The sequence below is a fragment of the Vigna angularis genome, chromosome 2, assembly GCF_016808095.1.
Source record: "Vigna angularis cultivar LongXiaoDou No.4 chromosome 2, ASM1680809v1, whole genome shotgun sequence".
In the NCBI taxonomy this organism is placed as follows: Eukaryota; Viridiplantae; Streptophyta; class Magnoliopsida; order Fabales; family Fabaceae; genus Vigna; species Vigna angularis.
In genome coordinates, this window is record NC_068971.1 from 31,879,666 (window position 1) to 32,022,107 (window position 142,442).

The following is a 142,442-nucleotide window of genomic DNA, read 5'->3' on the forward strand; positions in this document are numbered from 1 at the left end:
ACACTGATCGGTTTCTACTCTTATTCCACTTATTTTGTTACTACGGAAACATAGTGCAAACTGCTAAGATTATATGCTGTATTTTATTAAAAAAATTACCCTATACCTCCAGAAGCTCAACAGAAGACTTCTTTAATTTTGACAATTTTTTAATTGCAGCATCTAACTTTCCCAAAAGAAAGGTGGTCTTAGAATCATAACCTTATTTCACTTCTGACAACTAGACTATAGCTGCATCTGACACGGCAAATCACGGGTGCAAATTTGTTTGAAAATGATAACCCCCTTAGAACATCCAAACAAATATGTACTATTTCAAATAAGATTCAATTTTTTAATCTCTTTCAAACAGTGTATTACTTAATAAATCTGACCCATTAATTCAGAAGTTACACAAAATGGTATTTGCTATCTCATTCACATGATTGTATCACATTATTAATCTCAAATCACTTACGTCCCATATGAGCACCATTCACTCGTATAGATTTGAGTACAAGCTTATGAAATTGGTGTAGTTATCAATATTAGTATTAGTTAACTTCCATCCATTCATATTTGGAACTTAATCTTTACATGATAACTTATCTTGATCTTTTATTTTCATATATTTTTCATTAATTTATTATTCCCTCGTATGATTAGGAAAATTGTTCATTAATAGAAATTTGTAAATGTTTTGTTATCTTGATCTTTTATTTTCATATGTTTTTCATTAATTTATTATTCCCTCGTCTGATTAGGAAAATTGTTAAATTTGTAAATGTTTTGTTATCTTGATCTTTTATTTTCATATGTTTTTCATTAATTTATTATTTCCTAATTGGGAAAAAGGTTCATTAATAGAAATTTGTAAATGTTTTGTTAAATTGGATGTGGAAATCCATAGTTGAACTTAGAAAATAGATTTGATATTTAGAGTTACGGATTTCGAAATTTAGAATTGAAAATAAAATTACTAGATTTCAAAATTTGATTAATGAGTGCATTGAATCTTGAAATCCAATTAAAGTGATATTGTATTTGGTGATGTGCCATATTACAAAATTCGGTTAAGAAGTGTACTGGATTTTCAAATCAGCTTAAGGAATATATTAAATTTTGAAATCCGATTAAGGAGTGTACCAAATTTTGAAATTTAATTAAGGAGTATACTGAATTTTGAAATTCGCTTAAGGATGTTAAGACAAAATCATCTAGAAAATATATCGTCTAAACAATCCAAATTTTGAAGTTTAATAATAAACATTAAACGAAATATCTTTTCAGAAAGAGAAGCACCTACTTGACCTGAAGCGTCTAAGTGTTTGTTCACTGAAAATGAAAATCTAAGGTTTTATACAAAAAGCTACCCAAAATTGTCCAAGTGATAATATAAAGTCTTTTCAAAATAAGAACATACCAAACAATGTTTCCATGAATTCTATATCATCTAACATGTTTACAGGAAGCGTTTGACCAATAAGAAAAGACTACATGAACCTTTTGTCAATATACTTAACGATTTTTTTCATGAAATGTTAAAAAGAAAAACAATTTACAAAGGTACCATGTAAGGGATATGTGCAAAACAATAAGATATGTTCTCAACTTTCTAATTGAATATCTATTCTTGAGAAATCTAAAAATAGTGTTATAAGTGACAGCGTCCTGTGAAAAATATTGTCTAATGTAAAAAGCGCTAAAATCTACATCTCAAATAGCTCTTCATAAGAGTATAATGCTTTACATAGTCTATTGTCAATATGTTATACATAGTCTAACATTTCTTGAACGCTATACTTGAACGATGCATTAATTACTAATGAGACATGTGACAAGATGTTTTGAACAAAGCAATATAAATTAACGTCAATAAACGGTCAAAAATATTTAATATCATTTAATGCATGTAAAGTATTGTTTTTCTTGTATTATTTGTCCTTGTTATATGTGCAAAACAGGAATACCCAAAGGATTGATCAAAAAATATGCACACGTTGGATTAAGACGTTGAAAGAAGTGAAGACCATTCTAAGAATAATTCTCTTGAAGATTTCTACTCTGGTAAACCGTACAAGCTACTATTCAATCTAAACTCTAATGAAGCACTATACCTATGGAGAAAAGACTAAAATCAGACCTATCTCCTAAAGGCTACTCGCTCTCTTGAAATTAACTCAGCATCTAATGGTCATCTTTTAAGAAAGCCTATAAAAAGAAGATCAACTGAATAAAAGGGTTGATTGGTTGAAGCAAAAAAATAGAATAGGTGAAAAATAGAAGAAAAATAGAAGAAAAAAAGACGAAAATAAAAAGAGAGAGAGTATGCTCACGAAAGATCACCATTCATCATATTTCCCTCATCTCAAACCTTTAATTTGTCAGAGCGGTGCAATAGAATGATTAGGATGAACAAATAACCCAAGAAAGGGGTGAATTGGTTTTCTCTCGCAAATTTATGCCTTTAATAGTTTTCTCTCAATTTTATCTTACTTAGTGAATAAATTAAAAAATAATAAAGAGTACGGGAAGAGAGAAAATTGCACAAATAATTTTATACTGGTTCAGATCACAAAGATCATATGTCCAGTTGTTAATCCCAAACAAAGATTAACGTTCCACTATCACAAAATCAATCAATTATTACAATCACACATAAAGACAAGTGTAAGGGTTTAGAAACATCTCATTTGTTATCACAAGAGACGAAACTCACTTCCTCTAAAGGCCATAAGGGATGAACACATCCTCTAAATGTTTCACGAAGGATAAACACTTCTATTGAATCTTCACAAAATATGACAGACTTCACTTAACAACAGCAAAACACTCAACCACACTCCTAGTGAAAGTTTTCGCTCTTATCAACACCAAGTTCTCAAAACCAAAGCACAAAGGTTACACAAACCCTAGATCACACTTTTTCTCAATTTAAGCAAACATATGTGTGTTTAAATGAGAGCCTAAAAAATCTTTATAAATACCTCACTTAAGGACGCCTCCAATTTTTTTTCAACTTTTTCTTGCGTGATAATCGATTAACCACTTATGGTAATAGATTATGCATTTAATGAATGCACAATGGCCAAAAACATGCTCAAAAGCTCCAACGGCTAGCTGTGATAATCGATTATGGTAAGTCATAATCCATGGATAATCAATTATCATACTCTGGTAATTGATTATTCCAGAGCCAAAAATGAGTTTTTAGCAACCTTTAAAAATCTCTCTGTGAAAATCAATTATCTTAAGTAGTTAATCGATTATTGTAGAGCTTTTTGACTCCAAAACAAATTTTAAAGCATAACTAATTACATGGAATCAACAACATATAAAGCCTTATACATAAAACTACTCATAATTTAACACATAAAATCGGTCTTCATGTGAGCACTTAAGTTTAATTTGGACATCATCAAAACTTCTATACTTCATGATTTTGCTAACAGTCTAATACTCTTCAACCCAATAAATATGATGAAAGCAAGCTCAAACAAGATCAAATATGAAGAAAAAGTTATCATCACATCAAGCTTTCTACTATATCTTCAATCCTACGATGTCTTATGCTTTGAGAATGAAAGGAAGAGAAATAATACAAGAGAAGAAAAAATGAGAAGAGAAAAATATGCTACTTAAAATCTAGTGAATTATTAAATCAAATTTCGAAATCAAATTAATTCTTAAATCAAATTATAAAATCAGATAAGTTTCTAAATCCATTGCGTTAATTAACTTGATTTTAAAATTCAATAAACCTTCAAATTTAATTTTGAAATCTAGTGTTTCTCTTAACCGTATTTCAAAATATGGTTATTACTAAAAAATTTCACTGCACATCTTTCAAAATTAGATAAATATTTTTACAAACCAAATTTCAAAATCGGTAATATATACAAAATATAATAAAAATAAAATATCAAAGGTAAAGAAACCTAAGTTAAACGATGTTCAAAATAAAATAAAAGAAAAAGCTAAAATTAAAGTTGAAGAAGAGAAAAAATATGAATTGTGAAAATTACTTCTACTTATTTAATTAATTTATTATTATTATATTATATTATATATATATATATATATATATATATATATATATATATATATATATATATATATATATATATATTAAAAGAATATACTTGCCATCACAGTCAAATTTGGAGGTTATTGGTGGGCCCACTGTTGATATCATATCACCCAGCACCATGGCATACCACGAGGGACATAAAGAATTGTGCACCATGGCTAACACGTGGGGTATACAAAATTATGCACCGTGCCAGCACGAGGCTATATAAAGAATCACGAGGGAGCCATGGTAAGGGAGAGGAAGATGAAAATAATAATTATATTTAAATGTAATCTTTTATATATTTATTAGATAAATTTATATTCGTTCTTCTAAATCTAAATAAACAATTTAGTTTTGGTCACAGATATTTTAAATATCTAAACATTTGAATAAATTATGATTTTTAATTTGATAATATTTTAAATTTACAATACAATGTATAATAAACAACATTTATGTGAACAATAAATCACCTATTCATAAATTTAATGTGCCTACGTTTGAAACAACTATAGCTAGAAAAGAAGTTGAATAGAGAATAGAATTTTTTTAAATTTTTTTAAAACAATTAGACAAGATTTTCTAATGGATAAATAGAATTAACAGTTTTTTTGTATTTCTTTTTTAAGAACATTCCACTAATCGAATGGATGATTAAGAGTACAAAAACCGTTCTTGATTATCATGTATTAATCTCTCCCTAATATTAGATCCTCAAATAAAGTAACATAAAACTTTAAAAGACAAGACAATTTAGTTCAGTGGTTTGCTTCACACAGTAAAGTATTACAAAGATTGTATAAGATTTGTGTTTTCTTCATCTAAGTTCTCTTATATAGAACTTTGAAAATGACATACCTTTGATAGGATATTGATGATAATCAAATGATAAGTATAATGAAGACTTTAAGATGTAACAATGCAATTATTCCTAGATCAAATTAATACTACTTATCTATAACAACATTATATTGTTAAGATAGTAGTCAACAAAATAAAAAAGGTAAAATCAACTCTAAGTTGTTTTCTAACAAACAGAAAATTGATTCCTACCAGTTTAGTTCTTATAAAATTTATACACTAAAAGAAATAGTCAAATACAATAAAAATAAAACAAGATAAAGATAAAATAAAAATACTAAATAATAAAATAATAAAAGAAAGAAATAAGTAAAATTGCAAAAATGTAAAGGAGATAAAAACACTAATAAAAAAATTCCATTATTTTTTCAAAAAAGGATTCATAATTGGTTATCTAGCAATTATCCTTTAATTAATGGTTATCTTGAATTTTCAAATTAACCGATGTAAATTATCAATTAATTTGTTGGCATTAACAAAAGTACATTCGTGATTAAAAGTAAGAACTTAGTAGATTAATCATAATAAATATCACCAAAGTATATTCTCAATTAAATATTATTATATCTAATAATGTTTATTCTTTTACTGTCTATATCAATTAAAAAGCTAATCACTAATGCAAAACTGTGGCGGGTAAAAATAACCTATTATGACAGGTGGACTAACGTCAAAGTTTTAGCAGGTCCACTCTTTTTATGACGTATAAAAAAAGTACGTCATAATAGGTTGAATATACTATGACAAACATTCTGTCACCTGTCATAATATGTCCAGTCTATTAGGAAAGAATTTCACTTATCAGTCGTAATATGGTGAATTTATTATGACATTGCTGGATTTACCTATCATAATATGATATGAGGTTTTATGACAGAGATATCTTTACCTGTCATAATATCTCTCATGTATTATGACAGATATTTGTTCACCTATCACAATACATGTTATTCAGAATTAACCTACTATGACATACATTGACATGCACATCATAAAAACTTATTTTTCCTAAAAAAAATATGTGCTTACATTTGACGTCTAATGAGTTTGCAATCAATTTTCCTATTTTATCATCTCATCTAATTAATTTACAATGAATTTACTTGGAAATCAATAAATTCAATTGAACAAACAAAATGAAATTCATTTCATACATTAACTTGTCCAATAATATTTAATACATTATTTGTACATAAAACTATATATTCAATCCAAATATTACATTAATCTACCTATACAATACTAAATTGTAGTCAAGTTTCTACAAGTTACTAACACTTAAAATAAAAGAAGCTCAGTTGGTTATAGTGCCTTTATCTGATAGGAATCTGAAGAGCATAATGAAAAAAATCTTGGTAGTGTGAAGCAAAGAGAGATATCATAGCTTTAACAAACACTTGGATATTGTACAATACCTACTAAAGTCAAAGAATAGCCAATAATTAATGCTAAAGTTAATTATAAATGAAATTGAGAAATAATGTTTTCTTTCCTTATCCAGTTATGTGTTCTATGTACCCATATCTCCTAATAAGCTTTTTATATAAAAATAAATAAAATTTTATTATTCAACAAAGCAACCAAGTTAATGGTAAAAGCAACCAAGTTATCTTCCAAGAACAATCAAACTCCATCACCTCTCAAGGATTAGCATAAAAAACAAAAATCTTGCAAAATTCTAAAACCCTGAACCTACAAAGCTATCTGTCATTATATTATGTAAAACAATCACTAACTGAGTCTATACTTTGAAAATTTAAATGAATGAATAACCAATCAAAAATTACATCTATTTTAGAAATCGAGAATTCTTATTTAGATATCTGAAATTTGGATATCCTTTCTAAAACTAATTTAAAAGATAGCATACATATATACATGTTTTTTCTCCTTTCAGAAGCTAATGACACTAATATGCTTCTCACTAAACTCATTTAAAAGTTTCATGAGCCACAAGGATGATAAGGAATAAAAATATAATTAAGGGGAGTAGAAACATCATCTAGTAAAAAATCAATAAGTAATAATGTATAATAAGGAGTAAAGAATAAAACACAACCTATAATCAAATTGTAGACATTTACACAAGGTTCTCAAAAGAAGGATTCATGTATAATTTATAAAAGTATATCTTCAACACCAAATTTTGTCCGAGTAAATAAAATTCATCACAAAAATAAATAAAAAAAAGAATAAAAAAAAATAATACTATTTGTTTTACTGTTTGCACCCCAAATTAAATTTATATCCCTTAATTCAAGGGCCCAAAATAATCTCACACTTTTTTACTTCCTCACCACCCCTTTTCTCTCATCACACCCCACTCTCCACATCACCATCCACATCACATTCCACATCATCTTCCTTTTTCATTTACTTTTTCGACCTCATTTCCATATTAATTTTTATATACCAATTTTTCTAATTATTCCACTTACATTTTTTAATTATATCTTCTCCATCAACCTTTTTTTTTATTGTTTCCTTTATCCATTTTCTCCGTCTATTTTTCCACCCCACTTTTATATTAATTTATATTTCTAACTTTTATTACTTTTCTAAATCATATTTTATTCATCACCTTCTCTACCAACATATTTTATTATTTCCTTCATCCATTTTTTTTCATCTACTTTTTCACCTCACTTTTTTATTAATTTCTCTTAGTAACTTTTATTTATTTCATTCACTTTTTTAAATCATATTTTATTCACCACCTTCTCCACCAACATATTTTATTATTATTTTTCATCCATTTTCTCCATCTACTTTCCGACCTCACTTTTGTATTAATTTCTCTTACTAACTTTTATTTATTCCATCACTTTTCTAAATTATATTGTATCCACCACTTTCTCCACCAACCTTATTTTATTATTTCCTTCATTTATTTTCTTCCTCTACTCTTTCCACTCACATTTTATATTATTTTTCTTTACCAACTTTCTCCACATAATCTCCCCATTAACATTTTTTATTATTTCCTCCATCCAATTTCTTCACCTAATTTTTCCACCCACTTTTTATATTATTTCTTTCACTTATTTTCCACACTAACTTTTACTATTTACTTTTTTTTATTATATTTCATCTAATTTTTCCACGCACTTATTATATTATTTTTCTTCATCAACATTCTTCATCCATAACTCTATAAATACCCACATTCTCTTCCCTCCATTTTACACACACACAATTACATAATATCCATCTCTTCTCTCTCACACTCAACCTCTCCATTTCCATTACAAAACTCTACTTCATTCTTCTCTTATACATCTCTTCTCCATACTCCACCATCATCCAACACTTCAACATCTCTTCTCCTTCATATCAACTTCTTCATCCCCTAAAGATTCCATTTTCATTTCCATCTTGATCGGACTATCATTGTCTTCTCCATCCAGGTTTTTATCCCTTCACCTTATCTTTATATTTTGAATTATCTTGTTAAATTTTGTTTTACATTTTCATAATTATTTTACTGTTTTTGATTGTACATTTTCATTTGTAATTCTTTTTGTTTTTTTATAAAATCTTAAAAATACATTAATTATCATGTCTAAGTCTCGGATTTGCTTGATAATTCAATTTTTCATAATAATAATTATTGTCATGTCAAGTCTCGGACTTGCTTGATAATTACATTTTTCATAATAATAATTTTGATTGTCATGTCAAGTCTCGGACTTGCTTGATAATTATGTTTTTTTATAATTATTTTGATTATTATGTCAAGTCTCGGATTTGCTTGATAATTAAATAAAAAATTAAAAAAATAATTTTCTTGCAATTAATGCAAACATTCGTGTGATTTCTTTTATCATTTTATTTTTTTTTCTTAAACATACCAATTATATTAAAAATCACAAAAAAAAATACAAAACTTTTCAAAATCACAAACATAATTTTATCTTCTACTTGTTTTGTTTCTAGCTCATTGTTCATGTCATGACACTTTTTACATAATTTAAAAATACCAAAAAAATCATAAAATCTCAAAAATAAAAAATATCAACTTTTTTTTTCAAATGATAAATAGCCAGAACTACGTGATCCTTGATTCTCCATCAAAAAATAGAGATACGTAGGAGCAAGACAATGCCTAGTCAGATTTATCTCCCTAAAAATCCAAAATTATTCTTAATCATTTTCCAAACAATTTTCCAAACAATTTCTCAATTTTCTTTCATTTGTATTGTCTTGTACTGTTATTTTCGGGGGAAATAACCATTTTGAAAACCACATCAACTTTGCACGTTTAATTAAAGGTACTGCTTTCAGGTAGACGCTCTAGGGGTGCTAACACCTTCCATAACGTAACCGACTCCCGAACTTAAAACTTTGATTCTGTAAACTATGTCTTACTTCTATGGTTTTTCCCTATTTTTCTAAAATAAACTATGGTGACGACTCCAAAACTTTAATTTTCAACTCTTTTTATTATTTTTTAAAAGAGTCTTGCTGTCATCCCGTCGCGATCCCGGTTGTGACAATATCCAATAACAAAAATGAAAGTAACTGACCATGTAGAAAAACTGAAGCAAGACAAGATAAATAAACTAACAAACGATTCAAAGGAATGTTGCATACCACATATCTTGAGGAAGATGATGATCGCAGCACAAACAAGAGTGGTTTAACAATTCTTTTGATGTCATCCTTAGAAGCCATTATCCAGCGCACACTATAGCAGCTGCAAGAACAACTGCACTGTTAATAGATAATTTTGGATCCTTTATAATTTTTTTTATTGTTTCAATTTAGTATTTTAATTAGTACAAAGTTTATTTTAGTTATTTATGGGGTTTTGTGAAACTAAGTTTCACACTAGGACTAACTTTTGCACCATTAACCTTAATAGATCTGACAGATCAACAACTAGAAACTTTATTGACTATTTTTCTTCTAATTCACATCTAAAATTGTTGCATTTATACGTACATACATGAATCCACTTATACATACATACCAGAAACTTTGCAATAGTCTTGGTACTTAGACAATCCTATTTGAGTTCTAATGAATAGTAACTTTTCTTCTAAGGGTGTAATGTTGCAGCCAGCATACATGATTCAAACCTGAGATTACTAATTAAACAAAAACTTAGTCTTTTTCAGACACAATCTTTACGATAAACTAAAAAATATTTATTGAAAACACATGAAATGGTGTAACGTTCACTCATGTTTATTAGTAACAAATATAGTTTTCTAAGTTCAAGTAAGTTTAGAGACACATTAAAGAAATTGTATTACGCTGTTTGGGACAATCTCTTTTCATAATTTCATCATCATTCATCTTCCAGAAAGCACCAATGTATCTAATTGTAGACCAACTACGTACCAAAAACAATGGCCATAATGACTTCTAAGAAAACATTTAATATAAAAAGAATCCTTATACATGTGCCGACAATGAGTGAAAAACAGAATGATCATAATAACACAACAAGCAGAGTTAGCTCTTGGTGCACTAAATTGCTAGTGAAAGCAGGAAAAACTACAATAACTAAGATTTGAACAATGCTTATAATACCTGCATGAGTTGGTCTTCAGTTAGAGCTGATAAGCTAACTAAGATTGGAAACCGTCCTATAAACTCTTGGATGAGACCATATGTAATAAGATCAGCACTTTCCACCTGAAATTACTGATGCCTTTTTTAGATGCATTTCGAAGGTTGTTGCCTACAATAATATTATTCTCTAACTTCTGTATTTTTCTCTATGATGTAGAAGTATGGAAAGTGCACAACAGAATAGCTAATTCACATGATTCATTTTAGTTTGAATTAATCAAAGTATCTGCCTGACTAGTTTTACAGAAAGATGAAAAAAAAAATACTCATTCCGATAACCATGTTAATTAGGTGATGGTAAGGTCTTTAAAAAGGATAATTATAAACATAAATGCAGTCCCCCAAAATATAAATGCATAATTTTGAATTATTCAGGTTCAAAGGCAGCCCCAAAATAATACCAGGCAAGAAATTTCATAAATCATATCATATCACAGAACAAACAAGAAACAAATAACAGAGGTTCAACTTTCCAGGTAATTGTATGTTATCACTCCGTGGATGCTTCCTTGCTCCTTTCTCAGGGACGTTTACTATCTAGACAATAAAAAAACATTCCAAGTTCAGGATACTATCTATTAGAATGGTACTAAAGATCCCACAAGTAATTATTTTTTTCAGAAACATTTCATACCACAATTGATGGATTTCTAAGAAATGACATTAACAATGTTGCAAGAAATGACAATACAGCAATTTTATCACTAGACACTGATTATAAAGGAAATTAACTTTAATAATATTGAGGGTATTCAAGAGACCATGTTCCCTCTCAGTCTCCATTTTCTAAAAAGTATAATCATTTATTAAAATGACAAACAGATCTCTCTCTCAACCTCTCTTATTTATTATCTTGTTCTTTCAGTTCATTGACCTAATTAACTAGCTAATGAAACCTAATAGACCTCCATTACATTATATTCTCTTGCTGTCCTTTTACACTCAATATAATTAGGTGATGTACTTAAACCAGAAGAGAAGAGAAGAGAATAGTATGCATGAATGAACAAAAAGCAAAAGAAATTAGGGATTCAATATGTCATAAAAGGTTTTGAACAAAAAAGGTCCGAAAATATCTTATTTTAAACGCTAATATTAATTTTTTTTACGACATAGATGTCGGGTTTTCCAAATCAGACGTCAAATCCTTCTTTACACATTGGATCTTCCAAATCAGACATCAAATCCTTTGCCAGAAGCTGCAAAATCATAATTGAAAGGTCACTTTTGCAGACATTAGACGTCGAACATAGCAGGGGTCGACGTCTAATACACATTAGACGTCGGATCCCCTTCCCCAAACGTCAATAAGCTGCGAAAATATCCCAAAAGTAGTGCCAAAATGGATTTTTTTTACCAATTAGACTTTGAATCTAGGAGGGACCGACGTTAAATGCCCTTTCAAACCCCAAACACTCAGAATGCAAGCCTCACTTTCTTTCGCGTTTTCGTTTTGAGTTTTTTCTTCGTTCGCGTTCTCTAGTTACGGGTTTTCTCTCTCGCTGCGTTCATCTTCTTCCTCTGCTTTCTCTCGTTCGCCATTAATATTCAGGTAAGTTTTCTTCCACTTTGCACTATTTAAAATCATTTTGCACCGATTATATGACGTTTGAACCATTATCTTTCATTTACACCGATTAAAATTCGTTTTCATTAGCTTTTGGTGCAGTTCTTGGGTGCATTCTAGGACAACTACGACGGCGATTTTCGAACCGTTATTGTGCGCGTTTTTCTCCTCACTCTCACTACAGGACCTGTCTACTCCCTCACCTTCACGACAACGATTTTTTTTCAAAAGCCCATAAATTGACGTTTATTGTTCTTACAACAGACATCAATTAACGTCTGTTATAAATGCAACAGACGTGAATTGACGTCTGTTCAAAGACAATAGACGTCAATTTACGTCTTTCACTATGATGTCGGACAATTAACAGACGTCAAAAGCCTAAAATAACAGATGTTAAAAGCTATTTTTGTGTTAGTGACATAATAAGTGTTACTTTTATTACAAAAATGTTACCACTCAACTTACTATGATAGGTGGATTTCACCTGTCATAATAAGTCATCATAGAAAGTAGTTTTTCCACTAGTGAGAAAACACAAGCATCGAGGCTACAAACTACATAAATAGTTTAAAGGACAAATATTCATGAAGCCTATATATAGACGATCTCTCAAGAATAAAATCAAGAGGATAAAATAGAGGATAGCCAAAGAGCACAAAACTTACAATGACATATTCATCCTAAAGAGAAAAAGAGAGAAAAGAGCTTAAAGAGAACAATACATCTAAGTTGAAAAAGAGAAGAGAAGAGAAAAGAGAAAGAGAAACACTTTCGAGTGTTTAGACTATATTGTATTGTAATCAAATCCTCTCGTAGAGAAATTTAGTCTAAACTTTTTGTAAGCAATCATTGATTGCAATTCTGTAGAGAATTAAAACACTTTTGAGTTAAGGAATCTAGACGCAGTAGTCTAGTACAAGGAGTGATTCGAATACTCAAGGAAATCTCGGTAGGGTGTTGAGTAACAAGAATGGTGCGAATACTCAAGGAAATCTCGGCGAGGTAGCTGAGTACCAGGAGTGGTGCTAATACTCATTTGTAATCATGTGAAGATTATAGTGGAACCCTCTATGGAGGAGACTGGACGTAACTCAATTGAAGCGAATCAGTATAAAATATCTTGTGTTATTCTTTCTTCTCTTTACTAAACGATCCTCTTAGAAAACCTACAATTGAGCTTTATATTTGAAAATATAAGAACTTTCAAGTTAAACGACCCTTTATTTTAAAAGGGAATTCTTACAAATGCTACAACAAAAATATTCTAAATAGCACGTTAATCCTATCCACGCATATATTTCAGGTGGAGCGTCTAAGCTTTTAAAAGAATATTTCATACGCTCGACAACGTGCTATATCAGAAGGGTTCTGAAAAACGTTTTCCAAAAACAGTAGTAAACCCCCCTTATAGTGTTTTTCAAGTACTTTACGACAAACCATAACAAGCAATGAAATGCATCTAGCATAGTTTGGTTGCCTTAAAAACTAGAAGCACATGTTGTTTTGGCATAAAATCTTGTTTTTCACCATGCCAAAGTTCTTAGAATTTCTAGTTTGAGTTTTGACTCTACTAGCTGACCAATTCCAGCTTGTTCTAGTGTATTTAAACTTCATAGAGTCATTTCCAGTGCTGCTCTAGCTTTTGATTCATTTCATTTAAAACTTGGGGGTGTGATTGATGTAAAATATGCATAATTTGAGTTATTATAGGTCATTTTTTGTTCTGTTTGTCAAAACGGTCCAGCGAAATGATTAACCCGTTCAACAAACCAAGAGGGAAGTGAATTGGTTTCTTATCGCAAATCGTTCTTTTAATAATTTTCTCAAGTGAATATAAATTCCTTAAAACAATTTAAACAAATTTAAAGACTGAGGAAGAGAGAAAATTGCACAGGTAAATCTTATACTAGTTCATATCACACAGATCAACAAACTGTTACAATCATAAAGAAAATAAACAAGTTGAAGGTTAGAACACCTCTCTTGTTACCCCAAGAGATGAAACTCACTTCCCCTGCAACCCACAAGGGATGAACACCTCCTCCAAATGCTTCACGAAAGATGACCACCTTCTTTGAATCCTCATAATTGCTTGAAAAATCTCATAATTGCTTGTGATAATCGATTATGGCAAGTCATAATCAATCATTGATAATCGATTATCATAAGTGATAATCGATTATCTTGAGTATAAAATGAGGTTTTCTTATTCAAAACAATTTTTAACGCAACCTAAGGCAAACAATACAAAGAATGAAATATAAACCACATCATCAATCTACTAAATTATAAAAGCTTTAATATAAAAATAAGTCTTTGTGAAGATCTTCCTACAATAAGAGCACTAAAGACTTGACTTTGAGACATCATTAAGATTTATGTTCTTCAGCTTTATGCTAACAATCTTCCTCTTTTTGATGATGATAAAAAATTCTTTGATTTAAAGCTTTTTGTAACCTGTACTGATCTGTAACTCATACATAACTTAAAGAAGAGGAATTACTAGACAACAGATAAATATAATTAAGCCTTTAAACATATTTCTCCCCTTTTTTTATCATTATAAAAAAGAGTTATGTATATAAAAAAATATTCCCCCTAAAAATAGAAAAGTCCCCCTAAATACAAGCCATATATAAATAGGACAAGATAAGCAATAAGGCAAATTTATTGTATTAGATAAATGAAAACATAACATGAGAGAGATAATATAAAATGTAAATGAAATGCATGAGGGGTGACTACAACTCATCATTATCATTAGTATCTAGAGGTTGGACTAACCCCTCTAAAGTATGCATCCTATCATCTAATCCCCTAAGGAGAAAGCAAACTTCCTCACGCCTAGAGGCTTAAAGAAGAGACATATCAGATAACTTCCTAAACTGACTCTTTAGGGAATAAGAGTGACTGACTAATGCTGGTGAAGATGATCCTGCTTCATCCTGAACATCATTCATCTCCTGGTCGTCATCTTCATCTTCTAGGTTCCCCACATCATCACGATGGATTTAGGTATTTCCTTGCAAGATGAATCCCATTTGACGGAGGGCAGAATCGTTAATCTTGTTGTCGGGATGAGTGCTCTAGAATGCCTGAGTTGAGACATCTACTCCCTTATACTCACAAATTCTAGAAACTAACAAAGCATAAGGTAGAGGATAATGTGTATACCTCTTAGCCTTTATCATGGTTTCGTAGATGAGGCTTGGCCAATGAATCTTAATTTCATTGACTATCCGATAAATCATCATCAAGTCAGCTTCTGAACACTGAGCATGATTTGAAGCACGAGGACATAACAACCACACAATCAAGTAGTGGATAAGTCTTTCATTACTCTTAAGGCCACCCACCAACAACTACTTCCTATTCATCTATATCTCAGGGTTCTTCAGGAATGAACGGAAGGCCAAGATCTTGTCGAAGCCTTCTAGCCCCTGGGTCAACATCACCGCATCTTCATCAAGTTGAACTTGAGCCACGATGGTCCAAATATCATCATCCCAAATAATGTCTAGTAGAGTAGACCCCATCTCTAGCTTTCAAATTGAAATAAAAGACGTAAACCAAATCAAGATAGTATTTACCTTGAAACTCTAATAGAGATTGAATACCCTGATGAAATAGAAGAGGTGGGAACTGGAATCCATAGACATGAAACCAGTTTAGATAAAAAAACTTTGTTGATATCAACTTCCTTTCCTTCCAAAACGTTGTAAACTCACGGTGTTTCTCCTCATAATACTCAAATGATGTGAAAACAATTGATTATGGACCCCAAATATAGCAAATGAGCAAGGAATGCAGCAGAGGATCAAAATGTAGTTGTTTATAGCCGTTAACACCGCTAGAAAACTATTTCCAACGACAATATGCACCTAATAATCGATTATTACTCGAAATAATTGATATTGTTTCAAAAAACAAAAGCCCAAAAAAGTGAAAATCAATTATGGCTTCAAAATAATCAATTATTGCGACCTGCGACCGCTCTAACGGAAGGGTAATCGATTATCATCAGGGGATAATCGATTATTGTATGAGAATTTTGAAATTGTGAAAACTGCAACATACAAGACCCTTAGGAAATTTCTAGGATCTCCAAATCCCTTATAAGGTCATAAAATCTATCATTTGGCAATGCTTTGGTGAAAATGTCTGCTAATTGGTGCTCGCTATCATAATACTCTATCTCACAGTCCCCCTTTTGGATATGTCTCTAAGAAAGTGGTGTCTAATCTCTATATGTTTGGTTTTAGAGTGCATAATGGGATTCTTAGTAAGATTGATGACACTAGTGCTATCACACTTAAGAGGTATATGGTCAAGATAAATATCAAAATCCTCTAATTGTTGTTTCATCCATAGTATTTGAGCACAACAGTTACCTGCAACAATATACTCAAACTTTGTGGTGGATAGAGCTACACAAGGTTGTTTCTTAGTGTTAGGAAACTAAGGAACTACTTAAGAGGTGACATGTACCACTAGTGCTTTTTCTATCTATCTTACAACCACCATAGTTTGCATCTAAAAACCCTACAAGACTAGGTTCAACCCCACAAGGATACCACAAACCAAAAGATATAGTTCCCTTAAGGTATTTAAGGATACGTTTAACTACGGTAAGGTGAGACTCTCTAGGAATACCTTGGTACCTAGCACAAACACATACACTTTGAATGATATCTGACCTACTAGCAGAAAGATATAACAATGAACCTATCATGCCTTTATACAAAGTTTGGTTTACGGGCGTACCTGATTCATCCTTTTCGAGATAACATGATGTAGCCATAGGAGTTGATGCCTCCTTAGCTTTATCCATTTCAAACTTCTTCAGGGTTTCTTTACAATATTTAGTTTGAGAAAGGAACGTTCCTTCTTTTTTTGCTTCTTCTTGACCATACCCTTATGCAACAAGCCTAGCTTTCTTCTTGGTGATATTTCAATCTTCATTCAGTTTGTTTCTGAACACCCATTTAGTTCCTATCACTTGATGAGTGCTTTCTCTAGGTACTATTTCCTAGACTTGATTTCTTTCAAATTGGCTGAGTTCTTCTTGGATTACAACACACCATTGACGTCTTCTAGAGCTTCCTTCACACTCTTAGGTTCTAACTGTGAAACAAAAGCCACATTCATGCAATAATTTGCTAAGTTTCTACGAGTACTTACCCCTTTTGAGACTTCTCCAATGACATTGTTTAGTGATAATCCTTGGGGTTGTTGCCATGTTTTAGTTAAATCTTCTGGTTGAAGATTATTAGTCTCATCAATTATTATCTCCTGTAAGTCTTCTTCTTCACCTGTATTTCATTTATCTAACTCAATAGGTTTTTTCTTAAGGTCCAGAATTTCGTCAAAGACAACATGTATAAATTCTTCAATTTCAAAGGTTCTCTAATTAAAAACTCTATATGCTTTACTCGTTAGAGAATAACCAAGTATAGCTTCATTGAATTTTGAATCAAATTTTCCCAAATTTTGTTTTCCATTATTTAAAACAAAACATTTGCATCCAAATATTTTCAAATGAGAAACATTAGGCTTTCTTCCTTTAAATAATTCATAAGGAGTACATTTTAAAATAGGTCGAATAAGCATTGTATTTAAAACCTAACATGTACTCACAGCGTCAATCCAAAAATGTTTTGGAATTTTTGATTCATTTAATAAACTTCTTGACATTTCTTCCAAAGATCCATTATTCCTTTCTACAACCCCATTTTATTGTGGAGGTGCAGAAAAATTATGAGAAATTCCAAGTTCTTCACAAAAATTTTCAAATGATTCATTTTGAAATTCCCCTCCATGATCGCTACAAATAGATTTGTTTTCAAATCTTTTTCATCTTGAACCTATTTCGCAAACTTTTTGAAAACTTTGAAAGTTTCACTTTTTAGAGTAATAAAGAATGTCCATGTATATCTTGAATAATCATCAACAATAACTAAAGCATAATAATTTCCCCCAAAACTTTGTATTCTTGAAGGACCAAAATAAATCCATGAGCAAGAGTTTTAAGGGTTTTTCACTCAAAACAATATTTATTGAATTAAAAGATTATTTAATTTGTTTACCCTTTTGACATGCAGCACATAGTTTGTCTTTTATAAAATTGAGTTTTGGTAGACCAATTACTAAGTTTTTAGATATAAGTCTATTCAATTGTTGCATATGAATATGAGCAACTCTCTTATGCTACAACCATGAATTTTCTTCTTTTACTAATAAACATGAAATATTTGTATTTGAAACATTTTCCAAATCAATTAAATAAATATTAGCACGTCTAATACCTTTTAAAGCAATTTCAGAAGAATCTTTTTCATGGATAGTGCAATAATTGGATTTGAATGTTACCTTGAAACCTTTGTCACATAATTGACTAATACTGAGAAGATTGTGCTTCAAACCTTCTACAAACAATACATCTTTAATAATCAAGGTATTTGCACTTCCTATGTCTCCTACTCCGAGTATCTTTCCCTTGTTATTGTCACCATATGTGACATGATCTTGTTCTTTCCTTCAAAAGTTTGTAGGTTTTTTAATATCACATGTCATGTGCCTTGAACAACCACTGTCAAGGTACCACATGGACTTCCTGGATTTAAAACTTATCTGAAAAATGGAAAGAGAACAAGTTATTTTAGGTACCCAACCACTGTGTCCTTTGGGTTAGTTAGACAAATATATAAATTATTTTATAACCCAAGTAAACTCTCCACAAGGAACACCATAATGTGTTATTTTACATTTATTTGATGTATGACCACTTTTCATGCAATAGAAACAAGTAGCAACATTTAGTTTCCTATTATTAGTTCCATGTTCTATCCAAATTTTACGGGTTTTATTATTTTTCATTTTATAATTATAGTCATAATAGCAATTTTGATTATTTTAGAAACATATTTGATTTTATTTTTATAATTATAATCATAGTAATTATAATTATATTTTGGAACATTTTTAATCTTATTACTATAACTATAGTCGAAGTAATTATAATTATTTTTAGGAACATGTTTAACAACCCTTTTAATTTTTGAATTATTGTTACATTCAGCGTTGGCTATTTTATTTAGAGGCATCTTTTTATTTAAACAAAAAACACATTCTTAAATTTTGGTATATTTACCTTTTTCATAATATAAAATTTTATTTTTCAAATCCTTATTTTCTTCAAGAATTTTTTCATGAGTTAATTTTAATTCTCTAAATTCCTTCTTTAAATTTTTATGAGCATTATCTAACTTCTCCAATTCAAATAATAATTCTTTATATGTATCAAGTAATTCACTTTCACTATAATCTGAATTTTTAGAATCACTAGAGATACTTACTTGATGTTCAGAAATGTCATCATCAGCCATCAAACGTATGTTGGCTTGCTCACCACAGTTGCTTGAGCTTGTTGTAGAATCATTGTCTTCCTCCCAAGTAATATATGCCTTCTTCTTCTTGAAGAACTTCTTTTGGCCTCTTTGTTCACCCTTCTTTGGGTTTGGACAATCTGCCTTCATATGTCCTTTCTCACCACAATCATAACAACGATAATTTGGCGAAGATTCCTTGTTTTCCTTCTTTTTGCCTTTGAATCTTCTCCTTCCTTTGAACTTCATGAACTTATTAAATTTCTTAACAAAGAGACCCATTTCTTCATCTTCTTCAGAGTCGTCTTCTTCTTTAAGATTTTTATCGAACTCTGCTTTGAAAGCCAAGGTCTTTTTCTTTCCTTTTTCTTCATCCTCATTCAGTCTCCCAAGTTCCAGTTCATGTTCTCTCAACTTACCGAACAATGCAGCCATTAACATAGTGTTGAGATTTTGTGACTCACTGATTGCAGTCACCTTTGGTTGTCAAGACCTGTCCAAAGATTTTGAGAAATTTTATATTTAATTCATCATTTTCAAAGAACTTACAAAACCCAATGAGATGATTCACTATATGCATGAAGCGCTTCTGGACATCTATAATTGTTTACCCTTGCTTCATGCGGAACATCTCATACTCTTGGATTAAAGTATTTCTTTTGGCTCTTTTAACATCATCAATTCCTTCATGGGTGACTCTCAGCATCTCTCACACTTCTTGAGCATTTTTACAGGTTGAGATCTTGTAAAACTCATCAACAGTTAGAACAAATGATATATATTATGAGCCTTAACATCATGTTGGGATCTTCTTCTATCTTCAACATTCCATTGTTCTCGCGGTTTGGGTTCATGGAAATTGTTAATAAATACAGTGGGAACAAAAGGACCATTTGTGACAATTTCCCAAATCTCACTATCAATAAATTCCATGAAAATTTGCATTCTCACTTTCCAAAAAGCATAGTTTTCTCCAGTAAACAATGGAGGTCTATTGATAGAGGCACCATCAGCAAAGGTTTATTATTGCCCCGTCCTTTTGAATTACTATCAAAGCAAGCTCTGATACCAATTGTTAGTCAAATTAAGCATAAATAGCAAAGAAGAGAAAATATTGGACATTTAAGAACTATTCCCTAATTAAATCTAGTACAAGAAGCTAAGTGAAGTTGAGAAAATATTGATTTATCAAAATAGTCCACACTTAGTCTTTTGCACTCCTGGACAGAATCAAGACGCAGACCAAGGAACACATCAAAAGACTTGAGGAGAGTGACACAACCTCAGCACACAAAAGCAAGAAAGACACAAAAGTAGATGAACAGATTTACACAATCCTCAATCAATCCTGGAAAAAGAAAAGGAGTAGAGAACATACAACACACAAAGAATCAAAGAAACCAGATACTCATGGTAATCATCCAAGCAATCTAAACATGGAAAAATAATCAATCAGCTCAAGAGGTGAATCAAAGCAACAAAATCTCACAGATGCACTATCATTGTATCTTTCAAGTGTCTAGGGTAAAACATTTCAACTCAATGCACTCAAGAAAGCAAACAACAAACAGACTTGGCAAGCCTCTAATATCAACAGTTAAAACATATGCATGTTCAAATCAAAAGGTCTTTTCATGGTTGTAATGGGGCCAAGGACAAGATATAGATGAGAAGCTATAGACCAAAAAGAGAAGAGGATCAATGGGGAACAAGTGAAAATACAATCAAATCACACCCAAAACCACTAATTCAATCCTCTTCTTGACTCCACTATTCAAAAAATTTTATTTTTCTCATTTTTTTTCTATCTTTTCTTGTCTTGTCTCTTTTCTTTTCTCTCTTTTCTTTTTATAACACAATTGTAAGAGACAAGATACACAACATATTTACAAAACAACCAAGAAGAGGAACCAACTAGCCAACTCAAAAGAATCTCAAAAAGACCACACTTGTTCCCAAAACAATTCCAAAGCTCCAAAATTCCCTAAGGTAAGGTAATTATGGTCTTTCACTTAAGGCTAATTAATGAGCTTCAAAACAAAGAAAAGCGGAAAGCATAGACTCAAAGGGGTTATCAAAGGATTAAAACAAGGTAGGCTTATTTGGTTAGAGAGGCTCAAGAACAAAATTTCCTTTATCACTTCCAAACATGCATATCAGTCAAGAATTATCAACAAGTGTCAAGCCAAGGCACATGTGCAAGAAATCAAGAGATATATCATACACAAGAGATATATCATACACAAGAAATAACATCAAGTGGCTCAAATCCTCACACAAGGTATTTCTGTCACAATCAATCAACCTTTCAAACATTATAATCATTTTTTCAAGCAGAGAAAAGCAAGGAATTCAAGCCATAAGTATCAATGAAGTGAAGGACAAGCCTACAACCTAAACAAAGTCCAAAAATCAAGAGAAACATGAAAAACTGTACACAAAACACAACAAAAGCAACCTAGAAAAGTAAAGGTTCAATCCCAAATCGAAAGGATATCTAGGGGACAATAACCTTGGTTGTTTATTTCCTCCCAAATCAAAGATGTATTTGCAGTATCCATCAACAAAAGGTAAGAACATTATATCCAACAAATTTAAGAACATTTAGAAGACACAAAACAATAGCCAAAACTATCAAAAAAGAACCTGAAAATGTTGATGACATCATTCTAGCAACTTTGACCCTTACTGACTTTTTTACTCATAACTTTCTCCATATAACTCCAAATGATATGATTCTTTTTTTGTTGTTGGAAACTAGACTCAAATGGCTTTCATATGACTACATGCATGTATTTTTTGGATCTCTGAGGTAGATGTAGTTAAATTTTCAAAATCATTTATGTTTATTTTTAGAACTATTTTGTGTGTGAGGGAGGTTGATTTGGACCATTCCAAGATAGTTATAATAAGATAAGGTTAGAAAAACACAAAGACAACCAAAAATAACCTGGAGGAAAGGAGTGATGAGGTGAAGAAGAAGGAGAATAGTTCCAAGAAAAATGTGAATAAAAGTAACTGTTCAAAATATTTGAAGTGGGAGAGGGAATAATTACCCATGCTATTTGAAAGCTTACATGTGTAAATTAATGGTGACTATTCGTTGGAAAGCACATGGACATGTTGTCTGTAAAGCCATAATGATCTTAACTAAGGTTCTAGAAGGCGGTGGATGAGTTTGTGACAACCTTTTATGTCTCGTTGAAACTTAAGGTTGGAGGGTTGTATACCGTCTAGATCTTTATGCCATCGGTCTGACCTTATTATAAATCAGGCTACATTACCATGTAAAGAGGTTTGAAGAGCAAAAACTGGATAAGAATATTACTTGACCAAAATAATAGGGACGACGTCTCAAAATTAGTGTTTGAGTTCAGCCTTGAGAATGGATAACATGATGGTTATTGCTACCAATATAATCGTTTAGCATTCGACTCGATGAAATCCAACCTTAAGCTTGAACCCGAATCTACCAGCGAATACATACGTCATTTGAATTAATATCTACCTTCATAAGATCTTATTGGCCTTTTAGAACTTATCTTAATCATCTCACATCTATGAATCAAAGATGACTAAAATATCTAAAGACCAACCAAAATGTAGGACAAAAATTAGATTAAATTCCTTTTGTAATTTGATAAAATTTTAAATTTTAGATATTGTTTAAAACTCTCATTTATTATTTTTATATATTATTATTTTGTAATTAAAATATTATTTTATTATTAGGAAAGTGGATTATTTGTAAAATATTATTTTTTAATTAAAATAAATTATTATTCCCGTGTCATGGGACAAAACTTTTTTGACTTAACCTATTTATTAACTTTGAGCCAAAGAATTTATTGTCTTCAGTTTAAGATACGGAGAATTTTACCAGAACAACCTGAATAAATACATCCCAAATAAATAATTTACCTCCAAAAATTATATCAGTGGATTAATCACTTCACAGAAATTTGACGATAATATAAAATAAATCTTTATTAAAATTATACATTCATGAACATCGGGAAGACATCCCCACTGCAGAAAATCAAAGAATTACTTTTATTTAACACGACCACAGAAAAACTTGTTTACACGCCTTTAATTTCCTTAGGAAAACGTTTATTATTCAGCAACAAATCCACCATTCAAGAATTGAAGGTTGTGCAGTCTCTCCTTATCTCCCCATCTTTCCCGGTCTTCACTCCAACCCTTCCCAGCTTCCTGATGGCCGCCACAAACGCTTCGTTGAAGTCCGCAGCGTTGTTCGCGAACCGAACCACCGTGGGCTGCGACGCGGCGTCCGAGAACAGCACCTGGTCCGAGCTCAGTAGCCCTTTTCCCGACACCAGGTCTTGGTAATAGACGTTGTCAAACGCCGCAGGGGTTTGCGGGTCCAGCGCCACCGCTACGGTGGGGTCGGGGTTTCTGGGGCACCCCGCCATCAGTTCCTGAGCGTAGGTGGCGTCCAGAGTTGGGTCCACGGAATTGGACGATGAAAACGAGTATAAACGGTTCGCGAACTGATCGCAGTGCGAGAATCCCACGGTGTGGGCCCCGGAGAGGGCTATCATATCCGTTTGGGTGAGACCGTGCTTCTGGAAAAGCGCGTTGAGTTGGTCCAAGTTGAAGCTCGCTTTGGGGAGGTTTCCTTCTACGCGAGATGCCTTCGAAATTAACCCGTCTCGGCGTCCAAGCTCTACTTTGAATGAAGGACCTCCAAGCTGACATCACATTATGTAAACTTTTCATAAACTATTATTATATAATAAAATATGTTTTAATATTGTTAGTTGTAGTTTATTTCTCTATAGAAACAATTTCTTCTTATTTGAATCTTTTTTTTAAAACATTTCTTCTACTATTGGGCAAAGTCCCTTCAATTACGTAAGGGTAAAATAAATTTCCATTTAATACTAGGTGTGAATGAGGCTTTAATATTTATTGATTATATTTTTATATTTCTCTAAATGGACGTAGTCAATATCGACAAAGTCAAAATCTTGCAACACACGACGATTAAGTGATGTGAATAAAATGTAATTATTTTAACTTGAAAAAATGAATGGAAGGAATCTATTTTATAGGTTGATGTTAAATTATAATAATATAGGTTACCAAGCCTATGACGTCTCTGGTAGCTAGAGCCAAAATGTCTGCGCATGAGACCACACCGGGGCATGAAGCTTCCACTGCTTGCTTTGCCTTGATCACAGTGTCAAACCCATCTCCTGGTAGCGATAGATTTTCCGTGTAATCCTTTTCTGCGTCCCCATTTGGAGACGCAATTATCACAGAGGCATCACATCCCTGCATAGAACAATCAGATTCTTCATCCATATTTTTCTAACATTTTCGTGTGCTGTAGTAGTTCATCTTCTTGTTTGAAATTTTAGAAGAGATAGCGATTACACTCATGTCTAAGGAATGCATGCTCTTAAGAAATAAACAACGAAAACAGGTTTATGAAACAAGAAGAGAATATTCTGTATTAACACAAGTGAGGAACTGATGAAATATACCTCAACAAAGCAATCATGGAAAAAGAGACGCAGGGTTGCTTGTCCAGTTGTGATGGTCTGAGTAAACTTGTTTGTAACTGCTTGGGACACGATGGATTCCACGTTTGGACAAGACGAGCTATAGAAATTCTCTGATAATTGGCCTTCCCCCTTAGATATAAGCATCGTGAAAGCCAACAGAAAAGCCATTAGAACCATCCTAGTGATCATCTTCATCTTCTTCTTCTTCTAGCTGCGTAAATGTCTCAACGAATTTGTATGTACCCTTCTGTTTATATATCTCTTTCTTTCCGTGTGGTTAAGGAAGTGGCATAGTGGGATATACTAAAATTTGAAAGTCATAATCAAAAGAATGAGACAAAGTTGATTACTCGGATACCCCAACTATGTGATATATAATAGCTGGAAGCTGTCTTGTTCAGGTAGTGGTCATTTTAACTTGCCAAAGTGAAACCTTAAACTTTTTGAATTTTCCCGATTGGGTCTTATTAAGATGGCTGTAACTGGTTCAATTAATTATATTATTAAAAAAAAACCATTTACCACTAGCCTTTTGCTTTTCCCATTCATGAAAACAAAATTTAATGCGCATGGCATTTGAAATATCATTTTTCCATTTTTACTATTTATTACATTTTTTTCTAGTTTATTCGTGTTTCGTAGGCTTTATAGACCATCGCCAGTAAATATTTGTGATATATAGATATTTTTTTCTTCTTGTTATTAATTAATGGAAATAAAATGCCGTCAGAACTTCATATTAATCTGTTACTGAGTTTATGTAATTAATTTTCATACAAATTTTGAGAACTCTTTTTTGTCTAAAATTGGGAACACTCCTACAAAATCCTTTATTAGCGACCCTAAAAATCCACAAATAAAAGCCAATGATAACAGTTTATTAGTGTTCACGCTCCATGGACCAAAAATCCACCCTAAAATTGTGGAAGCTATAACTTTTTGGATCGACTTGTGATACGAGCTATTAGTATTATACCACAATTTTTGTATTAAAATAATATTAACACTAGCATCGCTCTACTTGAGATTATGTATTTTTATTGGAATTTGAATTGTGGATCTTCATATGGATAGCGAGATTTGAGATTGAAGAATTTTGATGTATGTCTCTCATAGTTGGAACATAGGAAAATATTTACCTACAAAATCTCTTTTACGCTCAAATAAGTAAGAGAATTTGAATATTTTGAATAAAAGAGAGTAAGTATGAAATAGTGTGTATTTTCCTCTTAAATGCTATGTATATTTATAGAATTTTGAATCCTATGACTCATGTGATTAAAAACATACAGTACTAATGTTGATATCAAATAGTATTAATAAAATAACAACTTATAGTATATATGATAATAAGAAGAATAATCACAATAATGTGATACCCTACTTGATATATCAAATATTTTATAAATAATGTGATACCCTACTTTGATATATCAACTTAGGCATACTTTATTTTGTGTTACTGACTTATGCAAAATTTATTTGGTGTTGTCGACTTAGGCAAGTAGTAGTGCTTGCATTGATTGTGTTACTATCAAAGTAACTCGACTTTGTTTTGCTTATAATTGTCTTAGTAATTAGTTTCCTCATTTGAGGGCTTTGTTTATGTTATTGTCTAAGTAACTCGGTGTTTCGTTTGAAGGTTTTTCTTATGTTACTATCTAAGTAACTCAGTGTCTCATTTAAGGGTTTTGCTTATGTTACTCCCTATGTAACTTAGTGTCTCATTTAAGGGCTTGCTCAACTCAAAAGTTATCCCTATTGTGCATTTTGTCAAAATGTTGTCGGTGCCTAGAAGTTTCGTCGAGCTCTACCGGTATCATGGTGTTAGTGTCATAAGCTAGCCGGAAGGGCGTTTCCTTCGTTGATGACAAGGGAGTGAAATGATAACCCCACAGTATGGCCAATATCTCCTAGACCCAAAGCCCTTTAGCCTTCTCAAGCTTCTTCTTCAACTTAGTGAGGATGACTTTGTTGGTGTTAAGACAAAATTTGTCTAAAGAGTAAATTGTCTCAGCAACCAAGGTTTTAAGGTTTAAAAAACTACATTAAACGAAATATGGTTGGCTAGGAAAAGTTGTTTAACATAGTAGTGTCTAATGAAGAAGCATTTTATAATGTCTGAAGTCGAGAGCTAAGGTAATGCTTTCTAGACAAATTTGTTTAACGAATTAGAAAATCACAAACAACATCTAAGAAAAAGTGTCTCTCATCAAAATCTCTTAATAGACTATATAAGAAAAATAAGCTAGCATCTTTTGAAAACAGAAGTCTAACTATTACATAACACTAAGGATAAAAGAGATGTTTCATTCCATACAATGTTATATCAATCAAAGCTTTCTATAGAAAATATCGTCTGATAAGTGACCAAACAAACGCTTTAGCCTTAAGAAAGTATCTAATGTTTATATCATTTGATGAATGTATATTCATCTTACCAAATGCATTTATTGATGAAATGACAAATTATAAAATGTCTTGAACACGCTACACTACTTAACATCAACTATCAAAACATTTAATGCATTGTACGAAAAAGTATTTCGATGCCTATATACTTTGTTCTTGATGTCCGTGTAGATCAATAAAGCAGAAAAATATAATCACAGTCATGGCACCCAAGAAAAAGACGTTGTGGGAGAAGAATAACATTTTGGAATGTTTCCTTAAAGCCATTTGATCTATCACATTGTACAACCTCAAGTTTCGCTTAAGGCTATAAGAAAAAACTCTAAATACAAAGTAAACTAAAGTCAGTCTTCACATCGAAAGGCTTCCAACTCCTCAGAAGTAAACTTCTTAGTCTAGTCATCTTTCAAGAGAAGATATATATATATATATATATATATATATATATATATATATATAAGAAAGGTTGAAGAGAATATTTTGTTGATGAAAAAGCGCAAGATAACATAAGAAGAATAACAATATGAAAAGAGAGAAAAGCTTAAAGTGTTCTTACATCATCTAATGCTCAACATCTTTTAAGAGAAAATTTTGTGTAAAGAGAGAAACACTTTCAAGTGTTACAGATTGTATTATTGTTCAACATTTATCCTCTCACTAAGAGTCATTCATATATAACTTATACAAAATCGATTTTTGGATTTATTGTAAGTTCTAGAGAGAACTCAAATACTTAGTTGTTCAACTTAGATTAAGTTAAATGTTTATACAGTTGTCTAGAGTTAGATCCTGGAGAGGCTAAACTCGTTGTAACCAGGAGTGGTGTTAATACTCGTTGTAACGAGGAGTGGTGCTAATTGAAGTACCTAAAAAACACTAGAAGGGGGGTAAATAGTGTTTTTGAAAAACGTTTTACGCGATCATTATGATATAGCATGTTGTTGAGAGTGTAAAATATTATTTCAAAAAGGCTTAGGCACTCGACTTGAAATTTAAGCTTTGTAAAGATCAGCGTGCTATTCAGAATAATTTCAATTGTAGTGTTTGTAAGAACTTCCTTTCAAAATAAAGAATCGTTTAGCTTTGAAGTTCTTATATTTTCAAATATAAAGCTTAACTATAGGTTTTCTAAGAGAATCATTTAGCAAAGAGAAGAGAGAGTAACACGAAAGATTTTATACTGGATCGCTCCAACTAAGCTACATCTAGTCTCCTCCGTAGAGGATTCCACTATAATCTTCAGCCGATTACAAATGAGTATTACGACCACTCCTGGTACTCAACTACCTCACCAAGATTTCCTTTGAGTATTCGTACCACTCTTGGTACTCAGCACCCTACCAAGATTTCCTTGAGTATTCGAATCACTCTTGGTACTAAACTACTACGCCTAGATTCCTCAACTCAAAAGAGTTCAGTTGTAAGTGTTTTAATTCACTTCAGAATTGCAATCAACGATTGCTTACAAGCAATTTAGACTAAATCGCTCTACGAGAGGGTATGATTACAATACAATCCAAACACTCACAGATGTTTCTGTCTAAAATCTTACAGCAATAAGTGATTTGACGCTTAAGCTCGAGAGTATCTCTTTCTCTTTTCTCTTCTCTTGTCTTTTCTTCAGCTTTGATGTATTCTTTTCTTTGAGCTCTTTTCTCTCTTATTCTCTTTAGGATGGATATGACGTTGTAAGATTTGCGCACTTTGGTTATCCTCTATTCTATCCTCATGATTTTCTTCGTGAGAGATCTTCTATTTATAGGCTTTATGAATATTTGTTTGTTAAATAATGTGTGTAGTTCGTAGCCTTGATGCTTGTGTTTTCTCTTTCTTCTTTTCACAACACTCGTTGTGTAAGTCAACTTTGTTAGAGCAGGCATGCTTTTTTCAATCCTTTGTTGAAGTAGGTTGTACGATCTTTTTAAACTTTGCTTCATGAGAGGAACATTTCATGATTCTCTTTTGTGTCTAACGTCCACATTTGATATTTGATTTGTAGCACTATGGGTGCATGTAGAATAGCTTACCTAAAAAATTAAAGTAAATTGTGCATGCAATAGATAGGACTTTTCTTATCACTTTTGTTATTCTTAAATGTTGGACAGAATAACAAAGTGCTTTTCTATTTCCTACCGTTAAGTAGCATTTGACAATTAAGCTCTTTTGATTTGAAAATAACAAACATATAGATACTTCATCATAAGATGACATGTCTGTTTCGCTCATGGTATCATCTTGATTCAAGTAAATCTTCCTTTTATTTTTGTCTCAGACAGCGTTTAACTTGCTCAAGCTTGCTTATGTGTTTTTAACAATAATGTCTTTTAACGGTTAAGTATTTTAATTGTTTTAGTCAAAGACATTGTCGAGATCTGTTTTGTTTTCAAGAGAAGTCAAATACCTAATTCAGGTATTTTTAGCGTTGAGCGTTTAACCCAATTCTCTCTCAGAAACTTTTAGACAAGACATCGTATAGTCAAGCGTCTGGTTATTCTAGCCTAAATGATTTTCTATTTCCTAGGACCTAAGTGTTTTCCTATAATTTCTATGTTTGGGATTCAGGTTCTAGTTTTGTTTGTTTAGGGTTTTGGCTCTATGTTTTTATCATAGGTTGCTTTCTGATCTTTAACCCATTTTAATGTTAGTTGGTTAAACTCTAAAACATAAGATCGTTTGTTCATATAGACGATTTTGTATTTAACAATCTCTCACTTTTTTATGTTTAACAAATACACATTTAAATGATGTAAAGTTTAGCTTTTATTTTTGAGTCTCTTAAGTCTTATGTGTTAAGTGCGCATATTTATGGTTTGGGGATCTATATGTAAATTTTTCTAGAATTGATTTAGTTTTATGGTGAATCTTTGTTGCTTATTGTTTGCATGATGAGAATATATGTAGAATTTTCTTGCTATTTATTGTTGTGCATAGATTGTGGTTTTGTCTGATGTAAAATACATTAAGTAGTTTGTTGTGATGTTCTTTTGATGTGTTCGGGAATTAATGTTGTTATTGTATTATGAAAATTATGTGCTTAAAAGTTTATGTAATTTTGGAGGAGTTTATGAAGTTTAGCATTATCTATATTTTCAGGTGACTGTAGTTTTCGGGGACGAAAATTCTTTTGAGGAGGGGTGAATGTAAGATCTGAGAAAATAAGGGTTTTAAAAATAAAGTAGTTGAGACTTTTGGTTTTTGTACACTAGGTTCCAGACGTATGGTTCTTCACTCTAATCATTCGGATCATCAATCGAAGGTATAGTTTGGGAGAAAATAGTCTCGCATCAGCAGCTCTATTTTGGAGAATTTTCATCTTCTTGGTTCTCATTTGTAAGCATTATGCTTAGTTAGTTTGGCTTATTGAACCCTATTTGTTGTTTTTATTGGAGATTCTTTTCCACCCTATTATTGGGGGTATAACATGACAATGATTGGATCTGGACGATTCAAGTGATATTATATGTGTTTTTGTATGTTTACATGGGTATGTGATGCTTAAAAGCATGTATGATATGTTAACTATGTTTCTATGTGATCTAGGGTTGATGTATGTATGTTTGAAAGCTAGAATCATGCCCAGGATGTGTTTCGATTCAGCAATAATTGATTATCGTTAGTTATAATTGATTATCTACGTGTTGGTTTTGATTGTGGTTTCGGGAATAATTGATTATCTAGGATAATAATCGATTATCCCTTCCTGCGTGATATTTTTGGGTAAATTTCATTGAGATCATTGATTATCTTAAGTGATAATTGATTATCACAGTGCATTATGGTGAAAAATGACGAATTTAATGAAGAATGGACGTGAACGAAGCTTGAGGAGTTGTGGAACATGATGATAATAAGAGATTGAGGTTATTGGTTATCTTTAATGTCAGTTTCACTTGTGGTTGAGATTGGATCATGAGTAAGTGTTGCGATGTACCTTAGTATGTGATTGATGAGCATGAGAGTGGAGGATATGTCTACTTGTTGTACCTCGTAAATCCTGGTTCTATCTGCGGATAAGTGATTCCTTTAGCCTTGTGTGCATTGGAAGGAGATGATCTATAGGAGAGGTTACAAATGTTTTGTAGGGAAGGCTACAAGTGGGTCGTAGGAGCGATTACATGAGGTAGGGTACAAGAGTGAGATGGACTCTTTCCACTATGGTATTGTGGTATAGTAATACTCATGGCGTTGTTCATGACTAGGATAGTCATGATGGTGGTGTATTTATGATAGAAAAAGATAGGCCAATACTCTCAATCAAAAGGGGGGTGAATTGGTTTGACTTTAAAAATTATGTTCTTTCAAAATCTTTTAGAAATCTTTGATATTTCTTGGAATGCAACATGAAAATTATAATGAATCAACAAATAAAAGAGATCAGGAAGAGAAAGATTAACACATAGATTTATACTGGTTCGGCCAAGCCTACATCCAGTCTTCCTTCAACAACCTTAGTTGAAGGGATTTCACTATATTAATAGAGTTCTTACAAGCAAGACATACAGAGAACAATCCTCTTAATATACTTTCCTTCCTAACTCTAAGAATACCTTGAGAGCAATCCCAACTTTCAATGAGAACAATCACAGTTCTCTCCACCTTGCGCAACAGCACAGGAACTCAATCTACTGATTGAAAAAGATAAACCTGACCTTCATAGCAAGCACTCCAATAGTGTTGATATGATCAGCAACCTTTAAGCACACTTCTTGATATAATCTTGATGTATAAACCCAAAGTTGATCATTGATTCTTCAAGATGGTTCTTGGACACTCCTATAATCAAAACTCAACCAAAATGTTAGTTATGAAATTGAATATTCAAATATTAGTTTGAAACAGTGCGCAAGAAATCTATTTATAGGATTTTCAAAATGTTGATGCGTTTTCATCGATTACGCTATTAATGTAATCGACTACGTTTTTCCTACTAGTTTAGCAGTTTTTGACAGAATTTCGAAATACGACTTTTAACCGATTATATGGCGAATGTAATCGATTAAACAATTCTTAACAGCCAAAAATAAATGCAATATGGTTGTTATAACTGTATTGACTTGAAAGAAATTGAATTCATCATATGAAAATGAATTAACCGATTATAATCAAACTTATGTAATCGGTTATGTCCAACACTTAAGCAAAATTTCAATTTCAAACTTATTTTAAATCAGATTTTTCACTCTTTTGAAAAGATGTAATCAGATTTTCACTCTTTTGAAAACATGTATTGGCTAACTTTCTTACTTAATCAGTTATACACATTGTATACCAGATTATGTTAGAATAGTTTGCTCCAATAAAGCATACAAGAAATCTGAAACAATTTAACAGATTACATGGATTGCTTAACAGATTAAATTGTACCAAAAATACATTTTCAATCTGTTTAAACATGTAAACCTTTTTCCAATCATTAATACATGTATCATGCACACACATCAATAATATCAACCATTTATTATGCCATTTTGTGCAAGATAACTATAAAACAGATACATAATGTCCATCAACAAAAATTTTCATTATACAGTTCATCATCATGTACATCATCAAAAACAAGATATTCAAAGATTCATTCTTAAACAATGAATATGCATATCATAGATATAATCACAATGAATATGCATAACATATAGTTCAAGCACAAGCAAATATATAAACAACAATTTTACTTAATGTGTGCAAGAAACTATAGAAACATTTATGTTGTCATCATAAAAAACACATGGAATATATGGGTTTAGCTTTCACATAGCTCCCCCTATCAACAATCTCCCACTTTTTTGATGATGCACAAACAGAAACTGTTTTTCCAGTTACTTTCTCCCCCTTTGGGAATTAGCAAAAAAGACAATTTCAAGTACCAGGAAATGAAGTGCACTAAAAAGATATAAGAGATACATCATAGTTTATACAGATCATTAACAAAATGTGATGTTCCCCCTATCATAATGCAGTAGTACTTCCAAACAGTGTGAGCAATGAAAAGATGTATACCATTGTAAATCAGATTTCAAAATTATACCAGATGAACATAGTATAACATGTCTAAATGTATCAGAGTAAAAATAATAGTAGATATACTAAGTTCAAAGAAATATAATCAAGCACTATCAGATTCAGTAACTTGTATCAAAGTAAAACAATTGAATGATATCAGACCAAAATAATGCTTGATGCAGTTATGATATCATATGCTATTTCAAAATACTCAAAAATTTGATGTAGCAATTTTGGAGCATAGAGTATTATGAATACATTATAACATTTTATACATAGCAGAATAATATAACAGAATGTGTATTTAAAGCTCAAGATAACAATTCAAGCAGTGTATCAGAGTAAACAGTGCCTCATTTTTCATGACAACAGTTTTGATATCAAAATCATATTTCAGTACTCAAAGTGTATTATACAAAAAGAACAATGATATATCAAATATAATGTAGTAGAAAATATGATTCCAGTTTAATCAGAGTAGTATCAAAGCACTATGGTTCACAAATATGCATATAAAAAGAATGATGATTTTCAAATCAATTTTGAGCTCTATGCATCCTATGATTTGAAACTTGTGTTAAACATGTGTATTAGAACATTTGAAACATGTTTAGCATTTTAGAAATCAGTTGAAAGCAAGTAAAAATATGTAAAACAAGTGTTTCAAGCTTTAACAAATTAAATTTAAAAAATCTAACATATTTAATCGATTATGTAATCAGTGTAATCTGTTAAAATTCACAGACTTTGTTTTTAAAAGAGTATAAGATTTTTGAACATGTTTTGATTGCTCCAACACCTTTAGAAACACTTTCTCAACATTTCAACATGTTAGTATCATGATAAATTTGATATTTGTTGTAATTGAATGTCAAGATGTATGATTTATGAAGGATATAACATGATCAATTTATGTGTCAAATTATGAAAACTGCAGATGAGAGATGATGTATATAAACCTGTTTAGCTCACATCAACACCTGCAAAAACATCTTTCTCAACATTTGCAACGTTAGTATCCAATAATAATTATATGAACCAGCAATTTTATGTTACAAGGCATGATCAAGAAATCAAAATGAACAGTTGAGTACATGACCAAGTGATGTATCAAATTCAGCATTCAGATCATTGATCAATACAATCATTCAATGTGTTCATTCAATCATAGACCATTTTATCCAATCACTCATGATATATATATATATATATATATATATATATATATATATATATATATATATATGTATATATATATATATATATATTGCTAATTGCTTTCAAGTATTTGACATATGTGAATAATAGTCATAGTCAAAACAATCATAGAAATCTATTCCACTCAGATTTAAACATGCAACATCATTTTCTGGATATCACATAACGCTAGTAGAACACTAAAAAAATAGATTTTAAAAGTGAGACATCTAAGATTATGTGAAATATTAACATCAAAATACTTTATGGTGATAAACATGGAATCAATATCTGTTTGAAACAGAAAAACTCTCTCTAGACCAGATTTAACAGATTAAGTTTTTAACGTAACAGATTAAATTTTGCAGAAACTATTATTTTGCATATTTTCACTCAAACTCTTCATGTCAAGAAACAAGCACACATCACATTCATCAATATGATTATGTAGAACACAAATGATGCACATTTTATCAAATTTACAGCTTGTTACCACTTTTGATGACTCTCAAGATGACGTGATCATTTTAAATTGTGAGATTTGCTTCAGCTTTATGCATCACCTTGAGTGCAGTCCTTTTCCATTCCTTTCAATCTCCTGCAAAACAGTTTAAGGGTTTTGATGCAGGTACCCATTTAAATTTGGGTCCTTTCATGTTAGGAGATTTTAATGGTTCCTTAGGAATCCATTTAAACTTTCCTTTAAGAACTTCAGAATTTTTGTAATAACATGAATTTGATGCATGGCCTAACTGGTTGTAACAAAAACAGACAATTGAAGAGGGTTTTCTTATGTCAATAAACCTTCTGGTTCTTAATCTATTATTTTTACCAACATACCCTATTCTTTCTCTGTTCCACACACTCCTTTGTGAACTAAGAAGAACATCAAGATTTAAACTACCTAGTGTGAATTTTGTTAAAGTTTTCATAAGATATTTAAATCTTTCCAACTGTCTTAGACAGATTTCACACTCTTGATCACATTTCTTGTTCACATTCATAGTGTTTTGAGAGATATTCTCTAGAGATTCTAGTTTTGAATTTAGATTTTCATTTTCATTACCAAAATCCTCTATTCTATTTTACAGCCTCTCTTGTTTTCACTTATAAGCTTGTTGATTAAGTGCTGGAGTTTTATAGCTTCATCATCCAATTCTTGAAAAGCATCAAGTAGTTGATAGTATTATTTTCAGTGCATTCAGATTCATCACTACTCACGTTGCTTTTAGATATTGTAGATCTTGCCATTAAGCAGAAGGTTATTTCCTCTTGTTCTCTTTCTTTTTCTTCATTGCCATCATCTCCATCATCTTCTTCCTTAACCTCCTCATTTGTTGCTACTCTTTCATCACCCAGATTGTGATTCCGAATTAGCTTCTAGAGTGCAACAATCTCTTGATCCATTTTGTCAAGCCTGGAGGTGTAGGTGGAATGATGGTTAACCAGTGTTTGCATTTGCTTGACCATATGTCTTTCAAAGTCATTCTTTGGACTATAGGGAGTTGCTCCAGCAAACATTTCTACATTTAATGGATCAGCATCTTCTCCTTTAGTGGGTTGATGTTCATCTCTGCCTCCATCATCTTTTTCCAGTCGTTGCTTCAATTTGAGTGAAGGACATTTTGTTACCAATGAGGAGCATTGGTGTCATGAAGATAATGATTTTGATGATGCTATAAAGTGAAAAATATGAAGCCCCTGTATTAAGTTTTAAAAGCATATATGCATGATGATCAGCGAGAAAAAAAAAGAACAAGATTACAGATAAAGACCGAACGGTTTCTAATAGTTGAAAGTCGGACGGTGTATTATAGTTCAATACCGAACAAAGTTGAACATTGGCTAAACTCAGTTGGATACCGAACGGTTACACAAGTTAAAGAGAGAACACTTCAAGACCGAATGGTCATTATCAGTCAAAGACCGAACGGTCACTGAAAGATACAAGCCGAACAGTTGATGACCGAACGGCTTCCAATAACAAGGCTGAACAGGTGACGACAGTGATCAAACAAGGCATCACCGAACGATTTTAGACTTGACTGAGACCAAGTAGTTCGGACCGAGCGGTAGCGAGGAATGACTGAGACCGAGCAGTTGGCACCGAATGTTTGGAAAGATATAAGTTACCAAGCCAAACGGCAAAAGGTGATAAGAGCTCAGGCCAAACATAGTTGAAGACCGAACGATAGAAGGCAGTAAGAGCTCGAGCCGAACGGTAGAAGGAGGTGAAGAACTGGAACCAATCAGTTGAAGAGTTAAAAATCCTAACTGTTCCAAGTCTCGCATATAATCGATTATCACTGGCAGTTGTAATGTGTCTTTTCATTTTAACCCTAGTAGGGTATAAATCTCCTTGCCAAAACCTTCCAGAGTCAATTAAGCGTAACTGAGAATACAGTGCTATCTGAGGAAGTTCTCAAGTGCCAGTTCATTGTTATTGTCAAGTCTTGTGAACAGGAGAAGCTCGCGCTTTGTGTGTCAAAGGTCAGAGCGGTTCTCTTCAAGTTGGCAGAGTTGTTTCCTTTTGGTTCGTTCGTCGAAGGAAGGTGTTTTTGTTACTGTTATTTTTAGTCACTCTATTGTAATTGTAAAACAGTTTTTAGTGAAAAGGTTAATCATTCTTCATAGTGATTAACAACTGGTCGTAGAATCTTTTGATTCAAACCATGATAAAAATCATTTGTGTGATTTTTCTACTTCGTGCACTCTTTATATTTTCTCCTCATCAACAGTTTGATAAAACGTTTAAGAGAAAATTAAAGTAACCAACTTTTTAAGTGACCGAACAAGCTCCTTGATTTTAACAATCTGTATCGAACTCTGTTTTAATATTTCCACTTCGCAAAATCGGTACCAGTTGTTCCAACACATTTCAGTTTGGTGTCTCCTTCTCTATCACATACAGTACTGGAAGAAGCGCCATCTTCATCTTATTTTCTAGAGTCCTCTTTATTCCCTACAAGATTCAAGTTAGTTTCTCTTTTGCATAACAAAAATTTAGAAAACCATTCTGCCATCAGATTAGTTTCTCCATCTTCTAGGCTTTCTGCAGTTTCAGCAGCGGGTTTCAAGATGTTGATGTATCTTTTCTCCTCTTGATTTGGTCTCCTTGAGATTCCTATCTTGATAGACTCATAAGAACTATTAGTAACAAAATTCCATGCACATTTGCCTATTGCATTTAAGAAACCATCATCAATTACACCTTTGCTCATGGTTTGAGATATATTTTCCAACAGGATCAATTTAATAGATTATGCATTTAAAGGACTAGAAATGACATAAACATAGACCCAACAAGTACATATCATTCAATTTTTCTTCAAGATAATGATCTCCTATGACTAAGCATGAAAAGCCATGTAATGACAAACCATTTCGGCATCAGAAATGGTAAAAAAAAAGGAAAGCACAATCTGCAGACAGAACCAGTCAAAAAAACACCTAGTTGTTTTGTTTAGGTACTTCACTCTTGGTTTTGCAACAACTTAGCCACAAGGAGGTGGATTTGTATCATACGAAAATAGCTACAACATGACAAGGTTAGGAAAAAACACAAATAACACATTAACAAACTAACTCTGATTACCAAATCATAAGAATCATCTTCTGAATTTTAGAAGTAAGGTGTTATAGTTCAAGACTCCCTAGAAAAATATGAAGAAGAAAAATATGAAGGAAGAAGAAAATGACAGCAAAGGAAGAAGTGTTCATCAAGACTCCCTGGAAAAATATGAAGAACTTAGACCAGGCTTACCAGTGAGATTCAACAACAAATTATGGGTCGTGAAAGAACTCAGAACTGATGGAATGATAGAGATTGAATCTCTAATTTCAAGAACAGTCAAGAAGGTGAACAGGAAGCTGCTGAAGATAAGTTGTTGTGAAGAAAGAAAGGAGAACACCAAGATCAAAGATGAGACATGAGCTTAATGGTATCAAGCTAGTCACGTTAAAGAAGCGCTTTCTGGGAGGCAACCCAGCTTTCTAAACCTTCTTTTTGATCATTTGTTTTGTTATTTTACTTGGCTTGAATTAACTACACTGTTGTGGTTCAATGATGTTGTGTTTTGTGATAAGTATTGCTTTATGATGCTTTATTATTGAGTGATGTTGAGATGATGTATGATATGCTTATATACAAGTGATGGCTCATAGTTTGTATGAAACTGATGCTTAAGATAAAAAGTTGATTGAGATACTGAGCAGGATGTTTATCTGAATTCTGAACTTGAAAGTAACCTGTGTGATGTTTGGACTTCAGAGTTTTTTTTTTGTGAATAATTGCTATTACTTTGAAAGCATGAATGATTTTGCCCAAATTTTCTATGATTGAGCAACTTACTTGCAGGTTTCATATGATCAAGGCCATCTTTTGTTATCCCTTCTTTTTAGCCTACACATGATTCTAGCCCAATGAAAATAGAACAATTTGTTCTAACCTATGAACCTTGAGCCTTAAGCATGTTTTGAAAACCCTGTTTGAAAATCTTTGCCTTGAGTTAAGTTGAGAACATTTGTGGGTATTGATGAAGGTGTAAGTTTGGGGTTGCTGGGAAATTTGAGAAAAGAGATCAAAGGAAAAAGCAAACAAAAAGAAAGAAAAGAAAAGCTCAATGCAAGGGAAAGTTGGGAATAAGTGAATATGGTTTTGGGAAAGAGAGGTTGTGTTTGAATGATGAAATCATAGATGTCTCTCTTAACTCAAGGATTTTGTTGTCCAGAAAAACCAATATTCTTCTTAGCCCAGCCAAGCTACAAGCTGTGAAAAGACCTTGTGATGAAAACTTGCTTGTGAGTATGATTGATTATGGTTAAATGAAAGGCAAAGTTAATTTGTGTGACATTGTGATAGCAGAGTGAAAGAGACACCAACACCTCACTATACACCTTTGAATTTGAGTGATACACTTTTGAGTGCTTGAGTGATACACTTTTGAGTGCTTGAGTGATACACTTTTGAGTGCTTGAGTGAAACACTTTCCTTGGTGAGGAGTAGTTCTTTGAATTCATGATTTCATCTTTGCTTGGTTGATTCATCATTCTTAAGGATAACATCTGTTAAAGTACATGAGCATCACATTGAGTTTGATTGAATTAAGGCATTTGTACATCTTGACTGACATCTTTATGATGAGCTGATAAAAGTGATTACATGTCCTAGAAGAAAAAGTTTTGAAATATGCTGAGCCATTGTAGTAATTCTTGAGAAAAGTTGAGTTACATTTTGTTTTGCTTGAGCACAAGTAAAGTTCAAAGTTTGGCGTTGTGATAACAGTTGAAAATACCATTATCTGTGATGAGATTTTGATACTAAATGCACCCTTTTCTACTTAGAAACTTGCTTGAAATCATGTTTTTCTGTTAAGTTGTGTGAATAAGAGAGTTAAGGTTGAACTTGATGATTTTATGACTAAATTCCCTTGTTTTGGCAGGAAATGAGATAATATGGAAGCAGAGCTTAAGTTCCAAGGAGATGGAGCTCAGAAAGATCTGAAAAAGCACCAGAAAGTAGAAACGCCCGAAGCTTGAGCACCCTTTTTGGAGCCCTTAGTGCCAAAGCCTATCGCACACCGCCTGGGCGCCCTTTTTGGGGCGTTGAGCGCCACTTTTCCTGAAGAACCACACCTGTTTGCCCTTCGAGTGAAGCTGAGCGCCAGCTTTAGTATAGCAGCATGCCCACTAAGTGGGGCGCTGAGCGCCAGCGAGATGGGCTTGGGCTTTGTTTCTGTTGTGATTAGGCTCTATTTGAAGGACCCATACGCCTTAGGTTTTGTATCTTTGGCAAAGGAGGCGCAGCAACACACTCTTCCACTCTTTGAAGGCGGATTTTGATGCGGGAGCCTCCATCTTCAACTTTTAAGGTTTTTCTATCTCATTCTTCTCCATTGTACATCTAGTTTCATCATGACAATGGGGAACTAACTTCTATTTGTTGTTGGGGGATGAAGTAACCTTGTGAACTCTCATGTATTTGAATTGATTCTTAATAATTTATGCTTCTTTCATTAACTGTTAGGGTAATTCTTCTGTGATCAATGTTTGCTTTGTTTAACTCATTCATAGCATGATGTATGAATTGCATAAGTGCCGGGAGGTTCCTTACAATTCAGGTTCTTGTAGAATTATTCCCAAGAGCAGTATTTCTCAGGGATGGGGGTATGAGTCTTGGTCGTCTTAAGCTCCTGATCTTCAGAATTAATTATTAGGAATGCTAGGAATCGTATGAACTAGTAATTAAGGATAGGCTTTCTTCACCGAGGGATCGAGTTTTAAGTAATTTAGTGAGTGACGTTGACTTTAATGAAAGAAGAAGAATTCTTATATATATGAGAGTAAACTTGGTGAAATCTACCCCAACAACATATTCATCTCATAACATAAACATCATTCGTTCATCGTTGTGCTACTCTTCAATTGATCAAAACTACATTCATATTTAATTTACTGTATTTGCAATCTAAACCAGTAATTTCGTTCCTTTTAAGTCTTAATTAATCAAGTTATCACACGACTGTCTAGTGTCGAGAGTCTCTTGGGACACGATACTTGGTCTTACCATTTTATATTACTTGTACGATCTGGTACACTTGCCGGTGACTCAACAAGCATATTTAAGCACACAAAGAGTGACATAATGGTCACAACCCATAAATAAGATTATAAGACTTACAGAGTTATTGTGACAGATGTATGTTCTTCGTCTTTAACATGATTTCTTGTTATGGTTTTGTTGGTAAAGACCATTGCAACTTGAATAAACTAATTTTGTATTCTTTATTATCTTCATTGTAATCTTTAAACTTCAGCTTCATATTTATAAACATTGGATGCTTGAAAAGGAAAGATATGATATGATTCTTTCACACGTTTTCATCACCTATTTTCTTTTTAAGAAAACAATTCAAACAATACTTGTAAATATCACAATTAATTGTAGTTAAACAAAATCACATAAGGTTGTTAGTTTCCTTCTTTAGAAAAGCAAATGATCATTACTTTATAAAAACAAGGTAAACAAAGATATTATACTCGTTGAGATGAACTTCTTCCTAACTTAATCTTATCTAGAAAATATATAGTAATTATGGCTTATATTGATTTATATTAAGAAACTATAATTCATTAAATAAGGTCCATTTAGACCATTTATTTAAACCATTATATTGTTTGTTCTTTAAACAAAACATAAACTTTGTAAGGTCCATAGTTTTATTCAAATATCACAAAAATACACATTAAAATGTTCATGTTGTATAACATATAACACTTAAAGTGTTTATTATCGTTAAAACTATTGAATGATCTACTAGTATTAAACTGCCTAATGAGTACTAAGGATTAGACCATATAAGGTCTCAACATTAAATACTTATCTCTTCTTTAAGCAACATAATGGTAATTGGAATGGCTTATCAAGCCTTGGTCAAAAAGCTTTCAATCGAATTCAAAAGGACCATTTGAGGCATATAACGTTTCTAGAGTTAACATGAGGTATGTTAGAATAAGTGTTGACATGAAGCAACTTTTATACGTCCTTCAAGAGATGTGTGGCATTGATGTATGTTTTATGAGATTAGTAGATGTGAGGATGAGACAATTCTCATACCACAAAATAAGTTGATGATGACTTTTGTTGAGTACAGCGTTAACTTAAAGTATTATGTTCATGTATGTCGTCTCATAAAGACTTCACTTATAAAATGAAAGCAAGAAAAACATATGTTGTATGAATTGTCAAACAAAATATAATGTGTCTTGCATTATTTATCTTTTGAAAAACATGTGTATTACAAATGTAGTGTTTTCATTATTTATGTTTTATTGTTTAACAACACTTGATCAAAATCTTATAAGATGTATTAGATCATAATCTAACATATCTAAATATTAAATTTATATATAACAATTTATTAAAGTCATAATTTTCAAAAGTTGTTTAAAATTACTTACAAAAGCAAATCTTTAAAAAAGGCAAATCTTAAAAAAAGTACATGACCAAAATATAATTTTATCCATAAAATTGAAACTTGTTTCTTATAGCTCCTTTAATCAAAATAATAAATACTAACAAATTGTTTGGTTGATCTCATTTACAAGTAAATGACTGGTTATTTGTTTTCTTTTTTATTTTACTTTATGCTTGTTGAATAAAGTCATTAATATGAAATGGTCAAAAGTTTTTCCATTTTTCCATTTATTTGTCTCAAACCTGATCCAAGAGTCGAGTTTCTTGTCACTTTGAACTAAAGGAGTTGGTACTCATTAATTTCTATGTTAAATTGTTCTTTTTTTCTTATATGGGTTTCGATTAAAAAACTGATTTCATTTTATTCTGCACATTACTTGCTAATTTGGTTTAAAGCTCAGGATTTTAATAAATGCGTGCAATTTTAAAGTATGTTTATCAGTAGTTACTAGATGATTTTGACACCGTAACCAATGTAAGAATAGAGATGCATCTACGCATGTCAAGCTTTGACCTGTGCATCATGTGAATCATCTTCGAATTTAATTCATGAATTATCACCACTCAACTAATTTTTTATTCAAAGATTAGGTGTTGACATGAATTCTGTTCTTGCTGTGCTCCTTCTTTTCTTAATTAATCAATATAAATGTATCCACTTTAATAGTTAATGTGTAGCCCTCAGACGCACTCAACGCAAGCACCATACCTGAACTCGCCAATTTCTTTTGCTTTTTTCCTCCTGGGGCTGCGAATTTTCCAACTAAGTAACAACAATATTAGGCATTTAATAATTTTGCAGACCCATACTTGTGCGTGACGATATCATTCCTTTAATATTTTGGAAACCTCATGATGTTAGTAACACAGGAAAACTATTTTCATTTATTTAAAAATTTAGATAACTGTTTTAAAGTTAAAAAAATTACTTTACAAAGAATTTATTATTGAATAATATTAAACAAATATTGTACATTGTATATAATTTTTTTTCCTTCAGGACAAAATGTTAAATCGACTATTTTATAAAATGAAATTTTTTCTAAAATTGTCTATATATATAACATACAAAAATATACATATATATTGATTATATCAACCATAATCAAACATCTCATAAATGGAAGTAATAACAATAACATTCTTAATCTTTTCACATAAATAATTCAAATATAATGAATTACTTGATTCTCGATCTTTAACCATTGATGTCATCTCCAACATCTCATACTTAGACCATTGGTTTATCTACCCATTAACATCTATGTTAACTATCCTACTATAACCATTATAATAACACCGTTATCAACATAACAACACCTGAAACATCTCAAGTATCATGATTATCATCATAGATACACCATCATCATGATTATCCCATCCATGAACAACACCATGAGCATCATTGTAGTGTTGCCACATAGATCATATATAGTCTCCCCTACAGATCTGCTCAAGTATTCCCGCAATCCAACTAAGGAAAATGTAGTCCTGCCACACAAGGATAAGGAACACACCTTTACCCCTACACAAGGAAGGCTCAATACCCGAACAACTCTTCCAATGCACACAAGGCAAAAGGAAGCACTTATCCGTAGATAGAACCAGGATTTACGAGGTATATCAAGTAAACTTATCCTTCACTCTCATGCTCATCAATCACATACTCAGGTACATCCTAACACTCATTCATGCTCCACTCTCAACCACAAGTCGAACTAACCCTAAACATAACCACTAAACTCGATATCTTATTATCATCATGTTTCACAGCTCCTCAGGCTTGGTCCACATCCATTTTTACTCAAATTCGCTATTTTTCACCAAAATGCACTGTGATAATCGATTATCACTTAAGATAATCGATTATCTCAATAAAATTTATCCAGAAACATCACACAGGAAGGGATAATTGATTATCATCGCAGATAATCGATTATTCTCGAAACCACACTCAAAACCAACGAACAAATAATCGATTATAACTAATGATAATTGATCATTGCTGAATCGAAACACATTCTGGACATGATGCAAGCATTCATACATACATACATCAACCCTAAATCACTTAGAAACATACTTAACACATCATACATGCATTCAAGCATCACATACTCATGCGAACATACTCAAACTCATATAATACATCACTTGAATCATCCAGATCCAATCATTGACATGTTATACTCCCAATTATACTGCATATGATTATTACCACACCCTTACTGATGGGAGAAAGGGCCAAAAACAATAGCAACTTAACAAAGAGTAATAACACAGCGGAAATTCAATCCCCCTTCTTGAGAGCATCGGCGAGGAGCACCAAACAAATAGCGCAAAAACAAAATCCAAAGCATAAAAAGACACTAACAATTTTTAACATGGAAAACCCTTCAATTCATGGGTAAAAACCACGAGTGGTCTAGACCAAAGAAAAATTCATTGTGATCAATAATAGGGTGCAAAAGAGTCTCCGATAAAACCACCAAACGGGGTTTTCAATCAGTCGAACTAACTAAGCATAATGCTTACAAATGAGAACAAAGAAGATGAAAATTCTCCAAAACAAAGTTACTAATGCGAGACTGTTTTCTCCCAAACTAGACCTTCGGTTGATGATCTGAATGGTCAGAATGAAGAACCATACGTCTGGAACCCACTGTCCCTAAATCAGCTTAATCTAACGGTGAATGAAAACACCAATGTAGGTTTTATGTTATGTGGGAATGACTTCTCTTCCTTTCTCTCTCACTTGGTTTTTCCATCTCTTCAAATGACTCTAATGTTCCCTGACCCATTTCCACTAAAATAAATAAACACATAATGGTCCACATTATTTGGCCTATTTTCTACATAGGAAGGGAGTCCAATAACCCAACACTTACAAATATATTTGCATGAAAATCCCCAAGCATCATAATTTTATTCTCTCTTAGCATCAAACTCTCTTTTGGGATAACCCAACAAAACATACATAATACATTCATAGGAAAACCCATCACAAATATTATCAAAAACCTATTCTCATGCACACACAAACCCTTGTCCAACAATAACAACAAATAATCATAATCATAATCATATAACACATATCAAACAAGTATTTTCATGCAAGTAAATCGAGAATGCATTGCATATAACAAACAATGGTACGTTTCCACATACCTTGGCTAATACTAGGGTTTTATCTAACTTCAGAAACACCACAAATCCTCTCTTGCACTAAGGTTTTCTGCAGTTTTTCCTTTTTTCTCCTAAAAAACATCTTTTTTCACCCTTATCTTTCTAATTTTCATTTTTTGATTTTAGGATAACAAAATGCAAACCCCTTTTTACTCTTCTCCATTTTATCTTCTTCTATTCTATCTTTATCTTTTTAGTTTTAATAAAATCTCTCAGTTTATCTCTAAAATCACTAAGGTTTCTTCTCTCATTCTCTCTTAACTACTTTTTAAAATATCATCAACCACCAAATCTTTTTAAAATCCACATAATCTTTTAAAATATCTAACAATATCTAATAATGATTTTCTTTAATAATAATATATCTTTCATTCTTTAAACCCACCAAGATCATAGCTTCTATTTTCATATAATTAATTTTTAAAATAAAAAATAAATCTTCTAAAAGATTTACCTAATATCATTTTATTAAATACCCAGATTATTTAATTTACATGTTTTTCCTTTCTAAAGTCTCTTAATTAATTTCTATATCAATTATATAAAGATAAAAGACCTTTTTCCCCTAAAAAAAATATAATAATAAAAAAATAACATAACAATTATGTTCTAACAAAAATATAAATTCAAAAAAACTAATTTCCAAACAAAAATCCAAAATCTCAAAATTACTTTACTTTTAAAATCTCTATTTTATCGGATCTTACATATTATACTTCATTTTTATTTTAAGTTTTTATCCTCTCCTTAAATTCTTATTTCAGAAATAGTTCTCAATTTCGATTTTTTTATTTCTTATTTTATATTAAATTGTAATAATTAAAAAATAAACATGCGATTTCGATAGTGTTACATGACGACTGACAACCCCTATTATGATTTTCATGTAACCACATGTTATTCAAATAATAAGTCAATATTAAATTATTTAACGAACGATAAATAATAAAAAAATAGAAAAGGTTAATTAACTAGACAAAAAAACCATTTTATTAATGAATCACGGTTTGAGTTAGATAGTGTTAAACGACGACAATCAGCCAATTATGATTTTGGTATAACAACTAGCTATTCAAATCATAAACCAATGCTAAATTATTTAATAAAAGATAAATAATAAACACATAGAAAGAAATTTGAATTAACTAGACAATGAACACATATTTCTATTAAATAATAACTTATATCTATAATTTCATCTCGTAGAATTAGTTTACGTGAAGGGAATTTTGGTTAAAACAAATTAAATAAAGTTATCTAAGGAGGTGGAAATAGAAAAACAGGGGACAAGTAGTAATGAAATTGCTAAATTGACCTTGCTGAATTTGAAAGAGGTTTTGAGCCCAAGTATATAGAGTCCGACAGAAACATATGACTCAAAAATATGGTCCGCACTCTGAAGTTTCTATTCAATTCAAAATTGAAAGTGGAAAGAGAATACCTTGTGTGATTGAAGTGAAGAGTGTGAAGATGGCGATGGAAGTGGAGAACAATCACAATCAACAATTAGGGTTTCCGTTCTGGAAACCGATCCGTCGCAAGTTCGGGCCCGACTCTCCTTTCTTCGCTCCCGGCAATCTCGAACGAGAACTTCTTGCCAAACAGGTTTTTTTGTTTTTTTGTAATTGTTTGGTATGTGATTAAATGGTGTTAAGTACTGAATTTTTAGATGTAACATTTACTTACCCCTTGTATTTCAAAGGTTGCTTTGGAATTGACAGAAGAGAAGGAACAGCTTGAGAAATGGATGCAAGAGGAAGAAGGAAGGTACTGATCCTTATATGATAGCTTCGTATCCTTAGCATTATGTGAGATCGAAATCACTTCTGGCAGATGATTTTCGAATGTGGGGCTTCGTTTTCACTATAGATTGTCATTATTTCTAGTTCTCTAAATGCAGTTTTTTTTTTTGTTCTACTTAGTTCTTGATGAAGGTGCTTCTTTATTATATAATTGTTGTGGTTAATTTATTTATCTGAATACATGCTGAAGAAACACAATTTGTTGGTATTATACTCTGTTGCTCGAGAAAGTTGTTATCGTTTGATCCCCATAGGTTAAATCAGTTCTTGAATGAAAAATTTAGTCCCTACAAGGTTGCAAAGGGTAGAAAACTTCTGTAACATGGTGTGTATTAATAAGAGGATAGGGAATAAAACGTGGGCATTTTAGGTTAAAATAATTATTTGGCCCCTATAGGTGAAACTCGTTTAGAACTCAATTCCTTAATGAAAAAAAAAAAAATCAGTCTCCATAAGGGTGTATAGGGATTTTGGGGGGAAGGGTGTTGATACAAAAACTGAATTTTTGAATGATTGTTACCTATAGGGGCCTAATAATCATCTTACTTTTAACTTTGAATTTTACTATGACGAGTGACAGTCCACGTGCCTCATCTCAAATTCTATTTTTTTGTGCAGGGAAATCTTTTGTCCCATTGTTGGCTGTGGTGCACGCTTGACTTCAATGGATGACTTCGAGAATCACTATAATGCAAGGCATACTGCATCTTGTTCTGTGTGCTTTAGAGTTTACCCAACGTCTCGGTTGCTCAGCATACATGTATCTGAAGTGCATGATTCTTTCTTTCAGGCAAAAGTTGCACGTGGTTACGATATGGTGTGTAAGTGTAAAGATGATTCATTGTGCTATCACGATACAATTCCTTATAATATTGCATCTATAAGATATTCCTGGTCTTAGATCATTGTTGAAGAATTGACTAGTTGGATATTTGTTGCCTTCTTCAGTGTGGGACATTCAAAATTACTTCTGTTTCTTCTATTTTCTCTGATAAAGTATACCCTATATTTTTTTCTTTTATATTTATTTAACCTTACAAGTTGACAGCAAAACTTCATTAACGGTTTGGTTTTCAAATACTGCTTAAAACTTTTTTTTTGCCTTCCTTACATGCTTTTTATCTGTTATTTCTTTGGAACCTAACTTCATAGGCTATTATCATTTTGTGCATCCACATATTTAATTATTCACTTGATGCCAACTTGTTAATGTGTTTCTTGTCTTTGTTATATAGTATGAATGCTTGGTGGAAAAGTGTGGTTTGAAATTCAAAAGCTACAATCGTAGGCATCAGCATCTGGTTGACAAGCATAAATTTCCCACCTCATTTGAGTTTTTCAAGAAGGCTAAACCTTCAAAGAAACAGAGATTGAAGTCCCAACAAAAAAAAGCTGTTCCTAAGGAGAAGGATGCAGGAATGATGGAAGTGGAAAACGCAACCGTGGATGACCTTGTTTCAGCAGTCTCTAAACTGAGCACTTCTGACTCCACCCCTTCAAATATCAGCTTTGGTCGCCGCAGCAAAGGCTTGTCATTCGTCCCTCGAACTGTTCAGCGCAGAGATCAATCAAACCCAGCAGCATCTGGGACAAAGAGATAAAGCTTGCACTCAAACCACTCTGCATTCTTAATTGCAAAATGATCAAATATTCAGATACTGCTCCATTATAAGATGTGTGTCTTGTGCTCAAAGTTTGAAGAAGCTGATAAAGTTGAAGATAGGAAAAGCAGATCATGCTGGAGGATGTAATAAGCAGCTTGCGGCAGTTTTATATTTTCAATGCGCCCGTTGTGGCTATAACACAGGCATTGTGGACATGCGAATATCCCTTGGCTTTCTGTGGAGATATTGAGCTTAATTTTGTATGATATGGTCCTGTTAGTCTTAACGCATTTACTGAATAGCTACTTTGTGATTAGTTTAAAGAAAACACTCTTGAAGCTTGTCATATGCTTAACCCAGTGACGGAATATCCCGCTAGTTAGTGAATGGTTCAGGCTTCCTGTCAGCATGATATGTGATTTCTATTTCTGTAAAATTTGATTTGGTAAATTGGTTAACACGAAGTTCTTCTGCTTAATATTTTTTTTCATTTTACATGCAACTGAGACCACTTGAGAATTTGTACGGTTTTTTGCAACCTTTCCAACATGGATTCATGTTTGATTCATAGACTCTGGGAACTGCTTTTTCTGATTTGATAATTAACATAGTTGTACATCACAGCTCAGGCAATACAAGCCTGCACTCAAAGACAGCGTTTTGATTTTCTTTACAAGGATCAAACATACCTTTGAGATAGAAAATATAATGTAATGTATAAAATTAAAGTAAAAAATGAAGTGTAGCAATTGAAATAATTCGTTTATCGTTGCAATTATTGAAAATAAAGATATGTTACAGCACTTATTCATGATAATAAGGGTGTGGTTGGTAGAGTGGAGGAAAATTTGATGGAGGGAACTGATTGTCTTGGTAGTGGGAGAGGAGAGAAATCATTTCTAAGGCCATTATACTTTTTCTCGCATTTTTCACAAGAAATGAAAAAAAAAAGCTTCCAAAACATTCTATTTCCCATCTACGTTTACTTTATTAAGCAACTAAATATTTAATCTTATTTTCATCAATTTCTCATTTCTCAGGTTATTTCTTGTTTTGATTATTCTTTCTATTTTTTTTTTCTCTAAAACACTGAAAAAAATGAGATTGATATCACTTTGCAGCATACCAGCATCACCACTGCCATCATATATGATGGTGGATACCCTCCCACACAAAAATTTGAAAGACTGATTGATAATTTCTCAAATCAATTGACTCTTTTGCAACCACGGCATATCGCACATCCTAAAACAATACTCATATCTTAATTACAGCAACCTAAAACTATCAGCAGAAATTTGTTTTACTTTATCTTCCTGATAAAATTTCGCCGAAGCATTGATAGTTAACACTGCTCATTGGATTTCCCAAAGTGGATAGAAACATGGTTTGACTACCTCAAAAAACTAACATGTTTGAAATAAAAAAGATTAAAATAACATGATTTACCACAAAAGATGCGACAAAGTCTATGTGAGCTAAATATAGAAAAACGATCTGTCCATGAAACTGTGGCTACAACCGCTCATCTCCATGCATCTCAAACATTTCCATCATTCAGAGCCTCCGCAGAGTCACGTAGCTTCATTCACATATCAAACACACGTAGCAACATGCAAGCGTGGATATTCAGATCCTCCCAACCTTCCCACAAGAAGAAATACCCTTCCAACCCCAACTCCCGCCTTCTCACCCTCCTCGCCGCCACACTCGCCACCACTCTCTTCCTCCTCTTCATCTTCCGCCACACCCTCATCGACCCCAACAGCCTCTGCATCTACACCGCCAAACCCCTCCGCCTCACCAACTCTGAGTCCGTCATCGCCGCCGAGTTCGACGACACACCCCTCACCCTCGTCACCATCCTTCACTACGCCACCGCGCTCGCGCTCCCGCAACAGACCAAGGGCGAGATCCGACGCACCTTCGACGTCCTCCAATCCCTCGCCCCATGCAACTTCCTCGTATTCGGTCTCGGCCACGACTCCCTCATGTGGGACTCCTTCAATCCACGTGGCACCACGTTGTTCCTTGAGGAAGATCCCAAGTGGACCCTCGCCGCCCTCCAACGTTTCCCCATCATACGCGCCCACACAGTGCGTTACCAGACGCGCCTCTCCGACGCCAAGACCCTCCTAACCTCTTACAAAAGGGATTGTGGCGGCACCACCTCTACCGGTCATCCCTTAAAGGGTGACTTGCGGTGCGTGCTGGCACTCAGCAACCTGCCGAATGATGTGTACGATCGTGATTGGGATGTGATAATGATCGACGGGCCCCGAGGGTATTTTCCCGCTGCACCGGGGAGGATGGCGGTGATATACTCAGCTGCCATGATGGCGCGTGGGAGGAGAAATTCGGGCGTGACACACGTGTTTCTTCATGACGTAGATAGGGAGATTGAGAAACATTATGCGAGGGAATTTTTGTGCATGAAATATAGGGTTGGGGGTATTAGGAAGCTTTGGCATTTTGTTATTCCACCAGCTGTTAATGCTACTGATATTAGTCATGGATTTTGCTGAATTTTATGCTTTCTTTTGCTTTATGTTCAATGATTACACACCCCTTGTTTACGATTTCTCCAATTTTAATTACAATTTCTGTTTTGTAGTACTCAAACAAGTTCTATCATCTCTCTCTTCGTTTTTTCTTTTACATGTTCAGACATTTCTTTACCTCTTCATGCAATATTATCAAAGTTTGTGTTCTTTTATAAGTATTAAAAAGAATTACACAATATTAGAAAAGAAGTTATGCATTAATACGAGTTCAAGTTTTTTAAGGAAAATTATTCATGGTCATTTCTTATTTTGTCTACACTTATCATATACTTTTTTTTTAACTTTTTCTTCTTATTACATCATATATATATATATATATATATATATATATATAAATCTATATCATTTTGTAAGTACATACTAAGTATTAATGCACCGTTTTTATATCCATGAATCATTACTTTTTTTAAGTATATAATACTTATTTAGGATTTCTCGCTTTTTAATTTGTCTTCTTTTGATGGGTAAAACAACTGCACCATTTGAGATTGTTCTGCACCAAATTTAAGAGAGACATTTAAAGAAAGGGAAACTAAGCCACAAATAAATCGGATTGTGCCAAAAAAAATAGTTAAAAACAGTTTATCTCACTTGGAGATATGCAATACATTGCTTGCTTCGTGACATGTTTCTATGCACTCTGTTAGTGCATAGAGTGCATATGGCTCTATAAACGGAAATTTAAGGGAGTCTACTCTTTTTGCACGTTGAATGATTTGAAATAAAACAATAAGCAGATAAAGTATAAACAGAATTTTTACACTCGTTTATTCCTAACTCAAGGGTTATGTCAAGGTCTCTTTCATATTAACTATTTAAGATATTTCATTAATCAAAATACTTTATTACAGCTAATACAATCTCTCCAAACATCACAAGTATCAATCTTTCTAAGTTACACAATAAAGTTTTTCCAGACATTAAGTTTAACATCTCCAAGTATTCTTTTTAATATCTCTCTAAATTACGAATTCGCAAAATATGTGAGAAAAAACTCGTAGAATATTCAAGTACTAAGTTCCAAATAAGCCAAAGAAATATGAAACATAATCTTGAAAAGACTAGAAAAAGAAAGACTATCGAGACTAAAGTCATCACTAAACTACATACTGGTAAGACGCTATTTAAACATGTCAATCATAAAATTTGATTATATGATGTGTTGATTAAATGTTAATTAATCTAAAACATATTTGATTATTATTATATCTAATGTACATTAATGATTTAAAACAAGTTCCATCAGAAATAAAATTGTGAAGACTAAATGAAATGAGTTTGAAAGTGTACGGTAAACAAACCAAGTCACTAAAGTCAACCAAATGAGACAAGACAATGAACCTCACTAAACGAGTCAAAACTAATAGTAAACTTTATGATAATAAGAGAGTCAAAATAGGTCAAACTATGTGGAAGTCAAACCAAGTGATCAAATGAATCACATTAACCAAACAAATAAAGATCAAGTAAGACCATATGAACTTAATGTCAAATCAAACAATCATATGAACATGATGATTAGTCGAGTCAAGTATGAGTTGATGACATAAGAAAGTCAAAACTAATTAAACTAAGCCTAATAAAGCACTAGACGCACATGAGAAAAAATAAAGAATTGGCTGATACATTATTTACTAGAGGAAATCTGAATGTTGAAAAGAAAGATTAAATCAACAAATAGAATATCAAATTCCAAATAATGCAAATCAATAATTAGAAGAAAATTTATTAAAGATTTGATTCAAGAAGAAGATTATTTGAATACCATATACGTTGATTAAAGGTTATGCATAAGAATTGAAGATTGCCCATATTAAAAAATATCCTATGTAATTGTTATGAGCACACAAATATTTTGAAGATTATAAAATATATAAAGAGTATCTTGAAGATTATATTCAAAGCTGCAACAGTAATATAAATAAAAATTGGACAAATTCAAAACTGAAGATATCCAAGAAAAGAAAGAAAGATAGTTCAAGATTGAAAGAAAAGAAATACTCAAAAGATCATATCAAGAATTTCCTCAAGAAAACTGAAGCAATATGAAGATCATCAATGGTCATATTCTTCAACATGAATACAAGTATCGAAACCAGAATGAAGAAAAGAAAGAAGTTGAAAAGGGAGAACATAAATGAAAAAAATCACAATACACAAGAAAGGTCAAAGAAAAGCACTAAGCCTATATAGTCAAATTCTATCTAGTTGTGAGTGACATTGGGTGTGTGATTGGCCATTATTATATCAAAAGAAGTATACATTGGATATTTTGGAGAAAACTAGATTGATAACTTCAAAGTCTACTAACACACCAATATGGATTTCAATACTAAACTCCTACCTAATCAAGAGGTCTTTCTCAAATCCTAAGAAGTACTAGTTGGAAAATTGAACTATTTTATTACTACTCGCTTGACATTTCTTTTATAGTTAATGCGATGAGTAAATTTCTCAATTCTCTATATATAGATCATTGAAATATAGTCATTCACATATTAAAGTACATTAAAGGATATCCTATAAAAGGTTTGCTATATGGTCACAATAACCATATACTAAAGTTGTTTATTATTCAAATGATGATTGGGCATCATATCCTTCTACTAGAGGATCCACTTATGGATATTGTATCTCTGTTTGTGGCAACTTGATCTCTTGGAAGAGTAAGAAACAAAATGTTGTGCCAAGATCTAGTGTAGAAGTAGACTATATAGCTATGGCCTTAATCACTTGTGAACTTGTTTGGCTTAAATAATTACTTAAAGAGATACAATTTATAGATGTCCTTCAAATGACACTTATATGTGACAATCAGGTTTCTCTTCATATAAGTTATAATCATGTCTTTCATGAAAGGACCAAACACGTTGAGATTGACTATCACTTTATTTAAGAAAAGATTGTATCTAGATACATCAAAACTGAATTTGTTAACTAAAATAACCAATTAGCAGATATTTTAACTAAGTCTTTATAGAAACCTAAAATTGATTATATTTGTAATAAGTTTGGTACATACGATTTATATGATTAGTTTGAGGATAGACCTATCGATTTGGCTCTCCTCACATGGTTTGGTCTTAACCTACATTGGCTGAGGCCAAAAAAACTGACAAGGCCAAAAAGATCTTATTGAAAAAATACATGGAGCCAAAATATCCACAAAAGTCATGTGGGTTAGAGCTAACCCATGGACCTTCCTTTTAGAAAAGAAATATTCATTTTAAATACAAGAAAAAATGTTATTAACTCCTAATCTATCAAATATATAAGTGTTTTTAATTTATAAAAGAATTATATACAAAAAATCTTAATCGAACTAAACATACTTAATTTATTTGTAAGAAGTTTTAATAAACTTGGTTACTTAGTTGTATAGAAAAATTATGCACCAACATAGAACGTTAAGATATCATTATGTATTGTTAGATACAATATTATATTTTAATTTTAAATGTAAAAGACATAAGTTCATCTCTTTATATTTTCATATTTATAAATACATAATTCTATGTGCAAGTCACGTTAAAAATTCATCCTATGTTTCTTTTTCTTTTATTTTAACACAACTAATTGTAAAAACTTTCCACAATTGACACAAGTCAAGATTATTTTTAATTGATGATAGACACAACTATTTCAATAAACATGACTAGAAATACTTTTTAATGTTGTTTGTCGAATTTATTTTGCCAACTTCTTGACCAATACCTTCTAAAATTCCTTCAAGATTTAAGATTTGTGAAAACACAATCATATTCAATGTTATTTAAAAGTTTCCCCAATTACAAGTAAAATGAAAATTGTGAGCAACTTTGAACATAAGTAACACTAGTAATTTGAAAGCAATCCCTACATGAATCAACCAAAAAGAAAATACACGGTTAAGCACAAAAATATGTTTGGCATCCATCTAAAAATAGTCTCATCAATATTAGTAAAATAAAACTAACTAATTTCAGCCAATAAAAAACCTAGGTATACATCATTAAAATATAATTACAATAATATCTACTGTAATATAACATTTATCATCATCAACTCAAAACTGCAAACTTACATCAACTGAAAATTTTCACTTGACATCGATAAAAAAAAAATTGACCTAGTATGGGCTAAAAATGTAACTAACGTCGATAGAGAAAAACTGGACTAACATGAATCAAAAAAATAGTAAAACAAAAAATAAGATTGTTGAGAGTGGGATTTGAACCCACGCCCTTTCGGACCAGAACCTTAATCTGGCGCCTTAGACCAACTCGGCCATCTCAACAATTGATATTTGATAGAAGTCATTAATATCTAATATACATTATGAAATTTCACTACCACATAACTTTTAAACGTGTTGTATTGGAAATATATCTTCCTTGAAAACGTACATTGTCTCTAACCAAAAATAACTCCCGCCAGTTGAACCCTGACGAAATGAGAACCTGCTTACATAGAACCTAGCAACTTTTCTATAACTACACTGTCGTTAAAGCTACTTCAAGAAACTGCTCATATAAAAGCATGCTTCCCAATTTTTTATTTTCCGCTGCTTATCACAACGACAAACAAATGAGTGCGTCAAATTTAAGCATAGTGTGACAATAAGCACCAACAACAATTCCCAGTCCGGGCAAAACTCTGCGTATTCTGCGGAATTTATCAAATATTCAGTATGCAAGTGTGGACATAACATCACAAGTTCTATTCACACTTATATTTATATGATAATAGCTAATCCTTAAGCCGTTTACTGACTACGAATGAATCTTGAAACCAACCAAAAAGATAAAACTATATATTCCTTCAATTTATTTGAAAAAGAAAAAATAAAGTTTGCAACAGTACAAATCTTTAGCAATCTACTAGAGTGCTGCGGAGTTATTAGACTCGAGATTTTCATTTATTTCCATTTTCATAATAGCTACTTTCAAACTTTTTATAGCATTATTAATTACAAGTGTGTATAATTGTGCTTTAAAAAAAACCGATCCCATAGTTAAAAAAATGGAAGCATCATAATAATAGTTTTCCACCGTGGTTTTCCTTGCGCGGATTAGCTTTGATAATAAGGATTAAGTATAGTACTTCCCATAAAGAAATTGGACCGTGGTTGGTATGTTCTTAATGCTGAGGCAGAAAGCCTAGCCATGAAAAGGCTGTAAACACCTCCCACATCTAAAATTGTTAACCTTAAAGCAGTCCAAGTACAGAAATAAAATGAACATAAAAATGTCAAAAATTGACCAAATAAAGTAAATAATTTGTCAAGAATTGTGATTTGGCCAACTCCCAAACAAAATGTCACGCAAGCTACTCTTCTAAGTCTACCTTGGCGTATACAGGGGGGACACCTTTCTTGGAACAATCTCTTCGATCTGCTCAGCTGACAAAATGGATGTCTCGCTTTCATAATTGCCGTTTTCCATGTGCTGGTGTAACTGCAACAAGAAAAGGGTCAAAAGCATCAAATAAATTCATTTCTACCGCTTCAAGTAAGTAATTTTCAAAACTCCTGAAAAAGATTGTGAAGCTTCAAAGCCATATGCTAAGCAACCCCGACAGAGGTGAAATACATATTTACATACACACATATATATATATATATAGGATTCGTATAATGTGAGAAAACTGAGTTATTGAGAAATGTATTTGATGTGAATCCAACCAATGATTTGACGTGACCATGAACAACAAGGATTTACTTGAAAAACTTGGAGGACCTATGACAAGAGCCAGAACAAGGAAAGCAAAGGAAGTTCTTCAACAAGTGTTGTCCATATTAATTGAATACAAGTCCAATTTTTAAGGAGAAAAGGCCAAGATGATGAATTGCATTATGGCCCAAATGGAAGAAAACTAAAGCTCCATTTTACTGCTGTTTTATTTTATAAGTTAGTTTGTTTTTAAAATAGCCCAATCTTTGTAAAATTGGCTCACCAAATTATGTCTTTAGGCCAATCAATTAGCAGGCTTTAATTTGACTTTATTTTCAAGTTGTAATAAGAGCCCAATTTGAAAACTTAGACATAGTCCTTATAAGCTTAACTATTTTCATCAAATGCACAAGTCAGATTTTTTATGCAAAGAAATTAGGGTTTTATCCCTTCTATTTTAGTGAGAGTGATTCTCCTAAGTTCTTGAGTGATTTCAAGAATCCTTGGCTGTATTAAAGGACTTTCCATCCTTTGTGATTTGGCACTCAATTACGGGAATAATATGTAAGAAACTAAGATATGTAAACTTTGAGAAATGGTTTGGTAGCACATAGACTGACGAGGAGATCTCACTTTTATAAGAAAATAAGATATGCAATCTTTATGAAAAATTTATAAATGATTAGACATGAATCCCTAATCATAGTCCTACGATCTCTCAAGCACATCCAAAAAATATTGAGACCAATTAGCAGCAGCTTCTAAATATGAGGTTAGGTGCACTAATACCAAATACTAAAATCCCTATATTAGGTGTTGATAATGACGATAAAGTGTTGCAAAATGTAATTAAAATTCAGCGTTGGTGGGTCACAATTGATTACCACTGTTATATTTTTCTTATTGAAAGCAATATTTAAAACGAATGTTCTTATTGAAAGCAATATTTAAAACGAATGTCCCTGTACTTTGAAACGAGTATTTACCTTCTCAAGGATTGCACATTGATCGTCCAAGTTAAACTTGCGCATGTACTTCAGCATCTCTAGTTGCTGTAAATTTTCACGCTTTCAGTAATAGTAGTGTAGCAAGTACCAAAGTATTTATCAGAAGTCAAATAAATTTTACCTGTTCCTGTAACATTTGTTGGTTGAGCAATTTTTCTGCAAATTCTTCTTCTTCAAGCTCTGCTTCATCGCAGGCAACCTCTTCTCTGCCAAAAGTCATTTGCCATTACATAACTATATTCATCCTTCTTCCAAATAAAGTCGTTTAAGTTATTTTGTGTAGGGACAAAAGAAAAGGCAAGCATTAAATCAGAAAATAGGGTTTAGTAGCTTTCAACAACGAAGTACATTTTTGGGTTAGATAATATTTTAGCTATAAGTTGCTTCCAACCTATTGTAAATTAATTAAAACACGTATGCTGAGTGCATAAAAAACAATCAAAGCTAAGTACACCAATAAACATTATCAAAATGCTACCATAGACTGAATGCTTGTTCCTATTTATGTTTTGAGAAATAAATGGTCTTTTATTTCAAAAGCTCGTCTGAAAGGCAACCAAAAAATAAAAGATAACAATTATTTCTCCAAAAGAAGCTAATTCTTAATGAAAATCCAAAGCACATAAAAATATTTAACATCAATTCCACGCTAGACTGCAACGTTTATGGCTCCAAAGAATGCTTTAAACTGAAATTCTGATATAAGCACGATATTAGTACCAAAGGTTTACTGCAGAAAAAACACAGAACTTGATGGACTTCTTTAATCAAGAAGTCAATAACACGTGTGATTCACACATAACAGACCCAAACACAATGAATAGCCTTGTCTTATTCAATGAATTGAAGAATACAATTGTATCGAAAACACTCAAGGAAGCCAAACCTCCCTCCACTGGACTAAGTTCCAGTAAACTCAACAAACAAAGAATACAGAATGAATCCCGCCCTTTACAACTAACTCTTTATTTATGCTCCTCTATACCTCTAACTAACTGCTAACTAAACTCTCTGCTTCCCGCCTTTATTCTTTCTCACATATACTTTTAATCCTCTATCAGAACTCACTGGTGAATTTAATCATTTTGAATACATGCACGTAGATTCAATCATGTATTTAAACAATGACATAAATTCTCATTTTCTATCACCAAAGATAAAACTGTAACCATGTCTGCTCAAAGCAGAGATGGAAACTAAATTCCTTCTCATGAAACTGAAAGGAACATAAGCAGCATATGGTTTCCCGAAACTTGTACATCCCTATAAAGAATTCACAGCATGAATAGTGGCACCTAAGTTTAACCACCAAGTCTTTGGAAGAACATCAACCACATTAGGTTCAAGACAAGTTAGAACTAAAGAAATTACCTTGCTTTCCTTGTTTCTTTTTAATATAAGAATCTTTCCCCTTGTGACCTTACTTCTTGCAATTACCCATAATTTATTTCTTAGTGGGCTTCCAACAAGTTGTGCCACCTTTTTAACATTCTTCTTCCCTTGGAAAGCAAATTTCTTAGCACCTACGAAATTAAAACACCTTGATCTTCCGTGCTCTTGAATCTCTGCCTTCAAAGTTTGACATCGAGAAGACTTCATACAATATTAAAAAACATGAGAGGCAAGGGAATGGACAAATTGCTACAGTCACTCAAGAGGAGGAATCAACGAAAAATCCAAGACTGGGCATCCAACTTGCCACTTCTACTTCAGATACTATTAAAGGTGCTGCTAGGACATCTAATTTCAAATGGAAGAATGTAGAAATGGTGTCACAACCTGCAGAGTCCCAATAACAAATACTTTTAGGGTAATTGCAAGTATGGTTACAAGGCCGAAGATTGCTATATTCTTAAAAAGAGACAAGAAAAGGAAGGTCATTCCTTAGTTCTAACTGTTGAATCTGATGTGATTGATGTTCCTCCGAATTCGTGGTAGTTAGATTTCCTATTCATGTTGTGAATTCTTTACGGGGGGGAGGGGGATCACGTGTCTAGGGAAACTAAGTGTGATTGTTAAGGATGGAGCTGAAGTACCTGTAATGACACAAGAATTGTTTCTTTATGTTTACCTTTCGGGCACACTTTATTGTTGATAAAAGATGTTTATGTACCTAAAGAAATCTAACTTTGATCCATGCCTTAGACAGATGTAATTATAAATATATGTTAGATGATGGAAAACACAAATTCATGTTAGTGGGAAAATCTTTTTAATTATTATTGTTATACGTGCTCCAATTCTCTCTGTCTTTGTATTTAATATGATTAAATACATTAATTGACATCAGAGACACCTTAAATACACTTTTGTAGTTGTAAATTTCTAAATTGAACAATTTATTTTCACTTTTTTATTGCATACAACATTTATATTATATATATGAAATTTAAAGTTGATTGAGATTTTTTATTTGTTAAGACTTAATTATCAAAATGCAGTGAAGAACATTGACTTTCGTTGGGTAAAATAGAGAATTTACACTTTCAAAAAACGCCAAAAGTTCTTTTAGCGAAGATTTGCATGTTGTGATTTTGCTTCGCTGAATTATATTTCATAAAGTTGATTGGTTGTTTTTTACCACTTTCTATGGAATCACATTGATATTGTAATTATAGATTATTACTAATCCACATTAACCATTTTAACACCCTCTAACAGGAAAAAAAAAATAGATATCCCAGTCCGTTTGGGAGGACTAGACTATCCTGTACAAATCCTACGTTAATAAATTTCCCACCTACACTCTTTTCTTGCATCCCTATATATCTCAATCGTCCCTGATCTGTCTCCTAGTAACTACTCCCTTGCCAATGCTAACTTGGAGAACTGATTAACTGCTTCTCTTTAATGTAGGAAATGGCCATTTTTATAAATGTGTGTTCTAACAATGAAGAGAAAACGTTAACAGGTTAAGTGGTTGAAAACTACATAAAAGAGAGACAGAGAGAGAACTTACTTAGAAAGGAATTTATAAAACTGAATCACCAAATCCATGTCATTCTCATATACAGTACTGACTTTTCCCAGGCACGAGATACCAAATCTTGGATCTGTTGTGTAAATTATGAAAATAACAATGTTTAAGAATTAATTACTATCGAGTTTGGTTATGCAATAAAACAGATTCTGCAAACAATCATTTCAGGTATCATAATGCACAAGTTCAACCCACACCTATCCTAAACTAAAATGGTAGGAAACGAACAGTCATGTACAATAAAAGTTTTTTAAGAAAAAGCCATTCCCATCAAAAGTGAAAACTGCAGTATTTTAAGACTTTATTTTAGGGAAGAAACAACATTCAACCTTAAATTCCAACCAAGCTATAGTCCCAATACTACATCCAGCTAAAGTAAATTCATAAACTAATCTGCATTGGCATGTCTAGCTGGTTGATATAAAAGTATCGCCAACCATGTATCTAGGGTCAACTCTTTTTTTTCCAAGAACAAAGACCAAGAGAATGAAGCACAACACATTTTACCATGAAAAGTTCTAGATGATTTAATCCATTATGTGTTTGATTCTCTTTATGGATGAAAAAGTGAATAACCAATAAACCTCTAGATGGTTTTGCATCTAGGGAAAAATAAACCACAATCAAGGATGCAAGGAAACAGATCTCGGACGATTGATATATAGGATTGTGAGTTTACACAAAAAGTGTCAAGATGGCACAAATAATATGAAAAGTAAGGCTCCAGAGCTACAAAGTACAGACAATTAATATATCACAATAAAACCGACATACCAACACCCATCTCCGAAAATATCTCTTCTTGTATTGCAGTGGTCACAGCAACAGCCTCCTGCTCATTAGTTATGAAATCCAGGAAATGACAATGAAATTCATTACATACTAACTTTTATCACATAAATGCAAAGGGCAAAAGCTTCATTTTACATCGACTTGCTACTTAACTCTATCAAGCATTTAGGTGTCTTTCCATAAAACTAACCCCACATACACATAGATGCTAATAAAAAAGGATAAAAAGTGCACAACAATGCCCCATGTGGTTTGTGATGGCTGATAAAAAAGGGCAATCCAAAGCACCAGATCCCCCAACTAGTGAAGTCTAAGAAGGGTAGATATGTGTAGCCTTATCCCTGCAAGCAGAGGGGTCGTGTCCAGAATTTAAACCTTCAAACCTTATTGTTGCACCAAGATCTGCCCTCCTCTACTGACTAATCAAACAATAAATCAGAAAGCACAGACAAAGGTTATAGTTATCCAGCTCAGCTGTCACGTTAATCAATTCAAATTGGAGGAAGAGACTAACAAGGAAACGAAGTCAAATTCTGTCAAGGTTCCTACATAATCATTTTACGACAATAATTAGGTTTGGGGACATTATGATTTTGGCATTTTTCATCAAAATTAGAACATAACCTCCATACCCAGCACGGATCTTCTATTACACGATTTATTTAAATTAAACTCTAATCTTAATTAAAAAGCAATACAAAAAAGTCAACTAACTAAGTCTAAATATTTTGCAATTAATTTCCCTCACAAACCCGTCTATTATTTCTTAAATCAAGGACGGCTAAGGGAACTATGTGATACGATGAGAGAAGCAAAGTCGCCTTATATTGAAGATAAGGCCATTTAATCAGACTTGTAAGACATAAAGGTGAAAAGGGAAAAACGACGATAAAGAAATTCACCTGCTTATCCTGTACAGCCCCAGAAATCTTTTTCTTCACATCTAAATATACAATAGATTGCGAAAATCAAACGCGAGCAGCAATCAATCATTCGATAAGCAGAACAACAAAATAGGGTTACGAAAACAGAGTACCAGGTTGAGAAGTAAGGAAACTGAAACGATCGAAAAGATGGAAAAGTTGCTCTCTTGTTAACATCCCAGTACTTTGCGTCCCGGATGCCATTCGTAACGCTCATAAACACGGTAGAACGAAGATATACCAGCCTGGCGAGTCACTGTGCAACTAAACCGATACGATTAATGGCGAATCACGGAGCGAATAAGCTTAAGTTCGAACCTTTCCACACATTCATACTTTTTACTTTAGATAAACATGGTCTCGAATATCATATTTTACCATTAAAAGTAAATACAAATACGTAAAATGTTACCATTTTCCTTTTTTCATTAACCTCGGCTAATTTATTATTAAATCAATAAAAAGTCACAGTACAGGGAAACTGAAAGTATATTTTATCATTCCTCAAAGAAAAATCAGAAACAATAAAAAATTTCTAAATACTACCACTAAAAACAAAATAAGCCCATAAACTATTTGACAACGGTAAAAATACAGTGAAATATTACTATGATGAAAGACGAAGGCTAACTCCAATAAACTAAAAATCTTCATCCATCTTGAAGACGTGGGCATCACCGTTACCGTTCAAGCTGGACATAACTGAAGCCTTCTGGTACTCCCCCACGCGCTTCTCGAAGAAGTTGGTCTTCCCCTGCAGCGAAATCAGCTCCATCCAATCGAATGGGTTCTGTACATTGTACACCTTCCCGCACCCAAGGGCACCGAGCAACCTATCAGCAACAAACTCAATGTACTGACTCATCAAGGCCCCGTTCATCCCCACCAACGCACAAGGAAGCGCGTCGCAGACGAACTCCCTCTCGATGTCCACAGCATCGCGCACAATCTCCCTCACGCGCTCCTCGGGGAGCTTGGTCCGCATAATAGAGTAGAGCAGGCAAGCGAAGTCGCAATGGAGACCCTCGTCGCGGGAGATGAGTTCGTTGGAGAAAGTGAGTCCTGGCATGAGGCCCCGTTTCTTGAGCCAGAAGATGGAGCAAAAGCTTCCGGAGAAGAAGATACCCTCGACGCAGGCAAAGGCGACGAGGCGCTCGGCGAAGGACTCGGAGGAGTCGATCCAGCGGAGGGCCCAGTTGGCCTTCTTGGTGACGCAGGGAATGGTGTCAATGGCGTGAAAGAGACGGGTTTTCTCTACGGAGTCTTTTATGTAGGTTTCGAGGAGGAGGCTGTACATCTCGGAGTGAATGTTCTCGATAGCGATCTGGAAGCCGTAAAAGGCGCGAGCCTCGGAGACCTGGACCTCCTTCATAAAACGGCCGGCAAGGTTTTCTAGTACGATGCCGTCGGAGGCGGCGAAGAAGGCGAGGACATGGGTGACGAAATGGCGCTCGCCGTCGGTAAGAGTGTTCCAGTGACTGATGTCCTGCGAGAGGTCCACCTCCTCCGCCGTCCAGAACGAGGCTTCTGCTTTCTTGTACATTTCCCAGATTTGGGGGTATTGGATAGGGAACATGCAGAATCGATCAGGGTTAGGGGCCAAGAGAGGCTCTTCTGGAATTGAAGGCATTTTGGGATTGGAAATGGGGAGAGAGAAAAGGGTTTTTTCTTTACAGAATTGGGGTTTAGGGTTTGAGTTGAACAGAGGGGAGTGGATGGTTTATATAAGGAGGTGATTGAAAATTGGAGCGGGGAATTTGAAAATTTAAGGTAAAGCTTGCGGGAGAAGATTGGAGGTGGGAGAGGGTAGTTTGGGGATTTTGCAGGGCGTATTGGAGAAGCTTTGGTTTTGAAAGAGTGTTGCGGCGGGAGGGAGGGATTATTGTTTTGGTGGGAATTTTGGGTTCGCGGGATATTTGGAGGGTTTGAAATTGAAAAGAAGAGTAATGGGAAGCCGTTTTGGTGAGGTAGGAGGAGGGGTGAAATTTGAAAGCCACGTGCTTCCGCTGTTTATATTCTTATGTTCTTATCCGTTAAAACTCAACAGTATCCACGATTTTAACGCTGCCCGTGCTGTCCGTACTTGGGTAAGACAATACACGTGTCTACACGCTCTCCAGAAGGGGATTTACAAGTCAGAAAAATCTTAGATATTTCTGTTAATCATTTACCTTTATTTATTTAAAATCTATTATTTAGTTATTGTTTTATAATGTTTTTATATTTAAATATTTAAATTTATTGTACTAATACATAGAAGTAAATATTAAAAACGAATCAAAGACCTTATAATAAATTTAACGCTTCGCAAGGTTAAAAAAGATCAAAGAATTCTAAAATTATTTCTATTAAAAGTTTGAAAACTTTTGTGAAATACACTGTATAAAACATAAATTTTAAACTTCTTAACAAAATCATGTGTTAGAATAAATCATTTGAAGAATTAGTTAGAACAATGTTGAATGAAACTTTATTAATAAAATACTTTTGCTATATTTTATTCTATATATAAAATACATTAATAAAAAAAATAACAAGAGTCAGCATTCTTATAGGACATATACAATGAAATTAGAAAAAAATTTCTTGTAAATTTTTATTTCACTCTTTAGTAATAAAAGTTATAATCTGATGAGTATAAGAATGCAACTTATCTAAAATATGCTAGATTTATGAAAAACTATGGAGGAGATGATATTATTAATTTTTTGCATAAAAATATCACTATAATCCAAAAGACAAAAAGGGAAAAGACTAAGACATGTTTGTTTATTGGTGTTTTACAAATTATTCTCACCATAATCATGAGTTATCCAAAGAAAATTAAATTATTTGAAAGGATAATATGAGTGGAAAAAAAATTGGGATTATTTGAAAGGACAATATAAATGGAACAACAAGATTTGAGACATGAAAGTGTTAAATTTGATATGAAAGTTTAAGCTCCAAAGGATAAAAAAAAAATGAGATAATTAAGGAATTATTAAATAAATTGTTGAGTATTGCTAACAAGATATCATGATTGAGTAAAGAGTTTCCAAATTTTAAACTTGTGGAGAAATTTTGGTGGTAGTGTGCGAGAGATACGAAACTTCTATTACTTTGTTGGAAAACACATTATTTGTCTACAATTACTTTGACAAAAGTGATACAAGTCTTACAAAGCACAAGAGAAACGAATATTAATAAGAAAAGATTGTGAAGTAGAAGATATTTTACTTCATATTGGCGAAAATGCTTTCAAAATCAAAAATTACAAAATAAACAAATACAACCAAATCGACCACCCATGGGTTTCTCCATCTTGTCCCTATTATAAGAAAAAATAATCACTGATAAACAAGTCTTGATGAGGCTAGATGCAAAATGTCAAAATTGTTATCAATCTAAACATGTGGAAAAGATATGTAAATCCAAACATCCAATAGGATGTCAAGATTGTAGAGGACGAATCAAAGGAAGAACTCATTTTTGACACATCATGCGTTACACCCAATAAATATACAAATCATATGAAAGGATAATCAATTATCATCCCAAATAATCGATTATTTCCGAGATAAAACTCAAAACCAATGCACATATAATTGATTATAACTAATGATAATCGGTTATTTTCGAATCAAAACACATCCTGGATAGAATTCATATGTTCAAAACACACATACATGAACCTTAAACCACGGGTGAACATACCCAACACATCATGCATGCATTCAAGCATCACATACCCTTATGAACAGACCTTAATACATACATTACATCACTTGAATCATCCAAAACCCATCATTATGCAGATTACAACCTAATCAAGCACAACATACTACATATGACCATCGTACCACTCTTCACATATTTTTGTATGGTAAACCCCCAAACAAAATATATTTGTCCTCCATTAGCTTCAATACATATTATCATGGGAAAACCCAACAAAACCATACAAACTTTCACAGGAAACCCAACACAAACATGATATAAATCCTATTATCATGCAGAAACATCCATTATACGTGCATATACCCTTACCCAACAATAGCAATAGGTAATCATAATCATAATCACGTATACATGTATTAAATTAATAATTTCCATGCAAGAAAATCAATAGTACATAGCATACAACAAACAATGAAAACAAGGTAAACTTTCTCATACTCAAGAAAATCAAGAATATACTCATATTCATCATACAATAAAAAAAAAGGTAAGTTTCCACATATCTTGGCCAATCCTAAAGCTTTATCTACAACTTCAAAATACCATCAATCTCCTTTTGCACTAATGTTTTTTGCAGCTCATTTTCTTCTTTCCTATAATGTCTCTCTCTCTTCCTCTCTTTTGTGTCTCTTTCACGTTTGGTTTTAGGATTTCTAAAGATATAAAGCCCTTCTCTCTCCTTTCTTTCTGTATTTTATTTCCAACTTATCTCTTAATTTAAAGATATGTTTCTAAAGCCTTGAAACCACCTATCTTTTACTCCATCATAAGTAAACTTTTAAAATGCAACTGTCCATCCTACCAAGATTCACTTCACACTTTTTTTAAGTTTTAGTTTAGATATTTAACATGCATCATTTACTTCCTACACCCCCATTATTCAATTTCTACACCAATTAAGAAAAGGTAAAAGACCATTTTGCTCCTAGACAAAATATAAATAAAAAATATAAGTTTCTTTTAAAAAAAATTCTCTATGAATTGAACCCACATCCAGTTAGTTCTAGTCAACACTTCTACTATCAAACCAACTCATCACATAGATAATGACACACATATATCACAATCCAACAAACATACCAAAACATGTGTTGCACTTTATTAAAATAACATTGAAAAAATAACATAGAAAAAATAACATAATTATGTTCTAACAAAGATGTACATACACAATACCTTATTAGACATATAAACTCTTAAAAAAAACATACTCAAATTTTAAGAAAACTTTCTTTCTAAGACCTATACTTTTCCCGAGTCTTACATTATATTGAGAACTTTTTAAAGAGCTCAACAAATCTAATATTTCTAAAGTAAGAATTGATAATGGAGAATAAATTATTACAATTAAAGTTCATTCATATATTAAATTAATTTTTTATCTTAAATGTTCTTGAGATTAATCAAAATATGTTAAGTGTTGTTCAATTGTTAGAGAAAGATTACAATGTGTCATTTGAAAAGAAACTGTGTGAGTAAAGACGCAAACAACCTATAAATATTCAAAGTTCTTATGAAATATGAAAGACAAAAAAATTGTTCTGGATTTTACAAAAAAGGAGTTCTTTACAAAAGATGTAAATATAAAAGAAGGATCAAGACTAAAAGAATATGGACATCTCTTGAAGAAGTTTGATGTCCAATAGAAGGAAGTAGATGGAATATCACATCCTAACATCCATTAATTGCCTAGCATTACTGTAACGCCCTGAAATTTTGGGTCTCACGAGTTCTTACAAAAATCGATAATTTTAAAACTTTCTTATAGTGCGAAATCATATTTTTCAAAAACCTCCATAATTAAACATACTGACTAAATCAAATCGTATTAGTTCCAAAAACAATGTCCAATTACATATTTTCAAAATAATTAAAATAACCAAGGAAATAAAAATACTCCACATTACATTGTATCAAAAGTCCAATTAAAAGAACTATAAAGAAAACCGAAATCCTTTCTTTGTCATCTCACGAATCTATCATACCTCTAGAACATCTATAATATCATTTGCTCACGTATAACGCATTATAAAATCATCAACGATAATTTCATTCACAAACACACAACACAAACACCTATGAGGTAAGCTACCGATAAAACAACGATAAAACAAGCTATATACATACTGACTATATCAATATTAATCAAATACCTCATACATAGAAGTAATAACAATAGAATTCCTTATCTTCTGACATGAAAATTTCAATCATCTTAAATTATTCGATCCTCGACGTTATCACAAACATCATAAACATAGACTAACCATATATCCTCACAACAAAACATATGCTAACTAAACCCACCACATGACACCATAACTATCAACATAACATCCTTTAAAGCATCATTATCATTACGATCATCAACACACGTACCTCCATCATGATTAACCTCATCATGAACCCCATTATGAGCACCACAATACCATAAACACCATAGTGAAAAGAATCAGTGACACTCTTGTATCCTATCTCACCAGTTTGTAGTTGCTCCTACAAACCATCTATAACCCCCTACAGATATGCTCGAGTAGCCCTGCAATCTAGCTAAGGAACATGCCTCCTACCACACAAGGATAAGGAAAACACCATCACTCCCACACAAGGAAGGTTCAATACTCAAACACCATTATCTTTTCCATGACTATTTGCCAAAGAAAAGATCCCTCCCTTTTCAACAACCAATGCCAAAGGGAGTCACTCATATTCGTAGATAATCTTAGGATTTGCTAGGTACAAGAAGTAGACCTTTCCTCCACTCTTATGCTCATCAACCACACACTCAAGTACATCCCAACACTCACTCATGCTCCAATCTCAAACACAAGTCAAAACTGACCCTAAACATAACTATTAATCTCATTCTCTGATTATCACCATGTTCTACAACTCCTTAAGCTTGGTCTACATGCATTCTTCATCTAATTCACCATTTTAAACAAAAATACATTGAGATAATCGATTATCATAAGTGATAATCGATTATTCTCGAGAAGTTCATAGTTACACCATATACATTATGATATAATCGATTATTCTAGTGGTTCTAACACTTTAAATTTCCATATTCATCACATATGAAAGGATAATCGATTATCATCCCAGATAATCAATTACTCTCGAGATAGAACTCACAACCAATGCACATGTAATCAATTATCGATTATAACTAGTGATAATCGATTATTGTCGAATCAAAACACCTCCTAGATAGAATTCAAGTGTTCAAAGCACACATACATCAACCCTAGACCACGAGGGAACCCAACACATAATGCATGCATTCAAGCCTCACATACTCTTATGAACAAACCCTAATACATAAATTATATCACTTAAATAATCCAAAACTCATCATTTTACAGATTACAACCCAAACAAACCCAACATATTATATATGATCATCATACCACTTTATTAAAATAACATCAAGAAAATAACATAATTATATTTTAACAAAGATGAACACACACAACACCTTGTTAGATATATAAACTTAAAAAGAAAAATACTCAATTCTTAATAAAACTTTATTTTTAAAATCCTTACTTTCTTGGGTATTACAGTTACTACGGTCGTATAATGCATAGTGATAAATATAATGAGCTTAATACAAGAAACATTGAAAAATATTAAATTGAATAAAAATGTGACCTTATGGAAGAAAGAAAAAAACATAACTTATAAGAAAAAAAGAAAGGAGAGAAAGAAGGATAATCAAATTTTAAATTTTGAATTAAAATAAAACAGGAAAAAATGTTGAAAATATTTACTTAATATTTTTTCTATTTAAATTTCTATTTATGAAATCTGTCCAGAAATATCATTTATAAAAAGTTAAAAACATATATATTTATTATTTAGATTTAAAAATCAAAATTAAAATATTATAAATATTTGATATTTTGTCACATTTTTTTCTATATATAATATATATAAATAGAATGAAGTAATAAATTTTTCCTATAACATATTTGTTGCTCTCACATAAATTATCTCAAGAATGTGAAGTGTACTGTGTCCTTTAATTGTTTATATTTGCTTTTTGTCGATCAATGTTAAAGGGTATATTTATTGAGATAATAAGACTATTTCGACATAGTTATATAAATATATGTGGGTTTAATTATGTTTTAAAATCCTAAATTTGGAAACTTGTATGAAATTGAGATTATAAAATTATAACATTATAAAATTATAAAATAAAAAATTATAAATTATAAAATTTTAAAATAATAAAACAATAAAATAACAAAACAATAAAATAACATGTGACGATCACTTAACAATATAACATGAAAATGTAACAACCACTTCAGTTTCTTAACAACTGCATTTCTCAGTTAAAAGAAAATTTTAATTTAAAAAATATAAATTTATAACATACACAATAAACTAAAAAAATTTATTAAGGACTCAATTAAAAGTTTTGAAATTTACCGAAAATTGAAAACATAATTAAGATATATATAATATAATATTTGATCCTTCACGTAAAGAAATCAATTACTTATATAAATTTTTACTAATATTTGTGATTCTCGTAAAACAAAAAAAAAACTTATACGTATAACCAAACTTTAGATTTTTGGATATTTTAGAAAAGTATTATTAAATGAAGTAAATAACTTATTGAATGTATATTTATTATTATCCTCAATATATGTGTAAACACTTTAAATCTGAAATTCTGAGACCTAGGAATATGTTTTAGGAATCTGCAACAATTTATGATTGGATGTCTATTTCAATTAATCCAATTTTTATTGTCTGGCAAAAATTAAGGAGAAAATGTGTGGTTATAGTCTGAAAAACAAAAGGCCTTATTGTGGTATGTGAGGTATTGAGAAAAGCAGTTATGAGGGTGACAGTAAATAGTTGAGGTAGTTGTCTATTGCTTTTACTGATGTCTCTTCCATTTATAGCAGCGATGAACGTTCGATGATTAAATGTGCAACCAACTGCATTATGTTGTCTTACCTACACCCTCAACTCCTCCTCTTTATGCTTTTCTTCTCATTATTTTCTCTTTCAATGTTATGCTAACATCACCTTGTACTATGGCTACACTCAACTCTCTTAAGCTTTGTGCTTGTGTTGCATTGATGATGGTCGGTGTCTTCTTTATCTCTGCTGAATCAACACTTCTGGTTTATTTCGAGCGTGTTCCTCCACCTCGGTCTAGGTCTCCCAATGCAGTTTTTCAGTATCTGGTTGAGGGGTTGGATGGTTCCAATGCATGTAAGAGAAACACCTGCTCATTTTCATGTGAGGTATGAAATTCCTCTTCACCATTTTTACATTCCTTTGTAAGTTTATCTGGGAGTGAATGGTTTGCATGGACATGGTTTACTATAGTACACTAGTAACACATTTTGTTTTGATCCATGTATTGTCAATGATTTGGCTATGAAATGTGTACTTTTATTTGCTACTGAAGTGTGAAATGAGTTTGTTGATGTTCAGTCCATTTTGCTTGACAGCTTGATGGCAAAGTTTACCCTTGCCAGGATAATGGCATTTTGCTAACCAACTTAACTCTAAATCATGAGCATAGCTTTCTTCTCAATGTCAGTACAAACAAAGGAGAAAGAAATTCATCACTTTACTCATGGTTCATTGGTGAGCTCAATTTCTTTCCTTCCTTATCATCCCATTAAGTCTGATTCTCTGGTAATGATACTAAACTTCAGTAAATCCTTTTGGGGTTTTGGTAATGATTTTCTTTTCACTGGACAGACACAATACCCCCAACTGCTGCCATTACTAGTAAACAGACCCATACAAATGGACAAAGGATAGCAATTGATGTCACGTTCAGTGAACCGTGCACTGGACTAGGAGGATTTCATTGCATGAACTCATCAAACTGTGATGTAAGTTGGTTTCTAATGATGAACATTGTGTTAAAAGTATCTATGATTTGCTATGTAATTTTCCTTGAAAACGTTGACAACATTTTCACTGTGGTTTAACATGCAAGATTATGGTAGCTGGTCCTGCCCAAGTGGATGCATCTTCTTTACAAACTATTAGATCAGGAACCAAATACAGCCTTGAAGTGATTATCTCCTCAAAAGTTACTTATGGGCGTGTAGTAATCACAATGGCGGAGAATACTTGCACTGACCAGGCTGGAAATCGGTTCACAAGGACCAATGATTCTACTTTGACTATTCATTTTGGTGAGGTTCTGATTGCCATTTTCAAATCTGTTATGAACAAAAGAATATTTTTAAGGGCACTCATACTTTCAAATGGTTTGTCTTAGATAGAAGACCGGTGATGGTGGACTTTTGGACATCTGTTCCATCTTATGAGTTGAAAATTAACGGTATCCCAAGAACAGTAGTTGCAACAAGCAAACCAGAAGACCTGATAATTTTCTTGGACTTCAGCATTCCTATAAGAAACTCAACTAAACAAATTCTAAATGCACTACATGTTAACTCTGGTGTTTTAACTCCTCTCCATGGTAGAAGCAATGGAGCCCGCAGATTTAGTTTTGAAGTAAGAGAGAAAGTGTTGTTTCATATACTTAAGCAGTTTTCTTACCATGAACACTGGTAGAAGTCATATGCCAACAAAATTAGAATAGGAATTGAAAAATTCTTAATATTTCATTCCTTTTTATTAATTAGCCTCGTTTTGTAGCTCAAGAACACGTCAAGAACTGAGATTGTCACAGTTGAATTACAAGCTGCATCCATACTTGGCAGGACAGGCACTCCTCTCTCTCCTGTTGCTCCTATTACATTCCTTTATGGTATGTTATAATCTGTACTTACCCTATCAATAATTATTTCTCTTAATAACTTAAACTTTAAACCAAATCCTAATATTCTCTGTAGATTCCATGAAACCCAAGGTGGTACTAAGGACTAGCTCTCTCACTGAAACAAAGGATTTCAACATCAACATAATTGCTGAGTTCACAAAACCAGTATTTGATTTTGGGGCATCTACTGTAGAAATCTCTGGGGGAAGATTGACAAGGCAGGTGTAGCAAACTAACAATAAGCATAGTATTGACTACAGATAGTTTTTGCATAATGGGTCAACACATAAAGTCCAGTTATGAACATTATATTACTGTCTTTGCATAATGTCTCAACACATAAAGTTTATTAACATTATATTTCATTAATGGTTTAAGTAATGTAAAACATCTAAACTTTGTTTGTTTCATGCAGGTTTAAGGAACTATCAAGGGCTTTATACTCATTGAGTGTCCAGGCAGTGACAAAGGAGGTGTCAGTTACCATTCCTGCAGGGAAGGTAACTGATATTTCAGGAAATGAAAATTTGGCATCTAACCAGCTTGATATCAAGCATTGTATGAATATCTCTTTTTCCTTCTATTTATTTCTTATGATAAATGGCTATTATATTATACTTCCCTTTTTATTATTCAAAAATCAAATGTGAATTGTTTACCAAAGCATCAATGAATGATACTGAGAATCAGTGAACTGTCACTTGTCTAGCCTATTTAAACCAATATATTTACTAATTCAAAACCAGTGAGAATCGATTCAAAACTTAAGTAAAATTCGTATTTACCTAAGTTAATAGCAGAAATACATGCTATTTGTTTGTATCTAATACACATTTCATATAATCAGATCATATATTATTCAACTTTCCCCCCCTTTTCCTCCTTTTCGACTGACCAAATTTAAGCATGAAAATTATGATAATAAAGCAGAATTTCAGAATATTATTAGAGTGAACGTGCATAGACTTATGCTTGTTCGCTGTGTTTTTTACTCAAACTCTAATATCGTATCTTTAGATTCCACCCCTGCAATATCCATTGCACTGTACTCTTTTATCAATGCTGGAACAATAGCAACATCGTTGGTAGCTGCTATGCTTTCACTTTCCTCAGCAAATTTAGAAGCTTTAAGCATTCTTGCTTTGGGAGGTCCAAGCAGTCCTGTTTCCAATCCATCCATTAACCTACAAGTAAGTAAAGAAACTAATGTATGGTACTATAACAAACAATTCTTTTTTCAATTCCTTAGAGTTTTTGTAACGCATACTCCATCTATTTGCAAGGGCTATCTTAAACATTTGGAACCTTTTTCAGGGAATGGTTGGCCACCTGCAAGTCTTTGCCCTCACAAGTTGGTTTTCAACAAATCAGTATATCAAATACTCTGAGACAACAAGAAATCTGTGGTGGCTTATACCTCATCACAAGCTTCCCTGGAAAAATTATGACACTTGGTTTTCTGTCTGTGAAAGAGAGAAACTTGAAGGGAGAAGCATTGGCCTGTCTTCAGGAGAACATTCTTACAACAAAGATAAAAAACATAGTGACTTAATGAACTTGTCTTATGTTGATCACAAGCTATCATTTCAATCTGAAAATACCACGATATATGGTCGGCTTCATAATCAGCACGATATAAGTAAGACAAGTACACTGTATGGTCTACCTCTCAATTCAGTCGAATATTTCACTTATTTCTTGGTGAGTTTAACATCAACTTTAAAAGAAGTATGTGAATAGACACTTGCTTGCAACTGATTCAACTGCCTTGTAGAGAGGAGAACCATTGTCTGCTAGCAACATCATCAAAGGAATGGAGAGTTACAAAGGGTAGTTATCCTCACAATCTTTTTATGTTTAAACATTATTAGGCTGACATTCACTCACACACCGAACATGGTCACTTATAAAGGACTTGGACTCAATGATTGTGTTCATCACTGACAGGAAAAATAAGTTTTGGAATTTGCAGGATTTTTAAGAACATTTGAGATCTCTTTTCTTATAAACAGGTGGCAGGACATGGAAATGAACTTATTCTGGCTTGGTGTAGGAGGAGGATGTTTACTTTTAGTTCATGTGTTCATTTTATTCTTCTTAAGACAAAGGACAGGGAGACCACCTCAAGGCAGGTTAGCAGTCCCCAGGTTTCAGCTATTTCTTCTGATTCTCATGCTACCTTGTCTTTCTCAGGCATCAACATTTGTAATAAAAGGTAAGCAACTTGTTATAACATTGTCTATTCCAGTCATCTAAATTACAAGATTAAAACTTTTAATAGGAGTATATATTCATGTGTAAACTTATTTCATCCCTTGAGACTACATTTATATGCAGGTGGCACAACAGGGGGAATCATTACTGGGGTGTTGTTGCTAGCAGTCCCTGTAGCATTCATCTCTTCAGTATTTCTATTTCTTATTATTGCAATCTACTCTGGAAGTTTTGCCCAATACAATGAATGCAATGAAGTAACAAATGAAGAAAAATGGCACAGAAAATTGTTGTTCTTTTTTAGTGGGAGGCCTGCTACTGGCAAATGGTTTGACAGGAATGGATTACCTTCCTCTTTCCTTTCACGCTTTGGAATTCTATTTGATGATTGGAAGGGTCCTCCAGTATTCATTTTAGGCCATCAAAATGAATCAAATAGCCTAACCAAGTGGACTGAAAGTGGCCAAAGTGATATCACAAGAACGAAGACAGTGAGTTCAGAAGACAGCAATGAGGAAATCAAAATCTCTGAATTCAAGAGGATACTGGGCTGCATGAGAGCATCCTATATCATCCTTGACTTACTAAGAAGAGTTGGTTTGGGAATAATATCAGTAGCTTACCCTTCAGAAAATTCAAATAAAAGCCTTTTCGCTTTGATAATCACATCAATACAATTCATTTATCTGTTTACCACCAAACCATATATCAGTAGAAGTGTACAGGTTGTGGAAAGTATTTCTCTCTTGTGTGAGGTAGGTGTGTTTGCTATTTTAATCCTACAGAATGGTTCAAATTCAGTTGAAGCCAAAACTTCGGAATTGGTCATTCTGTTTCTTCTGCTGTTTACCTTCATTGCTCAGCTCACCAACCAATGGTATGCTATGGTAAATACCCTATTGAAACTCTCAAAATCTCAGAATAACACTTTGAGACATGGATTAAAGTTTGCAGCCAAGGGACTCATCCTGCCTTTTCTTCCAAGCAAGCATTGGTCTAGTGTTGTATCCACATTCTCCCAACCAGAAACAGACCAGCGTTCAGTCAATCCTATAGGTTCAGGCACAGAATTTGAGAGAAGAAACAGAAATGGATATATGGATCCAATTAGTGCCATGACTGCTACTGTAGTCCCTTTGCAAAGTCCAAGCACACCCAGCCACAATGTCATTGAAAGAACAAATCCTACAACCTTAGAGATAGGTGCAACCTCTCATATTGAAGTGGAAGGTAAGTGGCTAAAGGGGCACAAGGCTGGGCTTAGAAAAGAGCTAAAGATGTTAAGGGAGCTTGCAAAAGCTAGCTTCTCTGGGGATACCAGGGTTGATGAAGCAAGCACCAGCTACACTTCAGGTGAACAACATTCATCAGGTGAAATCTCTTTGGGTAATCCAAAGCGAAGATATTACTAACACTAATGCCCAAAGGGGTCATATAACTGTTAGCAATTTAACACCACATCCTATTTGAGAAGATTTTGGACAATGCACATCACTTCAAATTGCTGTTTTGTTTAGAGAATCACTATTTGTATAGTTTCTTCTTTAGTTTCAGTGACCTTAACTTGCTTCTAATCAATTTAAATGAGTCACATGTGTCGACATTTCTGCTTTTTCTGTCTTTCATTGATGGTGATATCATCCCTAAATACTACAGAAACACCTATAAATAACAGCTATTCTAATTTCGGGCAATCTAATTACCCATATTTCTAACAGATTTTACGGCGGCACATATAACTCGGACATCACTGCTCAAAATAATGTCGCATGTCAGCGATAGGTATCGGCAATGAGATTTGGTTAGATTACTTTCTTAAAGCACTTCTTAACCAAACATAATAATTAGTTTGATTTGGTTTTAACATAAAAGAAAATTTGAACTCAACTAAACTACTATTTTATGGCTTAGATCGGATTTTGCATTTTTAAATTTCAAACTTCTAGTTTATTGAACTTTTTAACTTTTAAGTCAAATTATAATAAGGAAAAGTTTTATCTCTTAAAAGTTAGTAAACTTTGTCAAATAATATATTCAATAACAATATTTAATTTGTTATGATTCTTTTTTTTTTAAATTATGCTTTTGTATATCAAAAAGATAGAATTCATAGGATATAAATAATCTAAAAATTAAAGTAAATGTTTTACTTCTTTTCAACATTACCCCATTTATAAGTAGGTGGTTAGTTATTAAGATTAAAAAGTAATAAAAAAACATAAAAAATAAATAAATTTTTAAAATATTCAAAAGTAAAAATCGCAACTTAACAATATGTAACTGTAGCTAACGTTTAATATTAAACACGAATAAAATAATGACATAAGACAAATTATCAACTGATAGATATTAAGAAGAGGAAAAACTGATAGATATTAAGAATAGGAAAATAAAATAGTTGACTAACATATTACTATGACGACATATCCCTTAATCATGACCCGAACATATTCAAGAAGAGCTAAAGTCATTTATGCAAAAGTGAAATAAAACTCTTTTTCTTAAACCATCATGAAACACCTCTAGTAGATTAAGAGTATTTAGACCTTGTATTAAGGGTCAAGTAGGGTAAGATTTTTTGTTAGACCTTGTTTTAAGAGCCAAGTAGTGTATGGCTTTTAAATAATCTTGCTTAAGTTGTAGGGTAATATTTATGCCTAGCTTAAGCTAATCTTGGGTGATTAGTTTTGTAACCCTAACTTGGTGAAGGGTGTCCCACATGAGACATGATGGCCACATGAGACATGGTGGCCACATGACAACCTCTTAGTGGAATTTTTTTTCTTACAAATGTAGTGGTTATGTGTCATTTTCCTAGTGGGGAACTTTTGCTAAAGTAACTTTCCACATTACAAGCTCTTAGTGGAGAGTTTTCTTATAAAGGTAATGACTGTCTGTCATTTTTCTAGTGAGGAACTTTTGCTAAAATAACTTTCCATATGGCAAGCTCTTAGTCGAAAGTTTTCTTACAAAGGTAACGGTCATGTGTAATTTTCCTAGTGGGGAACTTTTGCTAAAGTGATTTTCCATGTAAGACCCTAGGAAAATGTGATAATTAGGGAATAATGTGGTTATGAGACTTAGACATTATTGTTTGATAATTGGTGTTTGATAATTAGATGTTTTTTAAAATTATAATTATTATGTTTATTATTTAAGGTTATTATTGATTATATGGAACATATTATTGGTATATTGTTATTTGAATGATTTGTATAGTGTGTTGTTATTAATATGATGTGTTGAATTGAGGGTAGAAAGATGATTTAAAATTGAATAAGTGTGGGCCAAATTCTTGAAAGAAAGAGAGCTAAAGTAAACTTTTGAATTTTAATTTGTATTTTGGGTCCAGAGACAAAAAAATGTCATTTTACCCTCATTAATTAGTGTAGAAATTAAGTTATAGGGATGTAGAAAATAAAGAAAGGAAAATAAATATGAAATTAAAAGATTTAGTGGTTGTTGATATTATTTTAATTAAAAAGATAAATATAGAATAAGTAAAGATAAAAAAGAGAAAGGAAAACTAGAGTTAATAATTGTAACCTATATCTAAAACAAAAAAGTGAGAGATAGAGAGACTGTTTTGAAGAGAGAAGAGGAAGATGTGCTGAAAACCTTATAGATTGATAGTATTTTAGACTATAGACAATAATGGAGTTCATATAGCATAAGGGTGCATGAAGCTATTGTATTTTAGACTATAGACAATAATGGAGTTCATATAGCATAAGGGTGCAAGAAGCTATTGTTAGGAGCTTATACGTTCAGTATCGAGCCAACACCATTGTTTCTACTTCATTGTATAAGACAAAAATGGCAGTCTTTTGTTTCCTTCTTCATAACATCTAGTAATAAAAGTACATTACATCTTCGTCAAAGGCAGTTAATAAAATACAATAAATAATTTTTTTCATTAACTAAAATTAATTTAACGCATACATTAATTAGTAAAAATCTTCTCATTCCAACATTTGGAACATTATTTTTTACCTTGTACATATATTAGTTCTGATTTATAAAGAAATTTGCTTTTTCTTACCATTGAAGTACTTAGTAAATCAGATATACAATTATGGAAATTCATTATTAGGTTGGCGAATATGAACTTTTATTTACATGAAATTATCTCCTTTACATTCTCACGTTTGTTCACGTGTTTATACATTTTCTTCTCTTCCTATTTTGCCCCTCCCCCATAAAAGAAAAATGAGTCCAATTCTACGAGAGCTTGAAGCAAAGTCGGTAAGAGTATTGAACTGGTTTCGGAATGCTAAATCTTCAATGGAGAGGATGATTTCTTTCAAATGCCGGCAGGGATGAGATCCTTATCGATCTCAGTTTTCTGATCATCTTCAAATTCCATCCAATGTAAAATAGGACCCTGAACATCAAATATTTGAAGTGTATACACAAGTATTTAATGAAAAGAAGAAACATTTTCTCATATTTAAAACACAAAATGTGTTTAACATTTCTTAGCTAGTGTTTCTTAAGACTCTTATTATTAGTAAAAGAGTAGTGGCATCACATTCTTCAGATGCTCAGTAAAATTAGTACTTCATCTATCAAAAAGTGAGAACATGCAAATTGACGGCTTACTACCTTTCCCTGTCGTAGTACTTTGGGAGGCATTTTTGTCATGTCAACAACCGTGGATGGGTCGGCCACTCTTACACCACCATCAACAACAAAATCAAGACCCTGAACAACCAAAACAGAAGTATTACGAGAAAATTAACCACCTTAAAAAAGGTGTTATAAGCTTCTCTTTTCTCCTTTTAAAATTTGCCTTCTCTGCTTTCTGGGTGAAAGATATAACAGAACAAAGGCTATAAAAACTTATAGTAGCAAATATGCGAACCTTTGAAACCTTTGGGTTTGTGGAGCCAAGCATACCAAAATAGTCTTATATAATAAATAGAATGCAAAGCATGTGTGCAGTCAGATACTAATAAGGTTCTCCAGAGAAAGACGACTATACAAATATAGTGTACTATGTACATGATGTGATCTATTTCTATCAAGCACAAATGCCAATAATATTTCCCTTTTTCTTTAGAATAGGGGTCAAAATAATTATTTCCATGGTTATTTATCCTGACAAAATTCATTAACCCTTAATAAATAGAAAGAGTGATACCTCTGGTCCATATGTATCAGCTATTATAACTGGGTCAACCATCCATTCATCTTCCTTCTGGAACTTGATGCTAAAAGAAAGAAGAAAAATGTCAAAGGACTGCTAAGGTACAAGTATAAACTATAATTCTCCATATATTAACACAACTTCGGGGGGAGGTATCAGGGGAGGTGAGGCTGTAGTTAGTAGTAGTGCATAAGCACTCATTAAGTATGTGTTTGGGTGACCGTATACAAACTCAATTTTTTATGATCTTTGATTTTGGTTAAACTTAAGTTTGAAGTGGCAATTGTGTTTGGAAAGCTTCATCTCAAAAGAAAGTTTTAGTAAAATTTAAAAATTTCCAGTCCAACACTAGAGTTACATGATCATTACTTGTACTAGAATCATGTTTAACAAAAAAATGACATGAAAACAATATTATTTTTTGGGTACAGGCATGCTGACTTCCAAACGAAAAATAAACTAGCACTAGACATATTGTGTGTGAGAGATAGATATTTGTAAGTGGCCTGATAGCAGGTGACGGAATATACCTAACAAATCTTAAAAAGTGGATTTTATATTTCACTTAACTTCAAAAAATCAACTTGTAAAATGAGATCTACACTTATTTATATACTAATATATTATCACATCTCTAATCAATGTGAGATCTCCAACATCTAATCAATGAGATCTACACAACAATATACTGCCTGGGAGCTGTGATATAGAGTCATAGTAGACCTCCTACTAGGATGCCAGAGGCTAAAAGGTTAGAGATGTGGCCACATTAGGTGAGGTGGAAGTATTCATTTACCCTCACTAAAATGCTTTGTAGCCAATTGATGTTGATAGACTATGTACATATTTTGATAAACTTCTGTATTAAATATATGTTGTTTTATGTTAATTAGGGAAACATAGACTTTTGCTATTGTTTGATATTGGTAGATATTGTTGATATTGTTTTTAACAATATTTTCTATTTACCATATTTATGTTTGGTTGCCATATATACTTGTATCATTCTTCATTATAAATATATTATCCTATGTGTGTTTTAGAAAAGAGGGAGATTAGTCATATACTTAGTTTTACTATGTTCAACATGGTATCTAGAACCTAAAGCTTTTGATAATCAATATTTGAATTTTGACTTCATTGAGAGGATTTTCTTGCTTCTTGTCATAGAACACTGATTCTTTTCAACTATTGAGATTTTTGGGGTGAATCTGTATTGACTCAGTAAGGTGGGGTATACCTCATTTTGGGAGTGTCGTGGTTGGCTACCCTAGGAGAGGTTAAGATAAATTGGAAGAATCTGATTGAGTTTCAACCAAGGAGAGAGGGAGGTGACCATAAAAGGAGATCCCACCTTAACTAAAAGAGTCATATCACCTGAAGCTTTATTAAAGGAGATTGAGATTGAAGTGGTGTCTTTGGTGTGGAGCATGGGCAGTGCTGAACTGGAAGGGAGGGTGAATGAAAACAAACAATTAACCCCAGAACAACAAGCAGAGTTAGACGAAATTCTAGGAGGTTTTGAGCAAATTTTTCAAGAACCAAAGGGGTTACCTCCCAACAGACAAATGAACCACCAAATCCCTATCAAAATGGGCGTGGATCCTGTTAATGTGAGGCCTTATAGATATCCTCATTTGCTAAGACAAAGATTGAAAAGCAAGTAGCAAAAATGTTGGGTTCAGGAATAATAAGACCGAGTAATAGCCCATATTCAAGTCTAATTATTCTAATAAAGAAGAGAGATGGAAGTTGGAGGTTTTTTATTGATTATACCAAACAAATTCCTCATTCTAGTAATAGAGGAGTTGTTGGATGAATTAAATGGGGCTAGTTATTTTTCCAAAGTGGATTTGAGGGCTGGTTACCACCAAATCAGAATGGAGGAAGGAGACATTCCAAAGACAACTTTTCACACACACCAAGGGCATTATGAATTTTTGGTGATGCCTTTTGGATTATCCAAAGCCCCCGCATCATTTCAGTGTGTGATGAATACGGTATTCAAGCAATTTTTGAGGAAATCTGTTAGTTTTCTTTGATGATATCTTAATTTATAGCAAATCATGGGAGCAACATAAGGAACATCTCAAGCAAGTCCTTCAAACATTATGGCAGCAATACCTTTTCGCCAACAAGAAGTGAGTTTGGAAAAAAACAAATTCGGTACTTGGGACATGTCATTTCGAGAAAAGAGATGGAGATTGATCTGGAAAAGGTTGAGGCTGTATGAGAATGGCCAGAACCGCATAGTATCAAAACTCTTAGGGGATTCCTTGGGCTTATGGGACACTATAGGAGGTTTATCAAGGACTGTGTGAAGATCGCTAGACCCCTGATAGATCTTTTGCGAAAGGGACAGTTTGAATGAACTTCCAAAGGCATGGCAACCCGATTTTGGCATTACCACTGCCCCGATTTTGGCATTATCAGGTTTTTCCGAAACTTTTCATGTGGAGCGTGATGCTTCGGTTAGAGGAATAGGGGCTGTGTTGTCCCAGAATCGAAGGCGCGTTGCTTATTTTAGCAAAGCATTAAATTATTCTTCCCTGTCAAAATCTATCTATGAGAAGGAACTAATGGCTTTAGTTTTGTCTATATAACATTGGAGACCATATTTGTTGGGAAAAAGGTTTGTGGTGCATACGGATCAAAGAATTTTAAGATATTTGTTGGAGAAACGTATTACCACTCAAAATCAACAGAATTGGTTGGCCAAGCTATTGGGTTATGAATTTGAGATTGAATATAGATTAGGAGTGTCTAATAGGGTGGTCGATGCTCTGTCACATAAATTGGAGGAGCAAGAGACTAAGGAATTAGAATTAAAGGGAATTTCAAGGCCATTCTAGTAGGATTTTCAAGAGGTGTTGGGGGAAGTACAACATGATCCAGTTCCTCAAAATATCAAGAGTGATTTGGAAAAAGACCCTGGCTCTCATCCAAATTGCACAATGGAGAATGATAGGCTGCACTAAAAAGGTAGATTGGTTCCAGCCCAATTTGGGTGGATTCAGAGGTTAATTGCATAGTTTCATGTTACACAAACAGGTGGTCATTCTGGCATTTTCAGAACATATAGGAAGTTGGCACAAAGTCTATATTGGATAGGCATGAAGAGGGATGTGACAGATTTTGTAGCTTCTTGTATGGTGTGCCAACGACACAGGTACTTGGCTTCCTCACCTAAAGGTTTGCTACAACCATTGCCTATTGCACATGCTATATGAGAAGACATAAGTATAGACATTATTATGAGACTACCCAAATCTAATGGGTATAATGTGGTATTAGTGGTGATTGATAGGTTAAGCAAGTATAGACAATTTATCACCCTAAAACACCCCTATTCAGCCAGGTCCATAGCCGAAGTCTTTGTAAGGGAGGTGGTGAAGTTACATGAGATTTCGTCCTCCATCGTCAGTGATAGAAACTCTACCTTTATGAGTTTGTTCTGGAAAGAATTGTTTTATCTTTAGGGTACAAGATTATTGATGAGTACAACTTACCATCCGAATATGATCGACAAACTGAGGTCTTGAATAGGACTTTGGAGACATATTTGAGATGTTTTAGTTCTGAACAACCAAAAACTTGGATTTCCTTTCTACCATGGGCTAAATATTGGTATAATACAAGTTTTCAGGCGTCAGCCAAGTGCAAACCTTTTGAAATAGTATATGGTAGAGCACCACCCACTCTATCCCGTTTTGTTTCGGGAGAAACCGCAATAGAGGTTGTAGCATAGGACCTCAGGGATAGGGATGAGGCTCTCAAGCAGTTGAAATTTCACCTTAGCCGAGCCCAAGAACAAATGGTGAAATTTTCTAAGAGGAAGAGGAGGCCATCCTCAATTCAGGTTAGGGATTAAGTGTTTTTAAAGATAAGACCACACAGACAAATGTCCATGCCTGCCAGATTACATCCTAAACTTGCACCTAGGTACTATGGACCTTTCCTAGTCCTCAAGCAAGTAAGTTTGGTAGCCTTTCACTTGCAATTGCCAACATCAGCGAGGATACACCCAGTTTTCCATGTTTCGCAGCTTAAACCAGCAGTGGGAAATCACAACCTGCAAATGGAGAAGGATCTTCCAATGGAGCTGCAGTATAAGGAGCCAAGTTGTGTCCCCCTAAGAGTTTTAGATCGCAGAATGCATTCCATGCACAGACTCATTATCCCACAACTTCTCATCAAATGGAAGGAGGATGGTCCTGAAGGTGCAACATGGGAAGAAGGACTGATTCAGGACCAATTTACTGACTTCAAGCTTGTGGACAAGGTTGTTCAGACCCGCGGAAATATTGATAGAACCCTGATGGTTTAGCTTAGGAAAAAAACGTAGAAGTTAGTAAGAACTGGTTAGGGTAATTAGGAGGAGTTTTAATCCGCAGTTATGAGGAGTTTTAATCAGTAGTTAGGTGGTTTTATCTTTTAAGGAAGGGGCCATGTCTAGGAGGAGGTTGTTGAATGTTTTGTTGTAGAATAGGGTCTGTCCTGTGTAGAAGGGAATGTCTTACCTTGGAAGTTGTTGATTGTCTTTGTATTTTCAATTCAATAAAATGCTGCCTTACTTTGAGGAGTCATATTTGTGTCTGTTTTTGATTAATCCAATATAGAATTTAGGTTTCTTTTAACAGACAATCTAAGTGCTATTATTCTAGCTCATAATCTTGTTATTCATGCTAGAACCAAATATATGGATGTTTTCTTTGTTCAAGAAAAGGTTACAAACGAAGAGTGCGTTTGTCAACATATTCAAGGTGAAGACCAGTGGGTAGATCTTCTCATCAAGACTTTGCCTCCAATTAGATTTTCCTTTCTTAGGGGCAAACTCGATGTAATTGAGGTTAGACAATGTTATTAGTTGGTTATGTTGTTACAGCTGGCTATTTCTATTTTGGTTTAGTGTAACTGTTTGCAAGGCAGTTACTATAGTTTGTTTTATATGTGGCTAGTTTTCTATAAAGAGTTCCTATTTCCCTTTTGTATCTTTGATCTTTAGATAATAAAATCAGTGTATTAGTGTTTTCTATCACGGATCAACAAATCTGCCCGTAGTTCATCAGTTTTTTGGTTCATGGCTCCTTTTTTAAGTTTTTCACTATTGTTTGGTATCATTGTCTCTCTCCCTTGTTGAATCATTAACTCCTTTACTCAGATCTGTGCTCTCCAATTTGATTTTTGCATTTTAGGATATTGAGGCATCATCCTAGCAAGCCCTGGCCCTCCAACTTTCCTTGAGTTACTTTCCCATATCATATAGGCCCCACAGCTTTTCCAATCATATTTGGTTTGTGGTTTTCCCAATGAATCACCCAGGTCTCATAATTGCACACCCGAAATTATACTTTTTGATATATTTTTCTCTAAATGGGTCTATGTACAACAAGCTTGAAACTAAGTTAACTACAGGTTGAGGAAGGATATTGGAATATGTTAGGGTACAAGGTATATGAGAGAAGAAGGTATAGGAGAGAAGGAGAAGGGCACCGAACAGTGGAAGACGGGGAATGACCAGGCCGAACGGTGGAAGGCTGGGAGCGATCAAGCCGAAAGGTGGACAACGGGAAACGAGCAGGCCGAACGGTGAACAACGGGGAGCGACCAGGCCGAAAGGAGGGAAGCAGAGAAAGGTCAAGTCGAAAGGTGGTAGGCTGTGGGGGAGTCGAGCCGAACAACAGAAGATGGTGAGAGATCGAGCCGAGCGGTGGGAAGCAGTGAAGAACCTGAGCCGAACGGTTGAAGAATTACCATCCTAACTGTCACAGCGGTTAGGATGGGCGGGAACTAATTACAGTAAAAGGGAGCCACATTCGAGGAGAATATCCAGTATAAGTTAATTAGAGTAAATAAATATATATTCTAGGAAAATATTCAATATAAGTTAATTATAGTAAATAGAATTATATCCTAGGGAAATATTCAGTATAAGTTAATTATAGTAAATAGAATTATATTCTAGGAAAATATTTAATATAAGTAAAGCTAGATGCTATTGTTAAGGGCATGCTTTTGATTATTGAGTTTTGTTGACAGGCGGCTATGCTCCTGTGAGGGAGGTTATGCTCCCAAGTAAATGAAGGAAGTTATGCTCCCAATTACCCTTGTTTACTTTTGTTTATTCAGATATTACCATCAATAAAAGAGATTCATTCGTCCATTATCATTCAATCATTGTCTTTTCTACCTACTGTGATCGTGATTAATTACGTCTCCTACTCGGATACGTAACAGAAAATGTGAAATTCCACTATTATCTTGATCATATCTAACAATATACTAGACAACTTTTAAGGATTAGTGCGCTATTTTTTAACTATTTCCTAGGATTGGTTACCACATTTTCTTATGCTTTATTTCCCTTTTAGATACTATTAAGATAGACACAGTTATAGGTTTCATAGTGTAATAAGTTCTAGCAATAAACAGAATATTATTCAGAGTCTCTACTCTATCACTTTCGTCAATCAATAGATAAACCTCATAATTCAACTGTCTAAACTAAAGGTGTATTTTTCCTCCTAACACCATCTGAACTTATACAACTTGTATTCAAGGGAAAAGAACAAACAAATACAACATTGTAACTTTTCAGCCATCAATGCCTTACAATCTAGAACCTAAAATTCACTTTATCCTTTTATTGTATATGCTCATATTTCATATTCACACAGCCTCATATAATTTGGACTGAAGTAACAGATTTCCAAGTTAGGTCCCTTTACTCTCAGAGATTTTGCATTGGATTGGATGTGCAATATTGTATTGTATTTATCATGTATGGCATTATCAATTTTGATTAGTTTATCTTTTGATGTCATGTCCTGATTTGTTTGCATTTAAAAGTCATTTTGTCATGGTTTGTTATATTAAAATTTTAAGTTATTCTTAAGTATACATATCACTTGAATGATGTCAAATGTTGCCGTATCAAAGTGATGATTTCTGGGTGACTGCCTCAGTCCACATTTTACCTCATGACAACACTTGTTCTTAGAGAACAATCTTTCTTTACCAAGTAAAAGAGGAAACACGGATCAAACAATTAAACAAACCTTGTACATATCAATGGCGCATCCATCTCCTTCAGTATTGTTTGACAAATGGCATCATCAGGCATACGTACACCCACATTTTTTCTTGATGCATATTTGGCAGAAGACGTCCCAAACCTTATGCATTGCTTAGGTAATTCTTTGCTTGCAATTAGGATGAATGTGTACTGCCACTCAATTATAAATAATAAATAATTGTCTAAAACTATACTGCATACACACTGCTGTGTAAGAATGAATGAGTAGCATAAAAAATATCTGGAAGTAATCATCATAGGCCTTCAAATACATACCCACAACAACTAAAGATATATGAACTGATATAGACATCCTTTAACCTAACAACTGCAATTGTAAAACTCCTAGTTCCTTAAGATTTTCAGCAAACAAATCTGAAGTTTGTGTTAAATTTCAGGGTTTTGTTCTTTATCTAATATTGATAAAATACACCATTCTTATCAAGATCATTCAAGTTTGCAAAAAACACTAGGCAATAAATAAGAGCCTACTTGATTATATAAAGTAGACCGGTAAGTCACCACAGAAAAAGGCATGTTACACCAATTAAACTTTCCCATCCAAAAATCATTGAAGTATTCACAAATTCATTAAATGTTTTTTCATTAGAACCAGAGAGCCCACTTACAGGACCAGGTAAGTGATGCTTAACAGCTTTGAATAAATTTGCATGGCCTTGACCATCACCACGTGGAAATCCAGCTGTGTACTTGTCTATGTCCCGAAATGAATGACACAAGATGCTAAGAGGCTGCAAGTACATTAATGGTTGCAAGTAATAGTACCAGGAAAAGATATACATCGAGGACAATGCTAATTTGGTCAAACACAATCCAACCTAAACAAATGTAAAGTGATTGCAAACATGTAGCACCATAATGTGAAAAGTAGGAGGCCAGTTGGAAGATAATATACAATTGACCAAGACAAGCTGTACTCCTCACCTTTGAAGCTTCTATATTCTTGATTCTGCAACAAAACACTACATCATATGTTAATGACAAGGAAAATGGAGTATCTAGGAATAGAATGGAAGATTTGAAAAAAGCTACCTACCTACGAAGACGTTCAATGGCAGAGTGGCTTCTAAGGTCACATACTATTGCATACCTACATTAACAGAGAAAAGTAGAGATGCTCGGCAATATGGACCTCCAATTCATTTACAAGAATATTAGAATAAAATGAATGTTAATGGATAATAGGATTGTTATATATCATATGACCCATAGTTGACATGTAGACACATTTTCTTCTGCCATAATTATTAAGAATATGAAACACTGATTAGTATAGATAAGAACCCTGATATCAGGTCAATATATTAAAATAATATATAACAAGGAGTGCTAGGAGTAATTTTCCAAAACAAGTAGGGTGCAACTCCAACCACAATAGAGGTGTAACACCTTAATATGAAACTCAATTATTATTCGCATTGTAGTCAATAATAGACATTTTTGTTGTTGTTAAACTATAGGAAAGAGAGAGGCCAAAAATAGATAGGTTGCTTTTACCAAAAGTGGAATTTTAGGTGCTAATTATCCTTGGCTTTGGTGTTAATCAGCTTGAATTTTGTATAATATAAACTAGCCCCGCATAGTGTAAATCTGACGTAGTGTAGGATCACACAATATAGTTTAATTCAACTGTGATTGGTTTTCTAACCACTTCTATAAAGTCCTAAAACACTAAAAGGCACACATTTATACATTTCAACATGGATAAACCCATTTCATCACAACTAAGTTGGCATGTGATTGAGCATTCATGTTGCATAACTTGAGTTGTTGAAGGGATTGGTTTAGTTTAAGGGTGATTGAAAGGCATAATTTGAGAAGGAAAAACAAAGTATGACTTTAGACTTTTCATCCTCTTACCTTGACTTATTTGAGAATGGCTCTAAGTTCTCAAGAAGTGGGTGCAGAAGGAACAACCAACTCTCTCTACTTCTGCTTAAATTGGTTAAGTTATATTTGGCCAAAAATGGATAGGTTGCTTTTAAAAAAAGTGGTAAGTTTACTGCTAATGATCCTTGGTTTTGGTGTCAATCACCTAGAATTTTGTATAATCTAAATTAGCCCTACATAGTGTAAATTTTACATAGTTTAGTCTGATGCAGAGTGTAGATAACACAATATAGTTATGATTGGTTTTCTAAATTCATAATCACTTCTATAAAGTCCAAAATTTCCCAGAGTAGTTAACACAAATAAAACATAGCCAGTAAACTATCTCATCATATGCTCAAAATAAACATAAGTAATTACCGAAGCAGACCTAACACAATTATTCATTTAATAACTTGGTTCACACCTCTAGGATGTTAGCAAAGGTTTGCATAACTAACCCTAATCAATGTAGTTAAATGGTAGGGGAATGGAGTTGCAATTGTTTTGCTAGCCATCATAAGTAATTTGGGAAGGGAGGCCTGCTATGGTGGCACCTTAGACAGCATTGTTATTGGGAAATTCCACATCACCTGCCTCAATTCTAGGGCTGCGGCTAGTATTTCTGTTGGACAATTTGGCTTAATGCCATTACGTTTTAAGATTAAATCTGATACAGTATCAAATCCTCTAATCCATCTTAGTAATCACCCTATTCTAGTAGGCCTGCCTGGTTTGGTAAGTATTTGTGGAGTGGGGTTGTGGAGAAATCCCAAATAGTCTACCTCAATTCTTAGGAGGTGGCTTACATATATTTGTTGAGTAACTTCGCATAATACCCAATTGGTTTTAAAATGAAATCTGATAACTAGTGTGCTTTTATGGTGGAATTCTGGCTTTCGTCCATATTCCTCCATTAGCAGCCAGTGATAATATTGGCACTAATTAATGTGACACTAAAAATCATTCAAAGTAATTTACGAAGTATTGCATATTTAGTGACACCATATCAGAAAAGTACAATTCTAGTAGAGTTAGTTAATCGCTTCGATAATTTGTTATAGTTGGTTGGAATATAGAGTTGACCTGGTGGGTAAAAGTGAAAAGAGTGGGAGGCATCGGTTCGAGTCCCCTCCAAACAAAAACTAATAATCTTAATAATTAACATTTTCAGATTCAAAAAGACATGTCTCCCGGCATTTCGTTTGAGTTCACACAGCAGCCAATGATTTCATCATCATATACACGTTTCACACGTTAAGAACAATACAAATGTGATGTTTCTTAATTTTTTTTTCTCCACGTTAACCAGTTCATCCAATGCATTAGGATTATGCAAATGATATTTCAAATTATATTAAACAAAGAGTTGAAAGTGGTAAAAAAGAAGGCTGAATATACCACAACAAAAGCATAAAAGCCATATTAAATATAATAGTACAAGCGAATGAAATGCATGTCAAATGAACTACAATGGACCGAATAAGCAGTTGAGTTACTTAAACAAATAAAAAAGGAAACAATTTGGAAATTATGCCAGGAGGTTTGAGATGCACTTACAGGGTATCAGTGGGGATAACTCCGACCGCACCTTGTTTCAAGAGATTGACAATCGGTTCCAATTTCCAAGAATCAGAGGCAGATGGGTCTGCTTCAGTGTACACCAATCCATCTTCCTGTTCATCGACCATTAACATTAAAGTTAAAGTTATATCCAATGTCAAGATTTTGCAGTCTCAATTAATTAGAATTCACAATTGTAATGATGTTTTAAGATAATTCTAAAAAAAATCAACGTGTCATCCCATCACAAAGTAGATGACATAACAATGTGAAATATCTTTGCAAATGCATGGACTATATTATTTTCTCTTTATGAGTAACAATCAAAGTTAATGGAGGCGTAAACAAACCTTGGTGAATCGAGAACCAGTGGTGTATTTGAGACGCTTGGGGCTGCGCTTAACCACCATGGACACTACTGAACTTCTTCTGGGTGGCCAAAATGACAAATGAGTAGTCGGAAACGACAGGCGAGAGCCGAAGAATGAATCGGCGTCGAAACGCCATTGCTTATCTCCACAAACACAAAGCGTCTGCATTTTTGGTCAACACTGTAACCAGCTACAGAGAAAAATGCGAAGAATTTGGTGAAAATGGAACTTGTACATGCTCTGCTTCTCCAACCGGGAAATTTGCTGTGTACTTTTCAAGCCCTTGGGCGTGGTAGCAAACATAAACAATGCTAAAGAACATGGTTTGTTGAAACAGCGTGAATCGTCACGTCATTCTTTCACTGACGCCGTTTAAGAGTTTATCTCAGATCATACGTGGCAACACAGTATACTCTTCAGCGGTAAACAGAAAAAAGATATTTTTGACACACTTTTACTACAACAGGTGTAATTTATTAATGAATCAATATTTATTTGTCTAAATCCAATAAAAATATATATATATAAATGTTATATAAAAAAATATATGTTAATATGCTTTTTTTTTCGTAAATATATTCTTAGGACTTTCTGTATCCGTATTGTCTCGGTAGATATTTTGCGGGATCGAGAGACTAACCTGCTGATGTGTCTGAACCGCTCGCTCGCTTCCAAACTTTTGTTATTGGCCGATCGGTGTTGGTACAAACCGATCGGTCTCCTTCTTGACGAGGGAGGATGTACCTGCAAAAGATACTCCGACGCTCAAGTTAGGCATGTGATTTGAAGAGCTTCGGCTCCTAGTTGAATATTTAGTGAATGGTTATCACTATTGAGTATTTGAGAATAACGTACAGTATATAATGCGTAAGTGGCACGTACCTGGCTTTCGGCCTTGGCTTTGTATTTATAATTTACCTCATGGATCTTGAGCTGATATAAGCCCAATAAAATATAAACAGAATAAGATATAAACATATTACCTGGAAATCCGGTTGGTTGTTTATAACGACTCGGTCAATATTTTATACGATACATTATGCCCCCAAGTCCGAGTTAAGCATTTGGCTTTAGCCGTGGTTAACTATAGAACTTATGAGTTTGAGGGAGGTTGTGTTTGCCGAACTGAGAGCGTTTTACCGCTCGTCCTTCAACATGAACCGAGAGGGGTTTACCTCTCGTCCTGCAACATGAACAAAGAGGGATTTACCGCTCATCCTTCAACATGAACTGAGAGGGATTTACCTCTCGTCCTTCAACATGAACCGAGAGCGTTTTACCGCTCGACCTTCAACATTAACCGAGAGGGATTTACCGCTCGTCCTTCAACATTAACCGAGAGGGATTTACCTCTCGTCCTTCAAAATGAACCGAGAGGGATTTACCTCTCGTCCTTCAACATGAACCGAGAGGATTTTACCGCTCAACCTTCAACATTAACCGAGAGGGATTTACTGCTCGTCCTTCAACATGAACCGAGAGGGATTTACCTCTCGTCCTTCAACATGAACCGAGAGGGATTTACCTCTCGTCCTTCAACATGAACCGAGAGGGATTTACCTCTCGTCCTTCAACATGAACCGAGAGGGATTTACCTCTCGTCCTTCAACATGAACCGAGAGGGATTTACCTCTCGTCCTTCAACATTAACCGAGAGCGTTTTACCGCTCGACCTTCAACATTAACCGAGAGCGTTTTACCGCTCGACCTTCAACATTAACCGAGAGGGATTTGCCGCTCGTCCTTCAACATGAACCGGGAGGGATTTACCTCTTGTCCTTCAACATGAACCGAGAGGGATTTACCTCTCGGTCTTTGATTTTGACCTAGAAGTCCTTCCTAGGGAACGGGCTTTACCGTTCAGCTTTGAGAGGGCTTTACCTCTCTACTTTGAGCTAGGAGTGCTTCCTAGTGAACGGGCTTTACCGTTCGGCTTTGAGAGGGCTTTACCTCTCTCCCGAGAGGGATTTACCGCTCGGTCTTTGACCTAGGAGTGCTTCCTAGGGAACGGGCTTTACCGTTCAGCTTTGAGAGGGCTTTACCTCTCTACTTTGAGCTAGGAGTGCTTCCTAGCGAACGAGATTTACCGTTCGGCTTTGAGAGGGCTTTACCTCTCTCCTGAGAGGGATTTACCGCTCGGTCTTTGACCTAGGAGTGCTTCCTAGGGAACGGGCTTTACCGTTCAGCTTTGAGAGGGCTTTACCTCTCTGCTTTGAGCTAGGAGTGCTTCCTAGCGAACAGGATTTACCGTTCGGCTTTGAGAGGGCTTTACCCCTCTCCCGAGAGGGATTTATCGCTCGGTCTTGCACTTGATCATTTGCTGACGAAATTGGCAATCAGTGTTTGCAATAGGAGACTTCCCCTTTGTTAATTGAATTTCATGATACTTTAAGCATGAAGCCCGTTTATGACAAGATCTTAGTCTGCACTTGCATAGTTGATGGCGTGAATTTTGATATATATTTCTTCAAGATGCTTCCTTGCTGAAATTCTCATGATGATATATATTATGGTATATAACCGTATAATAAATTATTCGGTTACCATACTTTATGAATTGCACCGAATAAAAAACATATATAATAAATAAGGTATCAAAACCGTCTTGAGACTTTATAATATTGTTGTTGATAGAGTTATTTCTAACACAACAATTTCTTTGACTATTTTAATCATGCAAAAAAATGTTTCGGTTGAAATAATTAGATAACTATATTTATAGTTATATACTATATTATATATAATATATCATATATCATATATCATATAATATATTATGGATTATACTATATATATTTAAAATATCTATATAAAATAGTTGTTATAATATTCATTATCAATTAGATATTTTATGAAATATTCATATTTCAAAAAATACTTATCTTGTTGATGACGTCTCACGTAGAGATGATGATTCATGTAGTGTAGTTTTCACTTTGTCAAAAGTTTCTGGTGTTGATCTGAAATAGTGATGTCGAGACCGAACGCTCGTTTTGGTTTCTTGTGGTTTCTAATCATCTTTCTGGTGCTCTGTTCTTCCTCCATGCTCCTCGTGGTCACCATTGGGTTTGACGCTCGGCCCCACGGTGGGCGCCAAAATGTCTCGGTAGATATTTTGCGGGACCGAGGGACTAACCTGCTAATGTGTCTGAACCGCTCGCTCGCTTCCAAACTCCTGCTATTGGCCGATCGGTGTTGGCACAAACCGATCGGTCTCCTTCTTGACGAGGGAGGATGTACCTGCAAAAGATACTCCGATGCTCAAGTTAGGCGTGTGATTTGAAGAGCCTCGGCTCCTAGTTGATTATTTAGTGAATGGTTATCACTATTGAGTATTTGAGAATAACGTAGAGTAAATAATGCGTAAGTGGCACCTACCTGGCTTTCGGCCTTGGCTTTGTATTTATAATTTACCTCATGGATCTTGAGCTGATATAAGCCTAATAAAATATAAACAAAATAAGATATAAATAGATTACCTGAAAATCCGGTTGGTTGTTTATAACCACTCGGTCAATATTTTATACGATACACGTATGATTCACGGGGTCATTTCCCGGTATTTAATGAAAAAATGTATATATTTATTATATAAGTTTAATTTATGAGAATAAACTAAAATTTGCAGTAATTAAAATAATATTAAATTGAAAAAACACAATGAATTTTGAAAACTTTAAATATTCCTTCTACAATTTACACATTTATGTAGAAATAAATATTTACTTCATGGTTTTAAGGTCAATTTAGGATGCTCTTCTTGTTGAGTTGGATTACTTTAGTTTTGGTTTTATTTGCTTATTTCTTTGTTGATTTATTGGTTCAATCAATGAGGTTTTTCTATTTGTGCTTTGTTTAGGTTATTTATGGATTTTTATTTACTTTTGTTATGTTTTTGTAAGGGTATAGGTTTTAAATCTATGGGATTTGTCTTTATGATCGTTGAATAAGTTCTTCCTCAGAATTTCTTGGTTGTTTAAGTATATAAAAAAAACTTTTGTACAGGTAAACTTTTAAATAATGCCTGTGATATTTTTTAATCTCGATTACTTTTATTATATATTAAAAATATTATAAAAAAATACTTTTTACAACAACTTCTTATATTGGTTGAAATTCATTAAGTATAGAAAATGATATATTGATAGTACCATAAATATGATAATAAGTTTTTGGTTACTTGTTGGACTCAAAGTTTACATAAAAAAAAGTGACACGGCGACAAAATTGTAATAAATTAAAAAACTTTATATACCAATTTGATGAGTGCATATTTATGTCAACATTTTAAATTTAATTTCAAATTTTTGATCAAGTCTTGTGTTTAAATAACTAATTTCAATAGGATTTGTGACAAGTAGACTTATTAAGTTTGGAAATTAAAAGGTCTTACAAAATGATTTTTAGTTGCATAAATTATTTTTAAATATTCTAATGTTTATTGATGTAATTGAAGTAAAAGTTTGATTCATTCCAAACATGAAATTAAATGGTTCGAGTTACAAAATAAAGCCAAAATTAGTTTATTTTGGAAAGAAATGTACAAGGAGCTAAATGCACCCCTAGTTTTCACTTAAACACTTCCTTTTCAGCATTGGGCCACAAAATGCTTTTGTTGCTACACCCTTTTATTTTCTTATTCCACATTCCTCTTACCTCTAAGAAAATCGGACTCACTCATGGCATAATCTTCTACTTATGAATCAAGCCAATCAAATACTAACATTGTTGATAGAATTGGGAACTAAGGTATTACCTTATATTGGTGCAAGAAAAAACATATCAATCACCCCATTATTAAGAAAAAGGGAACTATTTTTTTTTCATTCTCTCTTTCATCGGTATTTCATGTGTTGTGATTTGGGGTGATAAAAGAAAAGAATGCCTTAAGATTTGGCTTAATAAGATTTTGATATAGATACCTTATAAAAGAAAAATATAAGAATATATTATTAATATGATAAGAGGTGTTAATCAAAGAATGAACTTAATGATAAAAAGTAGTATGATGTACTGAATATATATATATATATATATATATATATATATATATATATATATATATATATATATATATATATATATATATATAGAGAGAGAGAGAGAGAGAGAGAGAGAGAGAGAGAGAGAGAGAGAGAGAGAGAGAGAGAGAGAGAGAGAGAGAAATTGTAGTTGTCCCTAGCCATGCATAGTTAATAATTTCTGCATCAATGATTTTTTTATGATCGTATAGTCCAAATATGTCTTTCTCCGTTTGTATTGGGAAAGTAACTTTGATGGCTTTAGTTTCAGGTATGAAGAGAGGTAGTTGCACTATTAAGGAAGAATAGGATGAAATCATTTTTGAGGAGTATGTTGAATGACCATTTTCCCTTGACATTTCTTTTTAGGTGCAACAAATTCATTTGTATTATTCTTCTTTTTCCTTTTAGATAGAGTGGAATCCTAAAACATCATCAATTAAACAACTTAGCTAATAGATTAAATATATGTTCATACATATGAATGAATATAGTTGTATAAACATACCTCATCAACAACCTTTAAGAGATTGATTGGCCATACCACAAATGTACCTATTGCTTGTCCTATTGCCAACATGTCATCATCAACATTAGGTATAAGAAATTATACATTTGGCTCTAGAGCAATATCTACACTAACTTTTATATGTCCATTAGGTAGATATCTACCATGTAGTGTATCACTCTTAAAATTATGTAATTTCTCATGGGCAACCGAGCAAAGTAATGGTGATGCTACAAAAAGTTTACAACTTGAGACCCCCTACATTTTAAAATATAATTATAAGATAGTTAGTAAATGTAGAGAACTTTTAAAGTAAGCAAATGTAGAGAGCTTTTAAAGTAAGCAACTTACACTAATGTAGATAAGTTAGTTACCTCAGGAAAACTATTTGATGAAAATGTGTAACTCCCTTTGCCACTATTGACACAAATATCAGTGTGTTTTATAGTATTTGATGTGCCAATTTTTTGGAGTGACATAATCTCATTCTCCATTTATGCGATTCTTTCAATCATTTCTTTCATTTGAGCAGTCAATGTATCATGTTCTTGGAATGTACAACGCTTTTTGGCTGGGAAATAATCTTTGTGCCAACTCCAAATTTTGTTGTCTTAACATGATCTTGATGGGAGACATAAATCTTGAGCCAAAATGTTTGGGTGAGCATCACTCATCTCTTTTGAATGTATTGTGACAATACTACTTAAACAACAAATAAGCATATCACACTTATTCTCATTTCATACAAACAAATATAATATCAAAAGATATTACTTACACATTTGTTCCAAACTTGCTGAACCTCTTTGTGTTCAATTGCGTCGCCCTTGTTCACATGAGCATGCTTCCATAATTCCTAACAGAGAATGTTATTAACATTTAATCCCAATTCCTTTATCTAATTTTTGTGAAAAACAATGAAACTAGTTAAAGTATTAGAAACTTGTATATTGTGTATTTATTTATATATTGACTTATCATTTCTACCCCTTACATGAGCCTCTATAAAGGTACTTAGAGCTTGATGCTCTTTCCTTATTTTGTAGGCTTTTTTCCTAAAAAGAAATATAGTAAAAAAAATCATATGTACATGAATTAAAAGATAAATATATATTGTATTTGGATATTATAGATTACCTTGAAACTTGTATTCATACATTTTACAATAAACTCTCTCCAAATATCCTCACTAATCATTGATGCATACTTCTTAGGAAATTGATATTATAAATACAATTATATAGTGTATAATACTTTATAAATTTAACTTGTAGTGCTCAAATCAATCGGAGAGCTTTCAGCACAGATATTATGTCATGAGATACATGCAGAAAATCATATCTGCAAACGTTGTTGACTCATGGGATTCGGTAATGTCAACATTTTATAACTAACATCTTAAGCCATTATTATTATAACTTGACTCAAAATGTTCATTGTGTAGATATTTGGTAATGCGTCTCCAATGGAGATGTCCTCAAGGATGTTTAGGAGTAGTAGGATGCATTGTTATAAAGTGTTTATACATGATGTTAGGTAAACATTAGATGTATTCATTATAGATTGAGGTTAGGAACTATTTATTGATGTGTATACAATAGGAAGTACATTGATTATTTTGTTCTTTATATATATCCATTGGACTATATTTTGAGATTGTTATCTATTCTGAAACTAAATTTTATACAGATTTGTATATGGATGGTAGTACATACAAAATTGCTATTAAAAAAAACGTCACTTTTTATGCCAGTTCTGGCCTTAACTTGTATAGAAAGTCACTTTTCATACCATTTATAACGACAATTGAAATAAAAAGTTTATCTTGTATGGAGATATTTGTCTTTCCATAGTTAACTTTTTATACCGGTTTGAGAACTGCAATAGAAAGTGAATTTTTCTATACCAATATAAAATGTTGAATACTTTCTATATTCTCGCTTTTATATTAGTTTGAAAACTGATAAAATTTTCTTTTTTAACTGGTATAAATAGACTTTGACATAATGTATGATTTAGATACAAATATTTTAGATAATGAGTTTTAGAAAATGTAACATTATTCTCTCCAATGAAGATAAACCAATTAATCATATTTACGTGTGTGAAAGGTTGGACATTACATGGAAGTCTTTAAGATGTTAGAAAGCTATTTTCCTATATAAAGGTTTTTATAGGTTTGAGTTTGCATCTCTAGAGGACATGTATAGTAGCAGTGGTTGAAGACGTGTATAATATCCGTGGTTGATTTTTGACATTTGAATCATGAGATTTTAAAAGTTTTTGCTTGGATAAAAAGAGTTTGTTGTAACATCAATGATGTTAATGAGATACATAATTTATCTTTGAAATATTGGTATCCCCTAATGATTTTTTTATTGTTCGGGTGAACTCTCTTGGTATAGATATGCGGAGATATTAAACTTTATCAAATTTTAGTGGAAACATATAATTATGCCTTTATATAATATGAATTTTGTTTTCCTTTTTATTGTTCTTCTAAAATGATTAGACATGTTCTTTTCAACTATGAGAAAAAGGAAAAGACTTGCAAATTCTAAAGAAGGAAAAAATTATTAAACAATTTATCCAAGGAATTCTAACAAACAAGTTAATAACATAATACAAAATTTATCTAATAAAGATATAAATGCAAACAAGAATTGCATATAAATACATAAAGGATTTTCTTACACAGATATAAAATAAACAAACCTTTTAAAAGCCCATATTGAAATTAATTATTTTAAACGCGTAATAATAATATTAACAAGAATCTCCTTTAAACTGCATGTACATTTCAAATATGTCTTTTCCATGAAGAAATGTCCTTTAACCACGAAAAGAAAGCCACTCCGTTACGGCGTTATCCTATAAAAATCTTAATATGAGGACCATTCGTTTATAAGTAGGATATGTTTTATTTATTATAATATAACAAAATTACTAACAAATTTATTTTATTTTGCTGAGAAATGTTTTAAAATTTAATTTTTCTTAGTTATCTAATATTTTTTTTTTTTATTTATACTTATTTTTATATAAGAAATAAAAATACTAACAAATTTATATTATTATGTTAACAAATATATTAAAAATTAATTTTTTTAGTCATTTGACATATGTATAAAATTGGTTTTACCTTTTTATTCATTTATTTTATATTTAAACTAATTTGTTTATACTATTTTTTATTTTTAATTTTATCTTTTTCCAACTTTTAATTAATTGATCATTTAATAAATTATTAAATAATAACTTATATTTAAAGTATAAGTTTTTTAATATTACTTTTTCATTTTTAATTTCATCTTTTTATAATTTATAATTATTTTTTATATTATTTTATTGTTATTTATAATTTATTGTTACTTTTTATATAATTTCATCTTTTTTACAAACGTTACTTCTATCTCAATCGTTTATAAGAATTCTTGTCATCAAACAATATTTTTATTAAGATATTTTTTTTTTCAAATCACTACCGCATATTAGACTAGACGATTGAAAAATATTTATTTGAGAACTTGCAGTTTGAATAAAAATTTCTAAATCAAGTGTTTAACAACTTATATAAATCATTTAATCATTGACAAGGTTATTAAACTACATGGCGAAAAATTTTCCTATAACACTATTCAACTCCTCTTCTAATGTTTTCAAGGTATTTCAGGCATAAAGTTTTAAATAATTATATTTTTGACAAAATAAATTAAAATATTAAACTTAATCATTCAATTCAAATGTTTAAATTAGATATTTGTAATAACAAAATCATACTTCTTAATATTATAAATTTTGTTTCATATTCTCTAAATTCACTTTTTATTATTTTCAGTTTGAAAATATAAAGTTTAAGACTTTAGTAAGATTGCCACTGATGTATTTATATTTTCATTATCTAGTTTACAAATATATGAGATGTAAATTGATTAGATGATTATAGCAACACACACTAGACAAATACTGCAAAGACCATTATATGAGTCTAACAATATACTCATTAGACGAGTATAAAAAAAACCATTAGACGAGTTTAACAATACAAAATAAAAGAGTATGTCCAGTATAACAATAAAGCTTACATGATGTATTTCATACATTGATTAGATGACTCTAAGCATGCACATATTAGACCAGTATAAACAAAATATTAAATGAGTTTGTCGATGCACTGAATGAACAAATTTAACAATATACATTAAATGAATTTGTCAATACAATTACTAAACATGTATAACAAAAAATATTAAATAAATTATTCCACACATTATATACTAATTAAACAAATCTAACAACAAACACTAATTGAGTTATCTATACACTGATTAGATAAGTATGGCAATACATTACACAAGTCTTTATCTCTATAAGCAAATTATACGAGTCTATTAATACACATTAGACGAGTTTTTCTATTCACTAGTTAAACAAGTCTTGTAATACAATTAAATGAGTCTATAGATACATTGATTAGACGATTATGTCCATATACTAATTAAACGATTCTAGCAATAAACACTAGATGAGTATGTTTATACATTAATTAGATAAGTCTACTAGTATACATCAAACAAGTTTGGCTATACACAAATTACATGAGTTTACTAATACACATTAGACGAGTTTATCCACTCACTAATTAGACGAATCTTGCAATAAACATTACACGAGTTTGAATATATACTTATTAGACGAGTCTAACAATACACATTAAGTGTGTTTGTATATTGATTAAACAATTTTAGCAATACATATTAAATGACTTTTTCGATGTATTGATTAGACAAGTCTAGCAATAAACATCAGACATGTCTTTCCATACACTATATATAGGCATATGTTTAAGGCACCTAAGAAACCCTAAAAGAAAGCCCAAAGAAATTGGACCAAAAAATAACTTGAAAATTCACTACAAAAAAAATCTTATTTAGAGGGGGTTATTTTGGAGAGGGTATAAAAAACCCCCTCAAATTAACACAACTTAAGATGTTTAATTTAAATTATTTAACTGACAATGTTTGTGGGAGTTTTAATTCCTTTTAAGAGAGGTTTATAACCTCCTCAAATAATAATATATATTTTTTCTTCATTTACTAATTCTTTTACATTTTTCCATCTAAAAATTTTACAGTAAATTTTCTTTTAACAATCCTAAAATTTTATTCCCTTCGTAATCTTAAACCCATCTGCTTAAACCACTGAACCCTAAAATCAGTTCCTCTTTAATTCCATCCGCAAAATCAGTTCCCCCTTCATTCCATCCGATTTCTCCCTCGCAGGTACGCAATCTTCCTTTCTTCCTTCTTCTATTTCCTGTTGTCATTCATTTCTTTCATTTCTCCTTTGGATTGCCCGTGTTTCCTTTTCCTTTCAGATTCGCAGTCGGTGGACGAAGCTGCAACGAGGGTTCTGCGGACCGGCAGACAGCGGAGCTCATAACGTCACCGATGCATACGTGACAGGATAAGTAGGACAGTAAGAAATTGATGAACTATTTGTTTATTTGTCCTCAATTTTAATGATATAGATTTCTGTTCTTGACCTTGGGTTTGGTGTTATATGCATTGTTGCTGAACAGATTTGAATGTTTTTTTCCATAATGGATAGGGGAAGATTTTGGAGGGCTTGTTGGGCTTGTTTTCGTTGCTTTTAGTTCTTCTGTTATTTTGTAGTTAGGAGGACTTCTTATTGTCTTCTGGAACTTGTTAATTACTATATTTCCTGCAATTGAAATATGTATTTATACTAATGCAGATTAATGCACAGTTATATTTTTCATTTCAAATACGTACCCGTCCTACCTTTTGACAATATATATATATATACACTTATTATTATTGTTTATGTAAAAGGAGTTAGTATGTAATTGGCGTTTTACTAATAGTTAAAGGAAAAAATGTGTATTAACTTTTACATTCATAATCTATATATATATATATATATATATATATATATATATATATATATATATATATATATATATATATATTATGCTACAGGTCATCATGCAAATATAGTATTTCAAATCCATGATTTTATTTCTTATCTGCTATGACCACATATCTCAATGACCTTCCGTTTGATGCAATTTGAATTATGTCATATATGATATAGTTCTTGACTACACATGTGTGAATTTTATTTCTGAAAACAGATTGGTTATTTGAAAATATTCGAAGGTTTCAGACTATCAGTAATATTTAGAAAGTTAAATCTGACAATTGTGAAGTTAATTGTACATGACATAAACCAGTTAATTGTACTCAACAAGTGCATCATACTCCTCACTGAAGAGGTCTTGTTTTGGAGGGCTTGTTTTCGTTGCTTTTAGTTCTTCTGTTATTTTGTAGTTAGGAGGACTTCTTATTGTCTTCTGGACCTTGTCAATTACTATATTTCCTGCAACTGAAATATGTATTTATACTAATGCAGATTAATGCACAGTTATATTTTTCATTTCGATTACGTACCCGTCCTACCTTTTGACAATATATATATATACTTATTATTATTGTTTATGTAAAAGGAGTTAGTATGTAATTGGCGTTTTACTAATAGTTAAAGGAAAAAATGTGTATTAACTTTTACATTCATAATCTATATATATATATATATATTATGCTACAGGTCATTGTCTTCTGGAACTTGTTAGAAGGCATTGTACCACTGCTCTCAAGTAACTTCTACATTTGTAACATTTTCTTTGATATTAGTGTTTACTAAGTTATGCCTTCTTTCTCTTCCTTCCGTCCTAGATTAGTAAAATATTAATTTGAGGATTATTTTTATTGTAAAATTAAGTTTAATAGAAAAAAAACTTAAGTAGTAACATCTGTAATGAGAGGACACTATGTCATCCAAAATGGAAAAGAGAAGCATGTTAGAGAACAAAAAGATGTGAGAAAAAAAAATTGAATGTGCTCAATTCTTATGCATACATGTGAGGGTGTCCCTTGTGATGGTGTGTAAAGGCTCGAAACCAATATTTATTGACTGTTTCTTGGGGACCAGAATAGATTTATTTAATTTAATTTTTGAAGTGATATAGGTACCTATTGGTATGGGGATTTTACTATTTATTTGGTGTATTATATTGCAGGTGGAGACCATTTTGGACAGGGATAACTTTACTTTGGATGAACTTCTTGATGAGGACGAAATTATTCAGGAATGCAAAGCTCTCAATAGTCGCCTTATAAATTTGTAATCCTCTTCTTTTCTTCTATTACAAATATCTTTCATATGTGAAATTATTGTAGTTTATTATTTAGTGCATTATAATAAACTAAAATGTTTTGCATCCTATTATTCTATTCTAGCTGGTCTTTTTCCATCCAATTAATTGGGAGTTTTGTTTTGGAATCCGGTTTTTTAAATCTTTTGTTGAATTTTTACTCTATACTTGTATTCCTATATTTGTTTAGGAAGTTATAATCTGAAATAAAAATACTTTATATGAGCGGCTGGTTATTCCTTCAGCTAGTTTTAGGTTGGAACTTATCCTTAGTATAAGAGATGAGTTGAACACTTTTCCAAGGGATCATCATCCTCATCTTCTGTGTTTATGATTTCATATATATATATATATATATATATACATATATATATATAGATATATATGTATATATATGCATATATATGTATATGTATGTATGTATGTAGGTGAACCTAGTGCAAGTAGTGTTGAAATTGTGATTCCTGTATCCCACATAAAATCCAAAGCTCAGTTGTTAATTAAGCAATGAAAAACCTATAGAAACTGTTACTCTTTATCCTTTGCCAACTGCACTTGCAGTGGAGATATTAACAATGATTCCTATGTTTGTTCATTTTTTATTTGTTTGGTTCTTATTATTGAGGCTTGCATACTTGATTGATATATACTGACATCTAAACTCTAGACCATATTGAAATTGCAGGCTTGTTTAGTTCATAAGTTCACAGTTTAAACTGTGATGTATCTTGTAATGAGATAATGTTTTATTTTAAATATTCAGACCTAAAAAACTAATACTTTCATCACAATTCACATATGACTATGGTTTAAAGTTTAATGACTCTCAACTTTATTCAGACCTATTTTTCACTGAACCACTTGCTAGATCTTTTTGTTGAAGCACACTAGGTCATGATTTATTGAAGTCTAGCTCTGTAGTCTGTTAACTGTGGCTCTAGGTAGAACCAAAAATCCTTTAGCATAAGATATAACGAGTCTGTTAACTGCGTCCATTATAAAATGTTTTGCATAAAAGATAAAAATATCTCACTCTAGAAGTATATTTAGCATCCAAAAATAGGTTCCAAACATTCACCCAGTTGCTTTCCGTTTTCTGTTTTTTTTTTCAGAAACTATCATTCACAAGTGAATTATAATTTATCAGTATCATAAAAGCTGATTTATGAACAAGTACTTTTTGGATTAATATTATTGTTTACAGGTGAGGATGGGATCAAGTGACGTGCTTGAATCCACTAAAGCGAGCCTCTCACTCTGTTTTTTAACAATTTGGACTTGTGCAATTAATTAAATTAGGAAACAAAATATTGCTTTGATATTCCATTTTATCATTAAAATTGAGGACAAATAAACAGCATTAAAATGTGGGCATTTCCATGTCACATTGATGCTAGCAAATGGATGTGATAATTATTTGAACACTAAGCAACAAAATTACATTAAACTATCTTTCTCTTCCAACTCATATTTCCTTCCTTCTTTCCTCAACAATCATTTTCCTTTTTCATAATTGATGTTGCAGGTTTTTCTTTAAGCATTGCAATCTCACCGCTTCAAGGTTAGTAGAAACAAGTATTTCATTTTTTCTAATTCATTATTTATTTGTATTTTCCATGAATATTGTATTCTTTTTCATGTGTTAGTATATTTTATTTTTTTTAGGAATATTTTTGAATGGATAAATCTTGGATAACTAAGCCCCGAAATACAGTTGAATACTTAATTGGTTTGCAAAAATTCTTAGATTTTGCTTTTGAGAATGGGGCCTCTGGAGACACAATTCGATGTCCATGCCCCAAATGTGGGTTTGTGAAATGGCAAGCTAGAGGCATAGTTGAGGAGCACTTGATTTTAAAACAATTTCCCATAAATTATGTTATTTGGAATCTTCATGGTGAGAGGCAAAGACAAGATATTTCTAGAAATGAAGATGAGTCACAAGAGACATTTCATTTTGAAAATCCAATGGAAACAATGATAAATGAAGCATTTGGACATTATAGGCAAGAAGGTACTAATATAGGCAGATCACAACCATTGGGTGAAGATGATGTTATTAATGAAAGGCCAAGGGAGAATCATAATGAATTTAATGAGTTTCTCAATGACGGAAATCAAATATTGTGTGACGGGAGCAAGTACACAAAATTAGAGTTTGTAATCAAATTATATCATATCAAGGTTTTGTGTGGATTAAGTGACAAGGCAATGACTATGATCCTAGATTTGCTAAGAGATGCATTTAGTGAAGCAAAGTTGCCTCTTTCTTTTTATGAGGCTAAGAAAATCATCAACAAACTTGGTCTTAACTATACCAAAATAGATGCATGTCCAAATCATTGTATGTTATATTTAAGAGATGATGAAAAGGATTTGCAAACATGCAAACATTGTGGTACATCTAGATGGAACCCAAAGAAGAAAAAAAAACAACCTGCAAAAGTTTTACGTTACTTTCCTTTGAAACCAAGATTGCAAAGATTGTTTATGTGCTCTAAGACTGCAGAACATATGAGATGGCATTCTTCAGAGAACAAGGATGGAGTTATAAGGCATCCAAGGGATGGTGAGGCATGGAAGACATTTAGTGTAATGCATCCTGAATTTGCTTTAGATCCTCGAAATGTTCGCTTAGGCCTTGCTAGTGATGGTTTTAATCCTTTTGGCACTATGAGTTCTACTTATAGTATTTGGCCAGTGTTTTTAATTCCATACAATCTTCCACCTTGGCTTTGTATGAAGCACACTTCATTGATCCTATCCATGATCATTCCAGGTAAGCAGATGCCTGGAAATAGTATTGATGTGTACTTACAACCCCTTGTGGATGAGTTACGTGAGCTATGGAATGATGGGGTGGAGACCTTTGATTCTTCATTGAATGAAACTTTTAGAATGCGAGCAGCTCTTATGTGGACAATTAGTGACTTTCCTGGCCTTGGTATTTTATCTGGTTGGAACACACACACAGGTTTAGCTTGCCCTACTTGTAACTTTGATGCAGAACCTTGTCGTGTTCCTCATAGTAGGAAGTGGTGTTTTATGGGACATCGTCGCTTTTTAAGTAGAAACCATAGATTTAGATTGAATCGTGTTCGCTTTGATGGAAGCACTGAAGAACGAAATCCACCACTAAAATTATCAGGATCTGACATTTTTAGGCAAGTGGAAAATATTAATGTTACATTTGGGAGAGGAATTCATTTGGATGGTAAAGGAAAAAGATGCAGACAAGAAGTTAAACAGTGGAATAAGAGAAGCATTTTTTTTGAACTTCCATATTGGGAGTCTAATTTGTTACGTCACAATTTAGACTTCATGCACATTGAAAAGAATGTATTTGACAATTTAATCTATACTTTGTTGAATGAAAAGCCTAAATCCAAAGACAATCTTAATGCAAGGAAAGATTTGAAGGAAATGGGCATAAGACAGGATCTTTGGCCAGATGATAATGGAAGATACCACCTTGCTTTGTTTTCACTAACTCGTGATACCAAAAGGTTGTTCCTCAAAACTTTGAAAAATGTTTTAGTACCTGATGGTTACTCAAGTAACATTTCTAGATGTGTTGATGATGTTCAACATAAAATATCAGGACTAAAAAGTCACGATTGCCATATTATAATGGAGCAATTACTTCCGTTGGCAATACGTAATTTGTTACCAAACCATGTCACTGCAACCTTGGTGGAGTTTTGCTCATTTTTTAAGGCCCTTTGTAGTAAAAGCTTAAATCTTGAAGACCTTGAAATGCTTCAAAATCGTATTGTGGTTACACTTTGCCACTTAGAAATGTTATTCCCACCATCATTCTTCACAGTTATGGTTCATTTAATTGTTCATTTGGTAGAGGAAGCAAAGCTTGGAGGTCCAGTTCATTATCGATATATGTATCCTATAGAGAGGTAATTGCTAACTACTTTTAGTTCAAGGTATGATATTATATGTGTCCAATTTATTTAATGTAATTATTTATCATTATTATGGGGAATTAGGTCATTTAAAGACCTTTGTACGAAACAAGGCACAACCAGAAGGTTCTATAGCTGAGGGATACTTAGCTGAAGAGTCTCTTACTTTTTGTTCTAGATACATTGAAGATATAGAGACAAGGTTCAATAGACAACGACGTGTTTGTGATAACCCAAATGATAATGAGTGTTTTGTGTCATCTATATTCCCACTAGGTGGGAAGGTGGTAGGAGGTTCCTCAATGTTTACTTTAACTCATATGCAAAAGCTAGAAGCCCATCGATATGTGCTTTTAAATTGTGCGATAGTCACACCGTTTGTTGAGTAAGTACACTACATTAAGTGTGTGATTTGTAGTTAAACAAATTGAACCACATTATTCTTGTATTTTATGCATTTAATGTAATTAATTTTTGTAGTGAATTTAGAGATCTAATAAAAAGAAGATCAAGAGGAAGGCGACCTTCAACTACTGAGATAGAAACTAGAGTGTTTAAAGAGTTTGTTGATTGGTTTCAAAGGCGGGTGGGTGATCAAATAGAACACTTTCTGAATCCCCTGCAAATTCTGAATCCCTACTATTTGTATGTCTGTTATTTATTAGATGTGCATGCAAAATATGTAATGAGAGTACCATGCAAACTACAACACAATGCATATCCCATATCCACTCTCCACTGTCATTCTGTAATGTTGTGCATTTCCCCTACTTCTGCCACTGTCATTATTATATAAACAGCCTTTGGTTGGCGTGATCACTCTATATATGCAATCGATAATTACCATGATTCTTAGAGGATTTTGCATTCGTTATTGGAGACCCAGTTATATAATTTGAGTTATATTATATTATTTTGAAAGACTGAAATGTAAGAAAGACATATCTCTAAGAATATGGCTAGATGTTTTTGCAAGCAATTAAAGTACCAGCGAACGCCGAGCTCGAACTAAGGTAGGCTCATTTGGCTTTTTACTAGAATGGTTGGCATGTAAATGTAATCAAAATTTGTTGGATTCTTTTGTTCCACTGTTGCTTTTAGACTCAAATTCTCCATTTTCCGATAACTTTTTCTCACTTGGATTACTTATGGTTTATATGGGGTGTAATTGATAGTGACAATGAAAAGTGTTAGTGGACATGAACCATATTGTACTTTGTTTATATATTCCAAAAAATCCTTTCAGCATGAAACATGTACGAATATTAAGCCCCTAATGCAAACTTTGCTGGTCCGAAAGAATGTCTGTCTTGTGCAACGTGTGGTATATTTATATTCTCATTCTACTCAGCAAAAACAATCAACTTGCTGATATGAAGGGTTAGGTTTTCGTATGACTAGTAAGATAGTAGCAATTAATTTTCACACACTTGTTTCTGGTGCAGAATTACATCCCTTCTGTTTTAGTGATTTTGAAACAGTCTTGTTGTTAGGTTGGTGAAGGGAAGGGATTAAACAGGGGTTTGGTTGATGGTCAAACCGTGAGGTAAGCTGGTGGTGGTGTGTCTAAGCATCTGAGTAGGTTTCTAGTTTGGAAAACATATAACGCCGATTATGAATATGGCAGTCGAACTTTGATCATCAGTTGTTTATATACTTGGTAGCAGTTTAGACTTGTTATGTGGAGGCCTGCCTTTTAGCTATTGAACTATACGTCTAACTTGGTAGGTTGTTAGAATTGATAAGAGTGAATTTGATTATTTTTTATATATTATTTACAAAATGTGAGTACATGTAATTGAGTTTATTTTATTAATTTTTTTTATATTATTTCAGCAAGCTCCTGATGCAAATGAGCCAGAGTCTTCTTTGGGTGCAAGACAATCATCTGATGGAAGTAACATTTAGGAAGTTTATGATATTGTTTTAGGATAAAACTATACCTAGTTTATTATGAATTGAGTAACATTTCTTTCGTTGTAACTACTTTTGTAATGAGATTACATTGACTTTTAGTCTATCTTGATGTGACTATAAAATTGTTTCTCAATTTATTTTTCTAAATTTCTTTCTATTCAGGGGCTTTTGTTGTATGATATCTTTTTTTAATCAAATGAATCATATTTGTTTGGTATTTCATAATTTTAGAAAAAAATTAAATTTATTTAATTTTGAAATTGAAAAAAAAAAATTAATGGAAATAGATAGTTATTATATATTTTAATAATCATCAAACAAAAAACGATATTATATATTTTAATAATCATTAAACAAAAAAGTGACAAAAATATAAAGGAGGTTAAAAACCCCCTCAAAATAATAGTCAGTAATAGAGGAGGTTTTTACTCTCCGCCGAAAAACCCCCGCAAATTGAATATATAGAGGAGGTTTTTACCCTCCGCAGAAAAACCCCCGCAAATTGAATATGATACCAGGGGGCGAAAAAAAACCCTGCAGATAATTTGTGGCGACTCAAACTGCGGAGGTTTGAAAAACCCCCGGAATTTATTTAGCGGAGGGTAAAAACCCCCGCAAATTGAAAAAAAAAACCCCTCTAAATAAGCTTTTTTTTGTAGTGATTTAAAAATAAAAGCAAATTGTTAGAAATTAAAAGAAGATTACAAATATTTTTAATTGTATAAACTATTGTATAGTTATACTCCAAACCATGATTTTCATGTCGTTTGAATTCCAATCTTCATGGAACATCATGAGCCTCGAAGAGATTTGTTTTTCCAACTATTTTTTCCTTGACCTTGTCATAGGTCCTTTTAATTGCAATGACTCTTCCTCAAGTTCTTCTTTTATTGGATCAAGGGATAGTCCTCTAACAATGAGATTTGAAAAACCTAGTGTGGGTAGAACTATAACTTTCACCTAGTGGGTCTTGGGTGATTGAGTGTTGTTGTTGCTAAAAGAAGTTGTTCATCCTTTGTGTGACTCAAATGAGGTGATTCATTCCTTATGTGATTCAAGAAATGTGTCTTTCATCTCTTGTGTCTTCAAGAGAGGTGTTCTCTAAACCTCAAACTCTTTTGTTTATGATTATAAGTGTGGTTTATTTTGGTGTTTGAGTTAATCTCTCTTTTGAGATATTAACCACTAAACGTAAGATTTTTTTATCCAAACCAGTATAAAATATATTGTATAATTTTTCTTTTCCTTACACTCTTTAAATTATCTATTGTTACTATAAAAAAAAATAATTGAACTTCGATCTTAAAAATGGAAAACTTTTTAAAGTACAACTTTTATTAACACAAAAATTCATCCCTTTATTAGTTCTGTCCAACATAAACATTTCACTGCATGATTCTAATATTTTTAAATTATTTTATGTAAAAAATAATAAAAGTTGATATAAACATTTTTAATCATATATTGAATTTGATTTTTTATATATAAAAAAAACGATTCTCGTTATTCTTATTTTAGAATATTGATTCTTATAAAATATTAAGATTTTTTTTAGCAAATCTTTGTTAATTTATATTAATGCATTAAATTATGACTTCGTTCCATTCCTATCTAATTATTATGTGTTTTTAATCTGAATTATTTCATTTCATAAGAGATTCAAAATCGAGATAAAGAGAAGGGTTTGAAAATAAGCTTCAACGAGCACTGTCAATTCAAGGTAATGATAAAACTAGTTCTGAAGAGCGGTCACCTTAGTCTAATCTAGATAAACCAATAGACAGGGTCAGCGTGAAAAGCAAACATTCCACAATAGTAAAAATATAAGAAAAATCTTTTAGCACCATTAGAGATAAGATTTTATATAGGAACCGTTGACCATTTTGATCTTTACTTTTTATACATGAAGAAGTTCTCGCTAGCTAGGATAGAGAGCAAAGTGTAAATTATAATTTCTTATTTATAATAAGAATTTGTAAATAAAAAAACCAAATTTTATATACTATAAACTCTTTTAAACTATTTATTTTTAATTTTTTATGTTTATATTTTTAATTTTATTTATGTTTATATTTCTATATTAAAACTTCATAAATCTACTTAATATTAAAAATTATTAGTATAATGTAATTTAAAATTTATCTTTTTAGTTTTTGTGTGATAAAGTTTATTTACTAACTTCTTTGAACTCTTAGCTTCTATTTTTAATTATTCATTAATTTCAATACTATATTGCGGCCTAACATTTTTATTTTTATGCATTTATCATTTATTTAATTCATATTTAAATAAATAATTTTCATTTTAGGAGAATTTTTTTATCCCGATTTTACTTTCTTTTATATATATTTTTTTTAAATATCGTACTAGCGCCATCTAAATTTTGATAAAAAAGGATATGCTTTATCCAAAAAAAAAAAAATTGGTTCACTATTTTTATTAAGATAAAACATTCTCTCATTTTCTACTTTTTGTTGTAAAAATCATTTAACTTTTAAAATACTAAAATAAATTTTATAAAAGGGATCATTTTTCACTCATTTGATGCCAATTCGGTAGAAATAGGTTTATTCTGGGAATTCTAGAATGAGTATTTTTCATTTTCCCTTTCTAACAAGAAAAAGTTTAATATTTTTATTTTATGTAACTCTTTTCTACTCTACATTTTTTTTGTAAAATGAAGAGAAAAAGAAAGTGTTGAAGTTTATCCGCACCTCACTCACGCGCATTCATGTTATGGTGCTCTGCCATAAATTTATGGCGCATTATTTCCGGCAACCTCTGAACGCGAGGGCCTCGTGAAACTTCTTTAGTGCACTCCACATCCAATGAATACATCATCTCCTTCCCACCGACCTAAACAATAAAAAAATAATTTTAATCCTATATAATAAGAAATTCTCCATTTTAATAATTATTTATAAAAATATTAATTTCTTAATTTTTAATTATTAAAATATTTTTCTTAAATTTCAATGTCAATCCTAATGTTATTTGGATTTTGAACATGTATTTAGAGATAGATGATAAGATTTTAACAGTAGCTATGAAAATGTTTGTTGTTTAAGATGAAATTTTTTATTACTTCGAGAAGAGATCTATCTGTAAAAGACTAATCAACACTCAAATTAGTAAGATAGTTTAAGATTTTTGTGAATATAATAAGTATGAATGATTATGAAAGTGAGTATTCTTTGGCAGCTCCATAATGAAGAGATTTAAAGAGTCTTATTGGATCCTGCACTTCCAAGCTATATGACTCAAGCTAAGGAGAAACTCCTAAATGGGTGATGGTTTGCAAAAGCTTGATGGTGTTGAAAATATGGTGTCATATGGTGGTTTTGATGTGATGAGATGATGTCTCCTCCCCCAAGCTATATGACTCAAACAAAGGGAGAGTTGGTGGTGTTTGGATGCTTTCAAGGAGGTTGGACCAACTTTTAAGGAAGGGTGGCTAGAGGAAACCCTATAAGGGTTGTTCTAGCCTTGGTGACCTAAGTTGAGTAGTATGGTACGAAATTAACAACATAACATTACTCAAATTCAAAATTGAATTTACATTGGGGGAAACACCTCCATTTATAAGCTTAGGTTGAAGTATCTGGAAAACACTAGAAGGGGGTTTGAATAATGTTATAGGAAAACTCTTCGTAAGGGAAATAGTTTAATAGACTTGTCAACTATTGAAAGATTTTTATATAAGTTGTTAAACGCTTGACTTGAAAGTTATGTTCAAACTATAAGTTCTCAATTAAATAATTTTCAATCGTTTAAACGAGTTGGTTGCAGTGTTTTGATAAAGACTAGTTCTTGACAGAAATAACATTTGATGATAAGAGCTTTTATGATGGTTAGGAAAGCACGCTACCGTAGAGTTTGTAGAAGGAGTGTTTAAAAAAATTAAATAAATGAACACAATGATTTTTATACTAGTTCGCTCCACCAAGTTACGTCCAGTCTCCTCTAAGATCTGTTAGAAGGTTCCACTATAATCGTCAACAAAATTACAACTGAGTATTCTCACCACTCTTGGTATCACCTAGTCACTACAGGTAACCATGTTACTTTGACTAGAACCAAGTTTCACCCACTCCTGGTTGTACAATATTATTCACCACTGCTGGTATCCCTAGTATCCCTAGACATTCTTGATATCTTCCCAATATATTGTCTAATTGAGTTTCATCCACTCCTAGTTTCCACAAGACAAATCAGTCTAGCTACCGTTTAACCCCACCGAGTTAAACATAAAGTGCTTGTACTCTCTTCAGAATTTACAATCAAACATATTTGGTACAAGTCCTTAGACCATTACTCTCATAGAGAGGATGTGTATATAATACAATTCAATCTAACAGACTCACATTTTTCTCTCTTCTTACAATCGTAAGCTTATATTTCAATGAAGCTTGAGAGTATTTCTTTCTCTTTTGAGCTTTTCTTTTCCTCATAGATATTCTCTTTTGTATTTGTGTGTTTATTCTCTTGCTATTTTCTTTAACAATTTCAACATATAGGCTTCAAGAAAATGTCTGTTAGATAATACTTTGCTTCGATCTTCAGATCTTCTTAACCTTGTCGTAGGTAGCAACTGTTGGTTAAAGTGAATTTGTCAGAGCAAACGTGTTTTTTCAGCTCTTTATCAAAAGTGCGTTGTACAAACTTTCTAGTGCGACTTTTGATAGGGAGAACATTCCATGAGTTTAACCCACTCCTGGTATCACCTAGTCAATCCTAGTAACCTCTATTACTTTGACTAGAACCAAGTATCACCCTCTCTTGGTTGTGAAGTATTCTCCATCACCTTTGATATACTTAGATAATCATGCCATTCTCCCAATACATTGTCTAGTTGAGTTTCACCCACTCCTAGTTTCCACTAGACAAACCAGTCTAGCTACTGTTTAACCCCACTGAGTTAAGCATTAAGTGCTTGTATTCTCTTCAGAATGTGCAATCAATCAGATCGCTTACAGGTCCTTAAATGATTACTCTCACTAAGAGAATTTGTTTACAATACAATTCAATCTAACAGACTCTTAGAGTTTTCTCTCTTCTTACAATTCTAAGGTTATGATTCTATGAAGCTTAAAAGTATTTTCTTTTCTTTTTAGTTTTGTTTTCTTCTCAAATGATTTATTTCGTATTTGTGTGCTTATTATCTTGCTCTTCTCTTCAAGGATCTTTAATTTATAGGCTTCAAGAAAATGTCCGTTAGATAGTACTTGTTTCGATCTTCGAATCTTAGCCTTTTCGAAGGTAGCAGTCGTAGGTTAAAGTCAACTTGTAAGATAAAACATGCTTTGATTGAGAGAACATTTCATGAATGTCTTCTTTGTCTATAACGTTCACTTTTGACTTGTATTTGATAGAGCAGGTGGATGGTTGACATAAGTAATCTGCAAAGAGTAGAGTAGATATGCATGCAAACAAATATGTTCTTTTTGTTATCACTTTTGTTGTTTTGGAACATTGGGCGTTTAATGCTCTTTAATACGCGTTCAGAACAACTACAAGCTTTTTAAATATTTCTATTGCTCAAGCAAGACTTGATCATTTAATCATTTTAGTAGAGATACCAAGTAGTTCATAAAAGTTTCGTCGTTGGATGAAAACGTTGCTTGGTATAAGGTATCATTTAGCATGTGCAAAAGTTTTCCAAACAGTGCTTTGTTTAGTGATTATTTGTTTGGTTTAAGAGTGCGTTTAGTAAGATGTCTTTCAACACATATTTTTGGAACAATTTTTATATCTTTTAGTGTGTTTACCATAAACATAATTTTATACATCATAGTGAGAGCTTGTCTAACATTGTTTAGCAAAGTATAGCACGAGCACACGTTTAACAAGATTCTCATATAACATATTAATGCATTTTGTGAGGAAATCATTTGGTAGTGCGTCTACTCATATATTAGTGTGTTTACTAAATCTTTTCTTACAACATTTGGATTTCAAAAAGCTTTTCATAAATCTTCAAACTATATTATTTTACCAAAGATAACACTTTGTCATATGCTCATTTTGTTTATTACTGTTTGTTAAACTTGAAAATATATGAGGACGTTTAGACACTTCAATCTTATAGAACAATGCGCGACAAGAAGCCACGTTCATCACTTAATTGTTGAGAACAATGCACGACAAGAAGCCACCTTCATCACTTAATTGTTGAGAACAATGCGCGACAAGAAGCATTATTGCCACCATGTTCCAAGCAAATAAGGAGGAACAACAAGCCAATTTTCAAACCCTTTTTGATACCCTAAACAATGACATAGCCCAAATTTTCCGCAAATTTAATCAACCACCACCTCTAGTCGGGCAATGATGTTGATTTTCTTCCTTTTTGGTGTTTATAATAATGGTAAACATTTAAAAAAAGAACATTACCTTTAGGGGAGTTATTGAGACTTCGGCAAGTATACCGAATCGTATATGTAATATAAAATGGTAAGACCAAGAATCGTGTCCCAAGAGACTCTCGACATTAGACAGTTGTGTGGTAAATCGATTAATTAAGACTTAAAAGTAACGAAATCATTGGTTTAGAATGCAAATACAGAAAATTAAATATGAATGCAGTTTTGATCACTTGAAGAGTAGCACAACGATGAACAAATGAGGTTTGTGTTATGAGATGAATATGTTGTTGGGTTAGATTTCACCAAGTTTACTCTCATGTATATAAGAATTCTTCTTCTTTCATTAAAGTCAACGTCACTCACTAAATTACTTAAAACCCGATCCCTCGATGAAGAAAGCCTATCCTTAATTACTAGTTCATAAGATTCTTAGCATTCCTAATAATTAATTCTGAAGATCAGGAGCTTAAGATGACCAAGACTCATACCCCATCTTGAGAAATACTGCTCTTGGGAATAATTCTACAATAACCTGAATTGTAAGGAACCTCCCGACACTGATCATGCAATTCATACATCACGCTATGAATGAGTTAAACAAAGCGAGCATTGATCACAGAAGAATTACCCTAACAATTAATGAAAGAAGCATAAATTATTAAGAATCAATTCAAATACATGAGAGTTCACAAGGTTACATCATCCCCCAACAACAAATAGAACTTAGTTCCCCATTGTCATGGAGAAACTAGATGTACAATGGAGAAGAATGAGATAGAAAACCCTAAAATTTGAAGATGGAAGCTCCCGCATTCAAATCCGCCTTCAAAGAGTGGAAGAGTGTGTTGTTGTGCCTCCTCTGCCAAAGATACAAAACCTAGGACGTATGGGTCCTTTAAATAGAGTGGGATCAAAACAGAAATAAGGCCCAAGCCCATCTCGCTGGCGCTCAGCACCCCACTTAAGGCGCCTGGGCGTGCTGCGATACTAAAACTAGCGCTCAGCTTCACTCAAAGGGCAAGCAGGCATGGTTCAGGAAAAGTGGCGCTCAACACCCCAGAAAGGGCGTCCAGGCGGTGTGCGGTACTAAAAGTGATGCTCAACTTCAGTTGGAGGGCAAACAAGCGTGGTTCTTCAGGAAAAATGGCGCTCAACGCCTCAAAAAGGGCGCCCAGGCGGTGTGTGGTAGGCTTTGGGCTGAGGGCTCCAAAAAGGGCGCTCAAGCTTTGGGCCTTCCTACTTTCTGGTGCTTTTTCAGCTCTTTCCGAGCTCCATCTCCTTTGCACTTTAGCTCTGCTTCCCATATTATCTCCTTTCCTGCCAAAACAAGGGAATTTAGTCATAAAATCCTTAAGTTCAACCTCAACTCTCTTATTCACACAACTTAACAGAAAAACATGATTTTAAGCAAATTTATAAGTAGAAAAGGGTGCATTTAGTATCAAAATCACATCACAGATAACGGTATTTTCAACCGTTATCAGGAGTCCACCCATTTGTTCATATGATTTCATAATTCTGATGCATAGTTGATAAATAAATGTCATTGCATACTCCAATTTCTTTTGGCTCTAATACTTAGTTATTAATTGCTCTAATATTATTTGTTTTTGATTGATAATTCTCTGATGCATTGCATAAATGGTTATGCTTATGGAAGTCATATATCATTCATAACATATTTCTTTACTATGATATTATGAATCCTTTGAACTCTTATGCTCTAATTTTTCATTGCTTTAACAATTTATAAAAACACTATGATCTATAATTTACTCTAATCTTGATAACATTTAATATCCTTAAACGCTCTGATCAAATTTGTTTAAATGATAAACACTTTAATTCACATTGTTTAAACATCTAAAAGATATGTTTATGAATGCTCTGATATATATGCTTTATTCCCTTCAAAATCTTGTTTTTAAATATATATCGTTTAACATAAGCATTTGTTAAACATAAAAAAAGGGATATTGTTAAGTAAAAAATTGTCTAAAGAGACAAGACTATCTAACAATTCTTATTTCTAAGTTTAACAAATTAACTTTAACGAAATAATGTTTATAGCTTAAAATGTCTATATAATATGTTTGATAAAAATAAGGTTGAACAATGTGAGTAAATCGTCTATGTTGAGTCTGAATAATATTTTATAAAACTCAAAGAGTGTATGACGTAAGTGCGTTTAACATTTCAAATTGTTTAAAGACAAAGCTTTCATTAAACACTATATCTTGTAAACGCTATGTTACTCAAAAGAACAGACTTGTGTACTAAACGCATAATACATAAAACATGCCTAAATGATCTATAACGTTTATAATATTAAATGCATGTTCGATTTGTACTCTTCGTCTGTGTTGAATTGTTTCTCTTTATTTGTGCAGATCGCGATAATACCAAGCTTTATTTAAAAGTTCTATATAAGATCAGAAATACGTTAAGAGATAGGAAGATATTCTTGGAATATTTTCTTATTTTTGCTCTGAGGAAGTTGTACACACCACCTCCGTGAAAAGCATTGTTGCTTTAATGATACCTAGATATTGCTTCGTACCTGAAGGATACCTACTTTCCTTAAAGTCAACTCTCTCTGAGTAACGAATCTTTCTCAAAGAAGGTTATATAAAGAGGACTAGATGAAAAGAATAATGTAAGAAGAATTTATTTTTGAATCTTATGTTGTTATTCTCTCTCTGAGGTCATATTGTATAAAGTTTTCTTTGTTTAACAAAAAGTTTTATAAGTCTTTAGATTTCATTATATTGAATGTTAAGACAAGATCGTCTAAGAGAGAGAATATGATCTTCTAAAGCATCTCTGATTTTGAAGTTTAACAAACAACATTAAATGAAATAGTCTTGAGTAATCAAATATGTAAAAGTATAAAAGACCATAAACACAAAGAACAAATTACATTCTCTTATGATAAAACGTCTAGATTAGAAACATCTATGCAACAAGCCTAATCAAGGTTATGTATAAAGCTACATAAAGGTGTTAAACGACAAAAGAGAAAAACTAAAATACCATAGAAGCATAAAAGAAGTCAGGCCTAAACACATACAATCACAAAACAACAAGTACAAGAAATATCCAAGTAAAACTAACAAAGTACTGAGTGCAAGAGTCGATCAAGTAAGACTTACCACACAACGAACATTGTCTAAAGAACATAATGTGCAAAATATAAGAATATACTCTTAGCCTAAAGGACAACACTTCACTCTAGAAAAATAGTTTCTAGAGAGATGATATGTTTTAAAATAATGGAACTCGTTTATAACAAAACTATTTATCAATAAACCATTTAGTATTAAAATAACTAAGTCTCACTATTTTTAAACTACCATCACTTCTAAAATACCATTTTCTAGGTTTTACAAAAACTCTCATGAACAATTTGGTATTTTCGCTAGAATGCTTGAACGATCAAATGTTGATTGAGCTATGGAATATTTGAAATGCTTATATGTGCTTTAAACACACATTAAATGCCATTAAATGCATAGGTCTCAAAACAACAAAAGTATTAAGAAAAAGAACATATTTGCCTGCATGTCAGAAATGCACATGCTCTATCAAATACAAGTAAAAAATGAACGGTAGAGATAAAGAAGACATTTATAGAACGATTTTCGCCAAAGAGATTGTACAATCTACTTTGTTAGCAAAAAGAAGAAGATGGACATCTTGCTTCAATAGAGAATTTTGATGATGATGTTTCATGGAGAAGTGTTGAAGAATTAAAGAAGTGCTTGGTTTCAAGAAATACTTTGAAGACTCAATAATGTAGTTGTTAAAGACTTGTAATCTATGTATTGTAATTAATTTAGTAGTTCAAGAGTCAATAGGTAGAACCCAAGTAATAGAGCACTCAAAAAAAGTTTTATTTTTCATAAAAATTTATGTGATAATCGATTATCACTTATGATAATCCATTATCAATGGCAGTTGCGAATCTGACTCTTAATTTTTTGACCTAATTTTCAAATATAAGAGTCTATAAATAATTAACTTAAACATAACTTAAGGACAACTTTTCACTTAAGAGTATTAAAGTTGTGTGCCTAAAACTCTCTATTTGTGAAAAGGGAGCTTGTGTTACTTGGTGATTGTAGGAGGAAGTGTTCTTTCTTAGTGTGTTTAAGTGGTGGAGTATACCTATAAAACAGAGTCAAGTTGTTCATCCTTTTGTGCAACAAAAGGAGGTGCCTTTCATCTCTTATCTATTAAGAGAGGTGGTTTCTAATCTCAATCTTTATTTTTCTATTGTAAATTGTTACTTATTTTAGTAGAAATGTTAATCTATGTAATTAAGATTACCAATTGGACGTAGGGTCTTTTGATCCAAACCAGTATAAAAATTATCTATGTAATTTTTCTCCTTCCTTCTCTCCTTTGTTTATTTTCTTTTATTCAAAGTAATTTTTCAGTTTCATTAAAGAAATTTTAAAAGCAAAAAATTGTTCAAAGTAAAGTGATTTTTTATCTTGGACCGATTCCCTCCCCTATTGGTTTTGTCCAACTCTTTTAAACATTTCATTGCGCAATACCAACCAACATACTTTTGATAAAGTACTGATAAGTAGACCTAAACCTATGATAACCACCTATGATAAAGGCTACAAAGAGTTAAAAATAAAAGACAAGCATCGTCTAATGGCTATTTTATCAAAGGACTTATAAAAGATCTCTAATGAGAAGAGCAAAAGGATGAGACTTTAAGGAACAAAAAGAAAAATCATCCTCATGGAAATATCAAGAATACTCTCAGAGCTGTTTAGAGTTAGAAACCTTCTTTTGTAAGAAGAAAGAGAGAGAATTTAAAAGTTTATTAAATTGAATTATATTATAAACACATCCTCTCTACAAGAGTAATTGATGCGCGGGTCGCACCGCACACAAAAGTTGATTGCACGAAAATTTATGCAGTATATTAACTAGGATGTGACTCCTAGGTCGTCTCACAAGGACCAATTATGTGGTTCAGTTTCGGATCAAATACGAAGTGGGGGGGTTTATGAAAATTTGGTTTTTGGTAAGGAAAAATTAAATTAAAACTGGAAATTAAATAAAGCAGAATTAAAAACACTGAAATAAATTTTAAAGACTGTAAAAACTAAATGGTAAAAGACGGTAAAAATAGAAAACATAAAATTCATCAAGAATTGAAATTAAAACATGGGAAAATTAAACATATAGAAAACGTAAAACATTAAACGCAAAAATAAAAGCATCAGTAAAAACATACCGTAAAAATAAAACTAAAATGGTAAAAACGAATTTAAAACAGTAAAACAAATTTAAAACAGTAAAAACGAAATTGATACAGTAAAAATGAAAATACAGTAACATAAAAAACTGAAAATAAATCTGGAACAGTAAAAACGAAAATACAGAAAAACACAAAATACAGAAAATAATAAATACAGAAAACAGTAAAAACAGAAAACAGTAAATTTTGGAAAATGAAATTACAGCAGCACATAATTGCAGTAAAAACAGTAAATACAGAATTATAGAATCCAAATAACAAAAATACAGAAACAGTAAAAATGGAATACAGAAATACAGTAAAACAGTAAAATACGTAAAACAGTAAATTGTAAAATATGAAAACAGAAACAGAATTACTGCACCAAAATATAGAAAACCAAATTACAGTAAATAATTTAAAGTGAAATAATTAACAAAAAGAAATTAATGTAGAAAACATAATTCACACATTTAATTATAACAGAAATTAAATTACAGCACCATTAAAATAGAACAGTAGAAATTAAATTACAGAATCAAAATATAATAGTTACAGAATTGGAAATTCAGAAGATTAAATCAAACTGAAATATATTACAGCAAATAAAATTGGAACCTATGGTGCTAAACCGTAAAACCTGGTACTGCCGTGATCTTCCCTTTTTGTACTGTCCAGCCAACTGTCCAGCCAACTGTCCAGCCCCTTGCTGGAATTTCCAGCCCTTCTCTCCACTGTCCAGCCCTCTGCTGGTCTTCTTCTCCCATGCAGCCCTTCACGGCCTCCACACTCCAAACTCTGAAAACCTTCTCCCCCTGATTTTTATCAATTGTCTACGTGCTTCTGGCCTCCTCCCTCTCTCTGGTTTTTATTCTGGTAATATCCCTGTGCATATCACTTAGAATGAAAATGCTAAAATGGGGTCCTCCATAATTTGTGTCCAACGTTTTTCTCCTCCCCTCTGGACCGTGTATTTACAGCAGCCTCTCCATGTCACCTTACACCCAACTAAAAGAAATAAAACATGGTGCCCACTTTTTGTCCTTTTCCTCCTTTCTTATCACCATATTTTGTTTTCCTACGTACCAAAATAAATAAAGGCATCCATTCTCATATTTCTGAAAAATGAATCCAAGTGAAGCCTTCCCAATAAGCTGCAGTGCGTGCGTGACTTCACCTACTCCCATTTAATAATTTACTTCATTTCCCAAACAAACCCTGCACCCATTTCTTCAAGGCAAGTGAATTGACTTCTTCATTCCAAAGCCAATGATACATGCTGATGTGCTTCTCTGGGACGTTCCAAAACAACAAGGGCCTTCCATCTTTTTGACTTCCTTCAACCAATTAATCATCACTTGTTTTTGTCTTTTTTCCTTCTATCATTTTTTTACTTTCACCACCTCATGGACGTCAAACAAGGGCCCTCCATTATTGAAACACCATTTCTTCCAAATGAAACCAGCCATGCTTGGACGTTGCTTGCTGCTGTATCCATTCTCATCACCACTTCCTCCATGCACTAACTTCTTCTTTGTTGCTGTATGCTGCAGCCGTGAGTGCCTCTTCATCCTGGATGTGTTTGTATAAGTGTGGAGGCTGCTGGCAAGCAACCAAGCTGCTGTACGTGCTCTCTGCTTGAAGCCAAGCTTGAATCAGATGCTGCCAACTCTGTTGGATGAATACTGTGACACCATCATTTTCTTTAAAATCATGGTACCTTGCTTCCTTTTCTACTTCCAGCATGTGTGCTTTTCTGGTTGCTGCACCTCCATTCTATGTTTTGTTGGATGTCATGCTGGACCGTGATGAATGTGTGCCTTCCTCTCCATCTGCTGCTGCTCGATCACGCTTCCTCCTCTGGACGCTGCTGGACCATGGATTGGTGTGGTTGAGCTGCTGGCCGGAGCTGGACTGGAACGCATCTTCTCATTGCTGAACGTGTTGCTGGAGTTGCTTCCAGCCCCCACCGTGACTACTGCTGCGTGTTGGAGCTGCTGCCACCGTGTCTACTGGAAGAACTGCTCCTCTCCAAGTTGTGGCAGCCATGAACCGTGAAGATCATTCCAAGCTCCATAAAACGTTCAAGGAAAATTGCCAAGTGAAAAGTGGTGGCTGCTGTGATGTTTCTCACTCTCGGTGGCTGTTGTTTTCTTGTGGGCCATATGATATGTTTGTTGTAAGCAAATAATTATGGTTCAACATCTTATCCGCTTCCACGTAGTAAGCAAATAATTATGTAGCAGTAATATTCCATCTGTTTGAAAATGCTTACACGTACACACCTTACATTCAGCCGTGAGTAGTGACACAAAAAATGTGAGAGCTTTCTTTCTCAATAAAAATTACAGATCCATTCCTCCCATCCATGTATGACCGAGGGTTACAATAAAAGCATGAAAATTTGTGTGTGAGGAACTTATTAAGGCCGTGACAACCCTCCAAATGTCCCAACATAGTATCCAATAATTTTTCTTTAATTAATAATGCAATTAATTAGTCTCAAATAATTCAAATTAATTAAAATAAGAATTTCTGATTAAATTATGCATAATTAGCAAAAACGGAAAAATACTGGACATTTAAGCACAATTCCCTGATTAATTATAGCACAATAAACTAAGTGAAGTGTAGAAAATATCTACTCATCAGTAATCATATAAGGACTTGTAAGCAATCTGTTTGATTGTAAGGTCTGAAGAGAATTCAAACACTTAACGCTTAACTCGGTGGGGTTAAACGGTAGCTAGATAAGTTTGTCTAGTGGAAACCAAGAGTGGGTGAACTCATCAATTAGACAATGTATCGGGAAGAAACCAGGAGTGTCTAGAGATACCAGAAGTGGTGAAGAATACTACACAACTAAGAATGGGTGAAACTCGGCTCTAGTCATAGTAACGGGGTTACTAGATTGAGTAGGAAAACTAGGAGTGAGTTAAACTCAACTAAAAAATATATCAGGAAGATACATGGAGTGTCTAGGGATACCAGGAGTGATGAAGAATATTGCACAACCAGGAGTGGGTGAAACTCGACTTTAGTCACATAAATGGGGTTAATAGGTTGGCTAGGAAAACCAAGAGTGAGTTAAACTCAACTAGATAGTGTATCAGGAAGATACCGGGAGTGTCTAGGGATACCTGGAGTGGTGAAGAATACTACACAACTAGGAGTGAGTGAAACTCAACTCCAATCACAATAACGAGGGTTATTGGGTTGACTTAAACTCAACTAGATAATGTATCAAGAAGATGAGGAGAGTGTTTAGGGATACCAAGAGTGGTGAAAAATATTGCACAACCAGGAGTGTGTGATACTCGGTTCTAGTCACAGTAACAGGGGTTATTGGGTATGACTAGTGTAACCAGAAGCTGTGAGAATACTCATATGTATTTCATTGAAAATCTAGTAGAACCCTCTAAGATAGAGGAAAACTAGACGTAGCTTAGTTGAGTGAACCAGTATAAAATGTGTGTGCATAGTATTTTCGCTTTACAAGCATTCTATCTACAACCGTAGCATGTGTTTGCAGAACAAGCATTTAATAGTCACGCTCATTATTAGACACATCTTCCCTTAAGAGTCTCTTCTCTTGGACATCACAGAAGTAGAGTTAAACTATCAAGCTAGAAACGCTTCTGTTAGATCAGTGTCTTATACGTTAGGCATTTTGCGACTCATGAGGATCATCCAATCTCTATATCAATGGTTGTCAAATATCAACTTCGAAGATAATTTCTAGAAACACTATTCAAGCCCCTTTCTAGTGTTTCTCGGTACTTTATTGAAAACATACTTTCTTTAAGAGCTTTGATATGTACTTGTTTTGCTAAAACACTTTTATTGTGTTTGTAAATTCTGAAGAGAATAAAAACACTTGATTGTTTAGTTCAGTTGAGCTAAACGGTCTATGAGGAATACTAGTATTATACCAGGAGTGGATAAACTCGTATATCCAAATTAGATATTTGTGAACCAAAAGTGTGAAACTCGTTATAATATTTAAAATATTAGTAAAACTCTTTAAAAATACAAACTGAACGTAGCTTAATTAGAGTGAATAAATATAAAAATAAATTTATTTTATTTATTTTTTTCTTAAAATGTTTAATACATATTTATAAAAAAGTTCTTAAAATCTCTAACTCTGTTGAATTACTTTTTAGGATTTTTCCAAGTGTTTCAAATATGAACTTATGAACTAAATTAGTAAAGTTTTACACATCTAATGCTAAAGTGGCTACTTTAACGCATTTACATTTAAGAAAAAAAAGTCAAAATCCATAGTGGTAACTACGTAGTTCCCCGAAACATTAATGGACATTTACGTAAAACACAAAAACAAACCTTATTACAAAATCTCTTTCCTCCTTCGCTCTTATTTTCTCTTACTGGCGTCTTCGAGTTTCACAGCGAAGTCATAAAAGGTACTATCTGTTTCTCTCTCCTCACATCTTCGGATCCCTAAATCTAGGGCTTCGTCTATTTCTTCGGAATTCGTCTAGTCAGTTTCTTAATTTCGTTATCAATTCTCGATTTGGAATCTCCGTCTCTGTTTACTTTTCTTCTTTGAAGTCGTGTTTTGCTCTCTTCACTGTGCTGATTTTGGTAATTTCTTATTCTATCTGTGAATGCTCTCTTCGGATCCTCGATTTCCTTCCTTGATCTTGGTTGTTTTGTTTAATTTTCGTCGTGCCTGCGGATATTTGTGCGAGATGTGAGTGAAGGTTCTAGTTTTGTTTTATTTCTGTGTTCTTTTTTGTTGAGTTTGAACTTGCGTTCGTACTTTCGCTGTTTGATGCTGGATTTGTAATTGGGTTTGCTGCTGTGTGCATGGATACTTGGATTTCGTGCGGAGTTGCATGAAAGGAAAGGGAGGAAACCAGTGTTTTTGAAAATGAATTATGAGATTTTTGAGAGCTCTTTTATTTGCTTTGTTTGTGATGGTTAGAATTAGAAATTACTAGATTTATGTTTTTTCCTTTTTTTGCTTTTGGGGTAATTGGAAGTTGCAAAAAGCCCACTACTACGAAGTTTTATAATCAATTACCCTTATTAGTCCTCAATATTGGTGTAATTTAAAAAACTTTAAGTAAGAATTTTCGATTGCTGTAGTTGGCAATGGTACTCCTCCAAATGTATGGCAAATGTTGTTGTATGCTCATATGAACTGTTATAAGTCTAGTTATGCGTTTGACATATGTCAGCACAAAAGAGGAAGATGTTGAATTATTTTCATTTTTCCCAATTGGATGTTTGCTAACTATGTCCTGTTTATTGCTGTATTTTTTCTGTTGATTTAATTCGTGATGTGGTCTATATTGTGTTTATAACTTGTCAGGGTTTCAACAGATGGAAAACATGCAGAGCTTCTGGCAATTGGGTGATGAGCTTCGTGGACACTCAAAAGCGTCAGAGGATCACAAGTGGTTAATGGTTGCTTCTAAGTTGGCTGAACAGACAAGATTGAAGGGGGAGCGTGTGAATAACCTTGACCTTTCAAAGGGCCCCATTGAAACAAGGTCAAGGGATAAATTTGGGTTCCAGGAAGAGAACAAATTTGATTCTCTCAACTTGAGCATGTTGAACCTGGACTCTAAATTTACTGAAAATGTGAGCAAAAGCTCACTTCGGAATAGTGTTTACAGTATGAATGCAGTGTATCAGAAAAACAATGCAAACTTGGTGAGTAATGTGAACAGTAACAAGTACAGTGGTAATATTCAGCATAACAAAGAGTCCAACAATAACAGTGGCAACAGCAATAACAATGAGAGCAACAACTCAAATTCAACTGACAAAAGGTTTAAGACCTTGCCTGCAGCCGAGACACTCCCACGCAATGAGGTGCTTGGAGGATACATATTTGTCTGTAACAATGACACAATGCAGGAAGACTTGAAACGTCAGCTATTTGGTGTGTTTTTAATAAATGGAATCTGTTCTTCTGTCTTGGACATTATTAATCATATACTTCGTGATGACTGACTTTTCCAATCATTTTTGGTAGGCTTGCCTCCAAGGTATCGAGATTCTGTTCGGGCAATAACACCAGGATTACCTCTATTTCTGTATAACTATACTACTCATCAGCTGCATGGCATTTTTGAGGTAAGCTATTCTAAATTTGTAACTACAGTTAATTATGTTGTGCTTCAGACTATGCAGCATGTATCTTCTTATTTTAGGGCTATGAAATATTGAAATTGTGTTCCTAGTTTAGAGGATATTCACACAAAATGGGGCTAATTGTAATTTCTCAAGGAGTTACACCCAAGAATAGCTATGAAAGCTATTTGTGTTGCCCAATCGTTAGTGTCTGTGCTAAACATGTTACGGGCATGGAAATATTGTCTCGTTTCAGAAATACAGAACCTCCTTCTTCATTGTTATTTATACATTTAGAATATGTCTATATTAGATTATTTTAGATATTATTATCTAATTGGTAGGCTTTTGTTGTTATGTTAATTGATAGAAAAAAATTGATTTTAGAGGGGTTAACTTGTCAAGAATTTGTATTTAGCTGCTGTTGCACAGCTAGTAATGGGGTTACCTAATGCATAGGATAAAAATGGCAATGTTCTAATTTGGTCTCATTTGTTTTTGGTTTTTTCTTTGCTTGGGTATTCTTGTCTGATTAGAGATTGGGAATCTTGTATTTGTTCTATCTTTTGAAAAGACGTAGATAGGTTTTCTGCCTTCTTTTGTATAATTGTTCATAACAACTATTCAAATGTAATGGCCAAAATTGAGAAAGTTGATGATAGATAAACTAAATTTAGTTGATGATAGATAAACTAAATTTAGTTGATTATTTTCTAACTTTGAGGCCTATGTTGCAGGCAGCAAGTTTTGGTGGCTCTAACATAGATCCAACTGCCTGGGAGGATAAAAAATGCAAAGGCGAATCAAGGTTTCCAGCTCAGGTAGAATTACAATTTTGAAATGAGGAAGTCCGTTTACTAGCTGTCATTCAATTATCGAATACATAATATTCCTTCTTCTCGTAGGTAAGAATCCGTGTTAGGAAACTCTGCAAGGCATTGGAAGAAGATTCGTTCAGGCCAGTATTGCATCATTATGATGGTCCAAAGTTTCGTCTTGAGCTGTCAGTTCCAGAGGTATATAATTTGACTATTGCTCTTTCTGTATTAAAAAAGAATTATTCTTTGACATTGAGTTGTCACTGCTTGTTTCTCTCTCTTTGATGGGTGAATTTTGTTATTGGATATTGCAGACTCTGGATCTGTTGGACTTATGTGAGCAAGCTGGTTCGGCAGCATAAGCAAACAAACAAGGAATTTGCAAAATAGGTAGGTTTTGGTGTGCCAGCTGTGTGGTTTTGGCAGATTTTCCGTGAAGCGTAAGCTTGGAAATTAGTTTGTTGATGGATCATCTTGGGGGAAGTAAAGGGAGCGTGTTGAGAGTGAGACCCTTTTGTCTGGTTGGTGAATAAATGTTGTGCTATCTTATCCCCTGAAGATGCTTTGTAGCTGTTGCATGACATTTAATACTTTTGTATGATTAAGTTAGTACAGACCTGTATGCAATCAAAGAGACAACTGTTTGTACTGGTATATCATGAATTTGTTGAACTAAGCAAATATAAAATTTTTTAAGTTTCGGTTACTTCTAAACTCTATGAGTTGGCTGAAGTGATCGTGGGGTCGTGGAAAATAGATTATCTCAATAATTGATTACATCTGTAATCTGCTTTCATTACAATAGATTATTCAATATCAGTTTGTTGTTATGCTAAGTTTAGTAAAATATAGTTATGAAATAATTAATTTTGATTGAGGCTCCAAACAATTAGCTTTTATATATAAAAGAACTATGTATTAAGTTGAAAAAAATTATTATTTTTTTGAATAACAATTGTGATAAATTTCTGGATATTATTGTCTGAAATTGATATTCCCTAAAAAGTTCTTAATCTATTGGCAATTGACTCCTGTCTTTTTCATACAAAGGTTCTCGTGCATATTATATATTTTCAATTAAAAAATTAGATTTGAAAGTCAGAACATTTTTAATGTATTTTTTAAAAATTAATATCTTTTGAAAGTAATTTCATGTCAGTAGATAAAACTAAATTGGTTTTTAAAGTTAATAAAAGTAAAGATAGATTATTATATATATGGAAACTGCTTTAACAAATTTGAACGGACCATTTGTTTCTGGTGAGTTATGTCGCTTACGAATTTAATTTATGTTAAATGTAAATTTAATTCTATTAGTTTTGGACGAGAATGTCTCAAAAAAAAGTCAAATTTTAAAATTTAAATTCAATTATCTTTCAAGTTAGCTAACCATGACGACATGGAAAGTGTTTGGTCGTGTTTTTTTATGTGTTTTTCTTGGTACATGCTTCCTTTGTGTTCTTTTTGTATTTCATGTGTTAAAGTAAGATGGTTTCTTTATGTACTTCCAATTTCCTGCATTTTTTAATTTTTTCTTAATCTCTAAATTACTTTTTTGATATGAATAATTCTTTTTTCTATAATTATTATCCACTTGTCATCTATTTTTCTAACCTAAACTTAGTACCGCACCTCCCTTCATTTAACTTGAAATCTAGTTTAAAAAATTATCAAATTTTGAATTAGTTTAAAAACTCTCCAAATTTTAAAATTCGGTTTAAAAATTCACGAATTAAAATCTCATTAAAACAAGTCATCAAACCTTGAAATTCATTTTGAAACATAGTTAAGAAACTCATTTTGAAATTGGATTAAAGAAAGAACTAAATTTTAAAATTCGATAATTATATTAAATATCACTTAACTTAAATTTAACATCGGACTTTCTTTCACTTAATCGGATTCTAAAATTTGTTTAGAAATTATCAGATTTCAAAATTTAAGAAAAATGTATGTTGAATTTTGAAATCTAATAATTTTCTAAATTGAATTCCGAATTTTAATTAAATGAAAGGAAGTGCGAAATTAAGTTTAGATAAAAAGAACTTGATAGTAGGTATAAGAGTAAAAATTGTTTTCTCTTATCAATGTAATTTATTTATACATTAAGAGTTTATTTATACATTAAGAGAAAGTTTGAAGAAACAGGGAAAAAACTTGTAGTTTATACATTAAGAGAAAGTTTGGAGAAACACGGAAAAAACTTAAAGGTATGGGAAAAGTCCTCTTAATGTATAAGAAGTTAGATAACTGATTTTTCAAATATAGTTTAACTTTAATAGATAGTAAGATTATGTTAAGATTATCTATGATTTTAATCAAAATAAATAATACTAAGTTTAATAATTTAATCATGTTTTATTTAAATATGTATTGTATAAATTTGTATTATTTTTTACAGCTTATAAAATTGTATCATGAATAGATGATTAATACTAAAAACAAAGCAAGTCTTTTCAAGTCATTAAATAATATATTTTTAATAATTATAATATATCAATTATAAAGAAGTAAATACACTCAATATATAAGTAATACAATACTTACATTAAATTTGTTGATTTATTTACTTTTTACGACAATTTCCTAAACTTCCTTGTGATTTTACATAGCAGATTAATCCATCTTGAGATTACATACTCAATTTGATGTTTTTAATACTATGTTAAGAAAAAAAGTTTATCTTTTGCATAGCAAGTTGAGTCCAATAGAAATAATGTCAACCTTTGATTAAGATATGATATAAGGGTGAAGATCTAGTATATGTTTCAATGATCTTTTTCAAGCAGTCCATACATGGAAGTTCATCCATAAATATGATCATGGAGCAAGAACAACTTATTGAAGGAATCACTACAAGAAATAAGGCTAAAATCTAAGAAAGGAAGTCAAGTTCAAACCCTAAACACACCTTAAGGGGGTTTCTTACAAGGTAAGCTAACGAATTAAATGAAGAGTTAAAAAAGGCTAGTTTAGACATTATGATTCTTAATTATGAAGAAAATTGTAAAATTATCTGTCTTTTGTACCTTTTAGAGCTAATCCCATTGTTTGGAATAAGGGATTATGTATGCATTTCTAGGGTTAGTTTACAAGTTCTACATGTAGCAAAGGGTTGGAAGCTCACCAGTAAGTCCATACATAAACATATCTAAGTGAGCTTGTGTTAGACCTCTTATAAGTAAGCATTATAAGAGGAGAAAGCAAAAGTAATGTCTCCAGTAGATAGGATAATCATTAGGATAATCATTGTAGTAATTGTTGATAATTTTCTTGATCAATTTGGCAGTATTAATTCTTTAGTAAGGGCAAGCATAATTGCATGTTATGAGGACAACAAAAAATAGAAAAGGGTGTGAGAGAAATAAAAGGATGAGATTAAAGAGAAAATCACGAAAGGGAGAGACTAAACTCTTGGAAAATGATGAGATAAGAACTCATCATTTGACTTTAATGAACACTACTGGAAAAGCGCGATTTACAGACGGCATATTACCGAAGGCTTTGAAGCCCTCGGTATTGAGATGATTACCGAAGACTTTTAAGCCGTCGGTAACATTCTCGCTAATTTAAGTTCCAAATTGGGGTTTTCATTCCCAGTTTCATCACTTTCCCCAACTTCACGCTTCGTCACTTTCCCCAAATTTTCCAATTTCCCTCCCCTTTGTTCTCTTCTCTGAAAGCTTCCCCCTTCCCTTCTCTATTCTGCTGGTGCCCTCCATTGTGCCCTCCAATATTGAGCGATTTTGGGACAAGTGAGGGTTGGTTGGTTGACACTGGTTTGGGGATTCTTTGGCTGGGATTGAAGATGGCAGTTTGGGGGTTCTACGCCTAGGTTTGCTGAGGTCGGTTTGGTGGTTCTACGGTTGGGTTGGTTGACGCCGATTTGGGGGTTTTGCGGCTGGGTTCGTTGACGCAGGTTTCGGGGTTCGTGGGAGATGTCCGGAACGCGGCGGCAACGAGAGTCTCACTGTCTAGTGAAGGCTGGTAGATCTGGAGCGAATAGCATTGCGATGGTGATGGAGGTAGCGAGACGCGCTACGGCTGTTTTCGTGTTTCTGCTCTTGCGAAATTGGTGGCGCGGGGAAGATGACGTCTCTGGAGCGACGGCAGCGAGGGAGATTCAGGGTGGAGGGGAGCACGATGGTGATCCGAGATGCATCGACAATGTCTGAAGCGTGACAGTATCAACGACGGGTTCAAGAAATGACCACCCAAGTGGCTCAAATGGTGAATGTTATCAATCAGCTGACAAGGAAAAATGAAGAGGAGAAAGGGGCAACAAACAATGAAGCACCACTGATGGTAGCTGCTGCCCCAGAATTTCAAGAGATTAAGTGTCCTACCACCTCTGTATACTCTAATCCTTCTTTCACTGATTCATATTATGCTTTAAATTCTGATAATTCCAATTCTCTGATGAGTGATGATTATATGAGTGCATCTGTTGATATTTCTGAATGTGTATGTGAACCTTATGACCATAATTACACTGATACTCATTTTGAAAAGCTAGTTGATGGTTTTAGGGAGTTGGTTGTGATTCATGATTGTAATAGCTTTGTTGTTGTCCCTATATCTGAATTTACCACTGCTAATGTTCAATTGAGTGAAAATGTGTATTATGATGGTGATAGTACTGAACCTCATTCTGAAATTAGTTGTACTGTTGATTTTAATTCTGATTTTAAAGTTGAACCTACTGTGCTGGAAGTATAAACTGATTTCAGAAAGTCCAAAGAGTATTTGAAAAAAATTAGGGAAGCTGCTGACCATGTTTTAGTGCTTCAGTACTGTGAAATGGATTTTGATGCTGATGTGTGTGAGCTTGAAATTGATTTCAATGTGCTTGATCATATGCATGATGTGCCTGTAGAAGTTGTTGATTTTACTCCTTGCTTTGATCATTCTAATATCATAAATTCAGCATTTTCCATTGATAGAGTTCATATACCTGCATCTAGTGTTTTTGATGATTCCACATATTTAAATGCACTTTTTGATGAGGAATCAGATGCTCACGATGATAGACATGCAGTTTTTGATTATGTGAAAGTTGATTTGGCTGCTTTTGAAAATGCTTGTACTGATTTAGGATTAGAACTTGAACTTGAGTTTGCTGGGTTCTTAAATTCTTTAGAACTGAACAATGAAAAACTCACTGCTTGTACATGCCTTGGGGGTGGTTGTGAAATTTGTGAAGAAATCAGTTCTGCCATATGTTCTGCTTCTAACTATTTTGCAGGTGCCAAGGAAGAGATCATTATGTTCAAGCTGGATGGAAATGACTCTGATGAGGTAGCTAGTGATCAGAGAACACAGGTTTATTCTGAACTTAGCATTCCCATAGAGTTCTCTAAGGTTCAATATGAATTTAATGCTTTGGATCTGTTTAAAGTTGAACCCATAGAACCTACTCTAGATTATGTTCCTGTTATGCCTGCACACACCCATATTTTAGATTCAGCCTTTTCCATTGAAAATATTGACATGCCTTATGCTGTTTCAGAGTTATGCACTGGTTTTGACATTATTCCAGTTGATGATAGCTTCACAGTAGGTGTTCATTCAATAGCTGACTTGGTAGAGTTTGATAAGGAAGCTGTAGACACTAAGACAACTTCGGTGAAGGCAGGAGATAGTGTTAACACTGCCCAAAGAGCCTGGAAGTGATTAATTATATTTGTCTTCTAGATTTCTTTCTCAATTTACTTATCTGTACAATATATTTTTGAGAGTTGATTAATTATATTTGATTCTATATGATGCCTAGTGAAATTTGTATTTGTAATTAAAGTTATTGAAAAATGGGTATGGGCCGTCATTTGTATGAATGGAGTGTAGACATGGTTGTTAGTAAGTAACAATTATAATGTAGGTTTGTTGTTGGATCCATGGTTCTAGATTGAGTTTATACTTTTTTTTCAGCCCATTGATAATTACCGAAGGCTTTTGCCCCTCGGTAATTACCGAAGGCTTTTGTCCCTCGGTAATTACCGAAGGCTTTTGCCCCTCGGTAATTACCAAAGGCTTTTGCCCCTCGGTAATTACCGAGGGGCAAAGGCCGTCGGTAAATGTTAGCGACAAGGGATTTATCGACGGTCATCTGACTGTCGATAAGCCGTCGGTAAAAGGTCATTACCGACGGCTTCTGGCGGTTTCCGAAGGATTGTGGCCTTCGGTAATGTCCTTCTTTTTTGTAGTGGAAGAAGAGGTAGAACATTCTGACTCAGTTAGACAAGCTTATCATGAAGCAGACTCAATAATTTGACAAATTCATATAAACGTATAAGTCCTTGAAAAGAAACTTTAAAGCTAAGTATGGAGAGTTAGATAGCAAAATGACGTTGTCAAACGATATGTCCAATGAATTGAAAAAAGCAAACAACGCTCTAAATAAAACTAAAAGAACAAAATTTAAAGAATAATTAACTTAGAAAGGAATTACTTCTTGTTAGTTAGAGAGAACCTTGATAAAAATCTAATTAAAAAATAATGAAAAAAAAGGAAATTGAAAATAAAGCTTCACATAAGCTTCTAGAACAAACTATAGCACAAATTATTATTATTTTAGATATGTTAATAAAATATTCTAGAAATTCTCATCATGATAAATAAGGGATAAGATATGAAAAAAAATGATCTAAATCCTAATACAAAGTAGTACATCCTTTAACAGAGGAGGAACATTCTTAGGAAAACTAATTCCCAATTACCTATAAAAATAAAAATATTTGTCTCTAAAACACAAATAATTCTTATTGAAGACATATTTAATCTTGTCAAGGAAACCCTTATCATGGTCCTTAAATGGTAAAAATTATGGTCTAGTTATATAGACGATATACCAGATGGACATGAATGAAATACTTAAGCCTTAGACTAAGAATGGTAATATCCTTCATATGGGTGAAATTCATATTTTGTAGAGTGATATTGAGTTGAGTTTTAAAAATTTTAATATCCTTTCATATAGTGAATTTTATCATGTCAGTTTGATTATACTTTCTTCAGTGAGAGTTTGTTTATTGAAATTGAGATTTTTTTTATCTTAACACGAGATTGAGAAGAATACTTGGAGAGGTTGAACTCATAATTTGGAAAGGTTGATATTTGTGATACCTGGAACTTTTTATGTAGGTTGCTTAACAAACTAAACATAGCCTCAACATTTGAGATGAACTAGTATAAATCCTTGTGTGCATTCTTCTATCCCTTACTCTTTAATTTGCTTATACAATGCTCTGTAAAATGATTTTAAAATGTGTACATGTTCTATTCATCCCCCCTTCTAGATCCACCTTGCACCAACAAACCTTTCGCTTATGAGAAAAAATATGTTTTGCAACTCAATCTTGTGATTTAAATGTAGGATATGCACTCAAAGTTTTCTCACTTTGATTTCTCTTGAATATTTGATAATTTTTCTCATTCTCTATTTCACATACCTTTAGTATTTATCTCTTATTCTTATTACCTTCTTCCTTTAGGTCTTAGTTTTTATAATTTTATTGTGCCTTTTGACTCTTGATGCAAATTCAATTGAGTATATTCTTGATCATATAATTAAAATATTCTTCTTGCTTCATCTAGAAGTACTTGATATAATAAATCAAAGTGTATTGCTTAGGGATGGAAAAAATACTAGTGTCTGTAGGTACCCGTGGGTAAACTCTGTTGCAGATAGTTGATACCCGTAGGTAGAGCGTAATTTAATATCCGCTAATTAACGGGTCAAATTCGGGTATCATACTATCCGTCCACGGGTACCCGCTACCCATTAAGGACATAAAATTACATTTTTATCCCTAGATTTCCTCAGGTTTAAGTTGCTGCAGTTTCTATTTTTGGCTTTTTCCCTTCTTTGCTTTGTATTGTGTTGTCGCCAGTTTTATTAGGGATTTACAAGGATACCAAATCTTTTTTAAGATGCTGGTGGCAATTGGTGCTCTGAAGTTTGGGAAGTTGAGGAGCGAGGATAATTGTGAACGTTACTTGCTAACATTATTCTCACATTAATTTACTTGAGGTACTTGATTTTAATTACTTCTTTTTTTTGTCTTCCACAGTAGGAGTACGCTTTTGTTTGATGTGCACTTTTTCATTATACATGGTTGATTTGGGCGTGTGGAAAACATTACATGGTTGTTTTCAAACCAAGCTTCGTTGGCCGATTTTTTTTTTCACTAAACTAACATTTTGGCATACTTTAAATGAAAGGGAGCATAATGAAAATGGAAAACCAGGGTGCTTCGTGATCCTAATCACATTGAAAGACCATGTTGCTAAAACTGCCTCAATAATTGGTCTAACAAAATATACCCAAAGTTTCTTTTAGGATCATGTTGCAATTGCAGGACCTAATGTCCTTGCTGGGTTCCTTGACCCCCTATGATATTGGTCAGTATACATGGACATCCCTAGACATCTGATGACATATCCCTTAGCCATGGCCAAACACTTTCAAGAAGAATTGAAGTCCTCTATGCAAGATGAGCTTAGACTCACTCTCTTGAGCCATATGGAGCTCCTTAGAGTAGGATTTATTTAGGCCATGTATTTCATCCAAGTAGTGTATGTTTCTTAGGCTTGTATTAAGGCCTAATTAGTGTAGGGTTTTTCCTTAAACTAGCCATCCAAATCATGTAGAACATATGTGTCATGTGTCATGCTTTCATTTGAGAGGATTTAGCTTTAGTAGAGGCAATATGAAACTCAAGGAATGAAGAAGATTTCTAAAAGTTAATGGTCACATGTCCTTCCCTCATTGAAGAGGATTTGGAGACACTTGTCTGCTCCTTATAGGGCCACCTGGGTAGGCATGCAAAGTTTTGGTTTTTAGGATTTTTAGGAGACACCTTTAGCCTATAAATAAAGGTGTCTCCTCTCATGTATTCATCTTTGATGTTGAGTAAAGTTATGTTGCCCATTTTTTTCCATACTACTCATCTTAGATCAAAACTAAAGCAACTCATGAGGCCCTTATAGTCACCTTCCTCTTAGAGTTGACCTAAACTCTTTTTGAGCCACCAAACACCACACCACCACCATATCACCATCCTAGGCCATGAGCCTTCTTCCTTTTCCAACCATATTTTCCATATTTCATGTCCCTTTGCCCACCATATTCCACAAACTTTGTAACATCCCAAATTCAAGGTATCACATGTTATTGCAAAAACCGTATACTTTAAAATTTCTTATAGTGCGGAAACGTATTTTTCAGAAACCTCAATATTTAAACTTGCGAAAACAAATCAATTTGCATTATTCCAAAAGCCTTGTTCAATTACACTATTTAAAAATAATGAATATAACGAAGGAATAAAGATAACTTAAATTTCATTTTCTCAAAATTCTATACCAAAAGAACTTTTAAAGAAACTCAAATCTTCCCCGTTATCATTCACATTTATCATGCTTTTGAAACATCTGCAATATCATCTGCTCATATATAATACATTATACGATCATCGTTGATAATTTCATTTTCACAAACACACAAACATACACACGTATGGGGTAAGCTACCGATAAAACAATCATAAAAACAAGATACACATATTGATTATATCGACAATAATCAAACATGCCATACATAAAACTAATAACAATAAGATTCCTATTCCTTTAAACATAACAAATCAATCATATCTGATTACTCGCTTCCCGAGCCTGGATCATCCATCCTCAATCCTCAATCATCGATCCTTGATCCTTAATTCCTTGATCCTCAATCCCTAACCCTTGATGTCATCACTAACATCTCGCACATAGACCTTTGGTCTATCCACTCATTAACACCTATGCTAACTACTTACTATAACCATTATAATAACACCACTATTAACATAGCATAACCTGGAGCATCTCAAATACCATGATCATCATCATAGATACACAACCGTCATGACTATCCCAATCATGAACAACACCACGAGCATCACCGTACCATAACACCATAGTGGAAAGAATTAGTTCCACTCTTGTATCCTACCTCACCGACTGTAGCCGCTCCTACAAGCCAATTTATAGATTCCTCATACAGATACGTTCGAGTAGTCCCGCAATCCAGCTAAAGAACATGTAATCCTGTCAAACAAGGACAAGGAAGACACCTTCACCTGCACACAAGGAAGACTTAATACCCGAACAACCCTTCTAATGCACACAAGGCAAAAGGAAGCACCTATCCACAAATAACACCAGGGTTTACTATACAACAAGTAGATTTATCCTTCACTCTCATGCTCATTAACCACACACTTAGGTACACCCCAACACTTACTCATGCTCCAACCTCAACCAAAAGTCAAACCTGAACCTAAACACAACCCCTAAACTCATTCTCTGATTATCATCACATTCCACAACTCCTTAAGCTTGGTTCATGTTCGTTCTTCATTCAAATGCATTATTTCTAGTAAAAGTACTCTTGGATAATCGATTATCATAAGTGATAATCGATTATTCTGGAAACATACATATGTACACAAATTACCCTGTGATAATCGATTATAACTTAAGATAATCGACTATCTTAGTGGTTACACACAATAAATCACCAAAATTCATCAGGCATAAAGGGATAATCGATTATCGTCACAGATAATCGATTATTCCCACAATAGTCACGTTCTTGGACCCAAAAGCTGAGGTCTAATCCCTTATGTATCAATCCCAAAACACGTGAAAATATGCTTAAGACGTCATCCATGCCTTCAAGCATCACATACCCATGTAAACATACTTAAACACATACATCACAACACTTAAATCATCAAAAACCAATCATTATACATGTTATACCCCATCAAACCCAAATATAATAATATGATTATCACAACACACTTACAACATATATATTTGCATGGGAAACCCCTAAACATCATAACTTTGTTGCCTCTTAGCATCAAATCCGCTTTTGGCATATTCCAACAAACCATACATACATTCATAGGAAAAACCCAACACAAATATTACATAAATCATATCCTCATGCATACACAAACCCTTACCCAACAATAATCACATGTAACCATAACCATAATCATATAGACATACATCAAAACAAATATTATTAATCAAGATAATCAACAACAAATATAAGATATAACAACAAGCCACACTGGTAAGCTTCCCCATACCTTAGCCAATACTAGAGCTTTATCTATACCTCAAGGATCACAACAAATATCAAGTTTGATTAAAAATATGCATGGATTCAATTTTTTCCTGGTTACTGAAAAATCAATGGTTAATTAACTGATTAGGGAAATAAATTATGCACGTAAATTCCAATATGTTAAAAATAGGAGCCCTTATATCTCAATCCACGATGGGGTGAATTGGATTTAAAAAAATTTCGAAAATCTTTTTCAAATCATTAAAGAGTTCTTGAATCTTGAAATCAATAACTAAAGATTAAATGAATCAACTAAGTAAAGAAAGGTGAAAGAAAGATCAAAGCATACAAAGATTTATACTAGTTCATCTTCTCACAAGCCTACATCCAATCTTCTCCCAACAATCTGAGTTGAGAGGCAATCCACTATATCAAATTTGAGTTGAGAAGTGTTTATCAGAGTGCTTTAGGTGGGAGGTCAGCCTTTAGTCTTTTTTGCAAAGAAACAATGCTTTATTAGAGTTTACATTGAAAATTAGCTTATACGACTTTGTCAAAGTAGAAGTGTTAAAGAGATTTATTCCATAATGTTCTTTACTTCTCTCAACGTCTTTATCCAACGTGTGCAAATGTTCTAACTAATCCTTTGTGTATTCCTGTTCTACACAGATAACAAAGACAAAGTATACAAGCAAAGTAATACTTTACAATACACGCATTAAATGTTTTGAACGTTTATAGACGTTAATTTATATTACTTATTCAAAACATTTTGTCATACGTCTTGTCAGTAATTCATGCATCGTTCAAGTATATTGTTCAAGGAAGGTTGAACGATGTATGACACTTTGACAAGAGACGACATAAAGCATTAGACTCTTATGAAAATTTGTTTTAGATGTATATTTTAGTGTTTTTCATTAGATCATGTTCTTTATAAAATACTTTCATAACACTGTTTTTTGATGTAAATCATTATTAAGCTTCAATGGTTTTACAATTCTCAAGAACAATTATTTCAATTAGAGAGCTTCAGAACATATCTTACTATTTTGCACATATTCTTAGAATGGTTTCTTCATGAAATATTTTTCTTTACATCTTTTTATGAGTAGAAGTCCTTAGGTATATTATCTCTAAAGCTTTTTTTTTATAGTCTTTTCGTATTGATCAGACGCTTCCTGTAAACAATGTATTAGACGATATAGACTTCAGGAAAACATTGTTGCGTATTTTCTTATTTTGAGAAGATTTTGTATTAACACTTGAACAATTTGCGTAGCTTCTCATATAGGTTTTCAATTGATTTGATCAAACACTTAAATATTTTAGGTCAGGTAGGCGCTTCTCTTTCTGAAAATATATTTCATTTAATGCGTATTGTTAAACGTCAAAATTTGGTTTGCTAAACAATCTAATATCTTTAGACGATCTTGTCTTAACAACTTTATTTTGTAATGAACTTGTTTTAGACAAAGGTTTTTGTGATTTAAGGGTTAAAGTCCTAAACTTTGATGTGAAATTGAAATTATCTATCTACTTTGATACATTTTAGTTAACAAACTTAAAAAATGAATAAATATTATCTTTTTAATCCAAATTTATAAATTTTATAATGTTAGTTACATCTAGCCGGAATGTTATAAAATTATTCTCTATTACATCACTAAGTGTTTATAATAATAAATATCAGAATTAATAAAAAAAATTCACTTAATTAGCTTTTAAATTCTTTGTCTGTTGTCCAAATTCACTCTCCATTAAGCCCTGAACATGTCTAAATTCATTCGGTGTCCAACTTTGTCCTTTGACCCCTCCTCCTTTGACATCAATTGATCATAAAACCATCTTAATAATATGAGCTAGGTAGAAGTCAGACTCAACCTTTTCTACAAACAACCTCTTGCAATATGAGTTACCACTTCTTCTTACGTATAACGTGTAAACCTCTTATTCTGAATTAAATTTTAAAAAAATAATAATTATCAAGAGTGTAAAATAATACAAATATATATGTACATTTCAAAAATAGTTAAAAAAAGTATTTTTCTTATCATTATGAAAAAATATGATTTTTTTTTGTTAATTTTATAATGTTATAATTATATATATATATATATATATATATATATATATATATATATTTAACAATATAATAATATTCATATAAAATTTGAACAATTCAGACTCATTTTATAACTCAGCTATATAACTGATTTCAAGTAGTAACTAACCAACTGTAACTTTTCAGTTACAGAAGTTCTGTTTCTAGAAATAAAGTTTTATAAATACAAATTGATCCATGTAAAGCATTCATATAATTTTT

At 32.7% G+C, this 142,442-nt stretch overlaps 10 protein-coding genes and 1 non-coding gene across 15 annotated transcripts in view; 6 read left to right on the forward strand and 5 right to left on the reverse strand.

Moving 5' to 3' along the window:
- The window catches only part of LOC108329547 (protein NUCLEAR FUSION DEFECTIVE 4), a 3,815-nt gene extending 3,812 nt beyond the window's left edge, over positions 1 to 3 (forward strand). The window contains exon 3 of the mRNA XM_017563806.2: positions 1 to 3. This exon is cut by the window's left edge and continues 792 nt beyond it. The gene's annotated coding sequence lies outside the window, so the exon portion shown is untranslated.
- Positions 4 to 23,411: 23,408 nt separating this feature from the next.
- On the reverse strand, positions 23,412 to 25,326 carry LOC108327706 (peroxidase 55). The gene is made up of 3 exons (XM_017561395.2): positions 24,964 to 25,326; positions 24,560 to 24,751; positions 23,412 to 24,165 (listed from the first exon to the last, which is right to left on the reverse strand). The coding sequence occupies exons 1-3, from the start codon at positions 25,177 to 25,179 to the stop codon at positions 23,590 to 23,592; spliced, it is 984 nt and encodes a 327-aa protein (XP_017416884.1). The 5' UTR covers positions 25,180 to 25,326; the 3' UTR covers positions 23,412 to 23,589.
- A 21,799-nt stretch (positions 25,327 to 47,125) lies between these two features.
- LOC108327865 (uncharacterized) lies at positions 47,126 to 49,638 on the forward strand. The gene is made up of 4 exons (XM_017561588.2): positions 47,126 to 47,359; positions 47,457 to 47,521; positions 48,175 to 48,373; positions 48,792 to 49,638. The coding sequence occupies exons 1-4, from the start codon at positions 47,126 to 47,128 to the stop codon at positions 49,155 to 49,157; spliced, it is 864 nt and encodes a 287-aa protein (XP_017417077.2). The 3' UTR covers positions 49,158 to 49,638.
- Positions 49,639 to 50,537: 899 nt separating this feature from the next.
- On the forward strand, positions 50,538 to 51,685 carry LOC108327497 (probable methyltransferase At1g27930). Its single transcript, XM_017561193.2, has one exon. The coding sequence runs from the start codon at positions 50,618 to 50,620 to the stop codon at positions 51,683 to 51,685; it is 1,068 nt and encodes a 355-aa protein (XP_017416682.2). The 5' UTR covers positions 50,538 to 50,617.
- A 4,234-nt stretch (positions 51,686 to 55,919) lies between these two features.
- Positions 55,920 to 56,000, reverse strand: TRNAL-AAG (transfer RNA leucine (anticodon AAG)). The gene has a single exon. It is a non-coding gene; the product is annotated as a tRNA-Leu (tRNA).
- A 787-nt stretch (positions 56,001 to 56,787) lies between these two features.
- Positions 56,788 to 63,427, reverse strand: LOC108329319 (uncharacterized). Its single transcript, XM_017563484.2, has 7 exons — positions 63,191 to 63,427; positions 63,057 to 63,097; positions 62,137 to 62,194; positions 61,342 to 61,435; positions 58,504 to 58,588; positions 58,362 to 58,427; positions 56,788 to 57,159 (listed from the first exon to the last, which is right to left on the reverse strand). The coding sequence occupies exons 1-7, from the start codon at positions 63,279 to 63,281 to the stop codon at positions 57,046 to 57,048; spliced, it is 549 nt and encodes a 182-aa protein (XP_017418973.1). The 5' UTR covers positions 63,282 to 63,427; the 3' UTR covers positions 56,788 to 57,045.
- Positions 63,428 to 63,554: 127 nt separating this feature from the next.
- LOC108329318 (ribonucleoside-diphosphate reductase small chain) lies at positions 63,555 to 64,905 on the reverse strand. Its single transcript, XM_017563483.2, has one exon. The coding sequence runs from the start codon at positions 64,705 to 64,707 to the stop codon at positions 63,718 to 63,720; it is 990 nt and encodes a 329-aa protein (XP_017418972.1). The 5' UTR covers positions 64,708 to 64,905; the 3' UTR covers positions 63,555 to 63,717.
- A 6,862-nt stretch (positions 64,906 to 71,767) lies between these two features.
- Positions 71,768 to 77,345, forward strand: LOC108326795 (uncharacterized). Of its 2 annotated transcripts, XM_017560359.1 has the most exons (13): positions 71,768 to 72,073; positions 72,284 to 72,422; positions 72,540 to 72,676; positions 72,784 to 72,985; positions 73,072 to 73,310; positions 73,455 to 73,566; positions 73,652 to 73,796; positions 73,994 to 74,136; positions 74,596 to 74,768; positions 74,893 to 75,279; positions 75,353 to 75,408; positions 75,591 to 75,793; positions 75,916 to 77,345. In XM_017560359.1, exons 1-13 carry the CDS (start codon positions 71,840 to 71,842, stop codon positions 77,202 to 77,204), a joined length of 3,459 nt encoding a protein of 1,152 aa, XP_017415848.1. In that variant the 5' UTR covers positions 71,768 to 71,839; the 3' UTR covers positions 77,205 to 77,345. The 2 variants fall into 2 exon arrangements, with proteins under 2 accessions (XP_017415848.1, XP_017415849.1); XM_017560360.2 differs by lacking the exons at positions 71,768 to 72,073; positions 72,284 to 72,422 and having other exon boundaries at positions 72,590 to 72,676; positions 72,794 to 72,985.
- A 2,543-nt stretch (positions 77,346 to 79,888) lies between these two features.
- On the reverse strand, positions 79,889 to 92,183 carry LOC108329343 (hypothetical protein). 2 transcript variants are annotated; one of them, XM_017563514.2, is made up of 9 exons: positions 91,820 to 92,183; positions 91,467 to 91,582; positions 89,074 to 89,127; positions 88,962 to 88,986; positions 88,646 to 88,768; positions 88,000 to 88,166; positions 80,936 to 81,005; positions 80,398 to 80,496; positions 79,889 to 80,176 (listed from the first exon to the last, which is right to left on the reverse strand). In XM_017563514.2, the coding sequence occupies exons 1-9, from the start codon at positions 92,006 to 92,008 to the stop codon at positions 80,096 to 80,098; spliced, it is 924 nt and encodes a 307-aa protein (XP_017419003.1). In that variant the 5' UTR covers positions 92,009 to 92,183; the 3' UTR covers positions 79,889 to 80,095. The 2 variants fall into 2 exon arrangements, with proteins under 2 accessions (XP_017419003.1, XP_052728889.1); XM_052872929.1 differs by having other exon boundaries at positions 88,646 to 88,855; positions 91,820 to 92,182.
- A 14,100-nt stretch (positions 92,184 to 106,283) lies between these two features.
- Positions 106,284 to 108,521, forward strand: LOC128195337 (uncharacterized). Its single transcript, XM_052872598.1, has one exon. The coding sequence runs from the start codon at positions 106,284 to 106,286 to the stop codon at positions 108,519 to 108,521; it is 2,238 nt and encodes a 745-aa protein (XP_052728558.1).
- A 17,877-nt stretch (positions 108,522 to 126,398) lies between these two features.
- LOC108326758 (B2 protein) lies at positions 126,399 to 129,697 on the forward strand. Of its 3 annotated transcripts, none has more exons than XM_017560312.2 (6): positions 126,399 to 126,492; positions 127,407 to 127,982; positions 128,076 to 128,176; positions 128,911 to 128,994; positions 129,079 to 129,189; positions 129,306 to 129,697. In XM_017560312.2, the coding sequence occupies exons 2-6, from the start codon at positions 127,418 to 127,420 to the stop codon at positions 129,351 to 129,353; spliced, it is 909 nt and encodes a 302-aa protein (XP_017415801.1). In that variant the 5' UTR covers positions 126,399 to 126,492; positions 127,407 to 127,417; the 3' UTR covers positions 129,354 to 129,697. The 3 variants fall into 3 exon arrangements, with proteins under 3 accessions (XP_017415801.1, XP_052729809.1, XP_052729808.1); XM_052873849.1 differs by having other exon boundaries at positions 126,424 to 126,492; positions 127,418 to 127,982; XM_052873848.1 differs by lacking the exon at positions 126,399 to 126,492 and adding an exon at positions 126,515 to 126,673.
- Positions 129,698 to 142,442: the final 12,745 nt, after the last annotated feature.

Bases quoted from the DNA above. Each gene is read 5' to 3' on its own strand.
- LOC108329318 (XM_017563483.2), bottom strand. From the start codon at position 64,707: ATGCCTTCAATTCCAGAAGAGCCTCTCTTGGCCCCTAACCCTGATCGA.
- LOC128195337 (XM_052872598.1), top strand. From the start codon at position 106,284: ATGGATAAATCTTGGATAACTAAGCCCCGAAATACAGTTGAATACTTA.
- LOC108326795 (XM_017560359.1), top strand. From the start codon at position 71,840: ATGCTAACATCACCTTGTACTATGGCTACACTCAACTCTCTTAAGCTT. The intron at 74,769-74,892 runs GTAAGTAAAGAA...AACCTTTTTCAG, and splicing joins ATCCATCCATTAACCTACAA to GGAATGGTTGGCCACCTGCA. The intron at 75,280-75,352 runs GTGAGTTTAACA...ACTGCCTTGTAG, and splicing joins AATATTTCACTTATTTCTTG to AGAGGAGAACCATTGTCTGC.
- LOC108329343 (XM_052872929.1), bottom strand. From the start codon at position 92,008: ATGCAGACGCTTTGTGTTTGTGGAGATAAGCAATGGCGTTTCGACGCC. The intron at 89,128-91,466 runs GTAAGTGCATCT...CTGTTAATGTAG, and splicing joins GTTATCCCCACTGATACCCT to GTATGCAATAGTATGTGACC. The intron at 80,497-80,935 runs GTATCACTCTTT...TTGGTTGTTCAG, and splicing joins CTGATACATATGGACCAGAG to GGTCTTGATTTTGTTGTTGA.
- LOC108327865 (XM_017561588.2), top strand. From the start codon at position 47,126: ATGACTCAAAAATATGGTCCGCACTCTGAAGTTTCTATTCAATTCAAA. The intron at 47,360-47,456 runs GTTTTTTTGTTT...TGTATTTCAAAG, and splicing joins GAGAACTTCTTGCCAAACAG to GTTGCTTTGGAATTGACAGA. The intron at 47,522-48,174 runs GTACTGATCCTT...TTTTTTGTGCAG, and splicing joins ATGCAAGAGGAAGAAGGAAG to GGAAATCTTTTGTCCCATTG.
- LOC108327706 (XM_017561395.2), bottom strand. From the start codon at position 25,179: ATGAAGATGATCACTAGGATGGTTCTAATGGCTTTTCTGTTGGCTTTC. The intron at 24,752-24,963 runs GTATATTTCATC...TGTTCTATGCAG, and splicing joins TCCATGATTGCTTTGTTGAG to GGATGTGATGCCTCTGTGAT. The intron at 24,166-24,559 runs GTAACCTATATT...ATGTGATGTCAG, and splicing joins CCAGAGACGTCATAGGCTTG to CTTGGAGGTCCTTCATTCAA.
- LOC108327497 (XM_017561193.2), top strand. From the start codon at position 50,618: ATGCGACAAAGTCTATGTGAGCTAAATATAGAAAAACGATCTGTCCAT.
- LOC108329319 (XM_017563484.2), bottom strand. From the start codon at position 63,281: ATGGCATCCGGGACGCAAAGTACTGGGATGTTAACAAGAGAGCAACTT. The intron at 62,195-63,056 runs GTGAATTTCTTT...ACTAATGAGCAG, and splicing joins GGGCTGTACAGGATAAGCAG to GAGGCTGTTGCTGTGACCAC. The intron at 57,160-58,361 runs GTAAATACTCGT...TTCTTGTTGCAG, and splicing joins AATGTGCAATCCTTGAGAAG to TTACACCAGCACATGGAAAA.
- LOC108326758 (XM_017560312.2), top strand. From the start codon at position 127,418: ATGGAAAACATGCAGAGCTTCTGGCAATTGGGTGATGAGCTTCGTGGA. The intron at 127,983-128,075 runs GTGTGTTTTTAA...CATTTTTGGTAG, and splicing joins CTTGAAACGTCAGCTATTTG to GCTTGCCTCCAAGGTATCGA. The intron at 129,190-129,305 runs GTATATAATTTG...TGGATATTGCAG, and splicing joins TTGAGCTGTCAGTTCCAGAG to ACTCTGGATCTGTTGGACTT.